Source organism: Macaca fascicularis, chromosome 4, assembly GCF_037993035.2.
Source record: "Macaca fascicularis isolate 582-1 chromosome 4, T2T-MFA8v1.1".
Classification (NCBI taxonomy): Eukaryota; Metazoa; Chordata; class Mammalia; order Primates; family Cercopithecidae; genus Macaca; species Macaca fascicularis.
Window position 1 is genome coordinate 26899949 of NC_088378.1, and position 144179 is coordinate 27044127.

Sequence of the window (144179 nt, forward strand, 5' to 3'; positions counted from 1 at the left end):
ATCCCCAGGAAGTTCCTCATCTCCATCTGAGACCACCTCAGCCTGGACTTTATTGTCTATATCACCATCAGCATTTTTGTCAAAGCCATTCCACAAGTCACTAGGAAGTTCTAAACTTTCCCACATTTTCCTGTCTTCTTCTGAGCCTTCCAAACTGTTCCAACCTCTGCCTGTTACCCAGTTCCAAAGTTGCTTTCACATTTTTTGGTATTTTTACAGCAGCACCCCATCATCTGCAGTGCTAAACTACTGTATTAGTTTGTTTTCACATTGCTATGAAGACATACCCGACACTTGGGTAATTTATAAAGGAAAGAGGTTTAATTGACTCACAGTTCAGCATCACTAGGGAGGCCTTAGGAAAGTTAAAATTATGGTAGAAGGTGAAGAGTAAGCAAGGCACGTTCTTCACAAGGCAGCAGGAAGAAGCGCTGAGCAAAGAAGGGGAGGAAATCACCTTATAAAGCCATCAGATCTCATGAGAACTCACTCACTATTATAATAATGGAATGGGGTGGGGAATGGCACCCATGATCTAATCACAACCCATGAGGTCTCTCCTCCAACACTTGGGGATTACAATTTAGATTATAATTCATGATGAGGTTTGGGTGGGGACACAGAACCAGACCATATAAACTGCTATTGAAAACAGTGTGGAGAATTTTTTAAAGAACTGAAACTAGATCTACCATTTGATCTAGCAGTCCCACTGCTGGGTATCTACCCAGAGAAAAGGAAGTCATTATACAAAAATGATACTTGCACATGCATGTTTATAGCAGCACAATTTGCAATTGCAAAAGTGTGGAACCAGCTCAAATGCCCATCAATCAATGAGTGGATAAAGAAGATATGGTACACACATACCGTGAAATACTACTTAGCCATAAAAAGGAATGAAATAATGGCATTTGCAGCAACCTGGTTGGAATTTGAGATCATTATTCTAAGTGAAGTAACTCAGGAATGAAAAAAGCAAACATTGTATGTTCTCACTCATAAGCAGGAGCTAAGCTATGAGAATGCGAAGGCATAAGAATGGTACAATGCACTTGACTTGGTGGAAAGGGTGGAAGGGGGATGAGGGACAAAATAGTACATATTGAGTACAGTGTACACTGCTTAGGTGAGGGGTGCACCAAAATCTCAGAAATTCCCACTGAAGTACTTATTCATGTTACCAAACATCACCTGTTCCCCCCAAACCTATTAAATTTAAAAAAATGAAATAAAAAAATTACTCAAAACTATACAGTGCATGGAAATTAAACAACCTGCTAGTGTTGAGGGAAGTTTATAGCACTAAACACCCACATCAAAAAGTTAGAAATATCTCAATTTAACAACCTAATAGCACACCTAGAGGAACTAGAAAAACAAAAGCAAACCAATCCCAAAGCTAGAGGAAGATAAGAACCCAAATCAGAGCTGAACCAAAAATATTGAAATTTAAAAAAGTTACAAAAGATCAACACATCCAGGAACTGGTTATTTCAAAGAATAAAGAAAATGATAGACCGCTAACTAGACTAATAAAGAAAAAGAGAGAAGATCCAAGTAATCACAATCAGAAATGCCAGAAGGGACATTACCACTGACCCCACAGAAATACTAAAAACCCTCAGAGACTACTGTAAACACCTCTATGAAACTCAGCACTCAGACTAGAAAACTTAGAACTCCATAATTTCCTGGAAACATACCACCTTCCAAGGTTGAGCTAGAAAGTAATTGAACCCCTGAACAGATCAATAATGTGGGCCATAATTGAATCAGTAATAAAGAGCCTACCAACCAGAAAAAGCCACCAGACCAATTCATAGCCAAATTCTACTAGCTGTGTAAAGAAGAGCTGCTACCATCCCTACTGATATTGTTCCAAATAAATTGAGAAGGAACTCCTCTCTAACTCATCCTATGAGGCCACCATCATCCTGATACCAAAAACCCAGCAGAGACACACACACAAAAAGAAAACTTGAGGGTAATGTCTTTAATGAACATATACACAAAAATTCTCAACAAAATACTAGCAAATCCAGCAGTACATCCAAAGGCGAATTCACCACAAGCAAGTAGGATTTATCCCTGGGACGCAAGATTGGTTCAACATATGCAAATCTGTAAGTGTGATTCACCACATAAGCAGAACTAAAAACAAAAACCACATGATCATCTGAATAGATGCAGAAAAGGCTTTGGATACAATTCGATTTCCCTGTATGTTAAAAATCCTCAACAAACTAGGCATTAAAGGATAGTACCTCCAAATAATAAGAGCCATGAATGATAAGCCTACAGCCAACATTATGCTGAATGGACAAAAGTTGGAACTATTCTTCTTGATAACTGGAACAAGATAAAGATGTGCACTCTCACCACTCCTATTCATTGTAATACCCGAAGTTCTAACTGGAGCAATCAGGCAAGAGAAAGAAATAAAACGCATTCAAATAGAAAGAGAGGAAGCCAAATGCTCTCTTTCGCAGATGATATGATTCTATATCTAGAATATTCCATAATCTCTCTCCAAAAGCTTCTAGATCTGAGAAGCAACTTCAGCAAAGTTTTAGAATACAAAATCAACACACAAAAATCATTAGCATTCCTATACATTGACCATGTCTAAGCTGAGAGCCAAATCAAGAGTGCAGTTTCATTCATGATAGACATACAAAGAATAAAATATCTAGGAATACAGCCAGTCAGGGAAATAAAAGATCTTTACAATGAGAATTACAAAGCACTGCTCAAAGAAATCAGAGATGATCCAACCAAATGGAAAAACATTCCATGCTCGTGGATAGGAAGGATCAATATTGTTGAAATGGCCATACTACCCAAAGCAATTTGTAGATTTATTGCTACTCTTATAAAAATCCCAGTGACATTCTTCACAGAATTAGAAAAAAAACTATTCTAAAATTCATATAGTACCAAAGGAGCCTGAACAGCCCAAGTCAATCCTAAGCAAAATGAACAGAGCTAGAGGAATCACACGACCTGACTTTAAACTATATTACAAGGCTTCTGTAACCAAAACAGCATGGCACTGGCACAAAATGACCATAGACCAATGGAATAGAATTGAGAGCCCCAAAATAATGTTGCTCACCTAAAATAATCTGATCTTTGACAAAGTGGACAAAGCAAACAATGGGGAAAGAAATTCCTATTCACTAAATGGTGCTGAGATAACTGGTTAGCCATAAGCAGAAGATTAAACTGGACTCCTTTCTTACACAATATACAAAAATCAATTCAAGATGGATGAAACACTTAAATGTAAAACCTAAAACTATATGAAGCACTTAAATGTAAAACCTAAAACTATAGAAATTCTGGAAGATGACCTAGGAAATGCCATTTCCTGACAAAGATTTTATGACAAAGATACCAAAGCAATTGCAACCAAAAAAAAATTGACAAATGGGACCTAATAAAACTAAAGAGCTTCTGCATAGCAAAAGAAAATATCAACAGAGTAGACAGACAACCTACAGAATGGGAGAAAATATTTGCCTCCTATGCATCTAACAGAGGTCTAGTATCCTACATCTATAAGGAACTGAAACAAATTACTAAGCAAAACAGAAACAACCCCATTAAAAAGTGGAAAAAGGACATGAACACTGTTCAAAACAAAAGGCATACACATGGCCAGTAAGCATATGAAAAAATATTCAACATCACTAATCATTAGAGCAATGCAAATCAATACCACAATGAGATACCATCTCATAGCAATCTGATTGGCTATTACTAAAATTTGAAAAACGACAGATGCTGAACAGGCTGCAGAGAAAAGGGAATGCTTATACATTACTGGTGGGTGTGTAAATTAGTTCCACTATTGTGGAAAGCAGTTTGGTGATTTCTGAAAGCATTTAAAACAGAATTACCATTCAACCCAGAAATCCCATTATAGAGTATGTAGCCAAAGAAATATAAATTATTCTACCATAAAGACACATGTGTGCGTATGTTCACTGCAGCACTATCCACAATAGCAGAGACATGGAATCAGCCTAAATGCCCATCAATGGTAGATTGGATAAAGAAAATATGGTACATATACACCATGGAATACTATGTAGCCATAAAAAAAGATAAGATATTGTCCTTTGCAGAAAGATGGGTGGAGCTAGAGGCTATTATCCTAAGTGAACTAATGCAGGAACAGAAAATCAAATATAATACTAGATGTTCTCACTTACAAGTGGAAGCTAAACATTGAGAACACATGTACACAAAGAAGGGAACAATGGACATTGGGGCCTACTTGAGGGTGAAGGATGGGAGGAGGCAGGCAGTAGAAAAACTACCCATCAGGTACTATGTTTATTACTTGAGTGATGAAATAATCTGTACACCAAACCCCTGTGACACACAATTTACCTATATGTAAAACATGACATATACCCCTGAACCTAAAATAAAAGTTAAAAAAAAAAGAAAAAGAAAACATAAAAGAACCATAGCCTAGAAGAATGGTGGCCAGAAATTAGGGAGTGGGGACAATGGGATAATGTTTGTTAAAGGGAACGATCTTTCAGTTATGTTATGAATAAGTTCTAGAGACCTCATGTACAGCATGGTCACTACGGTTAATAATAATGTATCTTTGAAATTTGCTAAGAGAGTAGATCTTAAGTATTCTCACCTCTCTCTCTCACACACACAAGGAAGGTGAAGTTATAGATATGTTAATTAGCTTGATTGTGGACACTATTTCACTATATGTATATCAAACATCATGTTGTATATGTTGAATGTATACAATTTTTATTTGTCAATTATACCTCAATAAAGCTGAAAAAATAGTAATCTAGAAAAACCAAAATGAAAAGAAAGTTGAATAATAAAGAAAATTGTATAATTCTGGAGTGGAAGGAAGAATTGAATGGAGAGTTGCTGTTCAATGGATATAGAGTTTCAGTCATGCAAAATGAAAAAGTTTTGGAAGTTTGCTCTATAATAATATGCATACAGTTAATAATACTATACTACACACTTTTTGTTTTTCAAGACCGAGTCTCTCTCGGTTGCCTAGGCTGGAGTGCAATGGCATGATCTCAGCTCACTGCAACCTCTACCTCCCAGGCTCAAGTGATTCCCCTGCCTCAGCTTCCCAAGTAGCTGGGACATTTTTGTATTTTTAGTAGAGACAAGGTTTCAACATGTTGGCCAGGCTGGTCTGGAACTCCTGGCCTCAAGTGATCCACCTGCCTTGGCCTCCCTAAGTGCAGGGATTATATGCAGGAACCACCTCTCTGGCCCTACACTTAAAATTTTAAGTGGGTAGATTGTATGTTATATTCCTTTCTACAAAAAAAAAAAATTGTAACGAGTGTTTCTTAGGAAGGAAGAAGGGAGTTTGCATAGATTCTTGGTAAGTGAAAACATTGTTAACGATATTCTATTAAAACAGAATCTTTGATTCATCACGAATCAGGACTGTACTTCAGTATCCAAGACTGAGATTTGTTGGCCTATGGTCTATCCATTTTAATTAAAAACAGAAAGAAACATAGAAAGAAAAATTAGAAAGACTTATATGTTATAATGGGCATAATATTATCTACCAGTTGTAGAGTTCCTACTACATGTCAAAATACTAAGCTAAGCCCTTTACATGTGGTACCTAATTTAACCCTTGCAATAATTCTATTACAGTAGGTACATTGATATCCATTTCATAGATAGAAAAATTAAGCCTCAGAGTTTCAGCAGCTTGCTCCAGATAAGTAACTTATGGAAGAGAGATTCAAACCCAAGGAGTAAAATAGCAAAGCCCACTCCCTTAGAACATTCCAGAGAAAAGTCAGAGGGCTCAATTATAAGAAAACTTGCCTTCGAGTTTATCTGCCTTAAGTGATTGACAAAATCACTATAGAATCATAAAAGCAGAAAAATATTAACATTGATTCACAACATTTTGTGTAATCACTTGAAGGTAAAAGAAAGAGCAGGAATAATATAATGATCATATTTTATCTCTCCTAATATGGCTCCAACTTGTATTTTCCCCTTCACTGTTCTAGTATGGGATGACCTTGACTTTCTAACACAAAAATATGAATTTTGTTGTCCTAAGTTAATGCAGAAACAGAGACTCCTAATGTTTCCACTCTTCTCTTTTAACTTCTGCCTAATTATAGAAACCCCAAATATAATCAAATGCTCAGAGAGGTTGCCATAATACTTTGAGGTAGTTAGCTACTCTCTGCAGAAAGTTCAGTTCTGTGTTTCTTTAGAAAAGTTGGACAAATTGCTCTCATGGATCAGTAAGCAGATTGTCTTACTGGACACTTGCTTTCTTATTCTGAGTGCTAATTTTTGTCACTCTGGGTAGGGGAAAACCTGATATTTCACGTCTTCATTTTTACTGGGTTAGGAAAAATATGTATTTCCCTTCACAGGTGACATACTAAGGGCCATCACACCTACTATGTGGTGCATTTATAATAAATCTGAGGTCATGTTCCTGCATCACTTTTCCCTTGTAAGGCCATAAAAGGGGTCCAGGGTAAAGCGGTCACACTTTTCATTTTTCTTTTTCATGCTATACTAAATTTGTTCCCATCCTTGGTTTTATTCTTGCATTATTTTAGAGAGTATTCTCTACGTTCCATAAAAATTCTGAAATTTAAAATGTGTCAAGCTATATGCATATTATAAAGAATTTGAGAATAATGTATTCAACTGGTGTTTTCTTATCATTTCCTTTTCCCAATAGCTCTTCTCATCCATTATTCTGAAAGGAATTTTAATTTTTGCTTTTATGCATAATTTTTCCATTAACTTTGTTTTCTTTGGCTAGCTCATGGAAGAATTTGAATACTTGGTAAATGTTTTTTGCAGAGTAAACATTTTATTTATTGAAAGGAGATGAGTTGAAGTAGAATCTACAGGTCTAAAGCTCTAAGAGTTATAATCTTGGACTTCCTCCAGAATCATTCTGTTGTCAAGATCAGAAGGAACCATTTACTTGAATAATTTACCCTCTATGCTCCCAAGTGAGTGTTTAAAATTGCCTCTATTTTCTTTAACTTTTTATTATGGGCATTTTCATACACACGCAAAATTAGAGCAAATAGCATGGCAAGTCCTCTATATCCATAACTGTGCTTCAACACTTAGCAACATTTTCTCAATTATTTTGAAACTTTCCACTACCCTCACTTTTTCCCCCTACAGTGTTTTAAAGAGAATCCCAGACATAACATCATTTCACCTGTATGTAATTTTATTTGCATGGAGCCCTTGTTAAAGGTTAAGGATTGTATAAAAAAAAGAATCAAATGAATGTGACAATCCCAAGTATCTCCCCTGGATATGCTCATGTGGTACAGTATTGAGGAGCCCTGGGAAGTTTCTAGTTTCCTTGAGTTAGAAGTCCTGACTCAGATATATGCTACCAGTGGGATTTTGGTCATGTACCCTGTGTTCTATGTCCTCAGTTCTCATCTCTAAAGTAGGAATTAAAAACTCCTTTAGCTCAGAGGCAAATACTGGCTTGTTGTAAAGATGAAATCTATAAAGAATACAGGTTCACTTTAGAAACTTCAAATATAAAGTATTAAGACACATTTTATAGACACTTGAGCATTGTAAACACCAAATAAATGTGCTAAATGGAAGAATGTGCATGTAAAAAATGAATTAAAGTTATTATCTGTACAAAGTTGTGTGGAAAGCATAAAGTTGGATCACTTAAACAAATATTTTGCTCAATTGACACAGAATAGGCAGCTTTTTAGAAATAGCAATTGTGTATATAGCCTATAAAATGTATGCCTTTAAACCATTTGTTATTTTAATCTTTTGTCATTAAAACGACCACATAATTGACAGATGTTTTTACTTTGGTGCTTTATTATATTATTCAATAAGAGCAAGAAAAATGTTGTGTTTTGCACACTACTGCTTATGTTAAATGTCAGATCTTTGCATCTAGTTTCTATCCTGTGTCTTTAGGGAACACTGCTGCCTAATGTGATCACAAAATGGATCTTCTTGCATGGACTCTTGTGGATCATAGATTGTCCATAGTGATCACAGAGGTTGACTGTTGTCAATATGTATTTTTTCTCTCTAAATCTCTTACAAGCAAGATTTTTTGACCTGGTTAGTTCAACTTAGTTCAATCAGACACAAGGTCTCTGGAAGCTACGTTTTTTTTGTGTGGCTGTTAGGTACGCAAACATGAAAAAGCCACGTGCGCCACTCTCTTAAGAGCTTGCACATCCTTCCATAGAGAAAAACACGCAGCAGAGATCCACTGCTGGACAGAATAAAACAAGTACTTTTATAGAGGTCCAAATAAATGAAGACAGAGAAAGGAGCAATTAAATCCAGAGGAAAAGAAAAGTGAGAAAGAAACAAAATGCTTAACTAGAGGGTTGCAATTTATCTCCAGAGCCTGAGAAAAATCAAATATAAGGTAATATATTTTCTTGCCCTGAGAGACCACTTAAAACAAAACAAAACAATCGTGTGAAACAAGTTTGAATTCTAAAGAAAACAGCATAGGTTTTTCTTTCTTTTTTTTTTTTTAATCCACAATCTCAAAGGAAGGTTGATAATATGTGTGGTATTTGTAGTCAATAACAAAAAAAAATTAATAAGATAAAAGAGGGTATAATGAGGAGTTTTTCTAAATGTACCATATAACATTATAGGTTTAAATAGTTTCCGTGAAAAAAATAGCATCAAATTATAGTACGCTTTTTAGTCAAAGCAGCTGCTCTCATGATTTGTATATGGTTTACTGAATTCACACAACTCAAAGAGCTTTTTCAGGCATCCTGTGGTTGTTCTTGTTTCATTGCACTGCAATGCTCAATTGTCTGTACAAGCCATAGAAGGTTCACAACATCTAATAAATGGAGCTGATGAGATTTTTTAGGCCTTCACTCTCACCATCCTAGTGCTATGTAGCAAAGTGTGTAAAATGTAAGAATTTGTTTTTTCTCTTTTAATAAATGTTGTTGGGGAACCTTTGAGTGTATGACAGCAGCACCAGGAGGATGCAGTATGGAACTCAGTTGTTAGGAAGTAGAAGGTAAGGGATACATTGACACCCACCAATTTAAAGCCAGGGACCTTATCCTTCCAATTTTTATTTTAGGTTCGGGGGTACATGTGCAGGTTTGTTGCATGGGTAAATTATGTGTCCCGGGGTTTTGTGTACAAAGTATTTCTTCACCCAGGTAACGAGCAGTGTACCCAATAGGTAGTTTTTCAGTCCTCATCCTTCTCCCACCCTCTCACCTCGAGTAGACCCTGGTGTCTATTATTTCCTTCTTTGTGTTCATGTGTACTCAATGTTTAGCTCCCACTTATAAGTGAATACATGTGATATTTGGCTTTCTGTTCCTGTGTTAATTCACTTAGGATAATGGTTAAACATAGAGTTACCATATGACAGCATTTCTCCCCAAGAAAATGAATATCTCCCCAAGAAAAATGAAAACACATGTCAACACAAAACAAGTACATGAATGTTTAAAGCAGCTATTCATAATAGCCAAAATGTAGAAACAACCAAAATGGCCATCAACGGATGGATAGATGCACAGAGTATCCTAACGGTGGGATACTATTCAGTCATATCTAGGAATGTATTGACACATGCTACAACATGGATAGACTTTGAAAACATGCTAAGTGAAAGAAGGCAGTCACAAAAGACCACGTATAACTTAATTGATATAAAATGTCCAGATTAGGCACACAAAATAGAGACAGAAAGGAGATTAGTGGTTGACTGGGGTGAGGTGTGGGAGGAGGAGAAATAAAGAATGACTGCTAATGGCATGAGTGATGAAAAAGGCCTGGAAGTAGATAGTGGTGATAGTTGCACAACCTTGTGAATATACTAAAACCCACTGAAGTGTACACTATAAAATGATGAACTACATGACATGTGAATTGTATCTCAATAAATCTGATACCAAAAAAAAAAAGAATAAATGGGAGATGAGAAGGAAAGAAAGAAAAGTAAAGGCAGATGCTTTTCACTTTTGCTCTGAGGAATGCACACTGGCTGGCTCTAGTGGGAGAAGGGGCTTCTTCTGTCCCTCATCCAGACACTCAACTTAGTTCAATCTTCTTTGTCTTTGGAGAAGCCCTGGGTCTGGCTGAGGCCAGCAGTTCACAGGATTCCCTCTACAGTTCCCTCTACAGGCTGGCTGGCCACTAAGTAAATGGAGGGGTGTGTGTGTACAGGCCTGTGTCTGGTGTTTCCTTGGCCACACATCCTTTGGGACTCACCCTCATCTTTCCTGAACTCCAATACAGCACTCATGTGACGTATCGTGCCCATCTCTTTCCCCAGCTGTCTGCATGGCTCCTTCTCCAAGCGCGAAGAGGGGAACATGCTTATTATACAGATAGAGTCGATTGATTTCCATTCAGTGTGAGTCATGTTCGCTTTAATTGGTACATAATCAATGTCCATTCTACTAAGACAGTCCGTATGCTCTTTTGATGAATTGCTTTTAATTTTGCTCTGGCAGTTTGTGGATAGATTCTCAAAGGTGATATTACCTTGTTCATCTAAAACTGGAAATTCTAGATTTATAGCCACGTGGCAATGTTCTGACATTAAACTCATTTGAAGAAGTATAATACTAACGTTTGAAATTCTCTATGCCAGTTTCTGTATTTATCTAATTAAAGAAGGCAATACATAGAAAGATACTAATAAAACACAGAGTCAGAGGAAATGACTATTCAATTGATAAGTGAGTTTTTATCTAAAGTTGAATTATACTGGTTAGAACTGAATTACTAAGAGAAGATTTAAGAGTGGGTTTCCAGGCACCATTTATAGTTGAGACAAATTGCTTTCCACTACAATTTTATTTAAGAATTAAATTTTTCTTTCAGTAGCATAATCACAAAAACAAACCAATTTATCAGGATAGTGTGAAAAATATTAGTCAAACATTGATGGCTTACAAAGATTTTTTTTCTCCCGCTTTCTTTTTAAACAACTGAATAGAAATAAGTAAACTACATTGTTAATTTTGTTGTCTGGGAAACATTTGTAACTTACATAGATTCTATCTACAATCAATTTTATTATCTGATTAGAGGATTTTAAATTTGAAAGAAATATTAAAAATAACTTAAAAGCACAGCAAGTAAGAAAGATGTAACTAAATTGAATCTCTTGAATTCTCTAATTTCTAGCATGTAATTTATAAAACTATTTATTATATGTTTTAGATTAATGCTATTATAATATTTTGCTTGATACATTAATTGATACATAATTTGCATTTCTTTAGAAACCTGCTATATTCTCTAAACAAGAAAGCCAAATACTGTTATACATTAATTCAACACATGTTTATCACATCACTACAAGACAAACCCCTACCTTTACGGAATTTATGTATACTAGGGAGTAAGACCGAAAAGGAAAGAAAAGAAAACAATGCATTATATGCCTGTATCAAAGTATCTTATGAAAAAGAAAAGAAAAGAGAAAAGCAGGCACTTACAGTGGAGCATGATAGATGATAAAATATAAAGATCATCATATAGTATTTTGATTGCAAAGAAAGGGCACAGATCAAACTTTGGATGTGGTTGGTGGATGCCATATAACAGGGTTAATTTTAAGTTGAATTCTAAATGATTAGTTGTTACCATAGTGAAGAAAGATGGAAATATGTTCCAGAATTAGTGAAGGAAGTGTGGAACAGAGTTTGCAAAGGCTCAGAAGTAAACTGTGCAGTACTTTTGTTTCCATGGGGTGCTAGAAGACTGATTTGGCTGAAGCTGAGTTTGTTAAAGCTGGGTGAATAATAAGATATATGAATAGAGAAGTCAGCAGGGATCAGATAATACTTGGACTTAAAACTGAGGGAAATAGAGATCTGTTGAAGGGTATTAAGTAGAATGCACAGAATTCACTCTGATTTGGAGGGCAGGGACAGACACCCCTGTGGCCAGGGTGATCATTTTACTATGTGATGTTCTTGCTTCAAATCATACAATGGCTCTCATTCTCCCTAGGACAGAATGTAATATCCTTATAAATTTTACAGGAATCTGCCTTGGTTTCTTCCATTCTGATGACAGATAACAGCAACACTGGAACAGACTGTTTCATACTAAGAAGAATGGCCTCTAGAACATCAAAAATGCAGTTTCTGACCTGGGATACTTCTTTTCCTCTTTGTCTGACCAACACCTCCACATACTTTAGATTTCAGCACAGATGTTGCTTCCTCCAGGAAGCCTTCCTTGAAATAACCTACTCTAAGCTGGTTTTCATCTACTCTGTGTCTTTGAGATTCTCTGTACCATCACTATTATACCATTGTCATCCTATAGTATGATTGCATTAAAATGTTTGTGTTCTTAAAAAAATTGAACATGAATAAGATATGTGTATGTGTGTATAATATAGGAAATAAGAACCACATCAGCACTGATGAAAGCAGAAGTTACGATTGCAAATTTATTTGTTTCTCTCCCCAGTGGTTATAAACTATGCTCAGTAAAAGTTTGTTGAATAAATGAATTGGGATGATGTAAAACTGAGGCAGTGAGTTCAATAGGAAGCAGTTACAGATATGTTGTAGGACCTGACCAAGGGAATGGCAGTGGAGTTGAATAGAAGTGGATGGGCTCTCGAGCTACGAAGGAGATAAAGGGGAAGAATCAACTGCACACAGGTGTCAGTTGTAAGGGATGATGGCAGAATATTGGTTGACCTTCAGGTTTCTGGCTTGCACAATGGATTGATGATGGTATTAGGCACTGAAATGGGGACCTCAGAGGCCAAGTACTTATGGAGGGTCAAGATGAAGACTTTGGCTCTATGCGCATTGCATTTTGGGGCTTGTAGGATATACAAGTAGAACTGTGCTCAAGACTATGGCAGGTGGGTCTGGAGCTTCATAGGATAATTTGGCTAGAAATGTGTGAGTTAGTGGCACAGGAATGTCAGGGGAAGTATATAGAGTGATAGAAAAGAGCTGAGGTGGCAACCCTACTGAACAAAGCATTAGGATTGGGAGGAGAAGAAGAATGAAACTACAAAGGTGTAAAGAGGTAATACAAATAGTTAACATTTATTGTGGGTTTATGATGTCCAACAGACAGTTAAACCCACAATAAATCCAGGCAGGTCCTGTGTCATTTAATCAACCTGACAATACAATGAAATCTATTACATCCCTATTTCTCACTTTCTCTTTCATATTTTATAGCTTTCAAAGTAATATATGCTCCTACAAAATTCAAAATGATATAAATATAGAATTTAGAAGGTAAATATCCTATGTAATCCACTCTACAAAACAACTTTTGGTAAAGCATAGCACATATTTCTTTAATTTTTCCTTCTCTGAGCATTTATATTGCTATCAACAATTCTTTTTTTTTTTTTTAATGTGTTATTTTGTGCCACTTACTTTTTCCAAATGGTCATAACTGATTTACCTTATACTTTAAAATAGTTGCCTGGAATTCCCCTGTATGGACACAATAAGCAATCTAGGTCACACTGCAATGAACAATATTCACAGTGAAGAAAGTTAGACTTATGGGTAAAATTAGGTTTAGAGTAAAATTGTAAAGAGAAAGTGGCTAAGTGGTGAAAACTGGACTCAGAAGAGAAAAGCCAAGTCAATATATTATGGAAACCTAAAGATGACAAGCTAATGTGACAAGAAAGATGAGAAGATTAACAGTGCAAAGGCTACAGAGATTAAGTAAGATTTAGCAAGAATTTGTTAGTGACAACTACTAATGCATGACTTCAATGTTAATGGAGTGAGTCACAGGACACAACTGAGGATGAATGGAGGGCAGCTAAGAGGAGATGGTTACTTTAAACAGCTTTTTCGAAATGTCGAAGTCGAGACGAAGAAAGAGGGTGGTAGTTTGAGAGGTTTATGGGGTTGAAGAAGCCTACAATCAATAAGATTTTTTACAGATGATAGATATTGAAAATCGAAAGCCATCTCAATAGCTCATCAAAATATCTTCCTTTGATTTGTAATTAAATAACTATAAAAGCATCAGAGAAGAGGGGCAATCACATTCCTAAAGATAAAAAATTTATACTAAATAAATGTGTAGCACGTAATTTGACCTGCGTATAAGGTCACTGTAATATGTGTATGAATGAAATAGCTATGATTTTTCATCTTTCTTAAAAGCTTACTATAAAACATTTAAGATAGAAACAGATACAAAGAGTATTACAAGAAAATCTTTATGCTCACCATATACCCTAAAATATAAAATAGTGCTGATCATTTAAACCCTCATGGGATACCTCTTTTATCTTATCCCTCTGCCTTTACCTGAATAGTTACAAATATTATGAATTTAGCGAATCCTCTGCGAGAGGTCAGTTTTTTTCTAAAAATATATTCTCATTTTGTCATTTTCATGGAGGTAAGATGACAGTTAATAAGAATTAGTATAATGTTGTTCTACTATTTGACAGTATAAAAATCTCAATTTTGAAACAGTTCAAAACTACTTTATTATACAAGTAGTAAAATGGACTTTAGAGGGTGACTTAAACCATACCAGCTAATGAATTTTCACATCAACCAGACAGTCTGGGCATTCATGTGAAAGATAAAGCTTATGATATAAGCTAAAACATTTGCTTTGTCTAATGCTCCTGATTTCATATCATTTCCTTATTCTCATGGTATCTAATATAACATTTTATGCTCAAAGTGACATTTTTCAGGGTAAGTCTCTTAGGCTGAAGCACTTCCTTCTGAACTACGCTATTCATCTATTGGAAAAAGACATGATGAGTCTCACAGCAGTCTAAGTTCGGGCACTGGACCAGGGATGTGAGATGGAGGGAGGCTAAGACAGGACAGTATTCCAGACACATCAGTGGCTATTAAGCTCATTGCTCTTCCACAAGGTACTCCTCATCCACCCAGTGATTTAAATCCCGATCACACTGAGATCACTCTGCCACCAGAGTATAGCTAACCATTTCCTGTAAGGGTAGAGTGTTCGGTTGTGCATAGAAATATCAGTAGTTTATAGTGTTCAAAGATAAATAGTACAGTTTCCTATAAAGAAAGAGGATTTTTTTTTTTTACCAGATTACTTTTGTTTCCCTTTGCTTTTTAAAACATTCTCAATTATATCTTGATTTATTGATCATTTTAAAAACAAATACAGCTCTTGATGCTGTAAGAGACCAATTTATTTTCTTTGGAGAAACACTATTTTTAGTCTCATAACTATAACAAATCAAATCGATAGACATTTAGAGTCATGTCTTTTGAAACAAGTTTGTATCCGTTACTGGGGAGTCAATGATGAACAAGGTCCTATCCTTTTCTTGAAGAAGCTGAAGGATCCTGTGGAGGCAAGACAGACATAGTTGTGCTTGCTATTTTTACTTCATTTAAGCCACAGGGTATTTCAAAGGTTGGAATTATACTCAAAGACACATTTAATTCAAACGTCCACAAAATATTTCTGAACTTCCAACTCTTCACCTCCTTGGTTCCCTTTCATGAGACTTTTGGAAGTAGAGTCTCTGCCCTACTTCCAAAAGTAGTTAGGGCAATCACATAAGATAGGTCAGATAAGTCAAATGACTGCTTCCCAGCCTGCAGGCACCCTTATTGAGCTCCTATGCAAAGTTCCTCTGGAGTCCACTCCTTATATTCCACCCACTGCCATTATCCCATAGTCTAGCAGGCTACTCTCCTGCAGACATTTGATCATCTGACCTGGCAGGTGCAGTGCCATCACCATGAGGTTGATGTTGCTAACCATCTCCTTCCTGCTTCTGTTTCTAGTATTGATAAAAGAGGCCTTGTCTTTTACTGTTAAATATTACTCTTCTTTCTTCCCCTCTGTAGCCAACTGACTTTTCAACCAGGGTTGCTGGAGAAAAGATAGGATGTCTAATTAGATTTAAGTTTAACTTAAAAATTTTAAATTATGTCTCTAATACTGCATAGTACATACTTATTCTGAAAAATTTTATTTGTTGTTTATCTAAAATTCAAATTTATCTGAACATCTTTCTTTTTTTTTTTTTCTCCATAAATCATCCAACATGGCATTCAATAGCCCAGAGCCCAAGTGACCACTAAGCTTTTGATCACTGGATGTTAGTCAAGGTCTATCAAATTTACAGCTCCCTCTGCTGGGAAGCCACACCAAATCTTCAACTAGAGCTCTGTGAGCATGGAGGAATGGAGGGCACTGGGAGAATGGATATGTTGATTACAGGGGATAGTGAGTGGATCACTTTGCGTGAAGTAGGGAGTATTTTGAAGATTTTGGGTTGAAATTTTATTCCATAAATTGTTTTATAGTTAAGAAATTATTACAGTCATATTAAGTCAATTATTCTTTGACTAATTTTGAAATCATGATGCCAGTATTTTATTTCTTCTATTTGACAATAAATATATAACAAACTCTTTTGCTATTCCTTTGTACTGCCTTTCAGCAAACTTGGAACTATCTTTAGTGTCCTGTTTTGTAGCTTTTAGAGGATTACAAGATCAGAAGGAAGAAGTAAGATGATTTTCAGGGATTATTGTTTTAGCAACAGACAATTTGAAAGCACAAGATGGAGAAAATTGCTACTAACAGTTTAATGATGTAATATTCTTATTATGTTTTGTCTCATTGTGAGAGTTGCTCACATCTTTTTCAGAGTGACTTGATAGGCGTATGCTACAAAGTTGCGGAGTTGTAGGAAAGTATTTATAGTGAAGATGCCTCTTAACTTTTGCAACCAAGCAGCATGAAAATGAACCGTTTGGCCAAGCTGCTGGCTGCACAAGGCAGAGTATCCTGGTCAGTATATTATGAGTGGTTTTCCCTCTAGTGGTCAACAGCAAATTATCCATAGTTTCTTGAAATGTGGAGAGAAACATGCATAATTCAGTGGGTGGAAAACTAAAGTCCTATTCTGTCCTATTCATTGCATATTCTTGAATTACAATTTTGGTGAACTGAGGAACAATGTTTGTTGGATAAAGAAAGAAGGATGGAGCCCTAAAATTTCTCTGAGATGCTGCTAGGCTTCAGATGCTTATATGGTGGGGATTGCATTCTTAGGTCACAGAATTAGAAGAAAGACTTGCTCTCAACCATGATTCTAGTAGCAGTAGATTCTGGGACCTGGCTGCATGTTCAGGTAGTCAGGCTGCAGCCTCCAGTCCCCATCAGGGTGGAAGAACATTCTGACGTCAGTGGGTCTGTGGTCAGCCTCCGGAAAAATTGTCTATTAATAGTGGGGACCTCATTTCAGACACAAGGCAATGTTCCAGCTGTTACAGGTAGATAGGCATGAGTAGAACAGCAGAGGTCTCTCCCCACACCCACTAGAAATATCGGGTGATGATTCAGCAATTATTGCATTGCTTCTCTCAAAGTGATAAATTGTAAGCCTGCACCAGTCAGAGGCGATTTCCTGATTGCCCACACCTGTTAACATTAAAGTGTTAATTAAAGGTAGACCCCAAGGACAAGCAACTTCCTGGGCATGCACATTAAGAGACAAAAATGGTGAGGTATGATCTTCCAGGTAGGTTCCACCAGATGAAGGAAGAAAGCCTCAGATGGTCATGTGTACAACTCCCTAAACAGGCTGTGCTTGCCCACTTCCCAAGGGTGAGGAGGACTCTGCTCATGCGGGCAGCCCACCCTAAGGGAAGAATCATGGGAAACAGGCAAGCCTGTAAAGTTCCAAGGATTGTGGTTAAATGGGGACTTGACCTCTCTCTTTAACCAAGAGGTCACATGCCCTCTTGGATCTCTTCCAAGTGAACTTTCCTTTCTTTCCTGTTCTAATGCCTTTTAAATTAACTTCCACTTCTGTTCTGAAACTTGCCTCGGTCTGGTCTTGTTTTCTGCTTTATGCCTCTCAGTTGAATTTTTTCTTCTGAGGTGGCCAAGGCCGAAGTTGCTGCAGAGCGTATGGATTTGCTGCCGGTAACTTGGAGTAACTTAGATCTCTTCCACCACTAACACAGCCACAGGGAGAGCAACCAGAAGGAGCAAAACAGAGTAACAGGTGGCTAGTCAGTGTGTAAGGGTGTGGGGCATGCTTCACAGCTCAGTCCTGTGGATTGAGTCCACCTGTGGGTCAGATAGAAGGAAGTTTTCAGGTGCTGTTGGGGGAGGTCAGTGTGGGTGCACAACTTGAGCATCCAGAAACTGGAATGGTCCCCAAAATCTCAGGTTTGAAGAATAAGAGAGGAGTAGCTTGGGCAGAAGGTTTTCTACAATGTCAACAGTTGCAAACTGGTAGCCCAGCAGATGTTTTGGTTGCCTGTGCAGTATGAAAAGAAATCAGGACATGTGGAGGCTGAGCATGTTCTCTAGTTTGCCACAATTACCATCAGTTCTTGTGGCCTCACACAGGCAGCTTCATATCTTCAGATGCCCTGCTGGGCCCTTAATGACATTGGGGACCTAGGTTTACACTTTTGTTTTGGGTGATCTGGAAAGCAAAGAAGGACCAGAATCTTCTAATGCAGCCAACATTGATTTCAGCTATGCAAACCTGGGTCAATCAGAGGCAGAGAAAGTAAAGTTGCTGCTGACACTGTTAAAGGGAAAACTGTCATCAAAAGTAGTGTTATCAAAGGCATCTAATTATTCAGACACAGAAACTAGCTAAGCTTCACTTCAGTTGATGAAGCCAAGGCCAGTAGCTCTTAATTACAAGGAGCTGACACACATACTTTGTGAATGATCAATTGTGGTGTATTGCATATAATGTGCTGCCACTAGGACTTGAAGGAGTGAAGTTTGAAAATTACTGACCTTTACACAGAAAATTGACAGTAAAACTCCTGGTTATATTCTTATAACTCATTCTCTTTTTTTCTGGTATACTTTTCTGAGTGGAAAATTACTGGACAAGGAAAGCTTTCCAGGGATTAAACAAAACCTAAAGGCCTATTTTCTCTGAGGGTTCATGGATGATGTCCTCACATGTGTTGGTATCCTAAACATGTTGAGAAAACATGGCTTGAGTGGTTAAGAAAAACGAAGCTTCTCCTGAAGGGATGCTAAAGGATACCATTTTGGTATACCATTGATTTGAAAAGCTACAGTATCACTGGTAGTGACTGGTTGCTATCCTGACCGGTTTGTTTGAATTTCTAGATAGGTCCCCATCTTAAACTAGAAAACATGACTATAGCAATAAAATCCTAAAAATAAGCTTTTGAGAAATAAGCCTCTATTAGTTTAGATAATTTACCTGCAGTATATCCTACAGTAGTGAGCTGACAATGAAGCAGAGGGGAGAGTTGCCTAGTACAAAGCCTGCATCATAACTGGTTCTCAACAAATATTTTGTGAAAGAATAAATGCATTAATAAGGGAATGAAACTCCATTTGTATGTTAAAACAACATCTTTTTCAAATTTCATGTGAGGATTAAATTCATGACTTATTTGAGTGTTTTTTTAAAGTGGCCTTTAACATATGGCAGCCAAAAAACATATGAAGAAATGTTCAACATCACTAACCATCAGAGAAATGCAAATCAAAACCACAATGAGATACCATCCTACACAAGTCAGGCTGACTTATATTAAAAAACCAAAAAACAACAGGGACTGGCCAGCCTGTGGAGAAAAGGGAACATTTATACACTGTTGACGGGAATGTAAATTAGTAGAGCCACCATAAAAAGCAGCTTGGAGATTTTTCAAAGAAATTGGAACTATGATTTGATCCAGCAATCCCTTTACTGGATATAAGCCCAAAAGAAAACAAATGGTTCTATCAAAAAGACACATGCATGTTCATCACAGCACTATTCAAAATAGCAAAGGCATGGAATCAACCTAGGTGCCCGTCAACAGTGAACTGGATAACAAAAATGTGGTACATACACACCATGGAAGACTACACAGTCATGAAAAAAGACAAAATCATGTCCTTTGCAGCAGCCTGGATACAGCTGAAAACCATTATGCTAAGCAAATTAATTCAGGAGCAGGAAATCAAATACTGCCGGGTTCTCACTTATAAGTAGGAGCTAAATATTGAGTAGTCATGGACATAAAGATGGAAACAATAGACACTGGGAACCACTAGATGGGAAGGAAAGAAGTAAAGAAAGGGTTGAAAAACAAACTATTGGGTACTATGTTCACAAACTGGGTGACTGGATCATTCATATCCCAGACCTAAGCATCACACAATACACTCATGTAACAAAACTCCACATGTACTCCTTGAATCTAAAATGAAAGTTGAAATTATAAAATAAGATATAAATAAATCTCCCCTCCTCCTACAAAACGTGGTTTTTAAAAAATATGACTAGGATGTTTTCTTAACAATCCATCAGTGAATATCCAACTGGACAGGCTCAAGGTCTTCTTGTACTGTATAAGCAACACTCGTTGCCTAGTAAGCCAGAAGATAAACAGTTTGGAAAGGCACATGAGTATCCGTAACTATTGCCAGAGAAAAGGTGAATGAATGGAAATCTAAGAGAAACAGTTTCAGAGGACTATTCAACTGAAGTGCAAAAGAAATCACAGCAATTGATCACACATTGAGTCAAATGTCAAAAAGAATTACTTTAAATAATTAGAAATCTTTTATTTGCATATCATATGAAGTATTTCCACAAGGAAAACATGGCCCATATCTGGAACATATCAGGGCTTTTTTTTTTTTTTTTTTAACCTTCATGAGTTTCACTTTTCTTCTACTTTTTTCCCTACTGGTGGCCTTTTTGAGTGTTTAACGCATGCTAGAGGTGAGGGCTATGAGGCAGGACAGACAGACATATGATTTCCAGTTTTCTGGAACCCTGGAAACAAACTCGCTTGTGCTTGTGTTAAAAAACTTACTTCTAACACTTATAAAGTTTAGCTAATCATGTTCCACTAAAACAAACCCAGGTCCTATTGGATGATTTTTAACAGATAGGATGCAATTACAAGATTGTCAATATTTTTGAGAATAAAATTACTCCTGAGAAAATGAAAGGGGTTCAAATTTGAACAGTTGGTAGAAAAATATGTTACAACCGAAATTACATGTCTCAAAACAAGAGCAACGAGGCAGAATTGACTTTGTTCTTATCTACTGATGACACATCACCAACAGGGTGACATTTAGTCACAGCCATGTTTGCTGCCATTGACAGTCCTAGGTATAACTGCATTCATTTAAGAAATGATCACTCTGAGAGAGTCAGCAAAATAGCAGTTTTCGATATGTTTATCTATTGAGGTATCTTCACCCTAAATAGACGCTTTATGGGGGTTTGCATCACTCGTATCAAGCTGCTGCCCAAGGATTGAGCACATGGTTGCTGATTATGTTAAAAACAGTTGAGACTCTTATATATCCATCCAGATCTTCGTTAGTCTTTGCCTGCACACGTGCATGCACAGTCATGCACACATACCCCTCTCAAAACTATTAGGGAGTGTTTTTCTTTGAGGTGGCCCTTGATGATTATTTCAATCTAGTTCTACCTGTATAATTATGTTGGAACTATTGACCCATGGAATTAAGTGACTTGAGCAAATTATATCCTTTTGTGAAGGCCCTTATTAAAAGTAGAGTGTAACATTGCAAAATAAAATAAAATAGCCAAAAACTTGATTTAATATGATCCATGAAATGAAAACTGTTAAAAATATTTGTATATATTATGTGTTATAATTTTAGATAAAACTCTTCAGACTAATAAGATTTAATATAATCACCTCCTTATTACTGCTCAGAAAGAAAGGAGAGCACTAACAATCTCCACTGCATCTAACGGGATATCTGGAAAGCATTTCTATCACAAAGGGACTAGCCGGATCAATTCGCTGTTACTGGCTTCTGTGAAGGTGTGATATTATTGATAACACAACACTAAGATGAAATGAGAATTTGCCAACTATATTTGCAACATCAATTCTATGCAGTGCTTTTAAAGGCAATACCCTCATTTTAATTAACTTATATGTAGTTCTACCTAGATCTGAAAAAAAAGAAAGAAGAAACTGACGTAAACATCTGGAGGTAAGCACTTTGCCTATTAAATACAACAATGACAACGGTGATTGTGAATTATTCTCATGACAATGATGATTGCCAAATTATTATTTCATTGTTCTTAATGTTCCCCTGTGTTTAGGGGACTCCTAGTTATGAACCCTGTAATACAGCAGGTCTCCCCAGAAACAGAAGACACTATGCTCCATGTACAGCCTGCAGAACCATAGCCAGGTAAACCTCTTTGCTTTATAAATTACCCAGTTTCAGGTATTTCTTAATATAGTACTCAATGAGGATATTGATATTGATACAGAAAAGAGTCTGTTCTGAGAATTTGCCAACTACATCTGCAACATCTATTCTATGCAATGCTTTTAAAGGTAATACCCTCATTTTTAATTTAACTTATCTGTAGTACTACCTACAGATAATTTTGGTATCAGCTGTCACTTGTCTGTGGGTGATACTTGCAGATGATGAAATAAATAAGCACTGAAAAAATAAATACTAAAGGGAAAACTTAGAAATATGTTTTAACGCTTAAGTAAAATGCTTTGTTGTCGTTATGAACATGTGAGCTTTGGGTAGTGATTTAAAAATGCAGACATAGTTTCTTTTGGTGAATTAGTTTCTAAATTATACATTAAATATAGAGATAGAGCAGAAAGAAGATTCTAAAGTGTTTGGTCCCTTTAGATATATCAGGGGAACTGGTCTTTTGGGGTCTGAGGGCTAAATAGAACTTATAGGAAGTAAGTTGGCTTTACAAGGACAACATGATAGATCCCTGTGTTGACCATTTTAGTCAGAGTCTTTTTTGTATCAATATCCTGATTGTAACACTGTAGCATAGTTTTATGTATTAGTCCATTCTTACATTGCTGTTAAGAAACACTTGGAACTGCGTAATTTATAAAGAAAAGAGGTTTAATTGGCTCATGGTTCTGCAGGCTGCCTAGAAAACATAGTGGGTTCTGCTTCTGGAGAGTCCTTAAGAAACTTACAATCATGGTAGAAGACAAAGAGGGAGTAGGTGTCTTACATGGCAGGAACAGGAGCAAGAGTTGAGGGAAGGTGCTACTCACATTTAAACAACCAGACCTCATGAGAACTTACTATCGTGAGGACATTACCAAGAGGGATGGAGCTAAACTGTTCATGAGAAACGTGGTCCCATGATCCAATCACCTCCCATCAGGCCCCACCTCCAAGAGTGGGAATTATAATTCAACATGAGATGTGGTGGGGACACAGATCTGAACCATATCATTTTTTAAGATGTTACCATTGGGAGAAACTGGGCTAAGGGTCCATGGGATCACTCTGTATTATTTCCTAAAACTGCAGTGAATGTATAATTTTCTCAAAATAAAAAGTTAAATAATAATTCCTAATTTTAAAGTTTAATTTAATTAAATTTTAAATCTACAAATCTCTTCCCATACTTTTGGTATCAGCTATCACTTGTCTGTGGGTCATACTTGCAGATGATGAAATAAATAAGCACTGAAAAAATAAATACTAAAGGGAAAATTTAGAAATATGTTTTAGTGCTTAAGTAAAATTCTTTGTTGTTGTTATGAACATGTGAGCTCCCAGTAGTGATTTAATAATGCAGACATAGTTTCTTCTGGTGGAATAGTTTCTAAATATCTTCTAATTATATACATAAATATGGATAGAGATATAAAATTATAATCCCTGACATTAAAAAATCGTCTACTAGTAATAAGAACATTTGGAAACTGGCTTAAGTTATTCTTCAGTCTCGTAAGGAAAAAGAATCAGTTTAGGTATTTTGGGAGATCAATTCTCTGGCTGAGGATGTCTAGAAGTGACAATAAATATAAGCAAGTTCTGCTTAGAGATATCAGAGAGTTACTATGGTAGAATCAGAGGAAGTTTAGATGATATAAATCCAGTACTTGGGGCTACTTTTTTCACTGGAGACACTTGATGATTGAAGAGAGAACAGCTTAGCGTTTGAGAGGCTGACCACTACTTTTGACATCTTTGAAGTTCTGGGGGATTGGTTAGAGTCCATAGCTTATAAAGGGGAAGTGTATTAGAAGCATCATAGTCTGTTTTGCCTGCTATAACAAAAAATACTATAAACTGAATGGCTTATAAACAGCAGAAATTTATTTCTCACAGCTCTGGAGACTGAGAGGTCCAAGATCAAGCCACCAACAGATATGTCTGATGAGGGCTGCTTCCTGTTTCACTGATAGCCATCTTCTTGATGTAATCTCACATGATTGAATCGGTGAACAAACTCTATGGGGTTTGAAATAATAGCACTAATCCCCCCATTCATGAGAATTCTGCCCTCATGATCTAATCACCTCACAAATGCCCCACCTCCAAACACCATAACATTATGAATTAGGATTCTCCTTATGAATTTTGGAGGGAACATAAACATTCAGTTCACTGCAAGAAGTATACTTATCCTCATAGAGTGTGCAGCTCATTTCCAAACAATTTTATTCCCTGAAATGGGACTGAGTTGATCTGCAGTTCTAGTGCCCAACTGTCCATGAGTGCCAGTGTTTTTAGGTGACTGATAGAAGCCAATGTAAAAACTCTTTGGAGACAGATAACATCATCCTAGGCCTCAATTTATTTTGCAAGTGTAAGGACAAGTATATAATAAAAAGATAGAGTCATACACTGAAAAAGATAATGCAATACAACTAAAAATAAACATAATCAATAGATAAAATAATAAATAATAGAACATATCTACCAGGGACCCAAATATTAGAGTTATTAAAGACTTTAAAATCACTGATTATTATGTACAAGGATATAGAAAAATATTTTGTGTGTGTATATTTCTGTGCATGTATCAAGTAGAAATCCTAAAATCAGAAAATACAATAATTAAAAGTAAGAATCAATGAGGCCGGGCATGGTGGCTCATGCCTGTAATCCCAGAACTTTGGGAGGCCAAGGTGGGTGGATCACGAGGTCAGGAGTTCAAGATAGTGAAACCCTGACCAAGATAGTGAAACTCTGTCTCTACTAAAAAATACAAAAAATTAGCAGGACATGGTGGCAGGTGGCTGTAATCCCAACTACTCAGGAGGCTGAGGCAGGAGAACCGCTTGAATCCAGGAGGTGGAGGTTGCAGTGAGCCTAGATTGCATCACTGTACTCCAGCCTGGGTGACAGAGCAAGACTCCATCTCAAAAAAAAAAAAAAAAAAAGAAAAAGAAAAAAAAAAAGAATTCAATGAAGAGACAGTGAAAACAGAGAGCAGCAAATTAGAAAGAGCTGAAGAGTGACTTAATAAACTGAAAAACACATTAGACAGAAAATATCCAAAATAAAAGATGGAGAGAAAAAAATGATGAATAATGCACATGATACAGTAAGAGATATAGAGAAAATAGTGAGGAGATACAATATGTGTATAACTGGAATTCCAGAAGCGGAGGAGAAATAAAATGAAGCAGAAGTGATATTTGAAGATGTCAAGACTTAGATCACTCCAAAATAGATAAGAGTCATCAAGATAGAATCAAGAAGCCTTATAAATGCCATGAAGAAGTTTTAAAATGTATAAAAAGTAATATAAGAAAAACAGAGTGATAAAAGAGTAAAGCAATAGGTGGCTGGAAAGATGGCCGAATAGGAAGAGCTGTGGTCTGCAGCTCCTAGCAAGATCAACCTATAAGGTGGGTAATTTCTGCATTTTCAACTGAAGTACCTGTTTTATCTCACTGGGACTGGTTAGACAGTGGGTGCAGCCCACAGAGGGTGAGCCAAAGCAGAGTGGGGTGTTGCCTCACCCGGGAAGCACAGGGGGTTGGGGAACTCCCTCCCCTAGCCAAGGGAAGCCATGAGGGACTGTGCCATGAGGAACAGTGCATTCTGGCTCAGATACTACACTTTTTCCATGGTCTTCACAACCTGCAGACCAGAAGATTCCCTCAGATTCCTATACCACCAGGGCCTTGAGTTGCAAGCATAAAACTGAGAGGCCCTTTGGGCAGTAACTGAGCTAGCTGCAGGAGATTTTTGTTTGTTTGTTTTGTTTTGTTTGTTAATATACCAGTGGCACCTGGAATGCCAATGAGATAGAACTGTTTACGCCACTGGAAAGGGGGGCTGAAGCCAGGGAGCCAAGTGGTCTAGCTCAGTGAATCCCACCCCCACAAAGCTCAGCAAGCAAAGATCCACTGGGTTGAAATTCTTGCTGCCAGGACAGCAGTCTGAAGTTGACCTGGGACACCTGAGCTTGGTACGGGGAGGGGCATCCACCGTTACTGGGGCTTAATAGGCAGTTTTCCCCTCAGAGTGTAAACAAAGCCCCCCGGGAAGTCCAAACTGGATGGAGCCCACCGCAACTCAGCAAAGCTGCTGTACCCAGACTGCCTCTTTAGATTCCTCCTGTCTGGGCAGGGCATCTCCGAAAGAAAGGCAGCAGCCCCAGTCAGAGGCACATAGATAAAACTCACATCTCCCTTGGACAGAGCACCTGGAGGAAGGGGCAGCTCTGGGTGCAGCTTCAGCAGACTTAAATGTTCCTGCCTCCTAGCTCTGAAGACAGCAGCAGATCTCCCAGTACAGCACTCAAGCTCTGCTAAGGGACAGACTGCCTCCTCAAGTGGGTCCCTAATTCCTGTGTCTTCTGACTGAGAGACACCTTCCAGCAGAGGTCGACAGATACCTCATACAGGAGAACTCCAGCTGGCATCTGGCAGATGCCCCTCTGGGACGAAGCTTCCAGAGGAAGGAGCAGGCACCAATCTTTGCTGTTCTGTAGCCTCCACTGGTGATACTGAGGCAAACAGGTTCTGGAGTGGACCTCCAGCAAACTCCAGCAGACCTGCAGCAGAGGGGCCTGACTGCTAGAAGGAAAACTAACAGACAGAAAGAAATAGCATCAACATTAACAAAAAGGATGTCCACACAAAAACCCTATCCGAAGGTTACCAGCATCAAAGATGAAAGGTAGATAAATCGACAGAGATGAGGAAAAACCAGCGCAAAAAGGCTGAAAATTCCAAATACTAGAATGCCTGTTCTGCTCCAAAGGATCACTACTCCTTGCCAGTAAGAACAAAACTAGACAGAGAATGAGTTTGATGAATGGACAAAAGTAGGCTTCAGAAAGTGGGTAATAACACACTCCTGCAAGCTAAAGGAGCATTTTCTAACCCAATATAAGTAAGCCAAGAACCTCAAAAAAAAAAAGTTAGAGAAATTGCTAACTAGAATAATCAGTTTAGAGAAGAACATAAATGACCTGATGGAACTGAAAAACATAGCATGAGAACTTTGTGAAGCATGCACAAGTATTAACAGCCAAATCGATCAAGCAGGAGAAAGGTTGTCAGAGATTGAAGACCAATTTAATTAAATAAAGCATGAAGACAAGATTACAGAAAAACGAATGAAGAGGAATGAACAAAGCCTCCAAGAAATATGGGACTATGTGAAGAGACCAAACCTAAATTTGACTGGTGTACTTGAAAGTGACAGGGAGAATGGAACCAAGTTGGAAAACACTCTTCAGGATATTATCCAGGAGAACTTTCGCAACCTAGCAAGACAGGCCAATATTCAAATTCAGGAAATATAGAGAATACCACAAAGATACTCCTTGAGAAGAGCAACCCCAAGACACATAATCATCAGATTCACCAAAGTTGAAATAGAGAAAAAAATGTTAAGGGCAGCCAGAGAGAAAGGTTGGTTTACCCACAAAGGGAAGCCCATCAGACTAACAGCAGATTTCTCTGCAGAAATCCTACAAGTCAGAAGAGAGTGGGGGCTAATATTCAACATTCTTAAAGAAAAGAATTTTCAAACCAGAATTTCATATCCAGCCAAACTAAGCTTAATAAGCAAAGGAGAAATAAAATCTCTTACAGACAAGCAAATGCTGAGAGGTTTTGTCACCACCAGGCCTGCCTTAGAAGAGCTTCTGAAGGAAGCACTAAATATAGAAAGGAAAAACCGGTACCAGTCACTGCAAAAACACACCATATTGTAAAACATCATCGACACTATGAAGAAACTACATCAACTAATGGGCAAAATAACCAGCTAGCTTCATAATGACAGGATCAAATTCACACATAACAATATTAACCTTAAATATAAATGGGCTACATGCCCCAATGAAAAGACACAGACTGGAATATTGGATAAAGAGTCAAGTCCGATTGGTGTGCTGTATTCATGAGACCCATCTCACATGCAAAGACACACATAGGCTCAAAATAAAGGGATGGAGGAATATTTACCAAGCAGATGGAAAGAAAAGAAAAAACGGGGGTTGCAATCATAATCTCTGATAAAACAGACTTTAAACCAACAAAGATCAAAAAAGACAAATAAGGGCATTACATAATGGGAATGGGATCAATGCGACAAGAAGAGCTAACTATCCTAAATATATATGCACTCAATACAGGAACACCCACATTCATAAAGCAAGTTCTTAGAGACCTACAAAGACATAGACTCCCATGCAATTATATTGGGAAACATTAACACCCCACTGTCAATACGAGACAGATCAATGAGACAGAAAATTAACAAGGATATTCAGGACTTGAACTCAACTCTGGACCAAGAGAACCTAATAGACATCTACAGAACTCACCACCCCAAATCAACAGAACATACATTCTTCTAAGCACCACATCACACTTACTCTAAAATTGACCACATAATTGGAAGTGAAACACTCCTCAGCAAATGCAAAAGAACAGAAATCATAACAAACAGTCTCTCAGACCACAGTGCAATCAAATTAGTACTCAGGATTAAGAAACTCACTCAAAACCACATAACTACATGGAAACTGAAAAACCTGCTCCTGAATGACTACTGGGTAAATAACAAAATTAAGGCAGAAATAAATAAGTTCTTTGAAACCAATGAGAACAAAGAACCAATGTACCAGAATCTCTGAGACACAGCTAAAGCAGAGTATACAGGGAAATTTATAGCACTAAATGCCCACAGGAGAAACGGGAAAGATCTAAAATCAACATCCTAACATCACAATAAAAGGAACTACAGAAGCAAAAGCACACAAACTGAAAAGCTAGCAGAAGACAAGAAATAACTAAGATCGGAGCAGAACTGAAGGAGATAGAGACATAAAAACCCTTCAAAAAATCAATGAATCCAGGAGCTGGTTTTTTGAAAAGACTAACAAAATATATAGACGGCTAGCCACATTAATAAAGAAGAAAAGAGAGAAGAACCAAATAGACATAATAAACAATAATAAAGACGAGATCACCACTAATCCCACAGAAATACAAACTACCATCAGAGAACACTATAAACACCTCTACTCAAATAAACTAGAAAATCTAGAAGAAATGGATAAATTCCTGGACACATACACCCTCCCAAGACTAAACCAGGAAGAAATTGAACCCCTGAATAGAACAATAACAGGTTCTGAAATGGAGGGAGTAATTAATATCCTACCAAACAAGAAAAGCACAGGACCAGACGAGTTCATGGCCGAATTCTACCAGAGGTACAAAGAGGAGCTGGTACCATTCCTTCTGAAACTATTCCAAACAATAGAAAAAGAGGGGCTCCTCCCTATCTCATTTTATGAGGCCAGCATCATCCTGATACCAAAGCCTGGCAGAGACACAACAAAAAAAAGAAAACTTCAGGAAAATATCCCTGATGAACTTCAATGAAAAAAATCCTCATTAAAATACTGACAAACCGAATCCAGCAGCACATCAAAAAGCTTATTCACCACGATCAAGTCGGCTTCATCTCTGGCATGCAAGGCTGGTTCAACATATGCAAATCAATAAATGTAATCCATCACATAAACAGAACCAAGGACAAAAACCACATGATTATCTCAATAGATGCTGGAAAGGCCTTCAATAAAGTTCAACACCCCTTCATGCTAAAAACTCTCAATAAACTAGGTATTGATAGAACATATCTCAAAATAATAAGAGCTATTTTTGACAAACTCACAGCCAATATCATACTGAATGGGCAAAAGCTGGAAGCATTCCCTTTGAAAACTGGCACAAGACAAGGATGCTGTCTCTTACTGCTCCTATTCAGCATACTATTGGAAGTTCTGGCCAGGGCAATCAGGCAAGAGAAAGAAGTAAAGGACACTCAAATAGGACTAGAGGAAGTCAAATTGTCTCTGTTTGCAGATGACATAATTATATATTTAGAAAACCCCAGCGTCTCAGTCTAAAATCTCCTTATGCTGATAAGCAACTTCAGCAAAGTCTCAGGATACAAAATCAATGTGCAAAAATCACAAGCATTCCTATACACCAAAATAGAGAGTCAAATCATGAGTGAATTCCCATTCACAATTGCTACAAAGAGAATAAAATAACTAGAAATACAACTTACGAGGGATGTGAAAGACCCCTTCAAGGAGAACTACAAACTACATTTCAAGGAAACAAGAGAGGGCACAAACAAATGAACAACATTTTATGCTCATGGATAGGAATAATCAATATTGTGAAAATGGCCACACTTCTGAAAGTAATTTATAGATTCAATGCTATCCCCATTAAGCTATCATTGACTTTCTTCACAGAATTAAAAAAACTACTTTAAATTTCATGTGGAACCAAAAAAGAACCCATATAGCCAAGACAATCCTAAGCAAAAAGAACAAAGCTGGAGGCATCATGCTACCTGACTTCAAACTATACTTCAAGGCTACAGTAACCAAAACAGCATGATACTGGTACCAAAACAGATATATAGATTAATGGAACAGAACAGACGCCTCAGAAATAACACCACACATCTACAACCATGTGATCTTTGACAAACCTAACAAAACAAGCAATGGGGAAATAATTCCCTGTTTAAGAAATGGTGTTGGGAAAACTGGGTAGCCATATGCAGTAAACGGGAACTGGACCCCCTTTCTTACACCTTATACAAAAATTAACTCAAGATAGATTAAAGACTTAAGTGTAAGACCTAAAACCATACAAACCCTAGAAGAAAACCTAGGCAATATCCTTGAGGACATAGGCATGGGCAAAAACTTCATGACAAAAACACCAAAGGCAATGGCAGCAAAGTCAAAATTGACAAGTGAGATCTAATTAAACTAAAGAGCTTCTGCATAGCAAAAGAAACTATCATCAGAGTGAATAGGCAACCTACAGAATGAGAGAAAGTTTTTGCAATCTGTCCATCTGACAAAGGGTTAATATCCAGAATCTATGAGGAATGTAAACAAATTTATAAGAAAAAAACAACCCCATCAGAAAGTGGGCACAGGGTATGAACAGACACTTCTCAAAAGAAGGCATTTATGTGCTCAACAAACATAAAGAAAAGCTCATCAGAAATATGCTGAAAATTAAAGATGAGAAGAGAAAATAAAATCAGAGACAGATATTACTTTCAAAGGAATAATGAAAAAATTGACAGTTAACTTTACTACAGAGATAATACAAGCCAGAAAAAAAGAAGCGAAATATTTAAAGTATTCAAAGGAAATAGCTGCTAATTTAGAATCCTATAGCTTACAAATATGTTTTTAGAGTAAAAGTAAAATAAAATAACTTTCAGACAAATAAAATAATTTATAACCCTCAGATCTGTACTAAAGGAAACATTATAATGTGTTCAAATGAAAAAAAAAATCACTACTATATGGAAACTCAGATACAGGAAGGAATAAAGAAGAGTAAAAAGGATACATATGGGGTTAAATCTAAAGCATTAATTCTCAAATTTCAGTGTAAATTAGAATCACTCAAAGGACTGAGCAGAAAACTTTGTGAGCCCCTGAATTTTAGGGAGGATTTCTGATTCAGTATGTCAGGCATGGGAGTTACATTTCTAACAAATTCTCAGGTAATTCTGATGCTGCTGGTCTGGGACCCACACTTTGGGAACCACTGAGGAATATTGGTTGTATAAAAAAAATGTGGAGTTTAAAATTTACGTTAAATCACAGTCTACTCACATGTGAAAAATTATTTTTGTGTGACAACAGTTACCCTGTCTAGTAGGGAAAAAAAAAAAGGTGATCTTTTCAACAAAGAGTCTCCATAAACGGTACTGAGTAAACAGGTTACTGACATGGAAAACAAATTACTTGACCTCTTTTTCACCTTATGTGCAAAACACAATCCGGTGAATTGCACGTCTAAATGTGAAGGGCAACAACAACAAAATTTCTAGATGGTATACTGGAGAATAAATATCTGAGTAATTATGGGATATTCTAAGCAGGACTCAAAAAGCACTCTTCATAGGAGAAAAACTGAATTACTTAAAAATTTAAAATTATGTTGATTAAGAGACAGGACTAAAAGAGTGAAAAACAAAAACAAGCCATGGACATGGAGAAGATATTCACGACATGTGCAAGTGACAAAGTGTTTATATTCAGAATCTATAAAGAAGCTCTACAATTCAATATTAAAGCAATCAACACCCCACTATAAACATCAGCCAAATCTCTGAAATGACACTTCACACAAATAATGTACAAATGGCCCAAAACAATGTGGAAGTTTATCCTCATTAGTAATGATGGGAAAGCATACCAAAACCATAATGCAGTACCCTTGTTCAGAATGGATAAAGTTAAAATTATAGACAATAATAAGATTTCTGAGAACATGTCACAGTAGGAACACTCATATATTGCTGGGGGGGTTGGTGAAACAACCATTTGGAAAAGAGTTTGGCATTATTTACTAAATTTGGAGATGCACATCACATATGACCCAAACATTTTCATTCCTAGGTCTCTCCATGTGCACCAAAAGACATGTACCAGAATGTTAATACATCATGGTTCATAAGATCTGAAACTAACCCAAATTGAAAGCAACCCAAATTTCCCTCCACAGTAGAAGGGACACACATATTATAGTAGGTGTATAAAAATGCAATTCTAGGGCTGAGTGCGGTGGTTCATGCCTGTAATCCCAGTACTTTGGGAGGCCAAGGTGGGCGGATCACAAAGTCAGGAGTTCATAAGCAGCCTGACCAACATGGTTAAACCCTGTCTCTACTAAAAATACAAAAATTAGCCCAGAGTGGTGGTGCATGTCTGTAATCCTGTAATCTCAGCTACTCAGGAGGCTGAGGCAGGAGAATCACTTGAATCTGGGAGGCAGAGGTTGCAGTGAGCCAAGATCATGCCATTGCGCTCCAGCCTGGGTGACAGGGGAGACTCCGTCTCAGAAAATAAATAAATAAATAAATAAATAAATAAATAAATAAAGCAATTATATGCACCATTACTGAATATGAGGGAGCTACTACATACAACAACATTGCCAAATCACACGAATTTAATATTGAATGAAAGAGGTCAATCATAACATTACATATGAATGATTACGTTTAAGTTCAGAAACAGAAAAACAAAATTATAGTTATTTAGTTGGTAAAATTAAAAACAAACAAACAAGGATTACTTTTAAAATAAAGACAGTATGGCTTCCTTTGTTGGAAAGAGGTCAGTAGTTAGGAGGGGAATGGGAGGGGGCTTTCCGGCTACTGACAATGCTTGGTTTCTTAACCTGGTTGGACACCTACATGTGTGTTTCCCTTGTAAGATAGAATTGAGCTGTATATCTTTATTTTGTGCTCCTTTTTGTGCATATATTTTATTTAACAATAAAGAGAATAAAATGTTTTAAAACATAAACTACTCTATTCATTTTAAATTTAGCAGTAAACCAAACTCTTCTTTCTAGTTACTTGAAAATACCTGCAGTCCTTGATTTAATTATTTTTCCAATAATGCTTTAATTAATCCTTTTATTAAGATAATTTATTCTCATATTCCAGTTCCTACATTACTTTGCATTAATTTGGCAAGGTAAATTAATATTGAATGAAAATCAAATGCTCTGATGTCATCTGAATAAACACCTTGTTTAATTTTAGATAGCTTTGTGTATTCATTTTGGTTTCAGAACTGAGTCAAATGTATAAGTAGAGAGAGAATAACAGTATAATCACTAATGATTTGTAAATATGATTTAAAAATCTCATATATACCTAACTGACCCTATCCAACAATCCTAATGGGTGATAGAGACTATTTCTGTCATATGTTGATATGTTAAAATAAATCTATTTTAATAATAAATAACAAATATGTCATCTTTCAATATTGGTCATATCATATGCTGGGCAAAAAAAATAAATTTTATTTTATAAATTTCATTAAAAATATAGTCTAATATGTCCATCTCAGAGAACAAAGTTAAGCGATTGGTTTTTCATCAAGGTGAAAGATCTGCATTTTAACTCTACTTACAGGCTAACAAGTTAACTGGCTATAGTTTCATGGATGCAGATGGAAGATGCAAAACTCCTGGCTTAGAGATAAAGGATTTTGTCACTCAGGCATAGCAGGCAGTATGAGTATCTGCATATCTTGCACTGTTCCCTTGAGCTCTAATTCCCACAGAGCTAAGAAAGAGCATCAAGTGATACTGGCATAAACAGTGGGTGGCATTACAGTAGAGTAGCTCTGAGTTTAGGGAATTCAAATAAGCCTGCCTACCTTTTGGTCAGGAGAGGGATATCACAGATTTCAAGGCTTTGTTTCAGGTGGAGGTACTATCTCTATCTTCCAAGATCTTCCAAGACCATTTACTGTACAAATACCCTTGAAAAAATAGTCTAGGCAAAAGGGTAGTTAGTGCCTTGCTCATAAGACAGGTAGAAACACAATGGATCCAGGGAGAATTGTCTCACCATGTTGGTGATGACTCTAACCTCTTCATACAGTTGATACGAAACATAAATTTTCTTCAACCTCTAAAATATTAGACAAAAATGATTTTTTTCCAATTTCTAAAAATGAGAACCAAAAATTTAACAGTTCACATTGGATTCAGAATGCTTAGAAAGTCATAATCACTTAAAATCCTATAAGGACCTTATGTAGAGAGTATATATACAACACACACATGTATTAACATACATACACTCACCTAAGTGGTTTATTTTCTGCCTTCTCCATTTAAAACATAAATTCCTTGACAATAATGACTGTGTATGTGTGTGTTTGTGTGTGTGTGTAATTTATTGTCTTATTCGAGTTCCTACATTAATTTGCATTAATTTAATAAATGCTCTAGCTCTACCATACAACCCTTTTCCTTCTTTCTTTTTGTCAGCACCATCGCCGTGAGAACATTAAAAAAAGTGTGCCTGTATTTTGAGGGTTCTCGTAGTCATTAAAATTGAAAATGACAAGGTAAGAAATGTCAAGATAAGAAAATGACAAAATTTGCTTGTGTTGAAGACCACTTCCTATACACAGAATCCAGAAAAATGACCCACACCTCGTGGAACTCAGTAAATATTAGTTGCATTGAGTTAACTTCAATTCAAGACTCCATTCTACAGTTTGTAAGTCAAAAGTTGCTCTTAGTAACACGCTCAGTAATACGTGCTGTGTTTTGAAAATAGAAAATATCCCTTTTCCTTAAATCCGTAGTCATTTTAAGCGCAATGACTCCTGTTTATTTATAATGATTCTCATATGCAGATGTATACAACTGAAGGAAGGATGGTATGTGTTTCCAGAAATATTTGCTTTATCATGACATATGACTGAAGCACCTATTTTTTTCTTCCTTTGAGAATTATGTTTTTATTATCATTTACCCTAGTGCTCATTTTCATCCTCTCCAACAGAAATTTAGCGGGGAGACTGTATGGTTGAAAAACTACTCATGTAAGTTCCTCCGGAGGCTTAATCATCAACACATTGACTTGGAACCACTCTGGTCTTTTCTAAATTAAATATCTCTGTCTACAACAAATGCGAAAAGTACAAAATGTTTCCGTACTCCTTCTACATCAAAATTGCCTCCTACAGGAACTAGAAAATGCGTGTCAATATGAATTACCGTCTACAACAGCTACTCTCCCGGCCGATCTGGGGTCTTGCACACAAAGGGAGAGAGAGGGGCGTGGGGAGGCTGGAAAGCATCGCTGCACCCGCCCCCCACCCCGCTGGCCCGGCGACGTCCGCTCAGCAGCCTGCTGAGGAGTGGGGATGAAGAGCAGCCTAAACTTAGTGCTCGGGATATTTCGATGCCACCCAAATTGCCGTCCTACCCCAACCAGGCAGGGAGAGGAGCGGAGTGCGCTCGCGAGCTGAGTGAGTGCTTACGTCGCAGCGAGATCTGTGCTGGGATAATTAGAGAGGAGTTGGGCTGAGCCGAGTCCTCTTTTAGCAGCAGCAGCCGGAGCCGCCGCCGCAGCCCGGAGGGGCGCGCCCGACTCGGACAGCTCGGGAGAGCCCCAGGAGAGGCCAGCGCCGCACAGCAGCCGCCCGGCTTTTCCCACCGCCCCGGCTGCTCCCGGAGGGCGCACAAAGGCGGTGACCGCCCGAGTGGCCTTCTCCGTCCAGGCATTCGGGTCCTCCTCCCCACCTTCTCTCCCGAAGGCGAAAATGGCAGGGCCAGGCGAGGACCTGGCACAGCGGTGGCCCTAGCCCTGCGATCCCCACCCCTCCTGCTGGGAGAGGCTGCGGGCTGCCCGCGGACGATGTGGCCGCGGCTGCCCCCGAGCGCATCTTCGGCCCGGGTCCCTGCCGCCGCCTCTCTTCTCTGCTCCTTCCATCCCGCCCAGAGGAGTTGATGCCGCTGTCGCCGCCGCTGCCGCTGCTGAAGCCGCGGCTGATGGATGCCAGGGAGTGCCGCATTGCTTAGCGACCCCGCCTCCGGGTTTGCTGGTAGGAGCGGCTGCTCTTTCTTCTTTCTTGCTTTGGGGTTTTATAGAAAAGATAAGGACATTTTTATTTCATTCTCCCAACGCTCTCCCCTTCTCTTCGTTTTTGAAATGTGCATTCCCAGAGAGATCCCCGGTCTCCTCCTTCCCTCCCCCCTCCCCCCTTTTCTCCCACCCCGCGGCAAGTCCCTGGAAATGAAGGGCTAGAGGAAGGCAGAAGTTGGGGGTGGGGTTGGGGGAGCCCACGCTGGTACCGACGCCACCAGAACCCCTGCTGGTGCCTTATGAGATCACGGTGTATCTCAAAGGGGAGGTGGGAAGGTACGCTATCTGCAGAGTCTTCACCTAATTGGATCACAATAATCTTAAATCAATCACACAAATATGTCTCTTAAAAATATCGTCTTTGAATAAGTAGAGGGAGAAATAATCTCCTTTCTCCCCATCTTTCTCTCTGTCTCTTTTTCTTTCTGGCAAAGATGATCTCTCTCCGCCCCGGAGCTCCGCGCTGAAGAGCTACCTTATTATTAATCAGAATTTCCATCGCCACCCCTGGCAGGCGTATCCTTCAGCAGGGACCGCAGGAACATTCACAGTGCAGGGGCTGAGATGTGCGTGGGGGTTGTTTTTGTTACATCTTGGAAGAGAAGAGAAGAGGACAGTACCAAGATCAGAACCACCCGTGCTAGGTGGGATTAGGGGTGATTTGTTAGGAGAGAGAAAGGACAAGAAGAGGAGTGCAGAGCCCTTCAGGGGTTTACATCTCTTTAAAGGAAAGGGAAGAGGGAGCCAAAGTGGGGTGTTGTATTTTAGGGGGCGGAGGAAGAAGTTTACACCACCCCGTACCCCACCCCCACCCCAGTAAAGCTGGGGGAAAGTAGGAGCAACAGGGCACTTGATTGGACACCAAGATTATTAATTTCCTGTAGGGGAGAGGAAGCAGGCAGCAGGAGGTCTGGGGGCTGGAGTCTGGTGGTGGCAAGGGCCAGGTTTGCTTTGGGACAGTCAACAAGGGCTTCTGAGGGAAATCTCCGGGATAGGCAGAACAATGACTCATTTGCAAGCTGGTCTCTCCCCTGAGACCCTGGAGAAAGCTCGCCTGGAGCTCAATGAAAACCCAGACACGCTGCACCAGGACATCCAGGAGGTGAGGGATATGGTCATCACCAGGCCGGACATTGGCTTTCTGCGTACGGATGATGCCTTCATCTTACGCTTCTTGCGGGCTAGGAAGTTTCATCACTTTGAGGCCTTCCGCCTCCTGGCGCAGTACTTTGAGTACCGGCAGCAGAACCTGGACATGTTCAAAAGCTTTAAGGCCACCGACCCTGGCATCAAGCAGGCACTGAAGGATGGCTTTCCCGGGGGCCTGGCCAATCTGGACCACTATGGCAGGAAGATTCTAGTCCTTTTTGCTGCCAATTGGGATCAGAGCAGGTAAATCCTAAATCCAAACTTGTGTTCTCCTTTTACTCTCCCATTTTCCAGAATTTACCCCTAGTAGTGTCATGGTTTTGTAGATTTGATATTTTTGTTTATTCGGCTTGGAGAAAAGAGAAACAAACCAGGAGATGAGTTTTTGGTGGGTACCCTGGGAAGGGAGGAGGGCTTGTATTTTTGCTTTTAAAACTTACTTCATTAACACTCAGTTTCTACTGCAGCTTTAAGGTGCTACCTTAATCATGTTATTGCAACTAGATCTAAATCACTTAACTTGTAAATAAAGCTACTCTATATGTTTCACCTTCCGAATAAGTTTATTAGGCTGGATAAACCAGTATGAAAATGAGGACAACTTTTCCTCCTTCTTCCTAAAAAAATTATTAAACTAGACCCATCATCATGGTCATCATCATCACATCATCATCATCCTCTCTTTGGTACTGACCTTATATCTTTTAAGCGTAGCCTGGTGTTCGACCAAAAGCAAGTAGTTTTGTTGCTTGGGAACTTCTCTGCTTGATGATGTGTAGAAGAAGGAATAATATGATGTGTGTCCCTTCAATGAAAGGAAGAGTTTCATCCTCTGTCGCTGAGCATGCCTGCTGAAACTGAAAATGTACACTGACTGGTGTATGTGTTCTACACCTGCCACTAATCTAAAGAATCTGTTTCCTGTCTTATGTGATTTTTCATCTTTTGGAAGGAAGTGGAAAATATTCAGATGTGTCAGTTGGTGGACTTTTTGAGCTCCTGTGCTATTTAATAGAGGAGAAATAATATTCTTTTAATCAACATTATTATAGAAAAATGTAGACAATGACACTTCTGTATCCTCAATCAGAACTGTTTTCTCAGCCTGAAAGATATAAGAAATTATAAAAGGCTCTTGTGTAAGGTAGTTTCAATTAAGTTCAAAGTTAAATATATTTCATGGGACTTAAAAATGCTACCAGAGCTATGAATCATAAGAAGCTGCTTGTTAAGACATTGGTGTATTTTTAGTTCTGTGAATGGTGACTTTCGATGCATCTGGTTAGTTTAAATCATCTCTGGAGCCATTGTACAAGACATTTACAGTTACTGAGAAGGCTTGTAGATCATAGAGATTTCCAGATAGACTTCCGAGTCTTGGTATTTTAGAATATAAATTAATATTTTAAATTATTTTTTCTCTCATTTTATTGTGATTTTTTTCCCCTGTAATTCTAGGTTAAGAATCACTCTGATTTTTTTAGGCAAATAGAAAGACAAACTACTACCTGAAGATTCATAATGCTGAGAAACTCATGCAGAGTTAGTCATTCAGAGGGAATGGAGTTTTGTTACTTACTTTGGCCAGTTATAGAGATGTTATTTGACTTTTTATCAGGTAGCTTAAAATTTTAAAGAATTACAACATTTTATCCATTGACCACAATTTTTGTTTAAAAAATGTTTTTTTCATCATAAAAGTACATTGTAGGATCATGCAAATCAATGACTGTGTATAACAAAGCTGAAACATTTTATTCAAGGAAAAAAACTAATATTCTGTATGTCAGATTGGAACTTTGTTAATTTAGCTATAGTGAAATGGAAACTGGAAATTTTATATTTATATAAATCTTGAAGTCTGTTAGAGATACCATTATGGAGGCAGATTGCAATCTGATATATATATATATATATATCAGACCTATTTTCATTAATTTCTATAAGTACATTAATATTCATAATGATTTGTAAACCTAATTAAGATGAAAGTCACTTATAGTTTTCATATATAGGAGAAGGTGATAATTCTGAATTTATTAAAGACACTGTGTTTTAGTTGTCCATCTCATGCTTCCATATAAAGGGAAGATAACTAGTAATCAAATTCTCTTTCTCTGGAAATCTACAATGTAAAGGAAGTTAATAATTGGTATATAGAATTATATTTTATTAAACTTACACATAATCTTAAATACTAAAATGTTGTGTATTAGAACAAAATGAAAAGCTGTGTTCTGTAGAAATACCCTGTCAAGATGTCTAGAATTGTAATTATGAATTCTATTTCTATGGTTGGAAATAAACAGGTATAATCAAGAAGTTATAGCATATCAAGGTGAAAATATATACAAGTGATTTAGAGCTTAGTCGAAATTTCAGTCGAGTTTCTTCCTATATTAAAAAAATAGTAATTCCCTCTTCTTCCCCACCTTCCGTTTATCCCAAATCTACATAACCCAATGACAGGGACTAGTGGACAAACAGATCCGTCATCTTGGCACCCTCTATAAACCTTTATCACTGGAACATGTGCATAAAAACTTCCTTGGCTCCTGCACTGAAACTCAAAGGACAGCTGCCTTTCTGCCAATGCCAGGATGTTACCAACCCTTCTCAGCCTGAATTCCTTTCCTCGACCCTGAAGGCTCCTTGACTCCTACAGAAGTCTGCCTCTTTCCCTAGATGTTTGTTACTATTATTGCTCTGTTAGGTGGATGATGCCATGTGCTAGTTTTTCTTGTCCTTCATCCCTCCCTTGTTCTGTGAGTGAGATGTTCTCACCTTTCAGGCCTTGATCCCACCAATCCAAAACTACCTGGGTTTCTCCAGAAGACTGCATGTCTGAAAATAATCCTAACAACATTCTTTGAGTTGTTAAGTGAATCACCTGGCTTTCAACAACTTTCTTAAAAAGTAGCCTGTTTTAAAGAAACAGTATGTGAGAAGTGTAGATGATTACATAGGTAAATTCTAGAAACGAGGCAGAAGAAAATGCCTTCATGTATTTGGAAAACAGGTTATTTATAACTTTCCAACTACAAAAGGAAAAACAAGATTTTATGAATTTTTTAAAAATTTGTAAAGACCCCCAACAGAATTGATGTAAGAAAAAGACTACATCATGTTACCATATTTATTACAGCACTTGAACTAGAGTAGATGCTCAATAAATGTTAGAGTTGAATTGAATTAAGCCTTTGTATAAAAATAATTCTGAGTAGAGATTTATTTGATATATGCTTTTGCCCCTATCAAATCTGTGGGACAATTTTCTGTGCTCCTCAGGACACTGAAAACAGTAAAAGCGTGTGAGACAGTGACTATAAATAAAATAGTGTCTGTTTCTGCTGCAATATAGTGTAGGTTAGTTTTAGGTTATTGTAAAGAATTGGATGATTTCCAAAGTCTTTTTGAGAGACATGGCATCATTAAGAAGACTAACGTAAAATCGTAATATTTACAGTGTACCCTCCTTCTAACAAATCTAAAAAAAGAAAATGGAAATACTCAAATGTCAAAATGACTTGCAGTGTGGTCTGTGGTTCTTTCAAAAAAAGAATAGAGCAGGCCCAGATGACCTGTTACATTTGTTGAGCTGTGCCTTGGAAAGGATTCATATAATTTTATCTCCTTTTAGATTGCCTTATATAATTTCTGACAACAAATGTAAACGCCATGGAATTAAAAACGATTTGACTGTTACACTGCATCACAAGGATGCCTTTATCCTCCATGCATTGCATACTGTTTTCCTTCCTAAATGATAGTGACCTGCTTAGGACTCAGCAAATACCTTCAAATGGTTTGCATGATCTTTTCAACAGAGTGTGAGGATAATGTGTCATAAAGCTAGCAGAGGTTAACACGGCTGGAGAAAAGGAAACTTGGAAAGAAAGTACATGGCATTCTAGGTCCTAGAGCATGCAAGCAGGTATCTAAGAAATTGAAATCTGCTGTCACATAATTATTGGAAATATTCATGAGTGAAATTGTGTCACCTGAAACATAATGATGATAGGTAGTATGAGAGTTCACCTGTAAGTTGTCAGCCTGCAAGTCATATTTCATTTCTCTAGATCTCATTAGAAGTACGTAGTTCACTATTCTTTAGTACAGCAAACCACCATTTATCTGGAATATGGTTAATAGTCATTAGAAACAGTAATTCTCTGAACTTTAGTGTAGCAAACCACTATTTATCTGGAATCTAGTTAATGGCCATTCGAAAACAAGCACAGTTAGAACCAAAATGATTCTTAGCATGGTGGCAATCCAGAAATCACTGGCCGCCATGCATGGTCTTTGGCTTATCATAGTGGACATTGATTACCACTTACAGTAGTGAAGCTCTGGAAGGGGCAGAAAATTGATTGCTCAGACATTGATATGATCCTTCAACTTTCCTGGAATTTGCCCCAAAAACTTGTCAGTTTTCTCCTATTTTGTGGCTTTTTCATACAAAAGCAAACATTGTATGAATGGTTGCTATTTGTGGTTCAGTTTGAATTAGGATCATGTTTCCATTTACTAAAATAATATGGCCAATGTTCAGAATAGAAGATTATGGTGCTGATAGCTTACAGTTTTAAAACATAGCCACAGACTACACAGATGTGCATTAATGTCAGTCACAAAGCTTTACTTATCTCTGGAATTGTACTAAAAATAAATAAAATAAAAATAAAATAAAATGAACAGGAATAGACTAAAACAGTCCAGGGCAATTATCGAGATAATTGTGGAGAAATATTTATACTCAGCAACAAAAAAAGCAAAAAAAAAAAAATAAATAAATAAAATAAAGAGATTTAACTTTGCAGCTTAATTTTTCAAGAATTTTTTTCTCGGTTTATTAACATATTAAATAATTCCCAACTTTTTGCTTCAATACCTAGTTATAACTAGTGGCACAGTCAGGAGTTCTTCTCTTAAAAATTCTGGAGGCATAGCTTTGCTGTCTTTTGGGTGGATACTGGTTAGGGCCAAACCACAAATGGCAGGTGTGTATTCCATGGGACCTCTGTCCCAGCAGAGCTTCCATCTTGCTTCCTTTCAGGGAAACTCTTTTAACAAGTCTTCTGCTGACTGCAACTTATTCCAAAGTATACTCTTTGTACATATCATGGCAAATAGGGGAGGGAAAAAGTTGTCCTGATAAATGTTGGAGGAATACTGTGATGAATCTCTGCAAAAATAGGACAATCTCCAAAAACTGGGGCAATTATGCAATAATTAGTAAAATAATCCCGAAATAACAGCAAAAGCTACAAGTGCCAACCTTCAGTAGGACGTTGACTAAGTCTGGCCTGAGCCAAGCTATTTTCATGTTTCAAAATCAACTTTAAACAAGGTCGAGAAGCAAAGGATTTGAGGTTACTACAGTGTCCTGAAAGGATGCCTCAAAAGAAATGTTTAAAGATATTTTAAAACATGAGCCAATAGTATATTAACAAGTTATCCTTAGTAAATTAATAAATTTCCTCCTTTCTGAGGGAAATATTAAATTCTCTTACTTCACTGAGGGCAGGTACATCTATTTCACTATTACAGTAAGTGGTTATTACACTATTATAGTATCATGAAGGAAAGGATACTCCTGTATGTGGGATCCTTATGATATCAAATGACAAACTGAATGATTACTATTTCGCTCAAATGAATTAAAAAAATACACTTTGAGCATTTGTTATGTACGTAGCATTTTAGTAGGTGCTGGGGGCAAATAAAGACACATACATTGTACTATTAAGCGATATGTAATAGTATCTCTCTGGGAAGAAAAAACATGTAAAGCTGAGTAACTCTCAGAGGTCATATGCAACTAATGAGGATATTGTTTACCAGTGCTAGAAGTTGGGGACAGGTGGGCAGCTGTGGGCTACTCAGTGTTGTGTAGGAAAAACATTGCCTGCTTGGTTAACTGAATTCAACATTTATTGTTCCATTTTTATTCATTATTCATTTAAAAATAATTCTACTGTGTGTATTGTAGCAATTAAGTACTTCATTCATGATCATACAATTAGTAAATGAATTAGTCACTTTTTGTGTGTGTGTGTGTAGACAGTTACCAACCTAAATCTAGGGAAAGGCAAATGTATTAAAAAATCAAGCTCTGATAATTAAAGACAATTCCATCTATGGTTTAGAAAATCTCGATTAACTATAACAATACAGGCAATTAAGAGCAGAATGTTAAGGTGGAAGAATAAACTTTCTGAAGACAAAGACTTTACTAACTAGATGTTTGCTTAAAGTACTTGGCCCTGATAAAAAGAGTTGCCTTTCTAATGTGTTTGTGTGCTCCCAGCACGGTTCTGTTTTATTTTATTTTATTTTTTGGTGGCAATAGATGCAAAAGTTTTTCTTTACCCATCTTCTTCAAAGAAAGACATTTTGCCTGTGGATGTTTCATTTCCAGTGATTCTCTTGTTCTCATTCACCTACATTCCCACAGCAGTAATATTAAAGCAAGGCTCAGACATCTAATCATCTGTGCTCAGTAATACAAGCCAGACAGATGAAATTTCAAGAGATCATATTTCCTCCAGGGATTGTGGATTTAGCCATTTCTTATTCTGAGTCCTAAGGATGTCTTATTGCTTTTCCTCCACCAAAGTTCCCTATTGTGGTGAGGCTGGAGAGTGCCAGGATATTGACTTCCTGATCTCCTATTTTCTGATATACATATTATGCTACCATGAAAAAGCAGACCAGGCCAGGCATGGTGGCTCATGCCTGTAATCCAAACACTTTGGGAGGCCAAGGCAGGTGGATCACCTGAGGTCAGGAGTTGGAGACCAGCCTGGTCAACATGGTGAAACTCCGTCTCTACTAAAAATACAAAAATTAGCTGGGCCTTGTGGCGGATGCCTGTAAACCCAGCTACTAGGGAGGCTGAGGCAGGAGAATCGCTTGAACCAGGAGGTGGAGGTTTCAGTGAGCTGAGATCATGCCATAGCACTCCAGCTTGGGCGACAAGAACAAAACTCCATCTCCAAAGGAAAAAAAAAAAAAAAAAAAAGAAAAGAAAAAGCAGACCAATTATTTATTCATCAAACTCTGTTCTGAGTAGGAGGCACCATGAGGAGGGAAGAGCACTGGTCTATGTGGTATTAGAGAACTTGGCTTTGAATCTAGGTTCCCTGTTTTTCCTAAGGTGATTTTAAGCAAACTGTTTAATTTCTCTGAGACCCTCTGTCCTCGTCTGTGAAATAATAGGAACAAATTCAGCTCAGAGATTTTGCAATTGTTTTGAGATTAAGATAATGCATTTGAAATTGCTTTGGAAATCTTAAACTATTACCCAGATAGACATATTATTATTATTACCACTCAGTAATATAAAACACCTAGAAGGCTTCATCAGCTTTACCATTAACAGTACCCTGCGGCATTAATAAAGGTAATTCTTCTGCTTTTTTCCCTCCCCCTAGCACCTTCTACTATGAAGTGCTTCAGACATTAGAAAATGTGGCTTAATGAAAACTGAGGGGTGGGGGCAGCCTTAATGAAGAATTTAATAATGGCTGATTGATTTATTGACAAAGAGAAATTGCTGGTGTTGTGCTGCTCAATGCGATGCCAAGATACTAGTTTTTCCTTGTCATGCTGAAAAGGTTGAAAAGTAGAGGGACATGACCTATTTGTCATTAAGTTGATCTTTGCCCTGATTGAAAGCTGTGGTAGAGGAGGGGATGCTGTGAACCCCAGCAAAGAAGCATGGGTCAGGTAGTCACCAAAAAAGTTGCATGGCCAGAGGCAGGAGAGGAAGCTTCTCTGATCTAAAAAGTTGAGGGGGCTCTTGGTTGCAGGCAGGGTGCCGCCCCTCCACAATGTGGCAGTACAAGGCTCTTGTCCTCTTTCTGGTCCAGGAGCATGTTTTGTATTGGGCTGACAGGGAAGCCTTAAGTGAATGTTATGTTTAAATGATACCATTATGGCACTTTGATGACTGTTGTAGGTAAAATAAAGCAGCATGGTCTATGCCCTTGGGAAATAGTTTGATTTTCAACACATATTATTGTGCACCCACAGTGTGCAGTGCACAGTGTTTGGTGCTGAAGATAGAAAGTGGTATCAAACAGTGAAAGAGATTTTAAGCTAAGTTTATATGTCTGGGGCCATAGAACAAACACTGAAGCACCAGAATTTCAGAATATGAGAGAAAGGGCGCTGAGGTCTCCAGCAAGTAGACAATTTTGAAGAGCAGGGCAAGCTGGTTGTAGGCCCAGAGAAGGGTAGAACTTAGGTGAGGTGAAAAGGAAGGGGAGTGTTCCCCTAGATTTAAGTGAAGATAAAGCATCAGAGTGTACCAGATTGTTGGCGTTGAATATGACAAGACCTTGGTGGTGGGGGTGAGCCTATGCACGGGTGTACAAAACGAGAAGTATGGTTATTAAGGGAATGGTGCAGTTTTGAAAGAGCCATGGGGGAACAGTGTTGTGTGCAGGACAATTTTTCAGGCCAATTAATGTTTTAGGACAATTTATCACACAATAGAGGGTAGGCAAGATTTCTGGAAGAGAAAGATGGGAGAGAAAGAAAAAGAAACACAGGTGCTATTATATTAGGAAATAAAGCTAGGACTCTAGTAGAAAGAGTTAGATGCCAAAGACGTATACATATATAAAAGACAAAAAAAAAAAAAACTTGGTGAATAAATGTAGAACTTGGTGAATAAATGTAGAGGGAGAAGGAAAGGGAATATCTGAGAATGATTCTTCATAAATTGATTAATGTAGGCAATCCCAGAGGAAAATGGGAGACACTAAATTGAGTTACACTAATATATTTCAGGTAACAAGGAGTCACTAAGGTGCTAATGTTCAGATGACAACTAGAAAGATGAGGATGTTGCACAGGACTGACACTAGCTCTGTGGATATCGAGCCATCACCAATGTATTGACCAAGGGGTTAAGTGCATGATTCGGTAACTCCAGGAGATACTATATGATGACAGCAGGGGAATAAAATCTTATTTCTACATTTGGATAATTGCAGCAGGGAACCAAACATGAAAGATAATACAGTGACCAGAAAAGTGGAAGGAGAGAATGTTCAATGCAGCATCACAGAACCAAATAGAAAAGTTTCAACAGCAATGATTGCAGCAAATACTTATGGTTTCTATTCTATGTCAAGTACTGTTAAAAACTTTACATATATTATTTTGTTTCATGTTGTCCTCACAACAATTCTATGAAGTTAAGATTAAGTGACTAAAAAGTACAAAAAGCAAGTATAGAATATGTGATTGTTGAAAAAGCAAAAGTAATACAAATGTAGAAGTCGTAGAAATTAACATTTATTGTTTGCTATGTACTACCCATTGGGCTAAGTATTTTACATTCTGTCCTATGATGTAACTATTATTATCACCATTTTTAAAAGAGAAAATGGAGGCTTAGCAAAGTTCAGTAACTTCAAGGTGTATGAGAACAAGCTAAGATTAGACAAATAATCAGGAATTCGCATTTTATTTTGTATTTGTTAATAGCTATGAGTTTTACGTTATAAAAGCCTTTTAAGTTACATAAACATGCCCCAAATAATTAATTCATGAGTATATATCCTACTCTGCAAGGAAGACCAATTTCATAACTGAAAAATTTCAAGAAGGATTAGATGTTTTCCTTCTGATTGCACAGGTAGTACATAGTTGCTACGGATATTAAAGTCTTCTCCATATGTTGTCTATGTGTTCTAGCAGCTTTGATTCTTTCCAAGAGCAGTGTTCTACATAGTCCGGTGTCAGTTGTAAAATTTCTTATTGGTGTCATGATTTCTTCTTACTACATGCTACACAGCATTCTTTTCACAAATTCAAATTTTACTTAATGCTATTTTGAGAAGCACAATCAGGAGTCAAGAGCTGCAATAATGTGGTAGTTTTGATTTATAGCTTGCTTTCAGCATATACAAGAGAAGAATAGCTATGGTGGAACTCACACAATTTCAATGTAAACCCCAAACATGAACAAGTAGAGTATTTCATTGTGGCGACCTCTAATTTGTAAATTATAACAGTTAAAATAATTTTAAAAAGGAGAATATGGCAGGAGTCCTGAAGAGATAAAATTCATAGATGCTACATTTCTTTGGAAGATATTTTACAGATTCTGGCAAGATCCTGTGTAGTCCTGTTCTGCTGAGGAATAGCGTGCTGAGCTGCTAATGGTAATAATGTGAGATGTTTGACAATAAGGGACTGGAATTAAGTCAAGAGTGGTTTTGACCTGCCCATTGAATGGAGTTAACTACTATATTTTTATGTTTATTTTTCTAAACTTCTAAATTAATATGATTTTTATAAAAATCATTTGATTATCTTCCTGGAGCCAGATATTGAATTCAAAAAACGTGGTTAGACTTAGTCTTGAAAATTTTGCAAACCTACTTTTCTTCATTGCTGATTTTGGGATTTGCCTTATATTATTTCCTTTGGAATAATGATATGTGTATCAACGTTTATCTTGATTTTGAAACAGTTTAGGAGAACCATACTTCAAGTGTGTTATTTAAAACACATTGCCTCTTGTTTTCAGTCTGTACTGGTACTTTGATTAATTTTTATTACATACAATGTATCATCCTTCCAAAGCTGATTTCAAATCTACATTTTATTTAATGGCATTTTGGTATTAATGCTATTTAATTTCTTATGGATAACATAAGAATGGTCGATCTCATAATGAGGGAAACCTTTGAAGTTGGACTTTTCGAATCCCTAATTTTCTTTACCATGATATTATTATGAATTTCAGAAACTAAAACTTATTTTTTATTTTTTATTTTTTTGGTGGGGGTCTGAATTTCAACCAGAAATATGGTCTTCCTGCTCCAACTTTCCAGTGCCTATGTTTATAGGCTTCAGGTCCTGACAGTGTCAGGTCATTATGTTTAAAATGAAGGTAGGTCAGCCATAAAATGACTTTCAAAGGTGTTCAGCCACACATGCTTCAGAGATTTAATAACAAATACATAGTAGAGGTCTATAAAAATTGTATTATTTATATATTCAGGTAGTTTTTTGGATGCTGTATCCCTAAGGCTTTTGACTTTTGCCTTTTATGATAGTAATAGGCTATCCTAAAGATGATCACTTCTGATTTACACTCTGCCTAGTACACTATATCTATGCTTATCATTCTAACAAAAAGTATGCTCTGTGTGTATTCCAACCAACATTTACTGAACACCTGTTTATACCTAGAATTGTGCCAAATTGTACAAATGTTTTCACTTGAGTCACCTCTTTGATGACTCTCTGGTGCTGCCCCCAACCCTCCCCCAACCATGGCCAATGAGATGAGAATAGCGTGAGATAGGGACAGTTAAGTGATCCTCAGAATTATAAATCAGCGACATATCCAGGACCATATGGCTAATGAGGCATTGGGCAGAGATTGCATCTTGAAGTCTTCTGACACCATGCCCTGTGCTTGATTAATGCTAGGATTCTAAACAAGATTCTGTTCCAAACTGCTGATTTTACAGGTGAAGAAATGAGATCCTGAAATGGTGAGAAATTGCCTGAAGTTCCAATGTTATTCTTTCCTTTCTGAACTACTATGCTGTCTCCTAGCACATCCAAGTGTTTTTAGAAGTAAAAATAGACCTACTCCCTCATATATCTTCACTGTATCATACTGCCTTCCTAACGAACTCATCATTTCCAATAAATGGGAATGATTTTGACTCCTAATCCACTCCCCTCCCCATCCTGCCTCTTCCCTGAGGTCCAGATCTCTTTCTCTAGCTATTCCTGAAATCTCCCCTGAATGTCTTACGAGAAAAATAACTTAAAATGCAAGGTGTTTAAAAATTGAAATTATTAACATCTTCCATAAATTTTCTAACTCCTCTTAAAGTGCTGGAATTTCTAGAGATTCCCTTTTTAGAATAATTATCTGATATATCTCTCAACTCTGACTGCATTACCTCCTTCGCTTCCTTGAACGTAGGGTCCATATGCTTTTAATTCCACAATTTTCAGTTTTGAGCTCTCCCCTGAGTTCAGGATCCATTTTTTTCAGGATCTTGCTTGATATACCTCTCTGGGTATACTACATGTTTCTCAAATACAATAAGTTCTGTTCAAAACTTTGTATTTCCAACCATTTCCAACAGTATCCTATTTTTTCATTATTGATATTGATTAAAAATTTTACTATGTATTCAGGCTCTGAAGCTAAAATATGTGTCATTTTTTACACTTCCCTAATTTCAGTCCTCACATTGTCACAGTATAGCAAGATTGTCTAAAATGCCACTCAAATTTGGCTTCTTATTTTTGTTCTTAGTTCCATTGCCTTCATTGAAGCGGTGTCTTAATCTCCAACCAGTGTCTTTCTACTCTAGTCAAGTCCCTTTTACAGTAACATAAAGAGCATTTATTGGGTTACTGGAACGTTCCAGGAACTGTGCTAAGGTAAAAAGCAGAAAACAAAACAAAACAAAATCCAACCCTTGAGTTAAGATGGCTTGTATTATTGTAGGTAAATTTCCATGATTTTTCCACTTTTATTTATATTTATCTCCTTCTCTTTCTATCCCTCCCACCTTTCCTTTTCTTTATGATACAAACTCAATACAAGTCATTTGAATTGAGTAACTTTTATTCATAGCTGTCATGTACAGTGTTTTCATTTATTGATGAGACTCACTCAAATCTCATTCTCAGTTTTTTCAAATATGAAAAAATTAAATGTCAATATTACTGAGGGCATTTTTGAACCACTTAAAAAGTGCAATGCCTAATTTTGGGTTAGTTGAATGAGATTTTAGAAAATCATAAGAAGACCTGGAGGTAAACTAAATGATGATAAAATGTGAGAAAGCATTGCCATTTGTTTGGGCAGAATACATGTTACATTCGATTATGTTCTTGGAGTACATATAAATTAAACCTCTTCCTAAAATAGTTTTTTAAACAAAATTATTTCCTTAAGATTCTGAAGGTATTTTAAAGTGAATTTTTAGTGTGCTAGAAAATATTTTATAGTTTTTTATAAAAATGGTTGTCAGACCTAATTTAGTACTTTTCTGTTGCCGATAGGTACACACTGGTGGATATTTTGCGCGCCATCTTACTTTCTTTAGAAGCCATGATTGAAGATCCTGAGCTTCAAGTGAATGGGTTTGTTTTGATCATAGACTGGAGTAACTTCACTTTCAAGCAAGCCTCTAAACTCACACCAAGTATGCTGCGATTAGCTATTGAAGGCCTGCAGGTAGGATATGCAAATTACCTACTTCCTTGGTCTCTTCTCTTTGACTTCTCTTGTCTAATGTGTTAGAATGACAAAATGTCTTACTTTCAGAAAAACAAAAACAAAAAAAAAATTGTAGTTGTTGAGCACAAACATTAAAATACTATCTGAAGAAAGGATTATAGAAGAAACGCTGAAGGAAGAGAGTTTGTGACACTAGTACAGTGCTCGCTGTCTAAACATAAATGCAGGTAATGAGCTGAGATTTTTAATCTTGAAAATCAGAACAAGCAATATTTTTTAGATTGTAATGATTAGTTATTTAGGCTTGTTTTTGTTTCTCTTTTCTGTACATATTAATTAGCTAAATACTTGCTTCATTATTTCATTTAACCTGGTGAATTTGGGATATGATCAGCAATATGTTCAACTGTTGGAAAGTCAATCAATATGTTTTTTGGTCTCTAAGATACAAAGATATCTCTCTGAAAGTTTCTTTAGACTTCATTAGGTCTTTTTGTGAGTGGCAGGGGCTGTCACATGGAATTTATATAGTAATAGTGCTTCTTCCAGTGAATAATGTTTAACTGCTTGGGAATTAGCAGATGGGAAATATATTATTATTTATTGGTCTGTCATAAACCTGCTATTGTCAAGTTGCTTTTAACTTCCAGGGTGTCCTTCTATTCTCTCTCTTTGCTTTATGCTACTTTGTGTACAATACTTATGGAATTGGTTTTAAACTTCTAAAAATATTTGCAAGTTAGTTCTTGAGTGATGTCATTCATTAGACCGGGGCATCAATGTTGAGTAAGCCCGTCATCTAGATTTTTACTCATTAGTAATTTCTGACTGCATGTATACACACCTAAATTGATGATTGCTGACCTCTTAAAAGTGGGCAACTTTTCCAGGTGCTGGAAATCTTTGATTTCTGCCTCGGGACTTATTAAGACACACTGATGATTCTTCTCCACATAGGTTTTTCCTGATGTAGGCTTCCTGACTTGCTCTTGGTGAGACAGCCTTGCTCTGTCTTATCTTAAACAATGCTTTTTAGAAACCTCCACAGGGACAGTTAATACAAGATGGTAGACAGCATAAGATAATGCATGTTTGGAAATGTGTATGTTATATAGAATCCGTCCTAGCTCTGCCCTATTTCCAGCATGTATACGGTGTTCTTCAGTTGTGAACAAGAATGGTTACCACCCACTATGTTACCTAACACAGAATGGTAATCTAGCCTTTTACAATTGTTGTCCCTATTTAACCTGTGTCTTCTCTTTGCTCTGGAGCTAGGCTAGGCCTTCAGCTCATGAAGGACTGGAGAACTCATATTTTTTCCCAAGAAATTTAATAAAAAACTCTTCAAGAATAGACTCAGTATCTTGCTACTTTCCAACCTACTTTATGGAGTTTTTAAATAATACTGTGATAAGTCATCGCAGGAGAACAAACTAACAACTTGGAGGTGTTTGGGAGCTTCCTTGTTAGCTGTAACTACTATCAGAAGTTCTCTAAGTGCTACATGTGAACACCACAGGAGCTACCCTCAGAGAAAACCTCTGTGCTTATTGTCTAGTGAGGGAAATAATCCCCATACCTGTATGGACCTGTTCTGGCTGCACATTTGGAGCTGCCTTCTCTCTGTTCCCCACAAATATCTCAGCCCCTTTCTCCTTCTTCCCAGAATACAAGACAGAGTAAGCAGGGTTGATTCCTCCTGATTTACAATTAAGAAGCCACTTAAGAGAAGGAAGCTCTTCCTGGGAATAGATTTGATGTGTTACTAACCTTTAAACTCATTTTTATTTTCAGTTCAAATTGACTTTTAAATGCTATATAGTTATATCTATACCTACGTCTGTGTCTGTATCTGTGTCTGTGTCTACTATATGTGTATCTAAAAACAATGGAATTCTGAATGAGAATATAGGATTGCTAGAAATGTTCCGTTGTGACACGCATGATCTCATATTTACTCTTGTATGAAGTAACACTTTCTGACTTTTTAAATCAAGTCACTGTTTTACTTTGCATTTGCTATGTGAGAAATGTTGTGTACCACTATATATTTCATTCAGAATATGAATAAACATTTTTTTCAATATCATCATAAGATCACAAAATGTTTGAAGTAAAGATACATACACAGTTTTAGGTTGCTAAACACAGCCACCACCATGCCAAGACCACCACCACAACAGTAATAAATCCCTTCCAGTTAGTCAGGAAAATGAAGAAATGAGAAGATTTTAAATAAGTCAGTTAGCACGTATGCCATAATTCTGCTATCATGTCACCTTTATTTAGACAAACTTAAAAAAAATTATAGGGAATTGAACCATAAATAAGAAAGGCCACCAGTCTAGCAGCCAGAGAGGAAACTTATATGCATTATGAATGAGATGTAACTCTGTTTTGAAGATTCCTTTTCTCTCTTCCTCTAGAGTTGGCTGTAACCTATCAATCCACATCATAAGCTAAGTTTTTTTTTTCTTAAGCAAAAGAGCATTTAAAGTGACCTGGCTAGAGATAGCACGCTATACCTTGTATAAAGATACATGAACCATTGTTATATATATTCATACATGAATGTAGTATAAGATCAATTAAGGGACAATGTGGAAAGGTAGAAATAAAAAAGGTTCTAGAGTCAGACAGAACAGGATTTGGATGGCAACCCTGCCATGCATCAAATACCTGGGCACTTGTTTGAATCTCAGTCAACTCATTTATACCAATTTTCAAGTGTTATTATATTAGAAATGATACATCTTGTACCTAGCAGGTAATATCAATGATTAAAGTAATTGATGTGGATCAGCTCATTTTTCGGGTGGCATATTTTTCTGGATGTGCGCTGCCTTTCTCACAAGTCAGTGACTACATAAACTGTGATGAATTAAAGTTGACTGACTTTGGAAATCTGAATAATATCATAGTATTTTTTGGTGCTCAGACTCTAGATACACAGACTGCATTCTTTTCTACAATTTTTCTGTGGTTAAATAGCATCTAGATATATTTATGTTGGGTGGCAAATAAAATACATTTTTCATTTTAAAAGCAAAGAATGGGATTGTTTCACCTGGTGAATCTTTGTTTCTCTTGGAAGAAGCTCTAGGCATAGCTGGAAAGGTGGGGATTGTGGAGATATCCTTGGCTTTGAAAGTTGAGCGAAAGTTTGCTAAGTGGACAAAAACAGGAAGGACATATTGATCAGAGCAACATTGGGGAAGTACTCTGAACAAACATGCAGCTATAGGGGGCTGAAAACACAGGATGAATCTGTATTGACATGGCTAGAATGGGAAATGAATTGAGGAGAATAACCAGAGATGAGGCTGGAAAGGCAGGCTGCGCCCTGACTGTATGGCATAAAAGACTGCATACTATATGGTGTGGCTTGTGCTCTCCAAATATAGGGAGCTTTGGGACAGGAAAGCGTCCTAATCACTTCTCTGATTTGGAAACATCCTTTGGATAAATGAATTGACTTAGATCAAAGGAAAGAGAAGTTAGATCTGGAGAATCCCATCCCAGCTTTGAAATAATTGTAATAGTATCATTTTATAGGATAGGAAATGAAACTTTAAGGAGTTTAAGATGCTTAATCAAATTTTCTCAGCTGACCTCAAGGCTTGAGTCCTGGTTGTCTGACTCCAAAGGCCAATGTCTTTCGTGAATCTTCTATTGTTTCCAGGTCTGTCTCTAAGAAATAGTAGGTAGGCTCAGATCAGAGTAACTTCTCCCACCAATACTCAAATTCTCACATATTAATATAGGTGAAATTTATTTATTGGAATAGACAGTGCAATTTTAACTAAAGACATCACAAATGGCTGGCCTGTGGCTTTGGACTTTTTTGACACCGTGTGGCAGAACCATGTTCTTTCCCAGTGAGCCATCTCTTTAAGTTACTGTGAGCCTCCCAGTTCTCCAGGATAAAGCATGAAAGCCAAGGGCAAGCCACTTTGCTGATCACCAAAGAAAACTTTTATTAATATAACAACAAAGTGATAAGCCATTCATAATATTGGTCCAAGGCAAGTTTATATGTTTTCTCTGTGCAAAAATCTTCAAATGTTTTCAAATATGAAAGACAGCAACTATTTTTACCAACAAAATGTATTTCCTTGATAGGTAAGGCACGTCAGACTTTTTTTTTTTTTTTTTTTTTTTTTTTTTTTTTTTTTTTTGTGGAAAGGAAATATTCAGGGTGGCAAACAGAAAAAAAAAAGAAAACATTAAGAAAGTATTCAGCTTTATTTGATAGAAAAGAAAAATAGAAAATTGTCTTGCTACTTACAATAAGTTAATTGATTAGGGTACTCATAGAAACAGAAAGTTTCTTCGAAAATCAATACAAGATTAAGTGAACGTGACTGGTCGACTAAGATATCTGCCTGGAAAGCCAACTAAAACACAAATTGTTTAGAAATATCTACAAAAGCTTAGACTCTGAATTTAGAGTAAAATTACCTGCTTTTTTTCGGGGGGGAGAGGGAGGGTTACTTTTTTTTTTTTTTTAAATAAAGTATCCCTATAACTCTTTAGTAATGAGAAACTCAGACTCTTGTATAAATCCAGAATCTCCCAATTTGTAGATGTTTTTTAGCTTGTCCTAACCCTACCCTGCTGCCTTTGAGACATATTTATCTGTTTTTCTCCCTTAGCTCTGCCCTACTGGGTCTCTGTGCTTTTGCCTTCACAATTTGACAGAACTCCCCAAACTCCATCTGCCAATAAGTACATAATGTAGTCAAGGCATGGCTTGCTGGCAAGGGTTTTGGCTGTAACAAGGGATTGAATAGCTCTTTACATAAGACTCAGATGTAGGGCCACCACAAAATGCCTAAAATAGTGCCAGATATTGTAAGAGCCCTTAATAAGTAGGACTTGTGACAGAATAAAGAATATGTAATCAATTCACTGGCCCTTTCACTTGACTCAAAAGCCCGGCGTTACCAGCAGCCACCAATCTGCTAGTTCTGAGAGCTGTGATCATTCATGTGGAAGGCAAAAAGTGCTGCTGCCACACATTCTGGCTCTGAGTATTTGGAAGCCCAGTCCTACCTAGGGAATCTTGCCAAAAACAGAGGACATGCTAATGACTTAGAACATCACTGTCCAAGGCTGCGGCGTGAGGAGCTCCCTTAGCTTCACTATAGCATTTGCTTATTCAGTCCTTCAAGTCCTACCTATTTGTAATTTCTAACAGTTTTGAAATTGCACGTGTGCATGTGTGTGTGTGTGTATGTGTGTGTGTGTAAGATGGTTAAGGGAGAGGCAGAAAAGAACTTAGTGAGATATTGACTAAATTAGGAATTCATAATAAAACAAAAGGAGTCTGTGTTTTACAACAGTGTTCTTTGCAGTGGTTGTTAAGCTGCCAATAGTTTTCAGGCTTAGAATGCTTTGGACAATAGCAGAAACCTCTTGTTTACAAGCTACATTTTAAGTTTAAGGCTGCATTTTGATGCATTGATGGGAGGGGGCCGAAGCAATGCCTATCTTTTTGAAAGTAAACACACAGACTCATAAACTGTATTCATTCAGGCAGCCTGGAGATGGGAACGTTTATTTCCACATTTTGTATGCACAGGCATAACCACATTGAGAAACAGTGACAAGGGTAGTGTGTAAAAAAAAGTGACATTTTGTTCATCACATGCATAACTGACTGAGCTAAGTGTGCTTCCTCTTAGTTGTTACTTAACCTAAAACAAAATGAGTGGAAACCCTAAAGTTGCTTTTTTTCATGGTTTGAGAATGTAGTTTGGCTGAGAGGTTTAGTTCTCACAGTAGGACGTTGTAAGTCTTTCTTAAAAGCTGACAACAGGTAAAAGCTATATATAATATTCTGTTCAGCAAGCAGGCTAAGGATTATGTAACCTTTGATAATGGACTAGATTAATTCTGTACATATACCTATGTATGTATGTACATATAATTGATGTGTTTTTCTTGTGTTAAAATTGCTGTTCATTTCTTTTGATTAGCAGCGAAATCTGTTAAAAGTGTTTAGTTGTAGGAAGCAGGTGTCAACCTTGACAAAAAGTAAAATAGAGAAATGAGTACTGTAGGGTTATTTAACATTTACTGAATTAAAGATAATTATTAATAAAATGTAATAGTTCTAAACCTTCAACCACTGACAATGTGACTTGTTATCATTTTGCTTCAAATGGTAGAATAATTGAAATAACACAAGGGAAAGAAGAAAAAACACTTTTTGGTCTGAGTCATTGAGCTAATGACAAATGGATAAAAAGTAATTATCTATAATGAAAAACTGAACAAAGCATATGAACTACTCTGGATTTCATTTTATTGGCTATGTTTAGACATGTCCTGAACTAGAGAACAAAAAAGATGAGTGAATGCAGGCCCTCTCTTATTCTTTCAGCAGCAATGTAAATCCATCTTGATGTGTTTTTCTTTCCCAGCATTTTTTTCTCTCTTCAGATCAAAACTCCAAAATGTGAACATCAATTTATCCTTTTAAAACACTGGTTTAGGACTCAATGGCATCCGTTTTTTCTGTAGATACTGATGAAATTGACATACTTATCTTTTAAATGTCTAGTCATTTCACTTTTATAAATTTTATCTCATAAACACTTAATTAAAATCTTTCAAAATATCAAATTAAGGGGTTATTTTTGTTTTCTTGTATTTAAAAATTCTGGTACTATATTGCCAGAATTTTAGAAGTGAGTGATTCTTTTTTCTTATCCATGAATAACACTCTTGTTCTATTCTCTTAAGATTGTTCTGAAAACTAAAATAGTCTTTATTCTTTATATTGTGAATAGCTTTTTTTTTTTTTTTTTTTTAAAAAAAAAAAAAAAAAAAGGACCTGGTTTTCTTCTCATCTGCATTTGGAGAAGCCACAATAAACTCACAAGAGGAATGCCTGCTTGCATTCATCCTGGGATACCATTTGATGCGCAATTAATAACAGTGTGTTTCTATGGCCTGAAGTCAACTGCATTTTGAAAGTCTTCAATTTGAGTTTTAAAATGTGGATGAGTGTAAGGTCATTACTTAATTTAATGATAGCTTCTGTAACAAACAAACCAAAATGTGTTCATTGACTCAACCATCTCTCACATGAAGTCTAAGTGATGTTGCTGCTCCTTTTGATTCAGTGGCCCGTATTCCTTCCAACTTCTTGCCCTGCCGTCTTCTCTATATGGTTTCCAAGGCCACTTTGCTCAATTTTATTCCTTTTTCCCTGTAGGGTAAAAAACAGGGAGAATCACATGTGATAGATTCCTATGGGTCAGATCTGGATATGTTGCACATCGTTGCCATTTGCATTCCATTGGCTAGAACTCACACAAGGGGACAGTCATTATGACAAGAGAGGCTGAGAAATTGAATATAACTTGGTCTTAGGAAGAGGAGGAATGGGTGGGCACCTTGTACTCTCTTTTACAATGCTGATCCTCTAAAATAATTTTGATGATTCTTCAACTGGCACTGTTAGGAGTGTTTTGCTTATGTTCTGTAAAAGGAAGTGTTGATAATCAGACAGTGTTTTGAAGAACTTTAATTCCTACATTCAAGTATGAAGGAATAAATACATCATCCCTACAATTCATTCTATGTACTGACTGTTATCTGTATCTGACTAGCTTTGCATAGGTTAAGGGGCAAGCAATTTCTATTTATTTGTATCAGTATAGCTATGTCTCTATACCAAATGCAATACACCTGTGATTCAATCAATTCTACTCTCCACAAATTTCCCTGGCTCCTATGATGAGTATTTACAAACATCCTAAATTAAAAAGAAAAAAAAAAAAGGTAAATTATTCCTGTAAATTCTTAAGATTATCTCCAGGACAGCTGTATTAGTCTAGGTTCTCCAAAGAAATAGAAGAAATACATCAGGAAATTTATTATATAAGACGTTGGCTTATGCAGTTACGGAGGCTAAGAAGTCCCAGGATATGCACTCACCAAGCTTGAGACCTGGCAGAGCTGACGGTATAGGTCCAGTTCAAGTCCAAAGGCCTGAGAACCAAAAGAGCCCATGGTATAAGTTATAGTCCAAGTTCAAGTTCAAAGGCAGGAGATGATCAGTGTTCCAGCTCAAAGACAGATAACTAGAGTGAGACTTTTACTCTGCCTTTTTTTTTCTATTCAGACTTTTGACATATTGGATGAGGACTCTCCCCTCTGGGGAGGGCAATCTGCTTTACTCAGTCTATCCATTCAAATGTTAACCCTATCCCAAACACCCTCACAGACACCCATAATAATGTTTAATCAAATGCCTGGGCACCCCTTGGTCTAGTCAAATTGATACAATAAATGATCACAATAGCTACACAGGTTGAATATTCCTTTATCCAAAATGCTTGAGATCAGAATTATTTTGGATTTCTTTATTTCTCAGAGTTTGAAATATTTGCATTATACTTACCAGTAGAATATCCCAAATCTTAAAACCCAAGATCTGTAATGTTCCAACAAGCATTTCCTTTGAGTGCCATATCAGTGCTCAAAATGTTTTGAATATTGCAGTACTTCAGATTTTGAATTTTCGGATTTGTGATGGTCAAGTTGTAGCAATATAGCTGTGGCTTTGCCTTGAAGTTAGAAATCATCCCAACTTGGGATTTAGTTGTCACAAAATGAGGATAAGATATTTTTAAAAAATGAGGTGGCCTAACAAGAAACTTTCAGAAATGAATACTAGCTGCCACAATACTGAAAGAGTTTCACAATAAAGTCTTGTTGTATGTGTAGACTTAGAGAATAGAATCACTGTTAAGCTTCAGCATGTCAATAGGATTCACCACATCATCAATATTTATCAAGTACTTTAAAAACTGGTTGGAGGTTTACTTACTGTTTGGCCAAATACTGAAAACATGCAGAAGTCAATACAATTTTAATCAGTATAGAAATTAATAAATAAAATTTAAAATTACATTATCATTACTTAGTTTATTCATTATGTTATAACTTCAAAGAAGCAACTTTCCTCGGGAATATTCTAGAAGCTCTTTATGTTATATATATATATTTGTTTTTCCTCTTTTTATTAGTCCTATATTAGAGCTGTCATCCTAGAAATTTAAAAAATTTCACCTTTGTGTCATCTTAGCTCTTTCTCGAATTTCATTGCTGCAAGTCTTAGAATTCTTTCCTCTCTCTCTTTTGTTTTGTTAGACTCAATCTTAAGGGTTTTGTCATTGTTGTTCACTTATCTGAAAGAGTACAGGGGAGGTAAAATTGCAGGATATTTGCATTCTCTAAAATGTGTTTATTTTATTTTCACATTTGTTTGGTAGTTTTTCTAGATATACAAATATGACTTCAAAATAATTTTTTTCTTAGTACTTTGAAATTATTATCTTATAGTTGTTAGGCATCCGTTATTTCTGATGAGAACCTTAACTTCAAACAAGTTCTTATTACTTTGTAGGTAGCTGAAATCTCTCTGTAAAAGATTTTAATATCTTTTTTGTTATATTTGGCATTCAAGCACGCAACCAGGAGGGGATCTTTTTATGTGACCACCAGACACCTAATAAATTCTTCAGTTAAAAAAAATTTATTATTTTTTCCTCTGATTCTTCTTTTGGTGTTTCTATAGCATGACTTTTGTATTTGTGTTCTTAATCCTCTGTATATAATAACATTTTTCATTTGTAATTACATATATTTGATAAATGTTTTATTTTTGAGATCATTGTATTATAGATTTGTATGCAGTTGTAAGTAATAATGCAAAGAGATCCCAAATATGTCTTTCCCAATGGTAACATCTAAAACGATTGTATAATATCACAACCAGGAAATTGGCATTGATACAGCAGGAAAGAAGGACCTGGCTGCCTATGCAGCCTTCTCTGGCATCACTCAGATGAGGATGAGATGCCTCATTATAGCTTTGTGAGGGTGTCCTAACTGTAGGCTCCCCTCTCAACCTTTGCTGGTATGGGTGAGGATGAGGCCATATTTTTTCTCCTGATATCTGGCTAGAATAGTACAGTTATTACCTAAAATTGTTGCTAGTATATATCTTTCCTGGTTCTTTGGTTAGTGAGAACAAGCTTTTCTTACCGCTTTTAGTCTTTGTGTGCCCATAGGATTTTCCAGTTTCTTTAGCTTTAAATTTGGAATCTACGAGGCAAAATCAAACTAAGGAAACTTACCACCGTGTCTTTCTTTGGGTATCAAGGTCCCTAGGTGATATGCCTTATTCTCCTTACCTTTCAGAGTATTCTTATGTTTATTTTGTATATAATGTTTAGGCATTTTAGTTATACTTAATGGGAGGAATGGGGAAAATTATGACCATCCCATCTTTATGGAAGCAGAAGTTAGAGCCACATGTACATTTTATCTTCTAAAATTTTATCAAACTGTCTGATTTACTAATGTAATCTGCCTCATTTGGTTTCTAATACTGTTGAAAATTCATCATAGTTTGTACTGTCTACTGTCATTTAAACTTGTGGAGGGAGGTAAGGAAACTGTGCTTATTCAGTCTGCCATGTTGACTTGGAAGCTCCTTAATGCCTTAAAGCCAGTGATTAGTTTATGATTACAAGATGATAAAAATGAAGGTCATTAGCCACCATTTTTACCTTAGCATAACGGTGCTAGGAGATAAATTATTCTTTTTGTCTATGGTAATTGTTGTATGGTGATGATGATGGTAATGATGATGATAAAGATGATACTCTTTGATCTGGATCCCCAGAGAGGTCTTCCCCCCCTCCCCCGGGGTAAATTATGGAACAAATTCATTTTCAAAATCAAAATTCTGATGGATGTACTTATAATTCTTGGCAAATAAATACAACCAGACTTGAACTAAGACTCTTAAACTTAGAAAACCACGCTTACTTATAGCTGGGTAGTGATGCAAGCAGATGAGCAACTTTATCATTTGGTTTCAAAAGACCTCAGGGAGATACATCTGGTCAACCCATTATTTCTCTTAAGATGACTAAGGGAAAACATATTCTGTCTCACACAGAATAATTATGGGTTTCTGCAGGACTGGACAACCAACTGTATTTGATGATAAGTGAGGTATGGTGTCTTAACTTAAGGTAGATGATAAACATCAAAGCAGGTCCTATTAAACGCTAAATGTGGAGACATAATTTAGTTAGTGAAAGGGAAGTAAAAGCAATCTTATGTAAATAACAGAAAACTGTGTTCCAGTTTTACGGATATTTAGAAGTAGGAAGAACCTTAACTCAAAAAGAGTAAAAGTAACTTAAATGTTGCTTAGGAACCATCAGAGGAAGCCTAGATTGACTTGAGCAGCACCATGGAGAGCTCTCTGGAACTCAGTTGCTGTAGTGGGTCCTTTTCTCCCTTTGCAGTTCTGTTTCTCTCTAGCTATCAAGTCCTTTAAAGAAGGCCCGTCTCTTAGAATAACTTGAGGTTGCTGCAGAAGTAGGGCTTTCCTGCATTGTCCCTGAATCTCACAGTTTATGTGTTTGAGTTGCCAAGCTTCTCCCTACAAGAGTCCCTGTTTTTCATTACTCAGCTCTTGTTTTTAGAGTTGGTGGAATTATTTACTGGAAGCTCATGTGTTGGTATTAAGAATAGAATTATCCCCTCCCTTTTCTTTTCCCTTGGAGACTTCCCATAAGGTTATTTATAACCTAATTTACAAGCACAAAACATTCTTAAGTTATATACAATAAGAGATAATTGATGTACTGTGATTTGAGTTTTATCATGAAGCCGTATAAGGAAGAGATCTACTTTTTCTCATCCAAGCAAGCTTCTGGGAAAATCATATTTTGATTATCTGCCTTCTTCATAAAGAGATTTTGGAGAACAATTACATAAGATAGAGTCCAATCAGAGTTTTCTCTTCTCTTGACAACTGCTAGGATAGGTTAGACTTTAGAATCAAGCATTCCTGGACTTAAATCTTGCCCCTATCATGTCCAGATTTTAATTTTGGATAGAATACTTGACTGATCGAAGTCTTTGTTATCACATCTAAAAATAGGGCTAAAGCTTCTACCTGGTATTGTTATAATTATATGAATTGACGTACATGAAAGAAATTGGCATGGTACCCAGTCCTATAAGGTTAAAATCAGCCTTGGTCATTCCTTTCTTTTTTGTCCTATGCTCAAAAAGAGAATGTAAGTAAACTTATGTAACAAGAATATTAACCCTTCAGGCTGAAATGTGTTTTTTATATAATGTGATTAATCAGCCAAACCTGGCATGTCATACAAAACTCACCAACTGAAGTTTGATATGAAGAACATACACCACCCTCATTTTCTGAAAATAATGTTCCTTTTAAAAAACTGTTAGGCAGTCATAGGCAGTTTTTCTCTTAGAAGTTTATAGCCACTGCCTCTGGCCTTCCAGGTTGTAAGATAATGATTAGAAATGATTATAATAGGTATTAGCTCTTTACAACAAATGGAAATCACTGGTTTATTCCTAGGATATAAAACTTGAGATTTTCACTTTTGGGAACGTCACAAATATTTTCTACTGAAACCACATTAAGAGATTTGATAGACATGATTAATAAACACATATCTTCTCACTGTTCTCTACTAGATGAAGAGACCCTCAATGGTAAGAAAAACACTCAATTCAGTGAACTCACCAGATGGCAACAAGGAGGGTCATACCATTGGCTCCGGGTGGACTACAGGCATATGGTAGAACTTTGATTATTAAAACTTCCACCTGACATGAAATAGGGTAGGATTCTCTTCAGAGATCATACCATGGAGGGTTCAATACCTCAAGCATTTGAAGGATTCTGGATAAGTAGTCATCAAAAAGACTATGAGAAAGATATCTAATGTATTACAGAAATACTTTCTTGAAAAATGGCGATAATAAGATTTGGAAATAATACTGGCCACGTTGTGGCATTTTAATGTTAGAAGGATGCTGGGCGCAATTATTGTAACGAGTGTCACACTTGGAATGGCAGCATAGGGGATGCCTAGTACTCAGGAAGTTTTAGATATAATTATTAAGCCATATGTTCCTATGAGAAATATAAATGGGAAGACAATAAAGGTATTAAAATAGTCAACCAAAAGAAATCAAAAGGATGAGGGCAGCTATCCCAATATAAGCTTAGGAAACCATGTCTGCTTTCTTCACTTGAGCCAGTTCTCAGACTCCAAATCATGAACTGAAGAAGAATATAGATCCCCATGAGAAAAGACCCTGCAATACCAAGGGTATATAATTACTTCATCAGTTGTTTTCAAAGAGATTTACAGTCATTCACTTGAGACATTCATGGGAATAAGGGGGTTGCCCAGCCATTTAAAGGTCTGTTGGACACAGGAAATAAGCCGATATCAATATCCAGAGACCTGGAAAACCGTTATTAAGCCCTCCTTCCCCTTACATTACAGTGAGAATGAATAGGTGCAAAAAAATGAACAAATGGAGTATTAGCTGTAATCTGATTCACAGGTGGTGGACTGAATCCATAGCCCAGTTCTTGGGCTCATTGTCATTGTCTGGGAAAAAATTCATTGTAAGAAGGAAGTGCATTGAGACCAGTAGCATCTGTGAGAGCTGTGATTTGTCTCACTATCCTGTTTTAAGTTCCTCTCCACAAAATAATATGAACATATATGAAGCAAATGAATCTGAGTGGTATAAAGGGTGAACTGTAATGGATAATGTGGTGTGCTCTTTAGATCCCTTCCTTAGGACCAAGGCAGTTATACTCCCAGGTGTCAGAAATGCTTGCTGCTGATAGCTCAAGCTGAGTCCCTCTCCAAGAATTGCCTTTGCTTAAAGGGAGCTACTTTGCCAGAGTTTATGTCCCCAGGGAACATAAGTAAATATAATGTGATAGCTTCAATGCACAAGTACAAATATTGTACCCATTTCCTCCATTATGGACAATTCTGAGAGGCCACCTCAACTCCAGAGCTTTCTGTGGAGTTTCCTCTGTTGTAACTGCATCATAGTTGAATGTCTCCCTCTGCCTAGTTTCTTTCTCTTCCTTATGAGTTTTGTTCCTGAAATCACTCCCTGATAAAATTTCTGTAAGCAAATACTGGTCTTGGTATCTGTTACCTAGGAAATGCCACTTAAAACACATAGCACTATTTATGATATTTATTTTAAATTTATGAATATATTGATAATTTTAAGGCTGAAAAATTGTGACCCACATAATAGGCATATAGTAAGGAAATAGAGTGAAACAGATTTCTATGAAGGATGATCTTTCCGTGTTAAGAGTAATATTTGCAAAGTGTAATAATATGAACAATCATTATGCATAATATTAAGTAGAATATGTACAATATAATCAAATGTAAAATATTGTCATATTGATGTAAATAATACATTCAAAGACAGAAGAAAAGGCATTGGAATGGGCACAATGCTTATATGAGACTAATAGGACTATGGTGAAATTTTCTTTTTTATTTTCTGTATTTTACACATTTTGCTATTTGGAACATAATATTTTTACCCTAAAAACTTTATTTCAAAGAGACATGATATATGGTAAAAAGTAAAGCAAATTATTTTGCAAATAAATATACAATGCATTGTGTTGAAAAGTTTAGTCTTTATTTCAAAAATAATATTAGCATAGTTTGATGAGCAAATTAATAGCATCAGGCAGTTGCAGCTACTCATCTTAAGAAAATTATGCATTGCAAATACATATAACTGTGGTGGGTCACATTTGGGACCACAAAGGAAATTTATAGCAAGACCTGAGGAAGCAGAGTTAGTGAAAATGTAAATATGCCTTAGAGAAAAATATCAGACATCTTTTGAAAAGCATATTTTATGAAGTTATCAGATATATATAAAATCCCAAATATTATGCTAATATTGTACCTGGCATGTACTGATCCGTTTTTGGTAGAGGAAAGGAAAGAAGTTGAATTCAGTCCAGTAGCCATCAATAAGCACCATTTAAAAATAGTTTTATGAAAATCTAGAATAAGATAGCCATGAATGAAGTTAAAACAAAAAAAAGGAAAAATTACATCTTATGAAGACACTCATGCTTTTAAACAATATGCATTGTTCTTGTCTGTTAGTTATATTCTTATGTTATTAAAATCAATTCAACAAATGGCAAAATAAATTTTACAGGATTCTCTTTGGGTATGTGGAGAGATGTAGGGAGGGAAACAGCATGAGCTAAAGTATAGAGGCAAAAATGCATATATTGCATTATGGGTAACATAATGAGTCTAGGCTGTCTGATGTGAAGAGTTGATCAAAGGAAGGCGAGCAAGATAAAGTGAAGAAGTCATCTGTTAGATAGGGGTCAAAATGTGATGAACTTTGAATTTAAACTCTATTTTATGAAGAATGGAGAATCAGTGAGGTCTTGAGTAGAGGAACAAATCGTGAAAAATGGACAAGAGAAAAATTAATGTGACACCATTCATTTGTTTATGCTTTCACCCTATAAATACTCATAAAATGGGATAATTTTAAAGAAGAAAATTCAAGAAGTAAGAAGTTTAGAGACTTTCATAGCAATCCAGCCCAGAGATGCTAAAAATCCATATTAGTGCAGGCCAAGTGATAATGAAAAGGAAGGGAAAGGTAGTTTTGTCTTTGTCCTCTCCTATTCACATTTTTCTTCTGTCCTCATTTAAATCTCTGTTTCATCTCACCTTGGTTACCTCAGAACATAAGGACATTGCCTTGCCTTTAGCCTGCCCCTGTTTAGTCTCTCCTGTGCATGGTGATCACAATTGTCTTCTGAAAGCATGCTCTCTCTCACAGTCACTCTCTCCAGTCCACTGGTTTTCTCATCTTGTTTCTTCTGCATAGACTAGAAGTAAGGGCTCTGCCATACTGTGTGTACCTGGAGCTCATCAGGCTTAACTTAAGTGAAATAAACCAGGAGTCTTGGCAAAACAACAGTTTGCGACCTAATTTAGAATGCTGCTTAAAGAGATTCTTTGAAAAAAGAATTAAATAACTTGTTATGCATGCTAAAATCTCTTGTGGAAAGGATTTGCTTGAGAAGGTTTATGTTTGCATTTGCTCTGTATCTGATGATAAGTTGTGTTTATTATATTAATGTACTGTGCATTTACAGAGAAGTTCATTAATAGCATAATATCTTACATGAATTTTTAATAATAACATTTATTTACTTCTAAAATCGGATCAAATGTTGGTAAATCATAAGCAATTACTTGTGTACTTTAAAGGTTTAAGGGTTACAAATTCACAGTTGGACGACTTATTTTTCATTTAGACTTTCTAGACCAATAATTTAGTGCACATGAGTGAAAACCTGAGTGTTAAAATATCAGAGAGCACCTAAATGTGATTGTTCTCATTTAATAGGGATTCTATTTCTTGGCATTTTGTGTTGAACTGTTGGCTATGCTATACAGATCTAAATCAGTTTTAGCAGATAAGGAAGCACATGCTGTGTTAGATCCTGCAATGAAAAGTTTAGTGCAGACATGTCTAGAATATTAGAATTTTAGCACTTGAAGGAAACTTAGAAATTGCAGAACATCTTGTGTACACATAACTTCCAGGCACTGTGGCTTATGCCTGTAATCCCAGCACTTTGGGAGGCTGAGGCAGGTGGATTGCTGGAGCCCAAACGTTCGAGACCAGCCTGGGCAACAAAGCGAGACCTCGTCTCTAAAAAACAAACAAACAAAAACAAACGAAAAAAAAAAACAAAAAAAAACAAGGTAATGCAGCTTTTGTTTGTGCACATTCAGAGCATGCTAGTGTACTACTTCACATAGCAGCTTTTTTCATCTCTGAGTTTGGCAACAAAATTCTTTCCTAAATTTAGCTAAAATCTTGAACACAGGATTAATGCCACTCTACTGAATGCACTGTCTTGTATGAAACAATTTTTCAAACACATAGGCAGCCTGCTTCTTTGAACACTGGAAGCTGTCTGGTATTTTTCATTTTTATAATTTTTTTTCTCCAAATGTTTACGACCTGTTCTCTATCCCTTTCTCTTCATGACATAGTTTTAAAATAGAGTATTATTCACCTTCTAAACTCACAACGTTTTGTCAGTTTATCGTCAATGCTAGGGACTGAATGTTTGTGTTTGCCCCACCCCTAAATTCACAGGCAGAAACTCTAATCCCCAGTGGGGTCGTTGGAAAGTAATTGGGTCATAAAGGTGGAGCCCTCCTGGTAAGATTAGTGCTTTTATGAGGAGAGACACACAAGAGAGTTTGCTTTATCTTTCTTTCTCTCTTCCACATGAGGAAATCAAGAAAACCCTCGCCAGAACCTGGCCATGCCTGCACCCTGATCTTTGACCTTCCAGCCCCCATATCTGTGATAAACAAATGTTGTTTAAACCACCCAGACTATGATATTCTTGTTATAGCTTTTCATACTAAGATACCAAAGTAGGAAAGTAATCACTCCACATATGTTTTGATCAGTGTGGTGTACATTTCCCACTATTAGAAAAGTATCTTATTAAAAAGCTAAAGACTGTGTTAATTTAAACTTTCAAATGCTCTGTAAAAGTGAAAACAACATATGAAAGGAAAAGGAAGTAAAGAGCCATAAGATCTTACTTAGGGAAAGGACTGAGAAGAAAGATATCCATAGAAGGCCTTTTGAAAGAAAGAAATGCATTGTTGGAAGCATTATAGATGAAGAAACAGTTGATGAAGAGATGATCATATACTTGAGGCATTTGAGTATTAGGAAGTAGGTTAGTTTAGTTGTATCTTAGTATTCATGAATAAATAGGAAATAAGGTTGGAAAATTTAGTTGAAGCTAAAGAGTAGAAGGACATAAATGCTACTGTAAAAAAAAAAGTAAGTTTTGTTTGTTTGTTTTTGTAGGAGAGTTTTTGACTTGACAGGACAAGTGTATTTTAATAGATAAATCTAGCATCCCTATGATAAAGAATGGATTAAACAGGGGAAGATATTACAACAGTTGCAACATGCAGTTGTTTCACTTTAAGTATGTCAGCAGCCATATTCTTACAAACACTGCCTGATGATGGAATTCATAGGTAGCAAGGAGCCTGAGCATTAAAACAGATCGATGAAGCAGTTTTTGTCAAGAGCATGGTGTGACCAGTTCTCACGCATCGTCCTACATGGAGAATGGCTGTTAGACCTGAAGATGCATCGCCTTCACTTAGTGAAATGCTCATAACCTCTGCACACTGGACATTTACCAAGTCATACAGAGAGAGCAGAGTAAAAACTGTGCAAGTGCTGGCTGTCAGAAAAAGAAATACAGTTTATCACCATCAGTGTTGTCTTGTAATATTCCATTGTCTCCTTTCATATCACTTTTTCTTATTTCTTTGAAATAGAATTTTAAATGGGCTGCTAATAAAAGTGTGTAAATTTAGTTCTTTTTTTTTTTTGTTCATTTCTATTCGTTAGGATCTTTCATCTCATCTCTGTTCCTGTAGAGCTATTATAAGAGACAGATAAGAGACTGGATTCTTGAATTCATTGTGTAGTGTTTAATCTTCAGTGGAGTCCCAGTTATCCAAGAACCTTGTCTAATGTTCTGTTTTAATGTTTTCAGTGCTCTAGCAGGGAGAAGAAGGAATGAGTCATTTTGAAGTCAAGCTTTATGCCACCTAAAACTATCTGTTGTTCAGATTCATGTATGATTGCTTGTTTGGAGAATTGCTCATTCCCTGCTGGCTGAGCATGAAGGTCAGCCCTATCTTCAGTAATATTTTCTCCAGTTCTGCTTCCCTTTGTCTCTTTCCATAGCTCCAAACTGGACTTTGCAGTACAGCTAATATTGAAGTGGAACTAGACTGCAGACTGTGCATATCCAAATGATAGCATATACTTTCTTCTTAATGTTAATATCTGAGACCAGCACATACTTTCTTCTTTATGTTAATATAGGAGTAGTTCAGCCAAACTAAATGGAGTTAATCCTAGGGCTTTAAAGGTTACTTCATTTGCTAGCATTAGAGCAGGGTCAAAGTACTTTAGTAAGGAGAATATATATGTGCGTGTATACACACACACACACACACACTCAAATATATATATCATATATATTCTCAAATATATATATCATATATATTCTCAGATATATATGTGTGTGTGTGTGTGTGTGTGTGTGTGTGTGTGTGTGTATATATATATATATATATATATTCATATTTGAGGCAGAGTTTCACTCTGTTGCCCAGGCTGGAGTGCAGTGGCACAATCATGGCTCATTGCAGCCTCAACCTCCTGGGCTCAAGTGATTCTCCCACCTCAGCCTCCCAAGTAACTGGGAATATGGGCATGCACCACCACTCCTGGCTAACTTTTTGTATTTTTTGTGCACCACCATGCCTGACTAATTTTTTGTATTTTTGTAAAGACAACGTTTCGCCATATTGCCCAGGCTGTTCTCAAACTCCTGGGTTCAAGTGATCCTCCCTTCTCAGCCTCCCAACGTTCTAGGATTACAGGCGTGAGCCACACCATGCCTTGCCTAGAATCTCAATCCTATCTAAAATGTTATCATTACCTCTGTTTGCACAAGCAAATGGCAGTTCTAACTCCAGCTCCTACATCTGTTAAAGGAGTGGGAAATGGGGAGATGTTGGTCAAAAGAGACAAACTTTCAGTTATGCAAGATGAATAGTTCTGGAGGTCTCATGTACAGCATGGTTACTATACTTAATAGTAACTGTATCATACTTGAAATTTGCTAAGAAGGCAGACTGTGTTTTCACCACACACACATACAAATAGTAACCATATGAGGTGATGGATATGTTAATTATCTTGATTATGGTGATTATTTCACGAAGTCTGTGTCTACCAAAACCCTAAGTTGTACACCTTAAATAGATACAATTTGTATTTGTCAATTACACCTCAATAGACCAGGGGGGAAAAGAATCCAATGATCTTTTAAGTGGTTGTTTCCAGAAGATTGTCAGGGAGTGAAACTCCAAACTCTGCTGCTAAGACACCCAGGGATGTATTGGAGGTCTACCAGTAGTGCTTTTTTTTTTTTTCTTTTTTTTAATTGCCTTAGCCTCATTATGAGGAACTTGGTATTATTTTTCTTTCTTTGACACTTAACTTGATTTAATATTATATCAAGTAAGATACTTAACTCTTCGTAAAGATTAAGTAGAAGAGATTACAGTTACATGCCAGAACCCCCTTTTCACTATTTACTGCCATTATCTTATAGTTAACTTTTCATAATATTTATTTGGGAAATTATTTCTACTCTTTTAAAAATTATTCTTTCAGCGCAGTCACTTTCTTTTCTAATTTGTCTAATTGATTCCTGGTCTTGCTGCAGGGTTAATATCCCAGATTGGGTTCACTTAACTCTTGACTTAAACCTACAGTTTCTTGTTTAATTCACCTACCTTTTCCCCTTGGTTTTTGCATCTATAGTGCTCCTGATCTTTCCTGGTAGGCTTTTATCTCCTTTTCCTATTTGAGAATACTTTGAAATAATTGCATGATAATTTTTCCTCCAGTTCTTTCACTATTTGTGCTTTTCTTTTAAAAAATATTGTCCTGTTATTTTAAATAAAATCTCAGGGGTAGCGGAGACAAATACATGTTTTCAGTCTGTCACTTTAAATCAGAAATACCTACTTGTAATGATACTTACTTTATCAAAGGCATTCTGGCAAAATATAGAGTAAAACATCTTATTTCAATTAGAAAGGAAAATCCATGGAGGCAGGCATGGTGTCTTACACTCACTAGGGGAGTGGCAAAAATGGCATTTAACAAATATTCCTTAAATTACTTTATCATCAATAAAATATGATGTCTTAACCTAAATAAAAAAATTACAAAAGTGAGTGTTGGTTGTAGAGTTGGTGAATACTGCATGGCTATGAGTATGTGAGGTAGTATATTCTTAGTATGATACTGAGCTCTGGTTTAATATTCAAATTTGATCTTTCCCACTTATCAGTGAATACAAAAATTATAGGTAAGTGGAATAAGCAGTAGATTTGAAACTGGTAGGGTCCATGCTTACCTTGATCAACAACAGCTCGATTACATCAGCCTTTAAACTTTCTGTGCCTCAGTTTCTTCAGGTATAAAATTAAGATCATACAATGACAGGTTTGTCCAAGGCATTATGGGTATTCTATAAATCCAGACAAGCAAGGATTTTTTGTTATCTATTGTTTCTTTATATGGTTAAGAGTTTTTTGAATTAGTAATTTTTTAGTTGTATTTTTTTTCTACTAATTTTTCTCAGTCTTTAGATAATGAATCTTTGACTTAGGTGTACCATTTTCATGGTGGCATATTAGCCATTTTTGGTTTAAAGGAAAAATTTCACACTAATATTATTTGGTTTATGAAGGTGAAAGATTTAAAATGATAAAGTAATTTGTCAACTTTGGGGGTAAGGAATTATTTTATTAAAAATCATCTTCAATTTATCTTTTAGAGAACAACATAAGATTATATTTGAAGGATATTTTTAATGTACATAGTGAAAAGAAGTAGATTTTGTTCTTTTTTGTCAGATTGATATAGCAGTAATAGTAGTAGAGAGATAAATATTAGAATTTGGAACTAACAGAGAGATAAACATAGATCAATGGAACAGAATAGAGGATGCAGAAATAGACATATACAAATATGTCCAACTGATAATTGAGAAAAGTACAAAAGCAATTAAACAGGTGAAGTATAGCTTTTCAACAAATGTTGCTGGAAGTAATTGGAAAATCATAGGCAAATGAAACAAAAGAACCTCAACTAACAGCTCAAACCTTAGGCGGAAATTAATTCAAATGGATTATGTATTTAAATGTAAAACAGCAAACTATAGAACATTTTGAAAAAAATAGGAGACAATCTTTAGGATCTATGGCTGGGCAAACAGTTCTTAGACTTGATGCCCAAAGCATAATCAATAAAATAAAAAATTGGTAAATTGAACCTCACCAAAATTTAAGAAAAAATTTACTCTGTGAAACATCCTGTTAAAAGGATGAAAAGACAAGCCACCGATAGGGAGAAAATGTTTGCAAACCACATATATGACAAAAGACTTTTATCTATGGTAATATAAAAAATCATTAAAAACTCAACAGTGAAAAAACAGTAAGAATATGTTTAAAACACACGAAGAAACATTTCACAAAGGAAGAGATACAGATGGCACATAAGCACATGAAAAGATGTTCAACATCTTTGCCACTACGGAATGCAATTAAAACCACAATGATATATTACTACATACCTTTCAAAATCATTTAATTTTTTTAAAAGTGAAAATAGTAAAGGCTAGCAAAGATGAGGAGGAACTGGCTCTCTCATTCCTTGTTGGTAGGAATATAAAATGGTACAGGCACTCCGGAAAACAATTGGCTGTTTTCCTAAAAGTTGAACATGAGACCATATGATTCAGAAATTGCATTCTGGATCATCTAATGCAGAGAAATGAAACCTTATTTTCACACAAAAACTTGTACACAGACATTTATAGTGGCTTTATTCATAATAGCCCAAAACTGGAAGTAACTCAAATGTCCTAAAATAGGTGAATGGTTAAAGCTGTAATACATTTATACCATAAAATACTACTTTGCAGTAGAAAGAAAAAACAAAAAAGCTATTGATACATACAACAATTTTTGTGGATATCAAGGGCATTATGGTAAGTGAGAAAAGCCTATCTCAAAAGGCAGCATACTGTATCATGTACATAAAATTCTCAACAAAATCCATCAAAATTACAGAGCTAGAGAAGACATTAATGATTACTAGGGGTTAGGAATTGAGGTCGGATAGGTTAAGTGTTACTCTGAAGGGGTAGCATGAAGGAGCCGTGTGGTGATAGAACATTTCTGTATCTTGAATGTGGTAGTGGTTACACAAAGCTACATAGGTAATAAATTGCCTAGAAGTACATAAATGAAAACATTCACAAATGGGTGCTTACAAAACTGGTGGCATGTGAATAGGCTCTGCAGATCGTACCACTGTCAATTTCCTGGTTTTAGTCATTATTGTAGTAATTTCATTGGGAGAAGCTGGGCAAGGGGTGCATGAGACCACACCCAGCTCAGTTTTTGCAGCTTCCTGTGAATCTATTATAATTTCAAAGTGAAAAAGTAAATAAATCAGTAGATAGATTCAGGTACTTTCTGAGTGGTGAAAGGTAAAAATATACAGTCAGCATCCCACCACCAGCATTGTACCAATACAGAGTACAGCAGGCACAATAAATACTTGTTGAATGAGAAGAAAAAAAAAAAAAAACATTTTTGTTAGAACACCATGATGAACATTTTTGAAGAACACCATGGCATTACCTTCAGAAAGTATTTTTGTTTTGCATCATTAAAAGAAGTAGGGTATTTTGTTACTGTTTTGTTTTTGGTCAAATCTGTATGGCAGAGAGAATAAAAGGGACAAAAGCAGAATTCTTCAAAGTAAAATCTACCAATTTGCTAACTTTTACAAGGGAAGGATTTTTTGATTTTTTTTTTATATGTGAGGATTTTTTTAGGATTAATACATAAATCTTAAAATGGAACTTACCATTGGGTACACACATATATACCCATACAAACGTGAACACATATAAGTCTCATGTTCAAGGAATGCGAAACAGATGGTAGAAAAAAAAGAAATATTATCAAAATCTGATCTAATGACAATCTACATGGATGAGGTCGGTTAGAGTGTTGAAGATGAAGATGTTGGGTAAAAGGTCTCATATTTTGTCTTCAAAAATCTCTGGAATCTACCTAGTTGAGCTACACTATCTATGCTAAAGAGTAGAGATTAGGTTTCAAAACAAAATGAAGATTGAAATATAATAAATATGTCACATACTTCCATGTTTAAAATGACATGCATTGCCCCAGTGTCAGATTCTCATGTTCTGTAAAACAGGTTATTGAACCATCTTTTTTTCTACTTTCAGAATTGCTTTGTTCAGTTAGGTATCAAGGGTGGGTGGAAAGGCAAGGCATGTAATCTTTTTCACTTCTACTCATAAAATCAAGGAAAAAGTCAAAGAGCTAGAGAGGTCTCTTAACCACACAAACACACACCCATATACACAGCAACTGTTGGAAACAACATTTCTTTATTCAGAAGATCTGTTCTTTCTAGAGGATTTTATGCAATAGTGATGTGGCTGGGATGGAAATTTTTTCTTTGACTGAGATTGTGGAAGGAAAGACTGCAGATGTGTGTGGTTGTCCTGATGTGTACGCTGGGACAAACAGAGATGCTTGCATATCTTCCACATGCATATTAGTAGACCAAATACTAGCATAAACACTCCAATTCCATTGTAAAATTTGAGGAGTGGAAGCATTGAATGCACAATAATGCTAGGGGGAGACAGTAAGTGCTAATCACTGACATCTCCACTCCCATGAATTGCATCATGGTTCAACAACTTGTCAATTATTATCTCCTGAGAAGCTTTATTTGTTGGAGGACTTTGTAGCAATGTGAAATAAAACTTCTAGAGAATAGCTTTGGGTGATAATTACTTTCCAATAAAGTCACAGGGGGCAAAGCAAAAGGAGGAAGAATTTTACTCAGGCCATCTGAATTTCCTGGTGTTTTAATTAGAATCTTCTCCAATTAACCAAAATTAATAAGTTTCTGTAAGATTTTTTGCAGTAAATGCAAGAAAGGCTCAGTAAAATCTTTGAAGCATTGAATTAGATGTTCTTTTTTGTGTTTAGAGGTACATTCATTAAGCGTTTCTGGATTTTGAAAAGAGGGTAATGATTCCAAGCTAAATGCTTGCTTCCTTCTTGTTGTGTTAAATAAAACTAACAGGTAAGAGGAAGTAGATCTTCTCAGATTAGCTAAACTGAGGTACCATCCCCCTTTCCCCTCACCTTTTCAGGAAACATTTGGAGACAGAATTAGAGTTCCTCATCAGCAGTTTCAGACTGAGGGGCTGCCTACACGCTGAGCCCCAGTCTTGCTGTTGTTCATGTGTGCTTTTTTGAAGAACATGTGCCTGAAACATCTTTAGATCCTCTCAAGCTATCTTTATAATCGACTGCCTCACAATCCATATGGACACCACACAGTTCTGAAAGGAGGTGGTAGAGCTAAAAGCGTTCTGGCAGATGAGTGGAAATCATCCCTCTGGCTCAGTAACCTCCCTCTTCTCTCCAACTCCTTAGTCAAGCCAGCTCCATGATATTGGTCAATAACTTAGAGACAAAATTGTGTATTCTTATTATTTTCAAACATACAGATTACTGTGGCACTTAAAAATGCCTTTACATTTATTCACGAAACTTTTATATGTGTGTATATATATATATATTTTTTCTTTTCTTTTCTTTTCTTTTTTTTTTTTTCCTGTCTTTCTGCTTTTCTACATCTCTACCCTGACCTGAGCTATCCCACCTCAGGAACATCTCCATGTGTGTGGCCTACAGACACTTGAAATTCACATCACTCTCTCAAATATGATTCTTTTCAGTTTGTAGTACAATTAGTGGTCTCTCAACTAACCCAGATTAAACTGTGTCAGACTGCTTTCAGCTATTCTCTCCCCATGTCCCCACCGTATTCAATTGTTCATGAAGCTGTAGAACCTCATGTCACTCATATGTTCAACATGGGTACCTAGTTTTTCTTTTATAGTTAACCCCTTGGTATAACTCTGATTTGGGCTCTGGTTACTTGCCAGTACTGACAGCTTTGACTTGATGTCTCCAAGTTCACTTCTCTCTACTTGAAATCAAGTAAAGTAGAGAATTTTGCAAGTATTTATCAAACAACCTTGGCAGGCCAAAACATAAAATCACTGTTTTCTGCTGAAAGAAACGTGCACCAAAGGCACCCACGACCCTAATTCTACTCAGATCTCCATCAGTTCCCAAGTCTGACTCCAGTGCTTACCCAGCCCTGACCCTCACTGCCTTAACCCAGAGGTAGATGGCCATGATGTGAATTGGGGGAACCTGGTATATGGATGTCTGTCTCACACATTACTTAATCATTAAGAAAAGCTAAACTAAACTAAAATAAACTAAACTAAGACACTAGTTGCTACTGCTGTTTTTTTCTTTACTTGTGACTCAATGTCTCCACATTAAAGTGGTCACACTAAAATATAAATATTAAAATGTGAAGTTTCTATATCAAGCCACATACCCCTACTAAATTAATGTTCCCACAGTACAGCTTCAACATGGCGTCACTCCCTTCTCAAGAATACCCAGTGCCTTTAAGATACGCACAAACCTTTCTGTGAGGCAGTTGGCACCATCCAGGTAGGCTCCACATTGTCTTCTCAGCTGTGCTGCCAAGACTTCCTCACACTTACCTTCAACTCCAAACAAACAGTTCTGGCAACCGGATCCTAGAGGTGGCCTGCTCTTTCTTATCTCTGTTCCTACTGCCCCTTCCTGGGACACTCTTCTACCAGATTCTTATTGACACTCCCAAGATCCATTCCCAGTGCTATCTCTTTTGTGAGTTCTTTCCTCATCCCTCCAACTTTTTAATCTCCCATTCTTTCTCTTCTTTAAGCTTCTTAACACCTTATGGAAGTTATCTTTCCATGCTTTATGTTACTTATTCTCTACCAGAATATAAACTTCTTCATTCACATACTTCATTCACATTCCTCTTACATTTCCTATCTTGAGTAAGTCTTAGTAAATATTTGTTAAGTTTAATTAATGCTTAGAGTGCTATATAGTTTGTCTTTGTGCCGATTTCTTTTAAAGAATGTAATATTTTTCTATTATACATATTTGTAAATGTGTATACGTGCATGCATGTGTGCAGTACATTGGCCTCTTCGAACATTTGCAAAATATAAAATGTACAAAGAATAAAGTAAGTCATCTATTATTACACAAATTTAATCAGGTTAATATTTTGATGTATTTTTTCCAAGTCTTTTATATTATTTTTAAAATAAATTATTTTTCCTAATTATTAACCTAATATTGTATTTTGATTTTTTTTTATCATTAGGAATTCTTTGAAAATGCCGCTTACTGGCTCTTTGATATTACATATTATAAATACATTATCCACATATTCTCTTGTTGAAGTAAATTTAAATTGATTCCAATATTTTTCCGAATTACAAAATGTAAAAATGAAACAAATATTCTTGCACGAAACGTTTTGCCCAAATTAATGATAATTTTCTTATAACTGATGTCTGGAAGCAACATTAGGGATATAACGAGTATGTTTTGAAGTTTATTTCAATAATATTTTACCCACGTATGGTCTCTCCTCAGAATAAGACAGTTCCTGTCTTGCCAAACCCTCTCAGCATTGTTTCATCATTAAATTCAATCTTGGCTAGTTTCACATGCCTGATGTAGGCAGAAGTGTCCTGGAATATCCACTAAAGACTTTAGCCTGATTCTTACTGTAATTTGTTCCTCTTAGTTTCTCTAGCCTACATTCTGCCACTTACCTCCCCTTTGGCAATTTTAGGTGTGAGAACATCAGCACTTCTAAATGTGTGTTATCTAAAGTAGTTTGAAAGTCAAGTAGGAGACACAATCCATTATTGATATACTAGCTGGAGTAATAGTAAGGCCTTCCTGCTGTCAGTTGACAAATTGGAGCTACAAGTCTCAATACAGTTCATAGAAAATTAATACACTCACTTCTTTGATTAAAAATGACACAATTATTTGTGATCCTTACTGTGCATTTAGTTTTAATGAAGGAGCCCGACTTAGGAACACATTTTTATAAGGTGGTAGTTTTTAATTCTGTGTTCTCTCCTGCTGTTGTACTTGATGGAGACTGGTGCTTCCTAGACTGTGAGGTGGTGTGAGAATGACTTTGTGTCACATTCTGTAGGCTATTTTACTCCTGATTGTACCTGGCACACACCAGCAGCAGCTGACTTAAGCCCTGCATCTTCCTGTTGAGGTGTGTGACTGCGACTTGCTTACATTTGTTATCAGCCATCTCTGGCAGAAAAGGTTAACTGGTGAGAAGGCCACATATGTTTTGCTCACAAAAGAGAGATCTTCTTGCCCATTCAGTTATGATGACTAAACATGTTACAGATGAGTTTTTAGTGTGATTTTACTTTGAGAAATAGTTAGCTAGGTAAAATTAGCTCTTTAGCTATGTAAAATTCCCTCTTTCAAGGGAGAATATTTTATATAGTATTCTACTTTAAGTTGTGTATATTTTAATGTACTCAGGACTCAGACATTCCACTCCATGTGCAAAGTTGATGTCATTGAATCACTAATAAAACAGCAGTCGCCAAAGCTGAGTTTTTTCCTGGTATAGAGATCTATCCATACAAATACATTAACATCGTATCAAGGGTCCAGACTTGGACAGGGGTTGGGTTGTATTTGAAGTGCTGTTAGGCAGCACCAAGTGATCAACTCTAGGCACAGAAAAACTGTAACAAAAGAATGATTTGTCAATAATTAGAATATGCCTCAGATTTTGAGACAGCTTAATCACGTCTGGCCCCCACACATCAGAGGCCCTGTGCATATAGTCATAATATATTCCTGTAGGCTTTTTCCCCATAACAATTCCTCTGCTTTATTTGGTAATTCTGGGTATGTGGCTGAGACTGAGAGGCAGGGATACCTTTGCTGATAGAGACACATTATCTAATAGATAAGTGGATTATTACTGGAATCTGGGAGTCAAGAATGTTGTAGATTATTTCAGTACATGTGTTCAAAACAGAGGAGAAAAAGAAAAAAAAAAACAGTAACATTGTGTCCTCCCTGCCATGGAATCAATATATAATTGTTAATTACGCACCTGGCATGGTGGTTCATGCCTGTAATCCCAGCACTTTGTGAGGCCAAGGCAGGTGGATCATGAGGTCAGGAGTTCAACACCAGCCTGGCCAAGATGGTGAAACCCCGTCTCTACTAAAAATACAAAAATTAGCTGGGCGTGGTGGCGGGTACCTGTAATCCCAGATATTCAGGAGTCAGGAGGCTGAGGCTGCAGTGAGCCAAGATCTCGCCATTGCACTCTAGCCTGGGTAGCAGAGTGAGACTCCATCTAAAAAAAAAGAAAAGAAAAGAAAAGAAAAGAATTGTTAATTACAAGTGATAATTAAGTGGTAAAAGAGGAAATGAAGTTATTCATTGTATATTTGGACTATTCATACAGTTTTTTTCAGATTTTAAAAAATTAAAAATTTGGAAATGATAGTCTACATTAAGATTACACTAATGATAAGACCATTACAAAACTCTCATTTTTCTATAGGCGGGTGACAGTCATGTGCTATCTTGTATGAAGCAAGTGGAACTCATGCCATTGTATGGGCCTGCATTTTCATAAACTGGAGCAGTCCTGGGCACCATGGTGTTTTTTAAAGTTAATTAGAAATAATGCCCAAGTGCAATGACGTTGTCTGATAGTCTCCTCTACAGGTTGTATAAACAAAAACTTAGAGGACGGAATAGACGGACAGTTCTGAGTTGCAGGGAAAATTCCTTCCAGTCATCTTGAGTAGAAGTTGAAAACTCTCCCTATCCAAACTATAAATAGTGATTGTAGAATCACCAAAGCAATGCAGCCAAATCCTTCTGCCTTCAAAATGTTAGTGTGAGACCTGTTCTCCCTACAGTAAATGCCCGCCCACAGTTTAAAGAACACGATTTTGTAAAACCTTAAGAATCCATGGCAGATTTTCTAGTAGTGTGCACTGAGAAGATATGTCACTTGAGCATTATCTCTAATTAACTATAAAACAGCAACAACAACAAACAAACACCCTTAGACAGAAATGAAACAGAGTAAAGCTGCAGGTCTCTATAATGGGAACTGAATTCCCTAAAAGGAGAGTGACAGGGCAAAACAGAGATTTTCTAGGAGTCACGATGTTGTGAAGTCTTCTTTAGCCAATATTAACACATATAGAATGGGGAAATTATTATATTCTTTATAATAATGGCAGAAAGGACATGCATGCCTCTGGATAGAGCGCATTCTGTTGACTGCACTTAAGAGAAATACATGTTGACACAATTATATTTGTGATGGAAAATTTAAACAATAGCTGGCGTTTGGCTGAGGGTCTTAAAGGGATACTATAAAGTATCTAGATGTGAAGCTAGAACATCAATTTTCAATTTAAAAATCAATGCTAAAAATTGTCTACATTCTAGTGCATATTTGGAATTAAGATTTTAGCATTTGAGAGGGCACAATTATTTCAAAATATATTTGTATTTCAAAAATTGAATATTCTAAAATTTTTTACCTACAAAGCCACATATTAACGGGAAATGATTGTATCATTTTAATCACTATTTTAAGTGATTTATCATGGTAAATCCATATTATTTCCTAAAACATTTATTAAAATTCAGACACTATTTTTAAGGAATTATGAAAATGTAAATATGTGATTCATGTGTATTTCGTTTTAGAGAATGCTCAACAAGTAAAAGCCCTTTCTAACCATTTATTTTAAAATACAGTGTTGTATATCTCTATGATGTCTCCTGTAACAGGAATTGACTCTTCATTTTTTAAGCCATTCAATTATCTTTTTTTTCTATTTTCTCTGATGGCAAACTCTTAAGTGTTAAATAACCTAGTAAGAAAAAAATATTCTTTATTATTGCTTTCCTACATATCAGATTAATTACTTTTTTTTGGGTGGAATTTGGCTTCTACACAATTCCTTACATCTAATCAAGTTCCTTTATTGTATGTGTGCCAGGACAGCATGAGATTTTAATGAGGAACGAAAGTTAAGTGGACAGAGGTGGGGCTGCCTCTGTCATGTGTACAATCCCAATTTAAACTCTTATCTCTGTATGAAGGATGAAATCTTTTGTTTTCAATCCATTCATTCAAATATGGCTCATTACCAGTTATAAGTGAGGCACAGAAAAAGACATTCCAATTAGCTGGTAATTAAATAGTTTCCTGGCTGTCTCTTCTCAATTTGGCAGAAGACACTGGTTGGAATGTTTTGGTAAAAATCTTTGCTTTCGTCAGGAAAGCAAGTGAATGGCTTGCCTGGATCTGTCTGTCCACTAGTGATAATAAGCAGCGATTTGGAACTGGGAAAAGCATGACTTTCTTCAGGAATCAGAACCTTCTAGAAGATGAATAAGACCTGTATACAAACAGCTAATAAAACATTCTAAAAACAATGGACACAAATGCTGTTATACTATCTAGAAAAGATACACCCAAAAGTCCTAGTTAGGGACGTCAAGGCAGACCAAACTTAAATTCAAACACATCTGAAGGAAGCTAATAGTGGTGCTCCTGAGGGAATCAGTAATACCAACTGCTACAAAATCACTTCTCTTTAAACCAAATCACTTTCAGAAAGAGTAATATTACATATGTTGTACACTTCTGAGCCATTACCAATAACTATTTTCATAATTCCAGACAGGTACATCAAGTTTCATATTATCTATATAAATCTTGGAAAAAAGCTTGAGAGCATACATCAAGATTCTTAGAGTATTGTGTTTTCCTCTGGTTGGTAAAATTATGAGTGATTTTCTAAATTATACTTTTTTGTATCAAAAATTTCTGGAGTAAGTATCTTTTATATTTCTCCACATAGTGTATTCCTAGTGTCAGGTAGGAATAATGCAATATTTTAGGTCCTAGTATAATTTTTTGGGTAGAGTTATGGAATTAAACATGTAATTTCTAGGTGCTGGGTGCTATACCTTATCACTATATGCCCTTTGCTATGGGGCCTATAGTAGTTGGAGCTAAATGTTTCAAAAAAGTACAAGAAAGTGATTAAACAAAAGTATTTTAAAGGCTGATAGATTTAATTTTAAATAAGTAAATTATACATACAATTTCTGCTTGTGTTCACACTGAAAACACATATTAACACAACTGATTGGTTTAGGACCCTAGACAGTGTTACTTGTGAAATGAGATGAAAGTTGTGGATTTAATTCTCATAGAAAAGTTCATTTTGCTCTCATTTGGAGCCATAAACTGTATCCTGATTGATTGTACCAGAAATTATACTGATTTATTTTCTTCATAAATCAGACAATATTACTTGTAATAGTACTTATCCTAACACATAAGTTTTGTGTTCCATCAAAACTTATTTAAAAGTTAGAATAATATGCTATGGTTCAGATTCTTTACTTTTTCTTTTTGAATAGTTAGATATGTGAGGCAAACATGTTTTTCTAGAAATATATGAATAATTCACTGATACACACACATGTAATGATACATATAAATACATTTACCCCATAAATGACATCTAACTTTCCATTAATGAAGCATTGAAGCAAGTTAATCTTTGCATTAGGCACAAAGTGCTTTGCTCAAAGGAAAAAAGGGAGTAGAAGCAGGTGAATTAGCAAAACCATTTGGAAGTTAGAAATATTATTACCTTTTTGCAACCCATCTTGGCTGTAATCTTCCTGATTGCCAAGCCATTCTTTTTCATTGTCTCCAGTGAAGAACCGTATAGCCAGCAGAGTCAATGATGGGCATATTGAATATTGTGATTTTTATTATTACTTTGTACTTTGTAGTGCTATCTAGGGTCAAACAACTGCTGCTTAAACCACACTGTAAAACTACCTCTGTAAAACCAAAAGTGCTTTAGATAGATCTCAATCAATTTAGAGGCTTATTTTGCCAAAGTTGAGGATGTGCCTGAGAAAAGGAGACACAAGCCACAGTAGGATCTATGGCCTGTGTTTTTTCCAGAGTGCATTCTGAGGACTTCAGTACTTAAGGAGGGATGAGTGGACAGGAGGGAAAGGGGAAAGAAAAAAAAAAAAAAAAAAAAAAAAAACAAGAAAAAACAAGGAAGAATAAGTAGTGAGATAAAAGGTCACATTCTTGTGAAGCTTTGATTAGCTGCTCACTGAATCTACATATTAGGTGTGAAGGGAGGGTCTAGAAGTACAGTCAATTATGCATTCATCTCCTGCTACTTGGTAAATCTGCATTTGTCCCGGCTGGTAGAGGGATGATTTCTAGTCTCGTCTTTGTCCTGGCCCTGTGAAGATAAGCTGTTAATTTGTATTGTCAGGATGAGGGAGACCACTTGGGAAGATATGTGGCCTTCTATCTTGCAGCTATTTATTTAGGAACAAAGGTAGTTTTTTGTGTAACTCAGTTTCCAAGCTTAACTTTTCCCTTTGTCTTAGTGAGTTTGATGTCCTGACATTTTATTTTCCTTTCACTCCTCCATGGTCATTTCCACATTTGTCAGATGGGGCTGGTGGTTAATATGGTGGCCCTGTATCTAGAGGGTGTGCTGAATAATTAACAGATATTGTGAGTGATCAGCAATCCTATTAAATGTTGTTCCCATTTTACAGATAAGGACATTATGGGTCAGAGAAGATAAATAGTTTATTTAAATAGTATGTATCTAGGTCTATTCAGTGAACATTTATCTACCTCTTCTGGGACACACACACACACACACACACACACACACACACACAGAGAGAGCACATTTTTGAAATTCTGGGAATATAAAGATGAATGAGGCACAGTCTGGCTCAGAGTTCAGTACAACAAAAAAACAAAAATCTCTTTGGATAGTTCAAGAACAAATGGATTTAATACAGGAAGTTAGTGTTTAAGGCCTCATTGGAAGACCTAGGGCCATGGAAGTTAAAGGAGGACTGCTGATGAATCCTTGGTTTTGAGACCACATCCCTGTGGAAGTGAGTCGGAGTCAAGAAACTAGTGTCCATCTTGGCTGCTGCTGTCCCAGAGGCCTCTCACCTCCTAAGTGACACCTAGAAAGAGGAAGGTGTGGTTCAGACATTGCTGCAAACAATCTCTCAGCTAATAAGGTGCTTAGTAGCTGCCACTGCACAAAAAGGTGACTGCTGCCTCCCTTTGGTCCCTTAAATCTTGCTCAGGTACATCTCATGGATAGAACTCTCCCACTTAGAATTATATGTTTAACCTTCCATTTCCTACCTTATAGGGTGGGGGATGATGTGAGTGGAAATGGATTACAGGCCAGGCACCAATAGACTGTGCATTTAAGGCGCTCACGGTTTAACAGTGGAGGCAGACAAAGAGACAATTTCAGGGTCATATGGCAAGTGCAGTGATAGACCTAGGCTTTTGCTAGTGATGACAGAGAGTGGGCTTTTATGAGTGAGAAGTGAGAGAAGGGATAAAAAAGAGCTTCCTGGAAATGATGTTTTTGGAGCTAAGTCTTAAGGAATTAGTAAAACCAGATTATACTCAAAGGGAGGAAAGGCCACAGTAGGCGTGTGGGAGAAAACAGTTAACAAGCCGTAAAACAGCATGTTGACCACAGAAGTGAAGGGGAGGCAGGAAAATGACATGCAGTTGGGCATGATTGGAAGTGAGGAAGCTCACAGTGAGGGAAAAGGACCATGTTCTTGTTTTGGACTTTGATGCCTGACAGGTGACATTAAGCCAGAATTTTAAGCTAAATCTACTTGATTGCAAAGTCAGAAATTTCTCTGCTCTTTCACTCTGCCTCAACTGTGATTGGGTATTGATCAAGTATATCTAAAGAGGTGTCCAAGAAAGCCCATGACATGTGTGCAAGTTATGTGTATATGTTTGCATATTCATATTTTTCAGGAGAGAAGCATGACCTTCTTGTGATTCTCAAAGTTTAATAATCATTTGAGCCAGCCAGATGCAGTAGCTCATGCCTGTAATCCCAGCACTTTGGGAGGCTGAGGTGGGCGGGTCACCTGAGGTCAGGAGTTTGAGACCAGTCTGACCAACATGGTGAAACTCTGTCTCTCCTAAAAATACAAAATTAGCCGGGTGTGGTGGTGCATGCCTGTAATCCCAGCTACTCAGGAGACTGAGGCAACAGAATCGCTTGAACCCGGGAGGAGGAAATTGCAGTGAGCTGAGATCGCGCCATTGCACACTATCCTGAGTAATAGGAGTGAAACTCAGTCTGAAAAAAAAAAAATCACTTGAGCCAAGACTTTTGGCTTAATATTGTTAGTGTTCATTTAGTTTTATTCTAGAGATTGCTTCAGGTAGTGTAGCAGGTTAACAATTTTTAAAGATCCTTTTGCCATAAAGTACCAAGATGTTGGTTTCCTCACAATAAAATTATTTCCAGGTGCATTGCTGAACTCTCAGGAATGTGAGACAAATCCTTCTAAGCCAGGCACACACGGAAATCTACAGGAGAAAAACAGGAGAGTAGGTGAAGGCTGGGAGGAAATTGTTAATTACAGGAACCCAGAACTTTGGAGAATAGTAGTTGCCTGAATTATAGGGTGCTCAGGGGGAAAGACTAGGCTTGCACATATTGAGGCCAAGTGGGGGACTGGATGTGAGACCTCATTCCTATAGGTGCTACATTCTTAGGGAAACATTAAACTAGGAAAATCCCTGCTGGCCAGGAAACCTCTCTATCACTCCCATATCCAGGTGAAATAATAATTATTAATAACTATAATAAGATACATGAGTATTTGTCTTAGTATTCTCTTTATTATTTAGGTATATAATATCTTCTTTTTACTTATACATATTTCATAACTTTAAAATATACTATGCCTGTATTTCAGATTCATTTTATTATTATAATAACTTCCCGATGAATGAAAACCACATATTTACAAAAGAAGTGAAACACTGGCATAAAAAGTAAAAGTTTTATCTTAAGCTATTTTAATTATTTATTGAACTACTATTGCCTTATAGTGTATTATTCTCAGAGATAGAAGTTGCCTTGCAAAATACAATTTGATAGCTCTGCAAATCAATATGCAAATAATAAAATAATTCACTATTGCTCATAAGTGTCCAAAATTTAAAAAAAGAATGGGGTTATGCCATGCAAGTTTTTGACCAGAGACTCTTATTCAAGAGAACATTTAAATTGAAAAAATGCAATTATTTCAGTTCCTTTACTTTACTTTTCTTCCTGCTCATGCTCTAAATAGAATTCAGAATGCCAAGTATTACGATGCCACTTCAGAGGTGCTTGTAGTAGGCTAGCTTTTTTTTTTTTAAAAGAAGACCTTTGTAGTCGATTCCATGTGTAACTTTGAAATAGTAGCAAGAATCAGATCCATTTATGTAGAATCGTTAACATACTCAAGCGCAGTGTCAAATGTTGCCATTCATTTGGCTTAAGGGTTCCCTTCATATTTTGGAATGGGCTAGGGCTGTACCTGTTTAATCATGGGTAGGAAGAGGAGGAGGCTGGCTTTACATTTTTCTCCTGTGGAGTGAGATCAGAGAGCTTTGATTTTCATTTAACCTAGCAAAATGCATCCTTAAGTTTCTTACAGTATAACTCTGCATTTTTATTTTGCTAAAGCACGTTACTTTTTTGTAGTTAAAATAAGGAAAAGATAATGTTTATAACAAAGTTGATAAAATAATAAGATACAGAGAATAACATGAGTTTTGTGTCTGACATTGCTCACACTATGGATGACTAGATAGGGATTTAATAAAATATTTTATTAAAAAATAGATTTTAATATAAATATAAATAAATGAAACTTTTATACAATGTAGATTCATTATTTGACAAATCTCTAATGACTTTTCTTTTTGTTTCTTGGCTTGTACTGACTATTAGCATTTACAGGTTTAAAATACGACCTTCTTAAAAATGCTGACATTCTTATCAATAACCTATTCTTGGGAAAGATTTGATTTATTATACATTGCTTCGGTTACTGTATGAAAAGTACAATGTTTAATGTGGTAAGGTTCTTTCTTCTTTTCTCTCCTTAACTCTACAGATAATCTCATCTAAGTATGTGAAAGAATAAATTTGTATGCCATATAACCATTCCTAAACCTTCTCAGTATATTAAAGCATATTTGGATTTTTCTTTCTCCATGTTACTCTAGGATAGTTTCCCAGCGCGATTTGGAGGAATTCATTTTGTGAATCAACCATGGTATATACATGCCCTGTACACCGTGATCCGGCCTTTCCTGAAGGAGAAAACTCGGAAAAGGGTATTCGTTTCTTTGTTTTTTAATCCTTTCTCCTCCCCCATCCAGTGAATTATAATGCATAATGTGTATATAATGTTAGCTACAGTAAAATGTACTTCTACATTGTATGTAAATCAACATAGAAAACATTTTAAGATTCTTCCAGATCTTGTGGATGTGAACAGTATATTTGTGAAAGAAGCATTTAAAAGCTAGCTCTCCTACTTGCTCACAAAAAGGACGTTTTAGTACATTCATTATATGTTAAAGACTCAATTTAAAGGCAAAAGCAAATCTCTTATGCTGTGTTACTATAGTGCTATTGATGCACTTAATTTGAAGTAAAGTCTAAACAAAAGTTATAATTTTATATGCCGATAAGTGGATGTTCTTTCACAGTATATACTGCAATGAATGTAGTGAAATCTGTGGTATCTAATACAATTTTTTACAATGGTTATGATCAATCACACATTTTGAAAAGACTGCTAATTTGTGGTAATTTTAATATTTCTTTAAATTACATGTTACTTGAAGTCTCTTTAAATTCACTTTCATCTAACAATGAGGATAGTCAAATTGCATAAAACAAAATAATTTTTCTGAGATTGCGATAATTTATGTAAAACATTTAATACAATGCAGGGCATTAGGTAAATACTGAACACATTATTTTTATTAAAATACATCTTGATGTACAGTTCACTAATTCTTGCAACAGCTCTGAAACGTAAATGTAGTAAGCATTATTTCCTGTTTTAGAGCTGAAGAAACTAAGTCCTGGAATGGATAAATAACCTGCTTACTCACATACACAGAAGAAAAGTTGCAGAGCTAGTATACAAACCCAAATATTTCAGCCCCACGTATAGAGCTATTTTTACCTCCTGGTGCTGTTCTCAGTTTTCAAATGATTAGTTCCACAGCAAAATACACTTTCCTCTAAATCTATATGGAAGATAATTTTCCATGTTTCTCAATGACCTAGAAGGCACTTCAGGTAGAAGCTTTATTGTGAGTGTGAAAGTGCAATAATTACATGTTCATATTAAGCATTAATGAACAAAGGGTTTACTGTAAATGAATTTGCACTCATGAAAGTGCAATAATTACATGTCCATATCAAGCATTAGTGAACACAGGGTTTACTGTAAATGAATTTGTTGAAAATGTTTTATTAGTTTAGGAGGAAGAATTCTATAAGGAATTATAATTTATAATAAAAATTGTTTTACCACCAAGTATCAAATTAATTCATATTTTGGAATTCAGAAAGTGTATTGAAGTGCCTCACAAGTGCTTTTTCGAGATTTGCTTTAATGAAAGGATGATCAAGTGATCCAAAAAACCTGCAGGGGCTTTTAGTACAAATTATACTGGTGAATGCTTATACAGTATTCACTCAATGTCACATGCTGTTCTCAGTGCTTTGCATATGTTAACTCATTTAGTACTTACAACACCACTTTGGAGTATATATTGTTATTTTTCTCATTTTGTGGATGGAAAAATGAAGCTTGAAAGGTCAACCAATTTGCTCTGAATCACAGCTAGCAGATAATAGAGCCGGATACATGAATTTATGGGAAAGAGAGTTTCAGGCAGAATGAATAGCAAAGACAAATGTACTTAAGTAGAAATATGCCTAATGTATTTGACAAACAGCAAGAAGGTAGAAAAGCTGGAGCAAAATGAGCTATGGGGGAAGATGATAGGGGATGGAGTAGGTGGTAGAGCATGGGATAGGAGGGGCTGTGTTGCACCAGATCACATAGGGACTCACATACCATTGCTGGGATCTGGGCTTTCAGTCAGAGTGAAATTTGAAGCCTTTGAAGGTCATTGAATACAGGGGTTACTTGTTCTGAAATGATTTTTAACATGATTCTGCTCTGTTGAAAAAGACTGAAGAGGATCAAGTCTAGAAAACAAGGAGTGCACTGCATTTGGGGTTTTGTAATTGAATTTGACAGCTTTGACAACCTAGAAGTATGCATTGGTAGCGTTATTCCAGATGGAAGGAAGGCATCTAAACTTTACCATTTTAGTTAAAATTATATGATTTGGAAATTTTCATATGAGAAAATAACTATATGTTTAAATACTTAAAATTTCTACTTATATAATCAATACACGGTGCAAAGCTATTAAATTTCTTCACTGATATTCCAAGTGAGTCAGCATCACAATATTACTCACACACCTTATACTTCAGATGCTATAAGTCTATGTTCTGAAAAACTAGTAAAAGAGAACTGAAGAAGCAGCTGTGAATCTTTTTCTACAAATTCAGGTGTGCAAGAATCACCCGCTTCTTTATTTTCTTAAATTAAATTAAATTTGACTTTGAGTCTCCAACTTACTGGGCTGCTGGGAATATCACCCTTAGTACAGGTGTCCTTTTTCCTCAAAAGCTCACCAGTATCTGGAGTCTCACGCAGAGCCAAACTTCCCACCCATCATGGCCCCTTCTGATGTCCTCATTGTTCAAACCAATATTAGTTCCTTGAACTAAGGTCTCCTTCTGCTCCCAAGTTATCTGTGAAAAAGGGGTATCTTTGCTGAAGCTAAAATCCAACGAAACCCACTACCCTAGTGCATTCTTCAGCAAGTCAGTGATTGTGCTCCTGCTACTTAAAAGTTGATGGGAAACAGGTTTTCCTACTAGTTGGCACAAATTTCTTCCTCTTAGTCAATATGGCCAATGTTGTTTTCTAGTCCTTGGTGATTCTCAAAAGTCTTTCATCTGTTCTTTTCCACGCCAGATCACCTAGCATAATCTCTTTAATGGCACAGTGTAGAAAAGTAAAATAAAAATGAAAGTATTATTCAGGCTAATTCTCAGAATTTTAAGGTATTCAGAGATACAGGAACCAACAAGGACCAGACTTCTTGCATGAAATGGAGGAAGAGAAAAAATATATAAGGAAAGAAAAATAGTAAAATGTTAATAAATGATGTTATTACACAGAACTAGTGAAAACAAAGAAAAATCCAAAAGTAGAAACTTAACAGTTGGGCAATTGCAATGCATCTTTACTGCCGAGTCTGGAGATGCAATTCACATGTAAGAGTTCTAAAAGAGCATCATCATATAATATATATTTTTTCAACAAATCTTGGCTTTGGAGAAATAACAGCATTGCACTTAATGAATTGCCAAGACAATATATGCATAATTTAAGCAAGAAAATTATATGATATATTAGAAGATGGGAGGTGCTGTCAAGAAACATGATACATAGAAAGTGGATAGGCTTTCCAGGTTGGGCAGGGTTACAGTATTAAATAGGTTTACCAAGGGAGGCTTTCCTGACAAGAGGAATTTTAAGAAGAGAAGTGCAGGATGTAGGTCAGCAAGTCATGAGGACATTTGGGAGTAGAAATCTCCAGACAGAAGAAATATCCATTATAAATGTTCTGAGGCAAGTGCATAGTAGGAGATGTGTTCAAAGAAGTAGTTCTTATAGGACCTTATAGGTTTATGCTAAGAGAAAGAAGTCCATGGGGAATTGTGAGCAGAAAGATATGACCTGACTTATATTTTGACATGATCATTCTGGCTGCCCTGTTGAGAATAGAGTGTAGGTGAAAGAGTGGATATAGAGAGGACAGTTAGGAGGCTCGTGCAAGAGCACACCTGAAAGGATAGTAGCTGTGTTATGGGTGTAGGTGTAGAGCTAATCAGAATGATTGGATTCAGGATACATTTTGAGGATAGTACCAAAAAGATTTACTGTCAACTGAGATGACGAGAGGAGTAAAAGGCTGAGTTGAAAGTTTTGGTCTGAGAAAGTGGAAGAATAGTCACACCATTAACTGATATTGGAGATAGGGAGGAACATATTTGGGGTGGGGGAAGATTGTGAGTCCAATTTTGAACATGTTGAATTTGCAGTGGTCATTGAATATTTAAGTGGATATTTTAAGTGGAGAGTGGAAATACAGTTATAGAGGTTGAAAAAGAGGCCTGGATTGAAGACATACATTTCTAGTGCAGGGATATTATTTGAAAGTCACTGACTGAATACAGCGAACTTATGAAATCACCAATGAGAAAGTATAAAGAAGATAATAAATCCAAAGACTGAGACCAGTCATTCTCCAGTTAAGATATTAGGAAGATCAGACTGGGCACAGTGACTCACACCTATAATCCCAGCACTTTGGGAAGCCAAGGTGAGTGGATCATGAGCTCAGGAGATCAAGACCATCCTGGCTAACATGGTGAAACCCCGTCTATACTAAAAATGCAAAAAATTAGCTGGGCGTGATGGCCGCCAGCTACTCAGGAGGCTGAGGCAGGATAATCTCTTGAACCCGGGAGGCAGAGGTTGCGGTGAGCTGATATTGCACCACCGCACTCCAGCCTGGGTGACAGAGTGCGACTCCATCAAAAAAAAAAAGAAGAAGAAGATATTAGGACACTCTGCAAAAGAGACTGCAAAGAAGTATCTAGGGGGGTAGGTAGGAGAAAATCAGAGCTGCATGAAGAAAATGTTTCAATAAACAGAGTCATCTACTGTATCCATTGCTACTGAGGGTTCAAGATACATAAGGACTGGGAATTGGATACTGAATTTAGCAATGAGAAGGACCTTGACAAAACTTGTCTTCATTCATTGGTAAGAGACAAAGCCAGACAGGATTCCATTTAGGGAAAATGAGGAGAGAGTATTTGGACTATGAATATAGACAACTCCTTGGGTGAATTTTGCTATAAAGAGAAGGAGAGAAATAGGAAAGCAACTGGAGATGGAAGTAGGGCCGAGAGAGGTTTTATGTGTCTGTCTTGGGGGAGTGGAGTCAGGATGTTCTTTCTCTGATGGGAAAGATCCAGCAGAGAGAGGAAATCTGAGGATGTGTGAGAGATAAGAGAGAACTGTTAGAAATACAACCGAGTAGGGGAGAGAGGATGAATTCTAGTGCGCAGGTGGAGAGGTTGCCCTTTGTAGGGTTTATCTGTTCATTGTACTAGCAGTGAAGGCAAAATACATAGACACAGATGCTGGTGGGTGGGTTGATGTCATCTGGTTGTCCTATTTTCTCAGTGAAAGTGGAAGCAAGGCCAAAGCGGAAAATGATGCTGCGGAAGGAGGCAACAGAGTGTTGAGAAGAGAGGGGAAGTAGTGTGCTAGGATTACATTGACTGCTCCAGGGATTTATTACCATGACTCTTACATGAGTTGAAGAAGATTTCTTATGTGAATGATCCCATCTGATAAAGTAAAAGTTATATATCTAATAAAATAAGGGTTGCATGTGCCATAACTTAACTTTCACAGGAAAATTATTTTTATTTCTTCTTATAAGAATAACACAGGGGTGCACATGTTTTTTCCTGGACTTAAATACTGGCTGTTGTGCCCTCAGACAGGAGAGGGAAGGTATAAAGTTTGCAGTTAACCTGGTGTGCTTTGGGACAGACAGCATCTTCCACCTCCTCTGGGCCTCATGTCATGTTCTCCAGGCAGCTGTTTGCTCTGCCTATTTTGGCCAGTGACCTGCTGTTATCTGCTTTTACTCTTCTGTAATTTCTTGAAAATACTTATTAAGTGACAACTACTATCTTGTAATTTTATTTGATATTGTAGAGTAGTCTTTCTCTGTTTTCCAATATATTTACTTCAGTGGATTCTAAAGGTACGGAAAGCAAATATGAATGTATTAGCTTATTCTTCTTGAACTGAAGAATGAAATTATTTTTGTTACTTATAAAGTATATTTTTAAAATAAATATTATATAAATTTAGATGAGACAGCAGTGTTGTAGCAGAGAAGGCCAATCTGCAGTTTTGAAACTGAAATGAAAGAAGAGGAAAGGTAGCAGTTTATGGAAAAACAAATCTTGAGTATGTGGCTTGAATATTGCTCCAGTTTTTTTAAAAGCATTATCTAGACAAAATAATTAAGGTATGCATACAGCTTTACATTTTTAATTCATTGTTTCTTTTTCTATTTGTAAAGTCAGTATGAAAATCTTTAGTAGAGAAGATACTGGCAACATTACAGAACATAATGTCCTTTGGGACATGAACTTCACTCAGCCTTTCATTATGATGATACTCATCTACTTTGGTTATTTACATCATCCACTTTGCATTATAAAACAGTAATTTAGTGGTTACAATATTCTTATTTTTATTGATGATAAAGAGAAAGCCATGCAAGTGACAGCTTTTGGGTGTAATAACTCGCATAGGCTCTGTAATTGATGAGCCCCTTATGAGAAGGATCTGTTTTCACTGCATTCATTATACACATCATCAAGTTTGCACAACTAACACCAGGATGATGTACAGATCAGCATGTACATATCATTCTGCTCATGTCCCTGCCTATGAAGCAGGAAACCAAATTTGTGGTTGCAGCTCTTTTACCCAATAACTCTCTGACCTTCCAGAAATTACTCGAAGTGTCTGAGCCTCAGGATTTTGGTATAAAATATTAGGATAACAGTACCAGTTCTACCTGTTTTACAGAGTAGATGACTGGCTAACGTATTTTAACAGACATGGAAAACTCATATTTGCTATTGCTATCCTCACTTCCTCCCTGTAGAATTTAGATGGTATTTAGTTTCCTCTGTGTCTTTCCCTTCCTCCCGTCTTCTTGCATTTATAGATATTTTTGCATGGTAACAACCTGAACAGTCTACACCAACTAATTCATCCCGAGATCCTGCCCTCCGAGTTTGGAGGAATGCTGCCTCCTTATGACATGGGGACATGGGCAAGAACACTGCTAGACCATGAATATGACGATGACAGCGAGTACAATGTAGACTCCTACAGCATGCCTGTGAAGGAAGTAGAGAAGGAACTCTCCCCCAAGTCCATGAAGAGGTATGCTGGAGGTAGACTGGGGAGCGGGCTGGGCCAGGGCAGGGAGAGGCATCCTGAGTCAAACCCAAAGCTTTCTATTTTTCTGTATATATTTTTCTGGTGGGATTTTAAAACTCTTTATGCCCTATGATTGGATATCTAAGAGTTTTGAGTCAAAGATAAAGTCATTTTCTTATAGTGAGAACATTTAAAATTGATTCTCTTAGCATTTTTCAAATATACAATACGTTATTATCATATATTTGAAAACTATCGTAATCCTTCTGTAAGGTAGATCTCCCAAACTTATTCTTCCTAATTGAAACTTTGTACTTTTTGACGAATATGTCCCCATCCACCCCTCAAACCGCCCTGCATCATCCCAGTGCTTGGTAACCACCATTCTACTCTGCATTTTTATGAGTTCGACTTTTTCAGGTTCCACATAAAAATGAAATCATGCAGTATTTTTTCATTATATTGTATTCCATAAATATATGCAATTATTTGTCAATTAAGAAAAAGATAAAGTAATTTGAGGTAACCTCGACTTAGTGTTGTTCTAAATTCATAAACAGTCTAGCAGGGCCTTTAGAAGTCACCAAATCTGGTGGTTTTCAAATTGTATCCTGAGAAACCAAGAGTTTTGATGGGGTGCCTCAGGCCAAGTAGGTGGAGTAGAGAGAGTGCCCATTTCCACTGCAGTGGGAGCAACTCGCCTATAAGCAATTTATTTGATTTCTGTGTAAGATTTCTTTTGAAGAAAGCAACTACACGCATCAGTTCAAACACTGTGTTCAAAGTTTGTGGTCCTTTTTCAATATCTCTGCCAAGTCTTTGTCTAAAGGTCTAAACATTACTAATACAAAACATTGTATTTAACTTCAGTTTTAATCTCTATAGAGTTCATTGTTGAGTCAGAGTCCAAATACCTGCTTTGACTCTCACAGCACTTTTATGCCTTTCTTCTTTCAGTCAGTAGTCTGGGGAGTTGTCAGACATGCACAAATGCATACCTGGCTCTGAGTTTGCATTCTGTCACAAACAAGTAGATGTGTAATTCTCAGACTTCCCAGGAAACAACAGCTCTGGGTCCATTTGGATAACAGTAACAAATATGACTTCTCCGGTTCATTTCACATTCACAGAAATATGGACACCATAACCCCTGCAAGTGTCCCCTCACCTAGCTCAGGGAGGATACAAGGACATTGAATGGGTCATGCCAATGTCTGGCATCCTTCTCTGATGAAAGCATTAAGGCCCTTTGCCCATAGCTCTGACTCATGGAGTAATGTGCCTGTTCTTTAAGGATGGTCTTTTTTTTTTTGAGATGAGTCTAGCTCTGTCGCCCAGGCTAGAGTGCAATGGCACAATCATGACTCACTGCAACCTCCACCTCCCTGGTTCAAGGGATTCTCCTGCCTCAGCCTCCCGAGTAGCTGGGATTACAGGCTCCCACCACTGCACCCGGCTAATTTTTGTACTTTTAGTAGAGATGGGGTTTCACCATCTTGTCCAGGCTGGTCTCAAACTCCTGACCTTGTGATCCACCTGCCTCGGCCTCCCAAAATGCTGGGATTACAGGCATGAGCCACTGCGCCCGGCCAGGATGGTCTTTTTTATGCTGCTGCCTCTGTTGTGGTTGTTCTTAGTATATGTGTGCATTGATTTCCTCTCTCCAGGCTGCTGTACAACTCCTTGGAGAATGGAAAGGCCAGAAACTTTCCCTGCTCTAATTTTCCACTAGCTAGCAAGCTTATATTTAAACCAACTTTAGGCTTCTTAACTCCCTTCTTTTAGAACAGAACTTCTTGAGATCTATGCTTTCCTAAGGGGTTCATGGATGGGCTCTCGAAGGATTCTGTTAAGTGCTAAAAGTTGTATGCAAAATTTTGTGTGCATAAGTATGAATGTACTCTATGTATATGTCATGCATTTATTTTCTGTGGAAAAGTCATATATTTCATCAAATTATTTAAAAGTTTTCTAAAACAAAAGTGGTTAAAAGAAACTTCCCCTAAAATAGTGCTCTTCTAATAAAATAATCCTAATGATAACAGTTGTTATAATCTATCATTTACTAGGTACTTATCATGAATTAGGTGTCTTTTTTTTTTTTACATTAATTTATTAAATCCTCACAGCATTGTTAAACAGATACTGCCTCCTCAACGTTAGGTAGTCTATATGTAGCGGAGCAGGGCTCCATTGCATGAGATGTGGCGTCCTTCGCATCACTGACATAAAGCCTGCCTACCTTTCGTGGCACAGAGGCCCTTTCTCAGGAACTGAACTACATAAGGATTTGGAGGCAGCTGTCATTGGTGTCCACTAGTGTTCTTCTTTGTCAGCTAATGAGGCCCTTTTTCTTCAGTCATTCTGCCTGAGGCATGATTCCTCGTGTGGCCCATCACGTGAGCACATTTTTCTCTCTATCTTCTACACATCACCTGCACTCTGCTCAGCTGCACCCTTCCCCTAAAAATATTTTAACTGTTCTTGGTGATTCCAGCCTTACCTGCTCCCCTACTCCCAATTTATTATTCACATGGCAATCCAAAAATCTTTTTAAAATATAAATCAGACCATATCACATCTTGGCTTTATTTTTATTTTTATTTTTTTGAGGCAGGTTCTCGTTGTGTTGCCCAGGCTGGAGTGCAGTGGCGTGATCATGACTCACTGCAGCCTCGACCTCCCTGGGCTCAAGCAATGCTACCACCTCAACTCCCCAAATAGCTGGGACTACAAGTGCCTGTCAACATGCCCAGTTAATTTTTAATTTTTTTTTTTTTTTTTTTTGTAGAGACCGGGTCTCACTATGTTGCCCAGACTGGTCTTAAACTCCTGGCCTCAAATGATCCACCTGCCTCGGCCTCTCAAAGTGCTGGGATTACAGGTGTGAGCCACCGTGCAGGCCTTGGCTTTATGATTTTAATGACTGTTATTTATACAATGAACAGAATCACCTCCTTATCATGGCTTACAAGATGCTACCTGATCTAACACTGCCTTCCTCTCTGCTCCAGGTGTACCCCATATTCTTCCTCTCCCCCTGCTTTTCAGACACAATGGTCTTCTCTTTTTAACCTTGTCACCACCACCTGGAATGCTCTTTTCCTTCATCTTCAAATGGCTGGTCCCAATCAAAGGTCAGCTCCTCAAAAGAGTCTTTTGATCTTCATCACCTACCTGGTCTTAGTCAGTTCTGCTTCCTCCTCATTCCGGTCACTCTGTGTCCATCACCCTTCTTTATTTTATTCTCTTCATAACACTTTTAGCCTGTGAAATTGCTGATTTTGTTCAATTTTATATCCACTCCACACCCCAAAGTAAGCTTCAAGGAGATGATATTGCCTGTGTTTACCCTATTCTCTGAATCCCCAGTGCCTGGAGAAGGTCCTGGAGCAACAGAGGGTGCTCAGGAAATACAAGTTGAATGCATGGAGGAGTGCTCTGCTGCCCATCAGTGGCCCCCTTTAAGTGCAGTATTCATAACTGAATAGGGAACATCTGACCTGGTATTGGTACTTGCATTTAAGTTGCAGAGTTCTGACTTTGCAGGATAGACTTCAGTGGCTTCTTTGAGTTGCTGTTGTTGTCACTGTTGCTATTGTTCAAGCAGCCAGAGCTGACTCATATGGGAGTTCCGAAAACTGGAAAGTCTCTTTACTTACCAATCCATATCCTCCTATTGTTTAGCTTTGCCCTCCAATCACATGATTTTAATTGATTAAGGCCCATCTTGTTAGATTTAGCCCAGTCTATCCACCTTTTGTATCATGATTCCTTTCTCTAATTAGGCTATTTTCTCCTCTGCACACTTTGCTTATAGCCCATTAATGGCCCCAATCTTGAGTTTCTTGCTGGTGTCATGGGCTGACTAGAGTTTTAGGCATTGTTTGGCATATGTTTGGTATCATATGAAACATTTATGATTCTATTGGACAATTCCTGAAGAATGAAATTAAGAAAGGTTTTGCACTTGATTCTCATGTTCTCTGTCAGGAAATGGCAGTTCACCATCAAGGATAAGAGAAGATTGCTCCCATGTTCCACATTGATTCCCCTTGTCCCTTTTCTTTTGGTAGTTTTATGATATCTTTACATTAAGAGAGAGAAAATAATTCCATCACTAAAGAGTTGTGGATAATTCTTCTTTTGGGTAAATGTAGCTAGACATGTAAAAAGATTACTTTGTCTTTTGGTATAAATTTATGGAGGAACAGCATAGTCATCATGTGTAAAGATACAACGTTCACTAGAGTAAGTATTTTAGAACTGGAGAGTGCCTTTTACCTTATGTTGCCAATGCCTATGATAGTGCCTGGCACATAACAGTAGTGAGCAACAGTACTTATTTTCATGATACGCACTTCTGATTATTGAATGTTGAATATACTATTATTGAATAAGGTTAAACATTTATTGTTGCTCTAAGCAAAACCCCGTTCCAATGCTCTGTGTATGTTGACTCATTTTCTTCTTGAAGCAACTAATCAAGTAGTAGTATCCCCATTTTATTGATAGAGAGACTGAGAAACAGGAAAGGTAAGTGACTTCCACATGTTGCATAACTACAAAGTAGCAATGCTAATATCTGTACATAGGCAATAGTATTCCATGAGCCATTTCCTTAACCATATGCCAGAATTTGTGCGGGGTTTATGGATGCATTGTTGCATCTGATCCTCATCATAACTGTATGATGTGGGTATTATTTTCCCCATTTTACAAAAATAGAGAACAAAATCTTAGGAAGCTTAGTCTTCCGATGATCACACAGCTAGTAAACTGCTGTTATTAGCAACTGGAGTTATGATCCGCTTCTGTTCAAAATCTAGTTTCTTAAACACTATGTATTGTAGATGCATGAGAAATGAGTATTGGATACCTAAATCTAAATTACTGGTTTTCAAGAAAGAAAGAAAATATATTCATTGTGAAAACAATAGAAGCTGCATAGAAACCCCTGAGATAGGCTGGGCACAGTGGCCGATGCCTGTAATCCCAGCACTTTGGGAGGCCAAGGTGGGTGGATCACTTGAGGTCAGGAGACATGAGACCAGCCTGGTCAACATAGTGAAACCTCATCTCTACTAAAAATACAAAAATTAGCCAGGCGTGGTGATGCACGCTTGTAATCCCGGATACGTGGGGGAAGTGAGAGGATCAGTTGAACCCGGGAGGCAGAGGTTGCAGTGACCTGAGATGGCGCCACTGTTCTCCAGCCTGGGTGACACAGTGAGACTTTGCCTCAAACAAAACCAAAACAAACAAAGAAAAAAAAAAAAAAAAAACAGAAACCTCTGAGATGTATGAGTTAATGACAGCTCCCTCTACTGTGGCTGGAATAAATCAATTCGTTAACACTTTTGATCCTGCACAAATAATCCTATTCTGTCATAAGAGAGAGTAAAAAAATTTGGACTAAAATAGCCATACACTTGGGACAACTAAATACCAAAAAGAAAAAACAATTAATCTCAAATTGTTTCTGACTCACTTTTGTTCTGTGATTGAGGCATTGTTTCACATATAGAACCAGAATTCATCGTCCAACAATCCTCATATCTGTAGTGCATGATAAAAGCAAACTAGAAACTTAATCCCAGGTTGAATAATACACTGTAATTTAAAATATTTTGTTAAAAATGTCACATTCTCTCATATTTTTTCAAAAACAGTCATGAAACACACATACTTAGAATGTGTATATGTGTGCATATCTGTATAATATGCAATAGAATATTATGGCAAATTAACTATTGTGCCTTGTGCTGTCTGAAGAGCTTTGGTATGTACTTATGGAATATTATTAGGATATACCTCAATATTTATATAATAGACTTAATTTTATGAAAATTTTAAAATTTATGTTCTGTAAAGAAAATAGAATTGCTTTCTCTATTATCCTCATTACTCTTCATTTTGAGTGCTTAATACTGAAGTTCTTTTAATATGGAAATTATTTACTGGCTAGAAGTCAAGATATGAAGACCTTACTCTTTTCCAAGCCCTATGATGGATGTTGTGTTCACAATAAGGAAAGAAACTGATAAAGTCCCTGCTTGTGGAACTTGTAGTTTAGTGCATATCAGTTGTCAAGTTTATACTTTAGCACAGGACATTAAATGAGTCTCTTTCCCTTTTGACATGAATTCTTCTGAAATCCAATTTGCTTGGTTGGGTCTCACCTAAAAACAAAGTTAAAAGTCTAATTACTTTGTCTTTTATGGAATTGTCTCCTTTGTTAAAAAGTGTTTTATTCATGCAGCTGAAATAAAGATGATTATGTATTATTGCATTTAAAAGTGACGCAAACTCTCTATTTTCTCTATTCTTTCTCCCTATTGTCCTTTTCCTCATCCTATTCTTATATTCGTATCTTATCCTATTCTTATATCCTCATCTATTCTCTCTTATACTCATACACACACAACTTTAGTTAGTCTTTTTTTCCGTGATAGGCATCTAATGCCTATTTAATATTGAGATAAAATAGTGTAAATGACACTTAGGAAACAAAATCTCTCAATTTTTTAATGCTTTCACCTTCATTTTCATTCCCTCTTTAGGAAATAATTTAAGTTTATTTAAATTTAATCAGTTTATCAGTTAATCCTGTAATTATTTTTTCTGTGATAATTAGTTCCGTTGCTGTTCTTTTTCATTTGCATGTGCAGTTGTGTTTTAGGTTATAGTCTTTTCAGAAGTTAATGAGGTCTGCTAAGAGGCATATTGCCATAGCAAAAGCCAATTGGCTGGAATGCAGCAGCAGGGGAAGAATTCATTACCAAGGAGAATTCTAAAAGGGCAGCTGCTTACTAAATGCTATAGCTATTAAGATGGCAGCTTCCTGCCACGACAGGAGCAGGTTTCATTGATTTTCCTCTTTCCCACTCTCATGTTGTTTCCTAATGATAAATTGAGATATAAGCCCCAACTGCTATTGAAGGCATGTATAAGTGAGTTTTCAAATTATGTGCTTTACTAATCATAAAGTGTTGCTGCCTAAACAAGAGGGGGTTTTACTTTTTAAAAATCCATGAAATTTAAAAATTCCGTGACATTTTCAAGATAAGGTTGATTTTATTTGGATATTCTACTAGGAAATTTACAAAAAACGTAAAAATTTTGATCTTTTTCTTGATACAATCATTAGTTGAAAAATGACAGTCAAAAAAAGGTGCGTTCTTGTTGCATTTTTTTCATAATTTTTTTTAAAGACTGGAATTAAGCCTCCTGTTATTTCTATTTAGTTTATCATAATAATCATTTCACTGTATTTTTTTTTTCCATTTGGAGATGTTTTATTGGAAAACATCTATCCTACACTAGAAATTTTTGGTATCTCAAAGAAAAGAATCTTGCTCAACTGTGAAGAGCTCTTAAGTCACGTATAGTCTATTTAGAATCATTGGCGGCTCACTATTCTATTTAGAGGCCAGAAGGGATTGTTTCCTCACTCCAGTGAAAAACATCACCAGCAGTAGTTTTTCTCTAAATGTGCAACATCCATAGTTCGTAAATTTCTTGATATAGAGGAAGGGAATTCACATTCTTGGGAGAAGTAATGACGAAAAGACAGAGGAGAGAATGTCATCTGTGCAATTAGCTGATAATAACTCACTGACGCTGGCTTTATCCTTTCCAGATCTCAATCAGTAGTGGATCCTACAGTACTAAAACGCATGGATAAAAATGAGGAAGAAAACATGCAACCATTGCTTTCTCTGGACTAATAACCTCTACATCCCCTTCATGGATTAGAAATGGGAAGTATTGGTTTTCAGCAACAGGGACAGCACTGTGGAGGAATTACCAGCTGGAAACCGACTTATTCATGTTAATGTAGCATAATATATAATAAGGCATCAGGCTTTCCTTGGCCTGAACCATGGGGGCCCTAGGCTGGATTTTTTAAATGTCAATAATTTATTCTGTAAGTGCCAAGTTATTTGTAAATATAATGTAATCTTCATGTCAAGTTTGTAAATTTCAGTAGTAACTCAGTTTGGAAAAATGTTGGCTCAAAAGTCCATGCCAGTGATATGAACTATAACAAAAAGTAGAAAAGACACAATCAAAGCTAGTTAAATGTAGCCCTCTTTCCTATGAAGCCATATTTCAGCTGTCATAGTGGTTCTTTCATTGTTTTTCTCTGAAACTCTGTCAGTATTCAAACATACTCTTAAAGGGCACACACAACTAAATGATTCCAGGAAATTTTATGATTAATGTATTTCCTGTCTAGTCATTTTCATTTCAGAGAAATGTGTCTTAGTAACTATCATTGGCCTTGCATTTTGGAGACAAGGAATGGCAGATGAGCTGGTAAACTAAACACTTGAACTCTTCTATGTTGTTTAATTCTTGGAATCTCATGAAAAGATGTGTTTCCTCAATTAAGATGTCGAATTGTAAAAGAGAGTGGCTTCTTTTTAAATTACTGTCTTCACAATGTGTCCTTTATTCAAGACCCCATTATATTTCTCTCTAATGTACTCAAAGTACATTTCCTCCCCAAAACTGTTTGACCAAGAGAATGAGAATTCATATGTGAATAGTGTTTTGACAGCTAATTTTGAACATAAAATTTTCCACTTACAGATGAGGGGCTAATTTCTAATTGTTGTGCACTGGTTAAAAAGTATATATATATATATATATATTCACACATATATATTTTTACTGAGATCTAACAAATACTTGATGTGACAGGCTTATAAAATAAATCATAGATATTCAATGATCTTATAGATAATTACATGAGATAACTGGAAAACTACTTCCACTGAAGTTAATGAATATGAGAAATAGTGAAACTGACTTTCAGTGTACCTATTTAAGGGAGTTCCAATTTAATTTATAATGCAATTTTAAATATGTGCCATCTTATTTGAACTATATTTTTCCTTCAAAGAAGCAACAGGTCTCAACATAGTGTAGGTAGCATCAAGTGACAGAGAGCCAATTTTTATTTTTCAAATTTAAGTTAATTATCTTCGTGATCCTATTTATCCACAATTTCTTTCAGAAAAGGCTGAAGAAACACATTATATTCAGGAGATATAATGAAATCATTGGAAGGCATCTAAGACAGCATGTAATCATTTATACATTGATTTAGAAATTTGTATATTTAACATTTTATTTCATAAAATGTGTACAATTGCAGCAAATTTTAAATTTTTTTATTTTAAATTTCAATGTGAAAAAAAGATTTTTATCACCCGTAATGAATTTTGAGATTTAGAGTTTACCATTAAAATATTCTTTTGGAAGAAAAATATCTCAGAAACTCTTGGAAATCATCAAAAATGAAGGCATGTGGCAGTCTTCACATTTTTTAGCCAAAAGCTTCAAAAATTTATTATAATTCTGCAGCCAAAAATTATAAAAGCAAGCTGAGTACACCAATGTACAGTGCATCAATGGACTGCCTCATGTGTGTAAAAATACATTAAGTAACACAAATGAAAGATACCTTAATAATGCCAACCTCCAGTCAAGTGCAGAAGAATAATGACTGTCAGGCACTCTGCCCTCCTTGTGACTTTTACAGAGATTGGAATGCACTGGGAACAACATGTCTCAGCAGTTTCTACCTTTATAAGAATTCTAAGCATTGATATTCTTACATTCTTGCCTACCTGACATACATTTTGTAGCCATGGGCTTTATAGACTATATAAACCTTAGGCAGGATAATCCATTGGAATAAAATAGAAACATTGTAAGTGCAGAGGGCAGTCAACTTTTCATTCTCATGAGTTTCTCTTGATGGGTACCATTTATTTCCAGTTTTCAATATTCTCCCAGTTTCAGATGTCAGCCAGCATTGGCAGCTTCTTTCCCCTATCATAAAGTTAGTGTCATATATAAAAATAACTAGAAAGGCGTATTTTATGTGTATGCCTATCTAATTATAAGTATCATTCACACTGTCTCCCAGACCCGCATTTGGAAAGTTTGCATTGCATTACTGCTCATCTTTAGATGAGCAATTGAGAGTTGGCTAGATTGTGTAAAATATTTTAAAGCGAATGAACAAATTACAATGATGATGCCTTTTGAAATCACCATATCTAGTTCATTCTGTGAATAAACTAATTTTCTAGTAATGTTTGTGAACCTTAGTCAAGGGATATTCATTCAGCTTTATAAATTTACCCCTCAGCACCAGCTAGTTAGCACTGTTTAGGAATTTTTCCCTTCATGATATTCTGTGTCACATACCTATGTCTATGTATAACCTATACACTATACTTGTATGCCTATAAGCACTCCTATATTCTTGTATTTTAATTGCAATAGTATACCTCTTCATACCTCCTCTCTCTCTCTCTCACAAACACACACACACACACTCTTACACACACACTAACACACTAGACTGTTTGTCCTAATGAATTTTTCTCCGTACTTTGAGAGCTATTTTAGTTGTCTTGTCACTTGAAATTTGTGGGCTTCAAAGAATTACCACATTTGACTTGGAATGGTGCAGTAGTCCATTTACTTCTTTCACCCTACCTGTTCCATCTTCTATTTTTGGTATCTTTTCTTTCTTCCAGTTATTTCAGGGGCAGGTGATTCCAAAACTGATTTAAAAATAACTTCTCTTATCATGTTGTCAGTGATATTTGCCCGCATTTTTGACTACTATTTAAGGAGGAAGAGATTATCATGAAAATATACTCTAACAAATATGAAAAAGTGCCTCTTTGAAAATGGAATAAAACAGTGATACAGGCATATGGATTTTATTTGTACTCTCTTCCAAAAAGTAAATACATAAATCTATATTATATAGGTGAAATATAGATATCATTTGAAGAAGGACATTTAACGCCTTTATTTGAGCATACTCATACAGTATTAAGTCTCTGTTGTGTAAGTTAAATACAGTAACTTTAATACATGTTAATGATAAACGTGACACTATGCTGGAATGATATACAAGTATTAAACAGAATTTTGCAAGGAAGTTTTCGAAGTGGGCATGCATGAATTCTTTTATTTCAGTAATGGTTTGCATAAGTGTAGACAGGGATATTTCCTAAGTTTTTTCATACAGAATACTTACTTACTTTATAGTACCAAAAATTCATACATTCATAAGCAGGAAAGCCAAAAATTCATACATTCATACTTAGCTTCCTTTAACACTGTCAACCAGGCTATATTGTTAAACATGTGAAGCTTCTGTAATATTTCTGAGGGAATAGAAGTCCCTGTATTGCATCAAGAAATTGGAGAGTTGTTTTAGACATTGGGGAAGATGTTTATGACTCTTCACAAAAAGACACCTTCAGAGCCATGGAGTATGTCTTTAGGGACAGGGTTCATTTACTTCTACAATGTAAAGGTTTATGGACATGTCTGTAGTCCTTAAAGAAGTTACATTAAGAAAGTTCGCTAAGAGGCTTTACACTCTTCTGTTGTTTTATTTAAAGATCTGCCTGGTGTGGTTGGTGAATAATATCTCAGCTTCTTTTTTTGTGTATATTTATTAATGATTACGTGAAAAGTTGCCATCAGCCATGAGGACACTTCAAATAATTTTTAACACACAAAATAAAATGAGCAGAGCTCTAGCATGATATTTGAACTTTCAGATATGGTATATGTACATTTTTCCAACAATAAGCTCATACGCATATATTCCATTTTAGATCTGCTATATAAATACATAGCTTGAAACATAGTAATGCTTTTGAACTTTGTGAGGTCACTGATCATACAAGAGGAGGCAGATTATAAACCAATGTATTGGAACAAAAGAAGATTGGTTGAATATGCAAGGTGTGTAATTATCTTCAGTAATGAAAAGGATTTGTTTTCTTGCTTTTGGTCTTTGGTTTTAATTGAAAAAATAGCTTCCCATATGCTACGGGAACTATTTGACATTATTTACTACATGAAAAGGGGCAAATAAGTAAAAATACAAAAGAAGCTTGGCTTTGTAACATTATTATATTATGATCTCAATGGCTTAGAGAATATATTCTTATTTAAGAATTAAAGTTTTTATTTTATAAATATTTGGAGGTTAACATCAGACATGAAAATAGTGCTGTGGATTCTATTATGTACTAAATATGGGAATGAATACCCAGGTACTATAGGAAAAAAAATACAAAATAACAACGTTGTGGATTGAAACACTCAAATTAGCCTTTTTCAAGGAAGGAGGTGTACAAATGATGCTATTGAAATAAAAAAAATTAGAAATCACTGAATTATAGGACTTAAATATAATCAAGGCACTCATGTTAAATAGTGGAAATTGTTAAAATTTAGAAGATGTTTTGTCTGTATTTGACTTTGTTTTAAGTCTCAATGCAAATATTTCTGTCCTTGATATCGGTGCATTTATTCTGTAAGACTTATTTCACCTCGTGAACGAGAGGGACTTAGGTAAAAATCAAAATAAATTTTAACCGCAGTTTTCAGAGTCAACCAATCCTCAACTACTTAAAAAAATTGCAGTGAATTTTAATTCATTTACATTGAACAGAGATACAAAGCATTATCTTGTTTCTAATCCAATTTTTCAATTTTTTAAGATTTTATATTTGCTTAAACAATAAATAAAACTCAGAAAACCAAATAGTTTTGTTTTCAAAGCTATCCAGGAAAAATAAAAGATGTCTAACAGGAAACCATACAAGTCCTTGAAGAATACTGAGTATATTATTTGCTATTTTACTCCAATGTTATTAATTTTTACTACTATATACTATTTATTTAGTACTACACACTATTTACTACTTGGACTTTTGAAGGAGTTATAAATTCCAGTACAGTATAATATAAGTTTTGGATAAGTATACATTTCTGTTTGAAAGAAATGTATACTTTTATTTTGTATATTTTATATTTTACATGTATACATTTATTTTGCACATGGTTAATGTTAAATTTGTGAGTTCTGGATCTGCTACATCTATAAAGTGAATATTTCTTTAAAAAATCATCTAAAAATTAACAATATTTTTATTTTGAGAGAAATTGTGCTTAGCTATTTAAGTTAGGATTCCTCAAATTTGTGATATTTGCATGTGTGGAGATCAAAAAGGAAAATATATAGTAATTTGTTTCATCAAAATGACATATTCAATATGCTATAACTTCTAGTCAAACTTTCAAATGAAAGTTTGAAAGGAGTAAACTAATGTTTTAATTACATATAGCAAAGGAATGATCAGTAAATAAAACTACTAGGGTTTTCACATTTGCACAGAAAATGGCTGGATTAGGCAAGATATTAAATTTAGAAAATTGAATTACAGAAAAGCATTAGTTTAAATAAATCCTCAAAAAAGTAAACACAGGTCAAAATATGACGTGAAATTAAAAAAAAAAATCAGCCTGATTTGAGAAATAATGCTTACTCAATAAATATACATTTGTGTCTTCTGTGAGTTTCCCTCATTTACCCTATTTGTGGATGAAATGTCATCTAATAAAGTATAAGAGACTCAATTACATTTACCTAGAACCATCTACAAGTAGACTTCGTGAATTTCTTTGGCTCAAACTCAGAGGATTTCCTTTACACAGAATTCTTGAGATTACCAAGAATCATTATTGCTGCTCCCTCCCAAAGGCAGGCCAGGAGAAGCCACATTTCCAGCAGTAATACCCTCAGTGGGAATGAACCGGGGCAACCAGAAAACACAGAGAAAGCCAGAGATATTGTCTCAACTCTCGTTACCAAAAAGTGTGTACCTTCTTCAGGAGGATCGAGTAGAAAATATTTTTAATTATAAGCAGAAAGCTATTTCAAAAAGTCAAGGGTTTCTAATATCAACAGTTAAATACTTGACAAGTGAAAAGAGACCTTGGGGAAGTGATGATCAAATCTCTGGTGTGAAGCAAGTTTCCACATAGAAACATCATCAAGAACACGTACCTCTGAGCATCACTTCTTTCTCTAAAAATAAAAATAAATATGCTGTTTTCCTCCCTTTTTTTCTAATTGGTATCATAAAAGTATAAGACAGAAGCCACAAATGCTTAGTTGCCATTAAGAAAAAAAATCCTATATTATACATATATGAACATAATTCACTTAGTTGCATATGATTGAAATATTTGCATGATGGTTTATAAAATATTACCTAAAAGTTTTATGAAATATAATCATAAAGTTTTAGTGCTAGAAAATTGTTGTGTTTTTTGTGTCTTGTATTCATAGGGAAGACTGGTAATATCCCTTACTCCTCATTCATATAGCTAACAATTTTAATTGGATGGCTAATGGACATGGGAAATTTAACATTTACAAAACCAAACTACTTACACTCTGACCCTGCTTCCCCTTTAGCCTTCTCACCTCACTATGTGTCAACCCCAATTTCCATTTTCTAGGAATAAAAATTTTGGAGTCATCCTCTCTTTTCTTCCTCTTTTTGTCTCAAAACTACATCCAATCAGCTAGCTCATGCTGTTGGGTCTTCAAAGTATATCCACACTCTAACCACTTCTCCAATCTTCATCATCACTGCATTGGCCCAAGTCTTCAACATTTTTCATCTGGAATATTTTAATAATCTAAAAACTAGTCTCCTTGCTGCCAGAGTCAATTTTCAACACATTAGCAAGAGTGAGTCTCTTAAAATGTAACTCAGATAATTTTGTTCTCAAAACCCTCTGAAAGAATAAAAGTCAATGTCTTTATATCGGTGTATGAGAAGTGTTGATATGAAGGCAGTAAGCACCAGTATAGCAACATACCAGGGTTTCTGATTGGGCTGACATTTTTGCCAGTAATATGCAAAAATAGTTGTTAAATACTTTAATTACTTGCTTTTGAGGTTCTCTACCCCGTTCTTGTCTTTTCTTAGATCATCTCTTAAGAATCTCTCCTTTATCTACTGCTGCCAAACTGTCATCTTTGCTGTTCTGGGAACTTGCTAAGCATGCCTCTACCTCAGGACTTTTGCATTTCTGTTCCCTTTGCCTCTAATTTCAGATATCCACATGGTTTATTCCCTCATCTTCTTCAGGTCTTTGCTTATATGTCATCTTCTTTGTGAGGACTCTCCCAATTTTAGATGAAACAGCCCTGTTTTCCTTTCCTGCTGTATTTCCTCTCCATAGCATTTATCACTTGATACCCCATTCAGATTATTTATTTACTTTACATTTTCCCCCAGCAGCAATGTGAACTCTATAAGGACAGGAATTTTTTTTTTTCTGTCTGTTTATTACTGCATTACTGGTGCCTTGAACAGTTCCCGGAACTTAGCGAATCCAAAAGGATTTCATGAAGATCCTAATTTGTTTCAGCAAGTTACATAACAGCCAATAGCATGAATTGAAAGACAGTTTCTTGTTCTCTTAATTTAAAAGTTTTGTTATTTATCTTCAAAGGGGAAATTTTATTGTCTCATGATGATGGAATCATGAATCAAAAATGATATCCTCTTCTCCCCAAATGTAGTCTCTATCCCTGAGCCTAAGTTTTACGTCAGTGTTTCAGTTTTGTCTTTAGAAGTTACTTCATGGTCACTGGACCCTGTATCTATCCACATGGCTTACTCTTGGAGAGACGACAAGATAGCGCACGGGAAAAGTCATTTTGAGATTAAAACTATACGGAATTGTCCTTCATGGATTATCATAGTTAATTTCAATTTTTAAAAATCTGCAGAGAGTTAAAAGACCATAATTCCAGTATTGGAAGCCAGTTTAAGAGAATATGACTATGTAGTTACTTTTTTTTTAATTATTATTATACTTTAAGTTTTAGGGTACATGTGCACAATGTGCAGGTTTCTTACATATGTATACATGTGCCATGTTGGTGTGCTGCACCCATTAACTCGTCATTTATATTAGGTATACTTTTAATGGAAAGGAGAAGAAGAGAGAAAAAAAAGAAAGACATTGTGTTCGTACCTTCTCTGTAACAATTATAAAATGAATGAGGAAGTATTTTGGTGTTTCTAAGGTCTTTCCATGATCTTGAAATCTATATATTACAGTCATTTAGTCTGTGAACTATTTTAGCAGTTGGGTTTCATGTTACATATCTTTAAAGTTTTATGTTGAAAATGTATAGCTCTGACACAAGATGATAGAAATTGCTCATGCTCACATACATTTGAACTGGCTTTTCAACTTGTTCCCTTCTCTTTATTTTAATTTCAGCTATCGTTTTTAGAGCCTTACAGTCACAATTGTTCTTAACTATCCCAAATTTTTATTTCCTACTTGAACTGACTTCTCCATAATTTTAGTAACTAAATGACCCAGATATTGGTTCTTGGTGTGATAGGTTTATGATTTGTACCCTTTGCAATTTAACTTTTAATCCTTACCAAACCTGTTATTCCTTTTTCTCAGCTACATTGTTGTGCCTTGCCCAACACTGTAAAAATTTAAGCCTCCTGTTTTATAATTTCCTATCAGAACCTATATTAAGAAGACATTGAATTTAAAGGAACAGCAGGTTATGTTGAAGAAGAAGTATAACCTGAAGAATAAGGATAGATATTTGAAAATGTTTCAGAAGTAGTCTTTTAGTGGCTTTGTGATGGGTAGGAGTTTTATTCTTCTTTGTGCACTACGTAGGACATTGTTAATCAATATAGATTATGTTTCTTGTCAGTTACACAAGGATACGGTAATAAGGGTTAAACAGTTTGGAAAACATTCTCTAGAGAAGAGACTAATGATTCTTGCTCACAAACAAGGCAGAATTTTCTTATGTTTCTTAATATTTGTTCCTTGATAGTCTGTACAGTGGAAACCATTTCCCTCTGTGACATCCTTTTTTGCCAACCTTTATGAATGTGTTTAGCATCACTTCAGATATAGAGTTCAAGCTCAAGTATACACAACACATGAAAGATATTATAGTTCATGTTCTCTTAGGTGGAATTTTCTTTTCATAATTTCTTATGATTGAATCCTGAGGGTATGTTCCTTGGTAAATCGTGTTAATTATGTCCACTTTATAATGCATTCAGCAATTTTACAAAACAGATAATTGTTTATTATATTCTGAAAACCATGATACTAATATTTTATTTCCTTTTTTAAAGAGAAACTATTGTCTTTTTTATTTATGTCACTAAATGAAATTTCAGATTCAGAAATGCAGGTGTGTGTATATGCCCTTTCAGCTTTTTCTTCATTAACTAAATTTCTGTAAATTTAGAAAACATCGTATCAAATAGCTACGAAGAAATTTGTCATATAGACACATATGAATTTGGTGCTAGCATTTGGACATATAAAATGCTTTAAAAACTGACTTAAAACATATATGGCCATATTGTAATATTTTGAAATTATTGTTGATTTGGTCAAACATATTTGATACATTGGTATTATCTCCAAGTCATTAGAAAGAACTTCCTGACTTCTAGAATGATAGAATGGAGATACAAGAAAGTGTCAGTTATATATAAAGTCTTCCCTTTAAAGCAGTGGACTGGGTTGAATAATGATTTCCGTTTATTTCATTTTTTACACTAACATAACCTATGTTCTGTATACTGGAGGTATGGGAATGAACAAAACAAAGTCTTTGCCCTTCTGAAAGTCACTCTAGTGGAGACAACATATAAAAAGCCAGTAAGAGTTGCAAGTGCAATGAAGACCTACTAGTTTAATTGACCGCCAGCACACTGTTTTCTCATCAATAAAATAGGGAAATAATTGTACCAACAATATGAGCTAAGTTTCCTGTGTATCCTCTTGAAAACTTGGCTTCTTCCTTTTCATGGAAAACCCGAATATAATCTCCCCTTATCCATGCTCTTTTGAGGATGGCGTTAGGTCATGTGTAGCCACAGTTGCTCTTTTATCATTTAGTGAATATTATAAATATGTTTTAATAAGTTTCTCAAAAATAGTAAAATAGGCCAGGCATGGTGGCTCATGCCTGTAATCCCTGCACTTTGAGAAGCCGAGATGGGTGAATCACCTGAGGTCAAGAGTTCAAGACCAGCCTGGTCAACATAATGAAACTACATCTCTACTAAAAATACAAAAGGTTAGCTGGGTGTGGTGGCACATGCCTGTAATTCCAGCTACTTGGGAGACTGAAGCAGGAGAATAGCTTGAACCCACAAGGTTGAAGTTGCAGTGAGCCAAGATCACACCACTGCACTCCAGCCTGAGCAACAGAGTAAGATTCTGTCTCAAAAAAAAAAAAAAAAAAAAAAAAAAGTAAAATAAACTGTAGAAACAATTAAATACTTTAAAAATAACTAGAAATATCTAAGCAAAAATATTTTTAAATTTAGAATAATGATGAGGATATTTAACAATTATATAAAATATTCAAATAACAGATACTGCCAAGTAGATAATTATCAACATCTAAGAAAATACACGAAGTATAAACTTTCCTATTTCTTCTCATCCCAATAAAAGCTACCTCTTTTCTTTCTTTCTTTCTTTCTTTCTTTCTTTCTTTCTTTCTTTCTTTCTTTCTTTCTTTCTTTCTTTCTTTCTTTCTTTTCTTTCTCTTTCTTTCTCCTTCCTTCCTTCCTTCTCTCCTTCCTTTCTTCCTTCTTTCTTCCCTGCCTCCCTCCCTCCCTCTCTTTCCCTCTTTCTCTTTCTTTCTTTCTTTCTTTCTTTCTTTCTTTCTTTCTTTCTTTCTCTCTCTTTCTTTCTTTCTCTCTCTCTTTCTTTTTCCTCCTTCCTTTCTCTTTCTTTCTTTCTTTATTTATTTTCTTTCTTTCTTTCTCTTTCTTTTCTTTTCTTTTCTTTTTCTTTCAAATAATAGATGCCACTGCTAGAAGATCCTGTAGAGCTTTGGGGATAATGAAAACCTGGCTGGGTGCAGTAACTGACAGCTATAATCCTAGCACTTTGGGAGGCTGATGCTGGAGGATCACTTGAGCCCAGGAGTTTGAGACTGCAATAAGCTATGATCATGCCACTGCACTCCAGCCTTGGTGACAGAGCAAGACCCTATATCTAAAAAATAATCAAAATCAAATCTTTAATTTTATTAGTACATAAATAGAGACATACAAGGTCTGTCTTGATAAAAGTAGTATCACTAGTTAAGAGAAATACTAGTACTAAAACCAAGATTTCAACTGGTCTGGTCATGCTGCTGTTCCTTTTAATAAGTTTCCCGTGGCTCTCCTAAAAGTTTTTCTATTAAATTGTATTCTACTTGGACATGACCTCATTTCCTTTTCCCTATATCATTAATTATGCTCAGAATTATTCATCGGTATTATATTAGGTAAACATCTACCAATGCAAAGGGGGACAACACTCTGGAATCTTTACATTGGAAACAGATTGTACATATCCACTATTTCCAACCTTTCAAGATTTTAGCAATCAATGGATTTAGGATGAGCTCAGTCCAGTAGGAAGATGAGATTTCAACAGGCCTATGTCTAAATGAAATGATAGTCACTCAAGGAAGCCAAACTTTCCTGATTTTAGAAGCATGTGCTCCCTAACTTCAAGAAGAAAACTGTGTTCTCTGCGCCTTTTTCACTTTCCCTTGCAAATAGCCTTCATCTGGCTGACCAAAAGAGGAGCAGCTCAACACAGGTAGTCAACTTTGCTCTTGACTTTCTTCTCTACATTTGTCAATGATTTAGGGCAAGTAGAAGCTCAGGACGTTGACTTTTTCTTTCATTACAGCTGCCAAGCAACTATGTGGTGTATCAGAAAGCTCTGATACTGCACGGGAGAGAGTCCTTCCCAAAGGTTGATTCAGGAATTTCCCCCTATTAGATTAATTTATGAAATGCTTTTCTAATAAGACTTACCATAGTAATTTTATGGATTAGAATGTTAATACATTGGATTATCTTAAGTCTTAAAAAAATGGAGAGAGGTTGTAGATCTTAATAGATTGGTTTAATCTAAACATGCAAAAATATTTAATTTGATTCACTACAAGGTAACTAAAAGGTTCTGCATCCGATATTGCTTGAGATTATTTTAGCATGGTTATTGTTGAGTTTGGAAAAAGGCAGCCTTGGAGTTACTTGGTCTCTCATTTTATCTAACTTTGAACTGCTTTTATATGGTTTTAAAAATAATGTGTGAAAACATTGCATTAGACTCACACTGAGGATATAAACATTACAGAGTCATACTCTCTTAAAATAATGCATTTTAAAAAACAGTATTTATCATACTATTCTCTTCTAAGCTGACAGTAATCTATTTTAAATAGAATTTCTTTCTGAGAAAAGAAATTATGTTTAAAAACAGCACAACTCCATGCATTATACCATAGATTATAAACTCCAAATGTATTAAAAATTTCAAATATTAAAAAAGAAAACCATAAAAGTATCAGTAGAAAGCATGAAAGAATGTCTTTATAACCTTGGGGGTAGTGACCTTTATGCCAATTATTCAAATTCCAAAAGTTAAAAAAAGAATAAATTTCATCAAGGAAAATTTAAAATTTCTGTGTGAAAAAAAGTATAAGCAAAACCAAGACAACTGACAGCCTGAGAAAATGTTTCAACTCATATAACTGACATAGAGCTAACATCTCTAAATTTAAAAGCTTCTACAAATTAATAAGAAAAGAAAAAACTTAATAGAAAAATAGCTAAAACTGCTGGGCGTCGTGGATCACGCCTGTAATCCCAGCACTTTGGGAGACGGAGGCAGGTGGATCACCTGAGGTCAGGAGTTTGAGACCAGCCTGGCCAATATATATAGTGAAACCCTGTCTTTACTAAAAAGTACAAAAATAGCAGGGTGTGGTGACACAAGACTGTAGTCCCAACTACTTGAGAAACTGAAGCAGGAGAATCGCTTGAACCCGGGAGGCAGAGGTTACAGTGCACCGAGATCACGCCACTGCGCTCCAGCCTGGGCGACAGAGCGAGACTCCATCTCTTGAAAAGAAGAAGAAGAAAAAAAAAAAAGAAAGAAAGAAAGAAAGAAAAGAAAAATAGCAAATATGAACACATGGTTCAGAAAAAAGAAAATATAGTGGCTCTAAAAATAAGAAAAGATGCTACACCATACACAAACTATGCAGTAGTTTCAAAACATACCCTCAAAGAGGCTGTGGGAAATATCTTTCCCCTACCTTACTATCAGCAGACTACATTGATACAATTTCTGTGGATGACAACTTGGCAATATCTATTAAAACTACAAATGGAAGTAGCCTTTGACCCGCCATTTCTCTTCCGGAAATGTATCCTTCAAACATACTTGCACATTTGAGAAATATATGTACAAGGATACTCATAGGTAAATTACAAGAACAAAAAAAAAGTTGAGGAACCTAAAAAAAGTTAAAAAATATATAGTGTAGCCAAAGAGAGGATACTATACAAATCTAACATAATCGACTTAAATTGATATAGCCAATCAAAAGAATACTATGCAAATCTAAAAACAGTGAGGAAACACTTTATGCACTGATATAGATCCCTAAGATATACTACTCAGAAAAAAAGTAAGGTACGGCTATTGTACTAGGTATGGTATGTGTGATGTTTCATGTAAATATGTGGCAAAGAGGATAAAAATAAGTGGTCATATTTGCATGTATATTCTTAAGGAAATGTAGAAGGCTATAACAAGCTAATGATATCGGTTGTTTGTCAGGAAGAGTTAGACACTGGGTGGATAGGGACAAGGTGAGAAGAAGATTTTCACTTTTCTACAATTTGTTTTCATTGTTGAACTTTGTGAATGTATTATCTATTGACTTTTTTTAAATGACTTAATCTTTTATTATCTTACATTATTTTGACATTGCAAATAGTTAAAGATTGTAATATAGATGTGTGTTTTATAGATGATTGTAATATAGATGTATATATTCTGTTATATATATATATATACGGTATTCTGTCTACATATATATATATATATAAACTGCTCAGCCTAAGATACAGACCACTATCCATAGTTTTAAATCCTCTTGCATGTCTCTGATTTCCCCTTGAGGCCTTCTGATTTCTGCTTAAAGCTAACTATCCCAAATTACATTGATTATTATTTTTATTTTTTGTATAGCTTACCACTTACATATATATCTCTAAAAATATATCTTTGCATGCTTGAACTTTACATAAATTTCTTACTATATGCATTTTTCCACAACTTCCTATATTCACTCAATAGTATGTTTTTGAGTTTCATTCATGATGTTGCACTGAAGATTATACATTTTCACTCTTGTAAATTTGATTATCCAAAAGAGTTCATGCAAGGTTGGAATGATCCCTTCTTTGAATGTTTGACAGAACTCAGTTAAATTAGCTGGGATTGGTATTTTCTCTATGGAAATATTTAAATTATTAATCTCATACCCTCAATGATTTTAGGACTAGTATTATTTTAAGTTTCTTGTTGAGTCCATTTTGTTATTGTATTTAATTTTCTAGGAATTTGACTATATTCAATGAGTTTTAAAATATTATTGCTTGCATTTTATAATATTTTCTACCCTTGAAAATACATACACTACGTTTGTCTTTATTGCTCCTTTCTATTCTTCATATTATTATTTTTTTAATTAATGTTTTACTTAATTGAAGCCTTCTCTATATAACTTAGCTGGAATTCTTGTACCTTTGCTTCCTATTCACTAATTCCACTATAATCTTTACTGTTTGCTTCTTTCTTGTGTAAAATTTTGTGAATCTTGTTTTTTTAAATAATTTCCTAATTTGGTTCTAATCTATTAAATTTAAGTCTTTCCTATTTTCTAATAAAATTTTTTTGAAAACGATGAATTTTCCCTTGGGAAATGATTTTTTTTTCAAACTATCTTCATTTTTGCCTCTCATGTTTAATTCTAGACCTACGTGGAATTGAGATTTGTATGTAGTGAATGGTACAGATGAAATACTGCTTTTCCCTCTATTGACCAGGAGATAGCATAGCCTGAAGTAATTATTTATTGTTCTGTGTTTCAAATGATCCCCTTGCTTTGTTCTGTACCTTCAGTAACTATTCAAACCAAAACTTTAGATGAAACAAAGTCAGCAGAAGATCCAGCCTTGTGGCTGTCATTAGTCTCTGATATCCTTCCTTGGATTCTTAAACCTCTCTTGTATTTATAAAGTGAAGATTTCCCTTATTTTCTTGCCAGTTTAGATTTATTTAAATAGTATGGTTTTTTTGTTATTGTTGTTTGTATGACAGCATTTCTACCTGTGTTGTTGAAGGAGAAGTTGATGGTGTATTACATATCAGTGGTACAAGAAATCTATTAAATTTATTGTCATTATAAGAACTTGGAACTCCCACAGAATAAAGCCTTTGGGATGATGAACCTAACTTAGTTTTAAAGAAATTTACATTAATGTTGCTAATCCCTTTATGTGTTTTTTTAATCATCAACACTTTTGACATATGCCTCAATACAATGTATTCCAATATTGTTCATTCAAGAAAAGAAAATTATGGGAGTAGGACGCGAAATAGCCACTGATTTAAAAATACATATTCTAGATATTGTAGGTGCACATTAAGTAAGGTATTCCATATTGGTTGTAATTGACAGTAAGTTTTCTTGGAATGACAATTGCTTCGTCATTTATTTTTCTCTTAGAGACAATTTATGTATTGGCATAGGCAAAAAGCTTTGTCACCTGGTGCCTGTGTACTCTTCCATAATATTAGGCAGCACTTTCTGAGAGCATGGATACACAAAAAGTATTCAACAAAGAGTCTGTCATTTCTTCTAGATTTCTTCTTTTTAAACAATCACATATGAGAAACGAATTCATTTTGGGATTATAGGAGGCAATGTTAAGATAACCAAAATAATCGGGTAGGCTTCTTTCTACTTCTAATTCTTCAGAACCTTCAGGTTGTCTCTGAAGCAGTTTATTTACAAAAGTATTTTATACTTTCTGGAATGAGTGGTCCAGAATTATATAATTCTCTTACAAAATTTTTTCCTTATAAGATTTATGATGGTCTCTTACAAGATTTGTTATTTGTGGACCAACATGAAACCTGTCAAACATTGCTCAGAACCTAGGGTGACTTTTAGATTCCTAAGTAGTTTTCTACAATTGTCTGGATAAAAAGGTTCACAGTGGGTATTAATAATATGAATAGACTAGAACAACTGATAGTTATGAAAAAATCAGGGACAAACTAAGATAACCATGAGAGGAAGCCCTGCTACCCTAGAATAGTGGTTAGGTGGTCACTCAGATCAGACTCTTGAGTTTAAGTCCTTTGCGTTAGCTTACAAGGGCAGCCATAACAAAATGCCAGGGACCAGGTGACTTAGACAACAGAAATGTATGTCCTTGCAGTTCTGGAGTCTGGAGCCCAAGATCGAGGTGGTTTATTCTGAGGGTTGTCTCCTTGGTTGCAGATGACGCCTTCTCGATTCCTTCACATGGTTCTCCCGAGTGTTTTCTGTATGTTCAAATCTCCTCTTATGAGGATACTGGTCAGTTTGGATTAGGGCCCATCCTAATTGCTTCATTTTAGCTTAAGTACCACTTAAAGGCTCTATCTCCATGTCTTAGTTCATTTTCATGCTGCTGATGAAGACATACCCGAAACTGTAAAGAAAAAAATATTTAATTGGACTTACAGTTCCACATGGCTGGGAAGGCCTCAGAATCATGGTGGGAAATGAAAGGCACTTCCTACATGGCGGCAGCAAGAGGAAAACGAGGCAGAAGTGAAAGTGGAAACTCCTGATAAACACATCAGGTCTCATGAGACTTATTCACTATCATGAGAATAGCATGGGAAAGGCCAGCCCCCATGATTCAATTACCTCCCCCGGGTCCCTCCCACAACATGTGGGATTTCTGGGAGATACAATTCAAGGTAAGATTTGGATGGGGACACAGCCAAACCATATTATTCTGCCCTTGGCTCCTCCAAATCTCATGTCTTCACATTTCAAAACCAATCATGCCTTTACAACAGTCCCCTAAAGTCTGAACTCATTTCAGCATTAACCCAAAAGTCCACAACCCAAAGTCTCATTTGAGACAAGGCAAGTTCCTTCTGCCTATGAGCCTGTAAAATCAAAAGAAAACTAGTTGCTTCCTAGATACAATGGGGTACAGGTATTGGGTAAATAAGGAAGTTCCAAATGGGAGAAAATGGCCAAAGCAAAGGGTTTACAGGGCCCATGCAAGTCCAAAATCCAGCAGAGAAGTCAAATTTTAAAACTCCAAAATGATCTCCTTTGACTCCAGGTCTCACTTCCAGGTCACGCTGATGCAAAAGGTGGGTTCCCATGGTTTTGGGAAGCTCTGTCCCTGTGGATTTGCAGGGTACAGCCTCAATCCTGGCTGCTTTCATGGGCTGGCTTTTCCAGGCACACAGTGCAAACTGCCAGTGGATCTACCATTATGGAATCTGGAGGACTATGGCCCTCTTCTCACAGCTCCAGTAGGCAGTGCCCCAGTATGAATTCTCTGGGGGAGAATTCCCCCAGAGAAATATGGGGGCTCTGACCTCATATTTCCCTTCTGCACTGCCTAGCAGAGGTTCTCCATGAAGGCCCCACCCCTGCAGCAAACTTTTGCCTGGGCATCCAGACATTTCCATGCATCTTCTGAAATCTAGATGGAGGTTCCCAAATCTCAGTTACTGACTTCTGTGCACCCACAGGTTCAACACCACGTGGAAACTGCCAAAGCCTAGGGTTTCCACCATCTGAAGCTACAGTTCGAGCTATACCCCTTGACCCCTTTCAGCCATGACTGGAGCATCTGGGACATGGGGCACCAAGTCCCTAGGTTGCAGACAGCACTGGGACCCTAGGCTCATCCCAGGAAACCACGTTTTTCTCCTGGCCTCTAGGCCTGTGATGGGAGGGGCTGCCGTGAAGGTCTCTAACATGGTCTGGAGACATTTTCCCATGGTCCTGGAGATTAACATTAGTCTCCTTGCTACTTATGCAAATTTCTGCAGCCAGCTTGAATTTCTCCTCAAAAAATAGGTTTTTCTTTTCTACTTCATCGTAAGGCAGAATTTTCTGAACTTTGATGCTGCTTCCCTTTTAAAACCAAATGCTTTTAACAGCACCTAGGTGAACTTTTGAATGCCTCACTGCTTAGAAATTTCTTCCTCCAGATCCCCTAAATCATCTCTCTCAAGTTGAAAATTCCACAAATCTCTAGGGCAGGGGCAAAATGCTGCCGGTCTCTTTGCTAAAACATAACAAGAATCACCTTTGCTCCAGTTCCAAACAAGTTCCTCATCTCTGTCTGGGATCACCTCAGTCTGTACCTTATTGTTTGTATCACTAACAGCATTTTTGTCAAAGCCGTTCAACAAGTCTCTAGGAGGTTCCAAACTTTCCCATATTTTCCTGTCTTCTTATGAGCCCTCCAAACTGTTCCAACCTCTGCCTGTTACCCAGTTCCAAAGTTGCTACCACATTTTCGGATATCTTTCCAGCAGCGCCCCACTCTACTGGTACGGATTTACTGTATTATTTCATTTTCATGCTGCTGATAAAGACATACCCAAAACTGGGAATAAAAAGAGGTTTAATTGGACTTATGTTCCACATGGCTGGGGGACCTCAAAATCATGGCGGTAGGCAAAAGGCACTTCTTACATGGCAGCAGCAAGAGAAAAATGAGGAAGACACAAAAGCAAAAACCCCTGATAAACCCATCAGATCTTGTGAGACTTATTCACTATTATGAGAATAGCCTGGGAAAGACTGGTCCCCATTATTAAATTACTTCCCCTGGGTCCCTCCAACAACATGTGGGAATTCTAGGAGATACAATTGAAGTTGAAATTTGGGCGGGGACAGAACCAGACCATATCACTCCAAATATATTCAGTCTGAGGTCCTGAGGGTTAGGGCTTCAACATATGAATTTTAAGGAAACACAGTTCAGACCATAATATCCATACTTGTCATTTAGCAGCTGAAGACATCAGGCTATTTTTTTTCCTCTTTTGTATGTCTTAGGATTGTTGTGACTATTAAAGGAAAAGGCACATGCTGAGCACTTAGGTTAATGCCAGGTAAAAGCAAATGTTGGTGATTGGTTTTAATTATGATGTAATAGAAACTTTACATTTTTACATTGAGGTGAAAAATTATAAAATACAAAGAAATAAGATAATAGTGTGAAGTGTGGTGTTAATGTAAAGGAGGGCATCTAAAACTGGAGGTCATAAACCTAGTACCTCTTTTGCTCCAAATTAGTCTGTTACATTTATAATTGTAGTAGGTTTTTCCCAAGTCCTCGAACTCCATTTGAAGACAGAAGAAACAAAAAGTGTTTCTGGCCTGTGTCTCTTGCCTTGTAGACCATCCATTTCTATCTTTTCTTACCACTGAGTAATTATTGCCCCTACCCCCCTATCAATGGGAGGTTGCAGCTTACAAAGGGCAAATGGGATGGAAAAATGTCAGCAGAGTCATGAAGTTGAACTAGAAGATGGGGAGACAAGACTTTTCAGATTGAGATGAGTGTTTTTAAGTAACATTAAAAACTATGTCAAAGAAAAGTCTCAAATAATAATGAATGTTGAAATAATATTGGTCATTAAGTTTACTAAGTGTCGTTAACAGTACAGACAATCTAATGATTATTGAATTATTAAGTCACTAAACACTGAACTATTTTACTTCATTTATTATTGAATATATAACATTCTACTTTTTAAACATTTTTAATAAACATAAAATAAGGGAGACCATCTTATGTTCCATGTACTTTTTAAATGAAAGGTAGTTATTTTTATACTTTATTTTGATGAAAGTAAAGATTTTCTGAATATGAGTTCAGAGTAATAAATGATAGAAGCAGGATTTTTAAAAAAGTACTTAGTTATCTAATACCTAAGATATTTCTACTATTGCTTTCTGCTACCTACGTGTACCTTGATACTACCAGAAAGTTAATTTAATCAGGATATTCTGCTTTTTAAAGAATTCTGATTCATAGACATTTTGCAATATGTGTTATACTGTGCAGCATATCAAGCATGTTATAGCTAATATGTTTTGCGTAATCCACACAGATTAGTTGTATAACTGCTAATGGAAATGATCTTAAGTCATTTTATAGTAATAAAAAATTTATCTCTGTTAGCAATGTGGCTTTCACTATTGATATATTTGCCAAATGTGTCAACAAAAGCAAGATCTAAAATACACGGAAGACCTATCCCATTAAAACAGTTCTATCTACATATTTTGACAGATTTTTAGTGCAATGTAATGACTAGTGATGTGAAAATTATGGTGTGTGAATGGCATTATTTCTATATCAAAGGCAAAACTGAATGAAATATATAAATTTAAAATAAGAATGGACACTCTCAAAAAGGAGATTCATATTGGAAGTGTGTATTAAATCTAAGCCTCTTGGAAATAATCACCAGGAAATGGCTTCTAATGTTCTCTGAAAATAGTACAAACGTGGCATGTGCATTACATGTGTTAGAATTTTTAAAAGATTTACTTTTTAAGCAAAATCACTTTATAGGCTGGGCATGGTGGCTCATCCCTTTAATCCCAGAACTTTGGGAGACCGAGGTGGGCGGATCACTTGATGTCAGGAGTGCGAGACCAGCCTGGTCAATACGGTGAAACCCTATCTCTATTAAAAATACAAGAATTAGCTGGGCGTGGTGGTGCACACCTGTAATTCCAGCTACTCAGGAGGCTGAGGCAGGAGAATCCCATGAACCCCTGGAGGCGGAGGCTGCAGTGAGCCGAGATCATGCCACTGCACTCTAGCCTGGGTGACAGAACGAGACTCTGTCTTAAAAACGTTTTAAAAATCACCGTGAAAAAGAAGAAAAGTGTTAGAAAACTATCTCTAATGCTATGTTATTTGCAAACAAGTGAGTTTTATTAGGGTATACATGATCTCCATTGCATGGAGCATGACTCTCCTTTCTCCAGATAGACTTGGCAAGTGAAACGGCCAAAACACATGGCATGAGGAGCATTAAAATGCTCATCTTCATCCTTATCTCTCTTAATTTAAAAAAATCTCTTACGCTGGCTCTGTTTGTCTGATCTTATCATATTACGTGTTCTTCAAGATGACATAGTGACAGAAGCATTGAATAGATTTCTGGGAACTCTTAACAACTAAAGCCAACCGTTACTTGGTTGATTAGATTAACTATATGCCTCCTACCAGTTTCCCATAATAAATAGTAACAGAAGTTTTGAAAAAATTAAAGAAGTACAAAGAGAGAGATGAGAAATATATAAAATAAAATTTTAGTTGCTTAAAAAACATTTCTGGGGCCCTCTGGAATGAGAAACAAGAAATTGCATAAAGTGAATCATTTGATTCTTTCTATAGCTAGATAGGTGATATAAAGGATCTTTATAGGACACAGAATGTTCTTTATGGAACAGAGAAACATTGACATATTTTGAAAAAAAAAATTAAATTGGCCCAGCTCTCACTCCCGAGTGGTGGGGGTGGAGAACACTGCTTGATAGCACAATATCTCAGTTGGGTATTTTTGCAATTTACATGACAAAAGTAATTTGGCAGCCAGTCACAGTCGATGGAAATTCTGAAAGCTAATAATTCATGGTGCAGTGCTGTTTGTGGGACATTATTCCTAATTTTAAACTCTTTAATTTACCTCCCATGTGATTCCCAATTAGAAAGAAAATGCATAAAAATACTGAAAAGAAAACAGAAACCATAGGCTAGAGAGTTTCTGCTAATTGTTTTTATAACATAAATCCTGCTTTTCCCAATTATAGTAAATCAGTGAGTCCACTTGATATATAATATGTTTAAATAGAAAAACAGGATATTCATTTATAGCAACACATACAATCAGCACAACTAGAATGGGTACGATACTCAAATTTTTTAAAATGAATACCTGAGCAAACAAGAAAATAAAGGAAATATTCAACATTCCTGCTTCTATCATTTATTACTCTGAACTCATATTCAGAAAATCTTTACTTTCATCAAAATAAAGTATAAAAATAACTACCTTTCATTTAAAAAGTACATGACACATAATATAGTCTCTCTTATTTTATGTTTATTAAAAATGTTTAAAAAGTGGAATGTTATATATTCAATAATAAATAAAGTAAAAGTGGTGGGTTTGTGAAATAGAGAGGTGGGAAGGTGGTGGAGAAGTTTGCTATTTTTGGGCCCAAGAAAAGGGTGACAAATCAGAACTGAGATCCTATACTAATGTAGTTCCCACAAAAGGCTGTACTCAAAGTAAAAGGTTAGAATAGAAAGAGCCCATTCACCCCCATAGGTAAACCCAAACTCATAAGGAGCCTGATAAGCCTGAGTCTGGGTTCTGGTGTCAAACATAAGTCTCCTTTGAGAATTCATCACCATTGACCTCCTTCTTGCTCGTGTGGATTAGAGGTTCCACTTTATACCACATGAGTGGTCCAGAAAACCACAATCAGAAATCCTATTTAAAAAGCAGACCCAACAGACAGCACCCCTGGAAGGCCCGTGAAAAACAAACACACCTTTCTGGAGACATGGCCAACCCATGTTCTCGGGATTTCCACAGAGAAAAGCTTCCTGAAGAGAAGTTCACCATCCAGTTTTAAAATCCAGGAGGAATAAATTTACTATGAACAAGAATCATCAGCTACAAGAAACCATAAAAAGCATATCATCTCCCTGAAAGTTTCCGATACGAAGCTATCAAAGATTATAAAATATGTAAGTGTGCCTACTGACTTATTTATTCAACCTTCTTAATAGATTCACACCTTGTTTTTGCATTCAATAAATTGAAGACTTGAATATGAAAATAAAACAAAAATTTTAGAAGAAAGTACAGAAGAATACCTAATGCTAGAATAGGAAAGAATTTATTAAATCCTCCTTCCAAATGATTGTAAAGGAAGTGAGAGATAAGTTTGACTATATTAAAAATAAAATCCCCTATACAGAAAAAGATATCACAAATAAATGATAAGCTAGAGACTAGCAAAGGCTTTCTGCGAAGAACATATCCAACAAAGATTTGAATCTGGAATATATAAGTAACTTCTGAAAATAAAAACGAAAAGGTAGTTAATGCAGCAGAAAAGTGAGCAAAGTATTTGAGAGAAAAATAAGAAACCTGAATTGCCAAAAAAAAAAAAAAAATACATAGAAGATGCTCACTAGATATTAGAGAAATATGAGTTAAAGTAACATCATGATACTATACAAAAATTAGGAAACTTCTAAATATTTTATAATATCAAGTTTTGCTGAGGTTTCTGGAGACAGTATAATTAGTGTCACCTTTTTGGAGAGTGATTTGGCAATATCTAATAAAATTGGAAATATGGAATCCTTTCACTCTCAGGGGTATATTCTAGAGAATTTCAACATGCACACAATGAGATTAGGTACAACAATTCTCCTTGTATGATTTGTAGTAGCTAACAAATTAAAAACCATCTCAAATTCATCAAGAGAAGAACAACTAGTTACATTGTGATATATTTCACCCTGGAATGCTATACAACAATTAAAATAACTGGTGCTACATGTATAAAAATTTTGAAATGATACCCATATTATTATGCAACTTACATAACATTTAATATTAAGAAAAATAATGTTTTATTCATATAAAGCAAAACTATAACAACATAACAAAGTCAAAAAATTGATACCTGTGGGGAAGGAAAGAAGGAAGTATGATCAAGCAGGAATTTAAAGTAGCTTTAAATATATGTATTTTTTAACAAGAAATACATATTTTAAAAATAATGTATTTTTTAAAAATAATTATCTTAATTTCTTTTAAGTTTTGATCAAGATGCATGGTGGGGTATATGAGTCTTTATTTTATTATTCTTTAAAATTTCCTGTATGTTTGAAATATTTCACTATAAAAAGGAATGTCATGATTTTGGCTTACTCCACCACTATATAAATATTGTCCTGACAAATAATTTTGATGAAGTGCCATTCTGTTATCCTGCCCAAAAGGCCCACATGTGTCCATGTTTTCAAGGCCCTGTAAAATGTGGTTAAGTTAGGCCCAGGTGCCATTTAAGGTGAACATGGTTCTCTGTGCAAGCTGCTTATTAGGGTAGTGTTTAGCTATTTCAGTTCTAGTAAAGAGAGTCAGAGGGATTGATCCTCATCAAATGACTAGTCTGCAAGACTGTTTTTACGGACTGAATTGTATTCTTCTAAAATTCATATGATGAAGGCACAATTCCTGATATGACTGTGGTTGGAAATAGGGCCTCTAAAAAGGTAATTAAGGTTAAATGAGGTCATAAGGGTGGGGCCCTGATCTAATATGACTGTTGTCTTTATAAGATTTTCTTATAAGGGACATGAGAGATGCCCATATGCAGAGGAAAAAGTCACAGCAGGAAAGAGACTGTCAGAGGAGAGAGAGCGCAGGAGAAACCAAACCTCCCAACACCTTGATCTTAGACTTCCAGGCCTTAGAGCTGTGAAAAACTGCATTTTTGTTGTTTAAGTCAATGAGGTTGTGGTATTTTGTGGGATGGAATTTTTTGGCATGAAATTTTGTGATTCAAAAGCCCTAGCAAATAAATACAGCTATTATAGAATGAAAAGATATGAGATTGAAAGCCTAGAAATAGATGAAAGACCAGAAGCTGACAAGTTAATTAGTCTATGAAACTGAAGATATTAAAGGAACGCCAAATGGCCTTTTCAGCAAAGTTGCTGGCTGTATCAGATTGCCTAATATAAACATTTCCTAGCAGCACCAGGTGGGCCATGGCCTCATTCTAACATCAGATGATTGTCAGCATGGCTGAACACGCAAGTATAAGTCATGTCTACAAGTAGAAATAGATTCTGTTTTAGCTGTTGTTACAAATAGCTTTCTTTGTTTTGAGTTTTATACTTTGTTTATATTATTTATCACACAATACCCTATAAATTCTGGCATATTAGTAATTACTCCAAGGTTTAGTGCCCAACTGCCTAATTTAAGTCCATTTTGTGTTGTTGAAAGGTAGAAACTATAGGAAAACAAAACAAAACAAAACAAACAGAAACAACCAGCACAACCAGGTTTTAAATGGGCTTTGGGTTCCATTATTTTAATGATATGTTAGTCTTTGAGTGTTTTTTTTTTTTTAGAGATGGACTCTTACCCTGTCTCCCAGGCTGGAGTGCAGTGGCGCGATCATCTCTGCTCACTGCTCACTGCTCACTGCAAGCTCCGCCTCCTGGGTTCACGCCATTCTCCTGCCTCAGCCTCCTGAGTAGCCGGGACTACAGGCGCCCGCCACCACGTCTGGCTTATTTTTATTTTTGTATTTTTAGTAGAGACGGGGTTTCACCGTGTTAGCCAGAATGGTCTCGATCTCCTGACCTCGTGATCCGCCCACCTGGGCCTCCCAAAGTGCTGGGATTACAGGCGTGAGCCACCGCTCCAGGCCTAGTCTTTGAGCTTTAAAAAATAATGTTAGTGTTACCCGTTACCACTTCTTCTCAGACATGAGAAAATTTTGTCTTTATTCCTTTTGGATAAATGGATTGTTTTGAACAGAAAGAGAAGATTTGCCATAAAGGGACATGCTGAAGAGAGTTAAGCCAAGGGAAGGACTAAATAAGAAGAATGAATGATGGTAGTCTCAGCTAAAAGACCATTGGATTACTATGGAAATAAGACAAATATAACACTCATAATGATATCTACCAGTTTTTGAGCCCTTGTCTTACACCTGGGTCTATGCTCTGCCTTTTATATATTTTATTCAATTAAATCTTTAAAACCACTATAAAGATTTAAACCACTTTAAAACCACTTTAAAACTATAGAGTGGATACTAAGATTAGCCAAAATTCTCAGATGAGAAAACCGCCATTTAGTGACATCAATTAATCTGCTCAAGGGCAGTATCAGGATCTAAATCCAATTCTTTCTGATTCATAAGCCTAGGACTTTGTCTTAGTCCATTTGGAATGCCATAACAAAATACAACAGATGAGGTGTCTTATAAACAACAGCAATTTATTTCTCACAGTTCTGGAGGCTGAGAATTCCAAAATCAAGACACCAGCATATTCAGTGACTGATGATGGCAAGCTTTCTCATAGACAGCTCTTCTCACTGTAACTTTACACGGCAGTCCATAGAGGAGTCTCTCTAAGGCCTCTTCTGTAAAGGCCCTAATCCCATTCATGAGGTCTCTGGCCATATGACTTAATAACCTCCCAAAGACCCCATTTTCTAATACCGTCATCTTAAGGGTGAGGATTTGAACACATAAACTTTGAGGACACATAAGCATTCAGATCACAGCAGCATCTTTAACCACTGCATCATACTGCTCCACAAAAGACAGATATTTCTTTTAAGACATTCCAGAAGTCAATGTGAAGCATTATAATTGAAATCTCTTGGACATTATCAGCAGTCAGAAGACAGCAAAGCTGAAGACTGCTTCTGCTTTGCCCTGCATAGTTTCAGGACACCTTGTACTTCAACTCACGTTTGCTGATGACTCAGTGTGGCTGACATCTCCATGACACACAAATTAGACCAGAGAAGCAAGGCTCTCCCTGAGCTGGAGTTGGCCCTCAAGGTGGTGTATACCAATCAGATCTATCCTTGGAGGACTCCATAATCAGATTTGGGAGGTCTGGAAGGAGCCCAGACTTTCTATTCAGCAGGAGTGGGCTGAGATTCAGCTGTAAATAGAAGAGAAAGACTGCCATAGCAGTGGAAAATAACTATGTAGCCCTGGCTTGTCCATTTCACATAAATGCCGCAATGATTCATCTTTGAGTTGATAAACATGTTTTCCTAAGTGAAAGTCAGACAGACAGGATGTGATTCCCAGCTAGAAGGGCTTCATTACTAAAGGATTATAGAGAGAAGCTGCTCAGCCTATGCCTTTGCCATGCTGGAAATAGATTTGTGCTGGGGGCACAATTTTTCTTTTCAGTGAAATTCAGATAAGGGGAAATTCTGGCATTTTATTGTAGTGGGTCTTTAGTCTTACTTTCCTTTTAGTTCTCATAGTGACACAGGTCCAGTGTCATATTCAGGGCTCACATTAAGAATATAAGCAGTGCTCACTGACCTCAGTGATATAGTCACCAATGTATACCCAAACCTGAGGGGGAAAAAAAAGCCACAGCCTCAGAATTTGAAATATAGATGACACTGTTAGACTCAGGATCTATGTTTAGAAAGAAATTAGGCACGTAGCTACCAGATAGATGCAAGGAAAATACCACACCTCAGTTATTAAGGCATCAAGTTTACTTTACAGGTTCTTGTTTACAAGTACAACCCAAGTTCACCACCATCACCCCACACCACTCCAGACTTTCAAAAATCACTTTATAATTCCCAGGGGAGAATTATAAATCAATGATGATTGATTGCTCTGTAGGATATGTAAATAAGTAAAACCAACGGGCATGGGGAACCCAATTCACTGCTTTCCTTGTGACAAGATTCATTTCAAGTCAATCCAGCACTGAACAAACATGTATTGGTCATGTAATATTTGGTGGAGCCCATCTGGTTGCTGGGATAGGAATATGAATAAAAAGCAGCTTTTGATTTTGAGGGCCTTACAACCCAGTAAGGGAGACAGAAGCAAAGACACAAGTCAGTATAATGTGGCATGAAAAATTGTAGAATTAGAAAGTATACATATGTAACAAAACTGCACATTATGCACATGTACCCTAGAACTTAAAGTATAATAATAAAAAAAAAAAGAATTAGAAAGTATGATGAGAAGAATAATGAAGAAGCAAATTTTTCCTGACTGAGAGTAGAGTTAGGAATGAAAACAGAATTACAGAAAGCTGGAGTTAGGAGCTCCATAGGGTGTAAACATGTGTCCCCTCCAAATGTCAAGTTGTTGTGTGATCCTAAATGTTGGCAGAGGGGCCTGCTGGGAGGTATTTGGATCACTGGGGCAGATGGCTCTTAAACGTCTTAGTGCCCTCCCCATGGCAATGAGTTCACTTGAAACCTGGCTGTTTAAAGACCCAGTACCTCCCCACTTGCTCTTGCTTCCTCTCTGATCATCTGACACCTTCTTTCCTTCCCTTCTGATTTGACCAAAAGCTTCCTGAAGCTTCACCAGAAGCTGAACAGATGTGAGTGTACAGCCTGTGCAGCCCGCAGAACTGTGAGCCGAATAAACCTCTTTTCTTTAGAAATTAGCCAGTCTCAGGTATTCCTTTATAGCAACACAAAATGGACTAAAACAGAGATGATATTGTGATAGATTTTAAAGTCTGAGAAAATCATTTTTCAGGTATACTAGTGAAGAAAGGCATTCTAAGCCTGGGGAAGAATATGGGCAAAATCATAGCAGAGGGCCTGTGTGTGGTATATTTTAGGAATAGTGACACATCAGGCATGACTGTAGAGTGAGGTTTTGTGGGGACAGTGTGGAGGCAAAACTAGAAAGGCACATTGCAAGTAGGTTGTGGGGTAAGTGGGGCAGGTTGTGGGTGGGAGTGGGGAGGTGGGGAGTAACATTGTTGCCTTTTTTGCTGTAGAAGGTGGAGTACCAGCCCAGAGGCCTTTAAACAAGAATCTGACAGGATCTGAGTTCAGATATAGATAAACCACCTCTATCAATTTATTTATCTTTTATTAAATTATTCCGCATTTTTCTTGTATGTAAAACCTGCTTTTCATAAGGCTGTATTTTAATCAGAAGTTCATTTATCAGGCAGCGCCATCAAAGTAGAAGGCAGAACATGGGAGAATGAAAAATCAGGAGAGTAATTTTATCTCCAGGAAAGAAAATGAGCATTGAAAGGTCAATGTTCTGTCCTTTGCCTCTTGAGGCTGGCAAATCTAGACATAAGGAGTCAGAGTGGGTACTCTTGGCCTTAATGATACTAATATCAAGATTCTTTCAAAGCACACAATGGCACTCATAAGAAGGGTCCTGCTTACCAGACAAGCCTCATACTTCGGCACTGCCATGTGGGAACCCTCAGCTTCCGTTTTACAGCATGAGCTTCAGGAGAATGAATTCACCATAATTTCTTCTTTCTGTGCTTTTTCATATTCTGATAAATACTTAAAATAGTCTTTCGTTTAATACCCTTTTTTACTGGATAATTCCTATTAATTCTTCCAGCTCATATATAATCTGCTCCAGGAAGCCTTCCTTGAACATTCTGAACCTGGGTTAGTTCTTCCCTTATGTGTCTCAATGATATCTCACAAATATTTTCATTATACCAATTTTCCCATTGTATTAAAGTTGCTTAACTTTTTCTACATGAAATTGGAAGCTTTTGGTAGGCAGGCACTTTATCCTACCACAGTATTCTTAATGTCCTATACTTAGAAGATCCTCCGAATGTTTGTTAAATCTAATGCAACAGAATGAGAAAAAGAAATAAATTTAATTATTTAAAGTCAGATAAGGGACTCTTCTATAGCCAAGGCCTGGCAAGTAAATATAAGTAGATCATAAAGAAAGCCTTTTCTTTCTTCAATATGGCAGAAAAGTTAAATAGTTGAAGGCCAGCATATAATAAAGGACAATAAATTGGCAATACGTGACAAAATGTATATGTGCTTGAAAACCAAAGTCAGTTTTAGGGAGAAGGTCATTAGCCTCTCGATGCCCCATTTTCATTTCCAAGGACGAAGACTCTTTAAAATTGAGGTGTAAATGGTGCCTGTGGGAACGTAAGATAAACATCATTATCTCTATATCCTCGTTTGTCCCCTAAAACCTTAATAAGCAATGGTTACTCTATACAGAAAATAGTGAAATTATAATTTTTAACAGGCTTTTCAGGTGACACCTGTTGAAAGAAGAAAAAGATTATAGTTACTCTTCCAGAAACAGAAACTCATTGACTTGGATTTAAGATAGAGATAGAAGCACAGTGCCTGGATTTTAGCTCTTACACCTCTCTATCTACACTGCATCCAGTTACCAAGTCATGTTGATTCTGCCTGCTAGATAGTTCTCAAATCCATTTACTTTTCTATGTCTTCTTCCTTAATCCTAGCTTTATGGACTATCTCAATAATCTTTTATTTGGTTTTTCATATTTGACACATTCTTTTAAAGTACAAGACTGAGTGTACCAATCCTAAAATTAAAACCCTTCCAAAGAAGTCTTCCTAATGCTTTGGGATTAGATACAAAATGTGGAGTGTAGATCCTCCATTCTGGGCCCCAGCAGCTCCTGTCTGTGCTCTCCTTCTTGACCACTTTTGCTGCTGCCCACTCAATCACTGCCATGGTGACTGTCACAAACTAATTGTCATTCTTAACATTTTCTTCATCTGTGTGCTCAGAAAGTATCTATGGGTTTTCTATTGCCATCTAATAAATCACCACAAATTTAGCAGCTTAAAACCATAGTTTTCAAGAAAATCACCACAAATTTAGCAGCTTAAAACCATAGTTTTCAAGAGTCAGGAGGAGTCTGTGCATAATTTAGCTGAGTGTTCTGCTTAGGGGCTCGTGAGGTTGTAATTAAGATAAATGTCTGGAATATGATCTCATCTAAGCTTTGGGTGTACTTCCAACCTCAATGGTTGTATGAATAATTCAGTTACTTGTGACCACAGGATTGAGAACTTCAGCTCCTGGAAATCACCACCATTCCCTGCCACATGGGTCTCTCCACAGCATGGCAGTTTGCTTCTTCAAGGCCAGCAGGAGACTGTTTCTGCGTCTTCAGGTCTGAATTCTAGATCCTACTTGAAAATGCTGACCTGACTAGTACAGGCTTTTGAGTCCTTTAAAGTCAACTGATTAGGATTTTCATCACATCTGCAAAATCCCTTTACCTTTGCCTTGTAACCTAACCTGATCAAGGAAATAACATTCAATCACATTCACAGGTCCTACTCAAACTCAAGAGAGGTGGCTTATAGGAGTATAACTCTTTGGAGGAGATCTTAGAATTTTGCTTAACTCACTCGAATCTGTAACTTCATTTGAGATCATCTTTCCTCATTCTAACCCTTACTAAAACTGTAATCAAATCAGGCATCATGAGCTCAGATGCCTACAGTGACCGTCAGGTTTTGTTAATAAGTAAAGTGACAGTAAAGAGTGGTAGAAAATGTGGTGATTTCAAAGGCTTTTGACCATCAAAGTAACCCAAATCTCCTCAACTCTAGTCAATTATTTCCTTGCAGAATTATGGCCCAGCAGCCTTATCTAACTTTTTCAGATCAGCCAGGAATCCAGATGTGTGTGTGTGTGTGTGTGTGTGTGTGTGTGAGTGTGTGTGTGCGCGCGCGCGCGCGCGCGCGCGTCCGCGCGCATATGTGTGTTTGTTATGCAGTGAATGTGTTTCCCAAAACTTCATATCTTGAAGCCTGATTCCCTGATGTGATAGTATTTGAAGGAGTGGACTTTGTGAGGTAATTAGGTAATGAGGGTGCAGCCCTTATTAATATTTGTGCCCTTATAAAAGGGATCTCAGAGAGCTTGCTCTCTTTCTGCTATATGGGGATACAAGGAGAAAACAACCATTTGCAAACCAGGAAGAATGCCCTTATTATATACCATATCTGCCAGCACCTTGATCTTGGATCTTCCAGCCTCCAGACTGCAAAAAATAAATTTCTGTTGCTTAAATATTCTGTTTTAGTAGTTCTAACTGACTGACACAGTGTCTGAGCATAAAATATTCTGATTTACAAATGTTCTAATTAATTCAAATAATAAAAACTCTCCCCAGACCAATAGTATGCAGAATAAATAAATATATTTTCATTCAGGATTTTTCCTTGTGCTATTACTTTGAAAATTTTAAGTGATTCCATCAAGATTATAAGTTATACATATCTTTTTCAATACATTTTTACCCTTGTAGACTATAACTCCATGAGAACCTGGATTATATTCCTCTTATTCATTTATATATTCCAGCACTTAACACATTGAGGACACATAATGGATAATCAATATATATTTGTTGAATGGATTAATAAATGGAAACCTTGTGAATTCTCAGCAAGGTAGACCTGAGTTAAAATTTTAACTCACCAACTTGGCAGTTGGGTCTTTGATGAATTGTTAACATTCTGAGCCTTACTTTCATTATGTACAAAATGGATTATCTATAACTACTAGTTTTATTGTGAGGACTAACTGGAATAATGAATATAAATGACATAGGATAGCAGTTTCTCATTGTAGGATGATTTTTCTTTTTTAGAGATGGCTCACAGATATGAGTGAATGAATGTACAGTATGTTTTAGCACTAAATACTTCAACCATCCACTTTTGTACAATTTCTATGTTTTAAAGTTACAGTGGTGGATGGTCTTATCAAATTCAAGTGTTACATAGGAAAATTATGTATGTATGTTACTCTATATGCATAGAAGATATATAAAAATTACTTTGTATATATACAATTTACATATCTCAAAGGCTGATAGTTTTGGTTAAGGTCATAGAGTTGGATCTTTGGCAAGGAGAGCAGGGAGCAGGGAAAGAGGTGGTGCTGAAGAGAATGAGGCAGTGTGATGTATGCAGAGCCTCTTCTCTGCCGCCCACACAGAAAGCATGAAAAAGGAGCTACTCTCTAGTAACAATATTCCTTTGAAATATTTTCAAAGGAAATGAAACCACAATTTGTTCCTAACTGCTTTATTCCACAAACTATCAGGAAAGGAAATTCCTATTGTATTTAGTGGATGCCTTAAATTCTGGACATTAATATTATGCTTTTCCAGGTATAATTACAAACATTTTCATAAGCAGACAATTATAGATAGCTTATAATTTATTATTGTATGGTTATAAAATAAAGGAACAAAAAAGAAAAAAAAATCCTCCTTTTAAAATAATGCATGCTTTAGTTAAAATGATCAGATAAATCCACATGAGCAAAGACAAAAAAAGTCACAGGAAGCACTTCTGCAGAAAGATAAGTCCATCATGTTAGGAATATTCAGTGATATTGCCCTTATTTCATTTTTTAGGCTTCCACTGTGTCTACAGTGAAAGCTATTTTATTTTGTTTTACATCAGAAGATGAGAATGTGCTTAAGGGAATTTGATCCAATTAGTATTACATTGCTGACCTTTAGTAAGGAACACACCAAATGAATTCAAGAGTAGCATTGAAATATATCGGTTACACATAGCAAATATTCTAAAGGTTCAAGAGTACCAAAAATTTAACTTTGTAATTACAAGCAAATGCATTATAAGATTTTAGAATCTGAATTGTTCATAGCTGTAGGGAATCATTTCAACAAACGATTCTTGGGGGAGAAATACAATCAAATGAAGCTGAACCATATGACAAAATTAACAGTACGAACTTGATAAACTCCTTCCTACTAAATGTATTAATATCATCAAAGACAGTATCTCCTACTATCTGCAGAAGCAGTGAGAACCTACAAGGGTAAATAACTCCTACAATTGTTCAATTTGTTGTTACCAAACTTGTAAAATTATTTTATTATTTACTTTTTAAGACATTATCTTTTATAATCATTAAAAATTTTGCACTGCTATTTGCTGTATTTTTAAATGTAGATGCAAGCAAAAAAAATCTAGCTGCAAAATAGACCCAAATACATTTCTGCTTTTTATCTTTTTCAAGGTCATAATAATTCAATTTTTACCTTTTGCAGGTACTACACTGGAAGTAACCAGAAAAAATACTTTTGACTACATAAAACAAGACAGATTTGGGATTAAGAAATAGAGAGTTTAACAGATGTGTACTTTGTTTTACATAGTAAACGTATTTCCAAAATTTTATATTAATGTGAAGCAAGCAACGAGTTATTTATGCATGTAAGTGGTAGCTGAACTTATTTAAGTAAATAATATTGCCCAGGAAATATTAGTATCCATCCTAGTGCCAACTGAGATGCCCACATTTTTTCCTTAGTCAGTGTAAGAAGGCATGCTCACAGTGGCCCGTTCGACTCACAGGGCGTTGTAGAAAATATCTGCTGCTGCTCTGAGCTAAGAGCTGACAATTTTGGAAGAAAACTCAGGTATTAAGCCGGGGTGGCCTATATGACCCTCAGTTTTGCTCCAGGAGCTTGAAAATATGGCACTCCTCAATCCTGTGTACCCAGATCAGACCATTCAGGCTCTTAACATCTTTCTTAGTGTGCTTTCATCTTGGCATGTATTGCCTTAGTCAAGGACTTCACTCCAGTTTTCCCTTCTTCTTGTATCACCTTCTTTTCCTCTCATTGGATCATTCACCTCAACAAAAATATATACTGTTGTTTCTCCCACCTTCAAAACAGAACAGAAAACCTCCTTTGACCTCACATTCTTTTCTAGCTATTCCTGAATTCTCCGCTCTCTTCTAGCGCAGATCTCTTTTAAAGTGCACTTGGTTTTTGCAGTCCCCAATTCTGCACCACAGTTGTTTCGTGAATTTGTTCCAGATTTTTATCTCTACCTCTCAATAAAAGTTGCTAGTGTCAAGGTCATCAATAACCTCCATAATAATAGATCAATAAATTCAAATTCTAGCCTTCATTTTTCTTGATTTTTCAGCAACATTTGAAATACCCTTTCCTTCTTGTATTAAACATTGTCTTGTCTTGCCTTCTGGAAGAGCATTCTTGTTTACTTTGAATTGTTCTATGTGGATAGAATCCATCTTCTTCACAACTAAACATGTCATGCTCCAGGCTTAGTTCTCAGCTATGTTCTGTTCTCTAACTGAATTTACACTCCTTCATTCTCAGGATTTTAATATCATTTATATATGGATGACTCTCACATTCATGTCTTCAACCCTAACTTGCCTCCTAAGCTATATATTTTTATCTCCAAATTTATACTTGATTTTCCTTTAAGGTATGCAATAATTATCCCAAATTAGCTTAAGTTAAAATAAATTCTTGACAATTGTCTTTCAAATATCTTCATTCTTTAGCCTAAAATAGTGGTTCTGGGGAATAATTTTGTCTCCTACAGGACATTTGGCAATGTCTGAAGATACTTCCAAGTGTCACAAGGGGTGTATGCTACTGACATCTATATTCAATATCCAGCCAAAGTGGAAAACTTTATTCTCCTCTTCCTCTCACCCTCATGTTCAACCCATTGGCAAACCTTGTCAAATCTACTTTGAAAATATATCTGGAATTCCTCATCAGTTCCAGTGCTACTTCTCCATTTTATGCCACCACCAACTCTCACTTACATTAATTCATCTCCTGTCCCAACTTGTCTCCCCTTTTCTACTAGTGCGGATGAAAATTCTATACATTAGCCAGAGCAATCCTTTTAGAACACATAGGAACCTCCAGAGGCTTCTTGTCTACCTCAGAATGAAATTCAGAGCTTTTACTTTTCTTCATAGCCTATTTACATTTTTAAAAATTATTTGTCTCATTCTACCAACAGTATAAACTTAAAAGAACAGTGACTCTGTTTTGTTTGTTGCAGTATTCCAGAGTGTAAAAGAATATAGTATACATAGTAGGTACATAATACATATTTATGGATTGAATAAATATCCACAAGGCAAGTGTATTAGTCTGTTTTCACACTAGTATAAAGAACTGCCTGAGACTGGGTAATTTATAAAGAAAATAGGTTTAATTGACTCACAGTTCCACATTGCTGGGGAGACCTCCGAAAACTTACAATCATGGTGGAAAGCAAAGGAGAAGCAAGCACCTTCTTCACAGGGCAGCAGGACGGAGTGAGTACAAGCAGGGAAATGCCAGGTGCTTATAAATCCATTGGATCTTATGAGACTCACCCACTATCACAAGAACAGATGGGGAAACCGCCCCCATGATCCAATGACCTCCCATCAGCTCCCTCCCTAACATGTGGATATTACAATTTCAGATGAGATTTAGGTGGGGACACGGAACCAAACCCTATCATTGAGTCTTGCCTGATGACCCAGTAAGTAAGGATCTTCCAAACACTCTGGAGTGGACAATACTAACTGCAGAAAAAGCCATGAAGTTAGAATGTGCTTTAAAAATATCCCTTCTTAGTAAAATAGAATGTTGGTAGCCCTGTGGTAGCCTCCATTTAAAGAAAAGTATTCATGTCTTATAAAATTCAGATTCTGGGGATCCAGGTATAGATTTTTACAAAGTCTTTCCATCCCCCTTTCTCTTTCCACAACTCTAAATTAGGACCAAATTCTTCCCTGTATAAGCTACTACAATATCCTCCTGACAAGTCATTAACTAACTTTAATTCACGATTTTCTGCATTAAAATGCATTTGAAAACTATCCCATTGTTTGTCAAATTAAGATAAAGAGTCTCTTTTTGACACTGATGTTCTTGATGATACAAGTTCAAATAAATTTCCAGTTTTAGTTTTCACTATTCCTTCAGACAGATTTGCCACTGAGCAATTCTAGGTTACCTTTTGAGTCTATGTTTTTTGAACTTCATGTCTTTAATTAACCTGGTCTCTCTAGATAAAATGACGGAATTCTCTTATTACTATCTGCAACACCCCACCCTTTGATATTCTACAGAATTCTTGAGATTCACTTAAAATGATATTTTTCCTTATAAGAACTCCCCTATATTCCCTGAGAAGTGACTTTCCTTCCCTTAAATGCCACAGAGCTCAATTAGTAGTTTCTTTATGTTCTAGTCTTCCTTCAACCAGGCATTGAAACGTACAGATTTGTCTTTTTCTTAGATGACACATTTTTAAGGAAAGTTTTTTCTTTTTTTTAATTTTTATAACTTTCTTAAAACTTACCAAAATATATTTGGATTTAATATAATAGCATATAATGTGTGTGAGCTTCACATTTTCAGTAGTATTGTAAGTTCCGTAAGGTCTACAATTGCGCCAGATCTTTTTGCATTGTATACACTATCTTTTGACTATCATAATTTCTAGATCCATAGTAAAAGCTTAATAAGGAATAATCAAACAAAGTGCCTGAAAACTTTTAACATTTGTAATGAAAATAAGTGTTAGAAATATATGCATTTATATCTATGATAAACTGAATTCTAAATTTTATTTGTGAAGAAAGACATACAAAATACAAGACCTTGCTGTTTTTATTTATGAACATTTTAATTTACATTAATATTTTGATGGTATTAGCTTTCCTTTTAACACAGCTAAACAAAACTCTTTTTTGGACTCAAAACTTATCATTATCCTATTCAAAACTGGACGTATTGAATCTTTCCCATATCATTCATTCTCTTTTCCCTGCTGGGATAACGTCTATGAATTTCTAAGAATAGCTTAAGATGTATTTATCAAGAAGCCTTACCTGAACTTCTAAATATAATTCTGATAGAAGACTCTATCTAGCTGCTTTAAAATGTGAATAAAATGCTGTTTTATTATTTTTCTCTATATCCAAACATAATTGAATGTCTTATATAGCTAACAAAGTTAACATGTGGAAAAATTAGCACACCACTGATGAAATATATTGTCTTTGTGTTAAAAAATTGAAACTATCTATCTTAGCTATGAAGAATTGCGCTGACTTTCTGGGCAAATTCTCCCATTAGGCTAGGGTCTCTCGCCTGCCTAAGAGATCTGGTCTAGATATACATACCCTTCTGCATCATCCATTTTTCTCTTTACTAAATATTCCCCCCAGAATATAAATATGCCAAGTCTTCCCTATTCTAAACAACACACCACCCCTACACACAATTTCCTTGGAATCTTCTAGTTCCTGCTTGCTCCCCCCTGCATTTCACAGCCAAGGCTTCTGAAAGAATAGTTAAAACTTCCTTTCCACTTCCACAATATTCTTCAAACCAAGGCATTATGGCTTTGATTCCCATGATGGTTGACTCTATGTGTCAACTTATCTAGGCTATATATACCCAGGTATTTGGTCAAATATTATCATAGATGTTTCTGTGAAGGTATGGTTTTTAGATGAGATAAACATTAAATCAGTAGACTAAGTAAAGCAGATTATCCTCCATAATATGAGCATACCTAATCCAATCAGGTGAAGGCTATAATAAAGACAAGACTGATCTCTCAAGAAAGAAAGGGATTTCTGCCAACAGACTGCCTTTGGACTCAAACCGCAATGTTGGCTCTTCCCTAGGTCTCCAGTCTGTTGGCTGACCATGCAGATTGTGGACTTGCCATCCTTCACAATTGTATAAGTCAATTCCACAAAACAAATCTCTCTCTCTCTCTCTCTCTCTCATACATATGTCATATATATAAAACCACCAGTGACTTCCTCTCTACCCACTCTTTTCAGTCAATTTTAAACTTCTCTTACTCTTTAAATATTTCTAGTATTGGATTCTTTTTATTTGTCTGTTTTTCATTAAATCTTATGGATTCCATTGCCAAATGCATATGGATAGTTCCAACATCCGTCTTAGTTTTCTTTCCACAAGCATATTTATATACACTGGTGTCAAGTAATTTGCTTTTCAGTTTTTTCCTCTTCCTATCCTTTTGAATTCTAGAACTGTTCTCACCATCCACTCCAAAATTGAAGTGGAAAACATGTTAGATCTTCACAACTCTTCTTCAGTTTCCACCTCCAAACAAATATCAACTTCATTCACTTTTATTTATGTGTTTGTGTTTGTGTGTATTAGAAGAGTTTTAGATTTGTAGTTATTTTTTTTCCACAGTCTAAAGGTATTTCACTATTTTCTGGACTCCATTGTTCATTGCTAGGTCATCTGCCATTCTTGCTGTTTCTGTAGAAAATAATTCAATAATTCTCAGGCTACATTGAAGGTCTTTTTTTTTTTTTTGTCTTTGCTTTTAAGCAATTTTACCCTAATGCTCTCAAATACAGGTTCTTTTAAAAAATGCTGCCAGTTTTGGAAAGTGTTATGTCATTATCACTTTAAGTTATTTATCTGTCCTATCCTTTCTGTTTCTGAAATTTTTGAAATGTATATTAGACATTTTCATGAAATCTGATAAATGACTTAGGCTCTTTTTAATGAATTTTTGTTGTTTTCTATTCATGCTTCAATTTGAATAATTTATATTGACCTATTTTCCAATTTAGTAACCTATGACTAACAAGCTGATAAATATTTAGTAAATCTTTTTTTTTTAAATAATTTCAACTTTTTTTTTTTTTAGATTTAAGGAACACATGTGTAGGTTTGTTACATGGGCTTATTGTGTAATGCTGAGATTCAGAGTATAAATGATTCTTCCACTCAGATAGTGATCATAGTAGCCAACAGGTATTTTTTAGCCCCTGCCCCACACCCTCTCTCCTTCATCTAGTGGTTCCTTGTGTCTATTATTTCATCTTTATGTCTGTGTATATCCAATGTTTATCTCTCACTTATAAGTAAGAAAATGCAGCATTTGGTTTTATGTTCCAGTGTCAATTCACTTAGGATAATGGCCTCCAGCTGCATTCATGTTGCTGCAAAGGACATGATTTTATTCTTTTTATGGCTGCATAGTATTCTGTGGCATATATGTAACACATTGTCTAGTGAATAGTGCTGCAACGAACATATGAGCACATATGTCTTTTTTATAGAACAATTTCCTTTCCTTTAGGAATATACCCAGTAATCAGCTTGCTGGGTCAAGTGATAGTTCTGTTCTAAGTTATTTAAGCAACCTCCAAGCCACTTTCCATAGTGGATGAAACCATTGACAACCCCACCAGTGGTGTATAAGTAAGTGGTGTATAAGCATTCTCTTCTCTCCGCAGCATTGCAGGCACCTTTTTTTTTTTTTTTTTGACTTTTTAATAATAGTCATTCTGATTCGTGTGAGATAATATCCCATTTTCATTTTGATTGGCATTTCTGTAATGATTAGTGATGATGAGCATTTTTTCAAATGTTTGTGGGCTGCCTGTATGTATTATTTTGAGAAGTGTCTGTTCATGTCCTTTGACCATTTTTTAATGGGGCTATTTGTTTTTGCTTGTTGTGTTGTTTAAATTTCTTAAAATTTCTGGATATTAAACCTTTGTCAGTTGCATAGTTTATGAATATTTTCTTTCATTCTGTATGTTGTCTGTTCACTCTGTTAATAGTTTCTCTTGCTGCAGAGAAGCTCTTTAGTTAGGTCTCACTTGTTAATTTTCGTTTTTGTTGCAATTGCTTTTGAGGTCTTAGAATAAGTACTTTGCCAAGAGTTAAATCAAGAAGAGTATTTTCTAGGTTTTATTCTAGGGTTTTAAAGTTTGAGGTCTTACGTTTAAAGTTTTAACCTATCTTGAGTTAATTTTTGTACATGGTGAAATGTGGGGGCCCTGTTTCCTTCTTCTGCATGTGGCCAGCCAGTTATCTTAGCACAATTTGTTGAATGAAAAGTCCTTTCCCCACAGTTTATTTGTGTTTACCTTGTTGATGCTCAGATAGTTGCAGGTGTATGGCTTTATTTTGGGGTTCTCTATTATGTTCCATTGGTCTATGTGTCTGTTTTGAACCAGTACCATACTGTTTTGGTTACTGTGGCCATATGGTATAATTTGAGGTCAGGTAATGTAAGGTCTCCAGTTTTATTCCTTTTACTTAGGATTTCTTTGGCTATTAAGACTCTTTTTTGGCTCCATATGAATTTTAGAAAATATTTTTTTAAGTCTATGAAAAATAATGCTGGTAGTCTGATAGGGATAGTGATGAATCTACAGAATGTTTTGGGAAGTATGGCCATTTTAATGATATTGTTTCTTCTAATCGTGAGCATGGACTTTTTTTCTATTTATTTGTGTCATCTATAATTTCTTTCGGCAGTGTTTTGTAGTTCTTCCTGTAGCAGTCTTTTACTTTTTGGTTAGATATATTCCTAAGTATTTGCATGTGTGTGTATGTGTGTGTGTATGGCTATTGTAAATGGGATTGCATTCTTGATTTGGTTCACAGCTTGAATGCTATTGATGTATAGAAATTCTTCTAATTTTTCTACAGAGATTTTGTATTATGAAACTTTATCAAAGTTGTTCATCAGTTCTAGGAGCCTTTTGGCAGAGTCTTTAAGGTTTTTTTAGGTCTATAATCACATCGTCAGTGAAGAGAGATAATTTCACTTCTTTTTCTATTTACATGCCTTTTTTTTTTCTGTTGCCTGCTTGCTCTTGCTAAGACTTCCAGCACTATGTTGAATAGGAGTGGTGAGAGTGAACATCCTGTTCTTAAGTGGAATGCTTCCAGCACTTCCTCATTCAATATGACATTGGCTGTGGGTTTTCCATAAATGGCTTTTACTATTTTGAGGTATCTTCCTTTGATGCTTGGTTTACTGAGGATTTTTATCATAAAGCAATATTGAATTTTAACAAAAGCTTTCTCAGCATCTGTCAAGGTGATCATAAGATTTTTGTTTTTAATTCTGTTTATGTCATGAACACATTTATTTATTTGCATATGTTGAATCAACCTTGCATTCCAGAATAAAGCCTTCTTGATCCTGATGAATTAACTTTTTGTTGTGTAAGGATTTTGCATCCATGTTCATCAGGGATATTGGCC

The 144179-nt window shown here is 36.2% G+C and overlaps 1 protein-coding gene across 2 annotated transcripts; it reads left to right on the plus strand.

Annotated features, from left to right (window-relative positions):
• Nucleotides 1-36230: 36230 nt before the first annotated feature.
• Nucleotides 36231-108210, plus strand: CLVS2 (clavesin 2). 2 transcript variants are annotated; one of them, XM_005551715.5, is made up of 6 exons: nt 36231-36739; nt 37215-38172; nt 50995-51169; nt 87947-88057; nt 94661-94881; nt 102521-108210. In XM_005551715.5, the coding sequence occupies exons 2-6, from the start codon at nt 37784-37786 to the stop codon at nt 102606-102608; spliced, it is 984 nt and encodes a 327-aa protein (XP_005551772.1). In that variant the 5' UTR covers nt 36231-36739; nt 37215-37783; the 3' UTR covers nt 102609-108210. The 2 variants fall into 2 exon arrangements, with proteins under 2 accessions (XP_005551772.1, XP_073895099.1); XM_074038998.1 differs by lacking the exon at nt 37215-38172 and having other exon boundaries at nt 102521-103312.
• The last annotated feature ends 35969 nt before the right edge of the window (nt 108211-144179 follow it).

What these genes read in the sequence shown, in the direction of transcription:
- CLVS2 (XM_005551715.5), top strand. Translation starts at nt 37,784, where the DNA reads ATGACTCATTTGCAAGCTGGTCTCTCCCCTGAGACCCTGGAGAAAGCT. An exon ending in GCCAATTGGGATCAGAGCAG is followed by an intron (nt 38,173 to 50,994) that starts GTAAATCCTAAA and finishes TGTTGCCGATAG; the next exon opens with GTACACACTGGTGGATATTT. An exon ending in TCCCCCAAGTCCATGAAGAG is followed by an intron (nt 94,882 to 102,520) that starts GTATGCTGGAGG and finishes TATCCTTTCCAG; the next exon opens with ATCTCAATCAGTAGTGGATC.